A 142,669-nucleotide genomic window follows, 5' to 3' on the forward strand; every position below is an offset into this window, starting at 1 on the left:
ACATGAGCTTTTTCACCTTGGTCACTTTGGTGTCAATGGAGAATTGCAGACCAGTGTTGGTGAGGAAAAGCTTTTCCTCTGCCCTCTTAGGTTTAGTGCCTGGGGGCTTGCAAATTAAACTAAGAAAAGACAGATAAATAGGGGAAAAGGCACGTGATATTTATTAATATTTACATGCACAGGGGTTCACAGAAAAGAAGTGAAACTCAAAGAAGTGGTTAGGCTCAGGGACTCATCTACCTTTTTTGCAAAGGAAAGAGGGTTTAGATTTCAAGGGACAATAAATTGTAGGGAAATGACCAGGAAATATATGGGGGGGAAATGGAAGATAAGAGCTATTTTAGTAAAGTCTGCTTATGCAAACTCATCTTGGAGCTGACTCCCCGTCTTTGATGATAAAAGTTGCTTTTTCTCTCCCTAGTACAAGGGTGGTGGGCAGAGGGTACCTTCCTCAAAGGGAAATTTTTATCTGCTTTTAGGCAGGTAAAGGGAGGAAAAAGAACTCTTCATGCATCTGTCAATTCTCAATTGACTTCAGCTCAAAATAATTTTATGCTAAAGTGGCATATTTCGGGTGGCATATTCTGATCGCTTTCAAGGCCATGCAGCGGAGGAGTGAGAAAATCAGGCTTAACATTGGGGTCGCTTGTCTCCCAGCACAGTCTTCTCTGTCTTCTCTTGTCTTCCCTGCCCTCTTCCCTTGCCATGCTTGGGCTCTCCAGGAGCAGACCCCATATCCCTCATCCTTCATTTCCAGGACCTTCTACAGCATCACCCGGCCCGGCATTTCCCCCGTTGTGGGGCTTCCCAGAGGAGAGGACAAATAGCAATGGCTCACAGGGTGCCTGACTCATTCCCTTCTGGTTCCTTCCCAACCCTTCAGACAACATCAAGGAGAAGGTGGTCTCAGCTTGGAGCCTGGGTGTCCTCAGCCCCTCTCAAGTGCTTGCTCTTTCACCCAACAACGATTGATTGTGCATCTTCTCTGTCTAAATCTGTCACACAGAGTGAAGTAAGTCAGAAAGAGAGAAACCAATATCATATACTAACGCATGTATGTGGAATCTAGAAAAATAGTACAGATGAACCTATTTGCAGGACAGGAATAGAGACGCAAATGTAGAGAATGGACGTGTGGACATGGCGGCAGTGGGGAAAGGGTGGGTGGGATGAACTGGGAGATTAGGTTTGACATAAATACACTACCATGTGTAAAATAGATAGCTAGTGGGAACCTGCTGTATAGCACAGGGAGCTCAGCTTGGTGCTCTGTGATGACCCAAATGGGTGGGATGCGGGGCGGAGGGAGGTCCAAAAGAGGGAGGTGATATATGTATACATGTGGCTGATTCACTTCATTGTACAGCAGAAACTAACACAACATTGTAAAGCAATTATACTCCAATTTAAAAAAAAAAGAGTTTTATTTTCATGGTCACCTTCTGTTTATGACAATTGATGTTAGTTTTCCCTTTGCCAGGGTGCTGTAAGTTCCCTTCTTAAATAAATTTATTTAGATTAAGAAAGCTTTTTTTAAAAAAATAAAGTAGGGAAAATGGTTAGGACTCTGCGCTTTCACTGCCGAGGGCGTGGGTTCAATCCCTGGTTGGGGAACTAAGATCCAACAAGCTGTATGGTGTGGCCAAGAAACCTGAAAAAAATAGAGTAAAAGTGAAATATTAAACCAAACACCAGGAAGGGGATGTGTGAAAGGCTGGGGAATGTGTGAAAGGCCGTGTCCACACGTCCGTTCTCTACCCCCTCCTGTCTGACAGATGATGTAGTGGAGGCCCATAGAACGGGGTTTACACGGAGTCTGAGCTGAAATGTGGGTCTCCAATCTTTCAGTCCAGTGAGCTGTGCAGGCACAGGAGGAACAACCTTGGTATTAATGGGCTGGTCAGCCCTCGGGTTGGCCATGGGGATGGACTCCGCCTGCTCTAGGTGCCAGGCATAGGGAACGTGAGGGTCATGGGGACCCACTGAGAGAGGAGCGGAGAGTGTGATTCTCGTCCAGATGCATCAGAATCTCCAGCAGCACTTGTGAGAAAATGCAGGTCTCTGGGCTCCGCCCCAGACCTACAAAATCAGATCCTCTGAGTGTGAGGCCCAGGAAACTGCATTTTAAGCAAGCCCCCCTTCACCCCCAGGGGATTCTTGTCCGCCATAATGATTTAGAAACACACTACCTTAAGTAGTGCACCATCTGGGCTGGAGAAGGCAGCACCAGGATGGCTTTACTTCCCGCGCCCGGCCTCTGCCACTTCCTGCTGAGTGAATTACCTCGGGCAAGACATTTAACTTGTCAGAGCCTGTTTCCTCATCTGTACAGTGAGGCAGGGCCACGTGTAATGAGGTGTAAATGAGAAAATGTATACAAGGTTCTTAGCACAGGAAAACCCAGAAAATGGCATTTTCCCATCTCCCTTTTGGGAAGCCAGAAGCTACCACAGCCGATTTTTTTCTTCTGCACTGTGGTTCCCAGACCTGGGGTGTCTGGGGCCTGGGAGGGGCAATCTGCCATCAGCAGAGCCAGGAGCAGAGGCAGACTTCATCTCAGGGCTGGATCCTCAACAGGAGGGGAAAGCCTTAGCTTCTGCTGGCCCTGGCCCAGCCCGGCCCCTGGAAGGGGCTCCAGATGAAGCGGCCCACCTGGAGAATGACCTTTGACCTCACTTCTATGGCCTTCTGGGAGTAGGAGAGTGTTCTTGGCAGAGGATGGGTGGCTGATTTCTGATAGTCCGAGGGAAGAAGCAGGGAGGTGATAAAATGTGCTCCCTTTCCAATCTGGGCACCCCACCCCTTTCACTCTGTCTCAACCTTCTCACCAACTGGAAGCGCTCATCAGGAAAGAGATGAAGATTTGGTCAAAAATTCCCTTTCAGGCTTCCCTGGTGGCGCAGTGGTTGAGAATCTGCCTGCCAATGCAGGGGACACGGGTTCGAGCCCTGGTCTGGGAAGATCCCACATGCCACGGAGCAACTAGACCCGTGAGCCACAACTACTGAGCCTGCGCGTCTGGAGCCTGTGCTCCGCAACAGGAGAGGCCGCGATGGTGAAAGGCCCGCGCACCGCAATGAAGAGTGGCCCCCGCTCGCCACAACTAGAGATAGTCCTCGCACAGAAATGAAGACCCAACACAGCCAAAAATAAATAAATAAATAAATAAATAAATAAATAATTCCCTTTCATGGGAATCATAAACAGTCTTAAGAGGTAGGTGTTGTCCCCCTCATTTGATTGATCACAAAGTGAGGATCAGAGGAGTAAAACCACCAGCCCGAGGTCACACAGCTGGGAAGCAGCCAGTTGAGAGAAACAGGGTAAGCTTCCCTATCAATCCTCATTCATTCAACAGATATTTCACGTGCCTCTGGCGTCATTCTGGATCATTCTGGGTGCTGGTGTGGTGGTAGTCCCTCCCTGAGTTTGCCGTGTTTACGTTTTAGTGGAGCTCTGGGGTGATATAGACAAGTGGATGGATGAGTAAGTGACGAGGAAAACCATCAGAAAGTGTGAAGCGGAGAACGAAGATAAGGCAGGAGGCAGGGAGCAAGTGAGGGTGGGGAGGTGGTGGCTTCAGGTTGGGAGGGCAGGGGTGGTTCCTCTGAGAGAGTGACTCTCAGCTGAGCTCGGGATGACAGAAGGGGTCAGTTTTGCAAAGAGCTCGGGGAAGTGCCTTCCAGAAGCCCCAAGGTGGGCACGGCTTGGCCAGGAACCTACAGCGGAGGGAAGAGAGAGGCATCCCTCGCACCGCCTTCTCTGACCTGCTTCGAGTTTTCACAAACTGTCTTAAAATCTCTCCTTTATTTTAAGTGAAAAAAATTAGAGGGAGAGAGACAGCAGGTCCTGACTCTGGGTCATCCAGCTGGCCCGGGGTCAGGTCAGCTCTCGGGCTGACTTTAGCAAGGATGTCAAGGAACCCAGGTGGGAACACCCTCATGCCCCCTCGGGGGGGGGGGGCAGGGACAGAGGCCCCAGCCCCACCTGCACAGCCCAGCAAGAAGGAAGGAGCAGGATCCAGCAGGAAAAACTGGCAGAGACATGGAGAAGCCATCCGCCCATCGCTGCCCTGGGCTGGGCTCCCGCCCTATGGAGGTGGAACCCGGCATCCGGCATCCAGGTGAACTGAGGATCAGCCAATGGTGGGAAGGGGATTAGTGCAGGATAAAGTGCTCCGAATGTGCGGGCTCGACTTGAGAGCAACCATTATTGTCAATACGATTATTACTCACCATACCTTCCTCCAGGATCCCTCCTTGCCATACCCCACCCTCGCTTCCTTGTCCCTGGGGGTAGCTGTTCCCCTCTGAGGGACATGGAGGGCTGAGTCAACAACTGTTCTAATAAAGAGTGTGGGAGGTAGGGTGAGACACGGCCCTGGAGCCAAAGAGACCCGGGTTCGAATACCAGCCCTGCCATTTATCAGCAAGTAACTCATCCTCGAGTTTCAGTTTCTGCAGCTGGAAAATGCAGGTGACAATTCCAGTGTTCCGAGTGAGTTAAGAGGAGTGGGTGAGTGGGCACCACAGGTGTTCAATGTCAGGGGTTCATTGTCCGCCTCTCCCAACCCCTGCCTTTTCCGAGTCAGACCCTGGAGGAAAGAGGAAGCATGGGGTCTGTGTCCTTCCAACTGCTTCCTTCATCCCGGGGTATGTGAGAGATGAGGTGGAGGACAGAAGCTGCCTGTGAGCCCCTCCTTCCTTTGTGCCTCTTATCCAATTCCAGTAGCTGGAACTTGGCCCAGAATGAGAACTCACAGGGCAGGAGGTTCTCCCCTTACTTTGAGGACTCTGTCCTGGCTGCCCTGAGGCCCCACCTGCCCATCCCACCTCTTGGTCCAAAGTCCTATGTCTTTACCAACCTGGGATTCACTCATTCATTTATTCATTCAACAATCTATTGATCACCTACTCTGTGATGGGCCGGCACCGACACTAAGGTGCTTGGCTCACAGAGGGTTCTCCAGGCAGAGTCCTCCTCCTGACCCAGCCCTGGACTTGCCCATCCAACACCAATCCCATCAATAACCCCAACAGCCTTGATACTGGCAGTTCTCCTCCCCTCAGGGACATTGACCTTGTCCCTTCTCAGGGGTAAATAAATCCTGAGGAATCTAAACCAATCATGGTGATTCCATGGTGGTCTGGGGCCACCATGGTTTAACGTGGCCAGTCCTGAGCCGGAGGTCTGCTGGGTGGTGCTGGTAGGGCTTACTAAAAAGAGACACGGAACAGACAACATTTTCTCCTCTGGATGTTATCCTGCCTTGGCTTGAGGTCTGAATGATGGCTGCCATCTTGGAGCGGGAAGGGGAGCCACCCAGAGGACAAAGCCAGCACAGTGAGGGTGGCCAGCCGAGACCAGGAAAGAAACGGGTGCTGATAACATCATCAAGCCACTGAAGAGCCACCTTCCTCCTGGATGTCTTGTCACGTGAGGTGATAAGTGCCCTCGTTGTTGAAACCCATTGAGTCACAGTTTTTGGCTGGAAGCTTCCTGATCGGTACGAATGGGAGGGGGCGCCAGGGAGCAGAGGGAGAAGAGTCTGGGGTGGCATCCTGGCTCTGCCTTTTGTTGGTTGAAGGACCTGTGGAGGTTCCTGTTCCCATTCTGAGCCTCAGGTTGCTCAACTGTAAAATGGGGATAATAATGTCCGTATCTGCCAACATTGATATTGTCACAAAGCCACAGAGCCTAGCACAGGGGACCTCTGATGGGCAAGTAGGGTCGCCAGCTCTTGACTGTGTGTCTTGAATAAATGGACCTCATGTATCACCATCTAACATACACAGCTTTCGTGCAGAAAGGAGAGAGGAATTGGGTGGAAAGAGGGGAACACTGATTAACTATTTTCTCCTCCTGTTTCATCCTGGGGGTGACTTCAGATTTGGCCTCTGCATAACGACAAAAACAGCAACAGTAATAACACAGTTAATTTTAAAAGAGGGATTACTATGGGCCAGGCGCTGTGCTAAGAGCTTAATATGCATTAGTCTTGTTTAATACATTGGCCTCATCTTACTTTCTTTTTAGTATTTCCATCTATACTTCACACACGAGGAAATCTAAATTTTTCATATAAGGTCACCTGGTTGGCCAGTGGTATAATGGAATTTTTTTTTTTTGGCCACACGACGCAGCTTGCGGATCTTAGTTCCCCGACCAGGGATCGAACCCGGGCCCTTGGCAGTGAGAGAGTGGAGTCCTAACCACTGGACCGCCAGGGAATTCCCTGGAATTCGAACCCAGCACCCATAGTTCTTTATTCCTATTATGCTCTCCAGCATGAGCCACTGAGCTTCACATGGAAGGAAAAGCCCTTGGTCAGCTGTTTCACAGATGTGTGTTATGGGCCGGAGGGTGTGGGTGGCTCCAGGTGCCCCAGCCGCATAGCTGGAAATACCGCTAATCACATATGAATGACAGATTGTGACTCCTTATATGAAAATATTATCCATCCATCCATCCATCCATCCATCCATCCATCCATCCATCCAAAGTTAGTTTCCCTAAAAGCCAAGCCTGAGATGGGAATCCTTGTGCAAGTGAATGATTTATTGAGGGAGTCGTCTCAGGAGAAACCTGTAGGAGAACAAGGCAAACAGGATAGACCAGGGGACAAAGCAAGACATCTAGCCTGACCCCACGAGGAGCACTGGGGCACAGAGCGTATGACCCAGATGGTCCTGCACGAGGCGGGGGGCAGTTATGCCCTACATGGTACTATTCTCCCAACTCATTGGTTAGAGGTGGGCGGGGTGGGGTGGGCGATGGGCACGGTAGCTCCCAGCAGCCAAGGGCAATCCTCAAGCGAAGGAGGCCGATGTGAGCACATGGCAGCCAACACCTGGCTTAGCTGGCACGAACACCACCCGCCTCCACCTCCATCTCTCCATTATGGGCTCCTTTGATCCCAAAGCATTGATTGAGCACCTATTATGTGGGGGAGCAGAGGAAGCAAAGATGAAACTGATGTGGCCTCCATCCTCTGGGAGCTCCAGTCTGGTCCGGGGAGGTCAGAGCAGTCTGGACCATCATATGCCACTCAAGCGAGAGCTTGGCAAGTTGTAGACCCATAAAGTGCTGTGGGAGCTCGAAGGCGGGAGTGAGCCCTTAGGACGGGGGAGGAATCAGCCAGGGAAGACTCCTGTAGGAAGTTGCCCTTGGACCCCAAGGAGCCTAGCGTGGGCTTAGCCACCTGGAGGCGGCAGGACAGTGGAGCATTGCTGTAGAAGTCCAGGCTGAGCAAATGCCTGGCAGCGGGAGAGGAATGGGTGCCTGGAGGACACATGGCCTGTGGACCAGGTGCCTGGAGCAAAGGGAGTGGTCTGCTTGGTCCAGCCTGTCAACAGCAAATTGGCACTTGCCACTGGCACTTGCCAGCTACCTCTACAAGGACTCAATCATGAGCTGCTGCAGCCGCTGACCTTCAACACCACTTGAAAGGAGTTCAGGGTGGAGAGCAGAAATGAGGCCCTCTGTGCTCTGGGAAAAACTGGCAGAACAGGTCTTCAGATAGTTAGATATTTTCAGGAGAAGATTTTATGAGCTCAATTTCTTGCATCTTCTCACATCTAGAAAAGCACTAAAATCCTTCACGGTGACGTCTGCTCCTCGTGACTAGCAGTAATCTTCACGACACTAGCAGAAACCTCTGCAAAAAATATGTGCTCGATTGCCTGTGCTCCCCCTTCGCCAAAATCACATATATACTGACCTTCCCCGCTACCTCTTTGGAGCAGTTTCTCAGAGCTATCTGAGGCGCTGTCTCCCAGGCTATAGTCCTCATTTTGCCCCAAATAAAACTCAACTCGCAACTCTCATGTTGTGCTTTCTTTTTTAAGTCGACAAGCCCTTCCCTCAAAAAGTATTTACGGAGTCCCTTCTGGGTTCTGGGCCCTGCTTTGGGCACCAGGGATGCAACTGAGTCCAAGACAGACATAGGCCATGCCCGCAAGGATCCCCAAGCTTCCAAGGGAGAGGGACACAGTGCCAGACGGTGCAGGTCCCAAACTCCGCCCCTATCCTGGGTGGTGGAGGACCTTGGGGTTTTAGGAAGTAGAGTCATGCAGACAGAAAAACCAACATCACCCTTTAGAGAGGCCACTCCAGTGGCAGCTTGGGCGGTGCATTGGGTTGGTGGGGGGAACCTGGGGAGGGGGGTGCCTGGTGAGTGGCAGTAGAGGGAGAACCTGCCGCACCCCACCCCCAGACCCCACGCCCAACGCCCGCTGCTTTGGCCTAAACACCATCCCTGGGGGCTCCCTGGCCTTGACTTTTCCTAAGACCCCATTCCACCCTCAGGGGAGACAGCTGCCGCCTTGGCTGGGAAGATTTAGAAGGTCCAAGAGGCAAGGTGGGGGGGTGGGGGAAGGCCAAGACCCTTCCTCTTCCAGGGAGTGTTTTAAAGAAGCCAGGCTGGTTCAGGGGTTAGATCCTGGGGGGGGGGGGGTGGCAGTGGTCCTGCAGGACTTCTGGAGCTCAAGAAGCCAGGAGCGGGGTAGGGGGCATGGCACGGTGCAGGGGGCTCCTCCTAGCACGTGGGGGTCTGACCCTTGCACCTGGGCCGCCAGTAGTAACGCAGGTGGTTCTTGTAGGTGTCCCGGTTCCTCTGCAGGCAGAGCGCCACCTCCTTGTCGCAGGCGCACAGCTGCTGCTCACACCAGCTCCCCTTGTCAGCTGCAGGGCGGAGGAGGAGGGCACTTAGCATCTATCCCTTCCCCAGACGGAGCAGGGGTGGCTCAGGGCCCCTGGAGGGAGACGCTGAAGGCAGCTCAGCCCTTGCATGGCTTTTGGTACCCTTGCCAGCTACTTTGACTCTAGCTCTGTGACCTTGGGTGCGGACCCTGGCCTCCCTGTGTGCCATTGCTCCTTTGTTTATTCATTCCTTCAAGAAACAGTTGAGCACTTATCCTGTGGCAGGCCCTGGGGGGAAAGGAACAATGCAGGGGCTATGAGATGGGAAATGGGTGGGATCTGACTCAGTGTCAAGAGCCATTTGAGCTGAGATCGGAAGGGTTTGCTCCCACTCCCAAAGTCAGGGTGGAGGAGGGGACTATTCCAGACAGGTGGAACAGCATGTGCAAAGACTCTGAGGAAAGAGGGACCACGGTGCTTCAGTTTCGTGATCTGTAAAATGGGGGTAAGAAGACCTGGACCCACTGTATAGCACTGGCAACTATACTCAATATTTTGAATAACCTATAAGGGAAAAGAATCTGAAAAAGAATATATATATATATAAAAGATTAAAGTAAGAAGGCAAAGCCCTCAGCACATAGTAAGTGGTCAGTAAATGTTGACTATTACTGTTTTTGTTATTAAATTCTCAATTAACAGTGACAGCTAATGAGCGCATTCAACTCCCAGCCCTGGGACCTGCCGCCTTTCTCTCTGCATGGACCCAGGGGCCAGGTGACCTGGGTTACAGCCCAGGTTTCGTCATTTACATCTGTGTGGCCCTGAGCAAACAGTTCACTCTAGTCTCAGTTTCCTTGTTTGTAAAATGGAGATCACCAGGGCGGTGCTGCCTCCTGGCTGGGCTGCTCTGAGGACAATTGATGATGAAAAAGTTAACAGTAACCCCGATAGCCTGTGTCATTTATCGAGCATGCATCTGCAGCAGGCATCTGCAGGGCCCGTCCTGTCTGCCCTTATTTTAGTCCTTGAATTGACTTTATGGAGTAGAACACTGTTACCTTCCTGAGTTTCCAGAGGAGGATACTGAGGCTCAGAGAAGTTCAGCAATGTGTTCAAGGTCACACAGCTGGTCAGTGGTGGGTCAGGGATCTAAGCTGAGGTCTGCCAGCCTTCCGGATCCACAAGGGGTCAAAGCCCCTATTGGACCTCTCCATACTCCTACCCCCATTCCTGCCTCTCCTCCACAGCCCAGCTACTGCCACTGGACACATGAGAAAAACACAGAGATTGAGCAGCTTGTGCATTGTCACACAGCATATTAAGGCAATGCATGCTAGAACTCTCTTCCTCGGCCTCCAACTCCAACCCTGAGGCCTGGGCACTCACAGCACTGGATGTTACCCTGGGAAAACTCGTAGCTGTAGCGATCCAAGTGAACTTTGCATTTGTGGTGCTTCAGGTGATCATAGCAGCAGTCGTGGGTGTGGCAGCACCTGGAGGGAGAGGACATGGGGGTGGTGGTGATGAATCCTTGGCCAACTCAGGTCTCTGGTTGCCCCTGCCCCAGAGCAGAAATTGTGTGCCTACCTTGGAAGAGTCAAGGTATGCAGGGTCTAGTCTTCTTTCTAGCTAACTCTTATTGTTTCCTGTGTACCAGGCACCTGTTCTATCTATGAATTCTCTCTTAAGCCTTTTGACCACCCTATGATGGAGGTGCTTGCGTCATCCCCATTTCACAGATGAAGAAACTGAGACTCTGGGAGGTCAAGCCACTTGCCCAAGATCACACAGCCTGTAAGTGGTGGATGAGGGAACTGACCCCGGGCCTGGCTGGCTCTCACCCCTCCTCTGGCTGATCCCTAGGGTTGCTGTGAAAACCAAATGTGATCACGGCAAAAAGAGGTAGGACTTTTAAAAAAACAACGTTCAACGGCACTGGGGAGTGTGTGGGTATTCTAACTAGTTTGGGGTTGAGAGTACAAGGGGGCGTTTAGAGATTCTGGGGAACCCTCCAGAAGGGCTGGGGCTGGATTGGAGCTCAGCGGAGTTCCTAGCACATAGTACCAAATGAATAAATTGATGGAGAGAAAAGGGGAGGGTCCCTGGGTAGGGGCAGGGCATGATTGGGAGGAGTTACCAGTCTGTGGCATCTTTGGGCTGGCCTTTGCCACCGAATCCGCAGTGACAGCCATAGGACAAATAGGAGAAGATGGCTCTCTTCCCCATCACCCGTCTGATCATCTTGCTCAGGTCCAGTATCCCGCACTGGGCTGGAATCACACCTGCCAAGGAGCCCAGCCACAAGGAGAGGACATGAATCTAAGTGGAGGCCAGTGGGCTGCAGGCCTGGCACCTGGATCAAACCAATGACCTTGGATAATAAAATGACAACAAACACTGAGGCTATTGAAAATATAATGATAATTGGTGAGTGCTTACCATGCATCTTTTCCTCTAGTGACGTATTGACTCCATCCATCCCATGAGATAAACACTTTTTTTTTTTTTAAATAAATAAACTTTTTCTTTTGGTGTATTCTAGATGTATGGAAAAGTTGCCAAGATCATACAGAGAGTTCTTATATACTCCTCATTCAGTTTCCTCTAATGTTATTATCTTCTTAGATAATCGTGGTATATTTATGAAAACTAAAAAACCAACATTGGTACAATAAATACTATTCTTAATCCTCATTTTCGAGTTGAACACACTGAGGCTCAGTAACTTGCTCCAGGTTACAGTAGTTGGTAAATAGGAGAGCCAGGATTGAAACCCAAGGCAGTCTGGTTCTGTTCTCTGTCTCTGGGCACTGAGTTCACATTCTATAATAGGAAGACACCCTTCCTCTTACACTCACCCCACCTCCCCAGACCCCCAGCACAGCCTGTAGAGAAATCCACACATTAAACAGCATGCGTGGCTCTCGTGGGAAGCAGTGTGATTTAGAAATCAATGATTTTCATGGATATTTTTCATTTCAGTCATAATATCTGCTGGTTAGAGTTGATCATAAGGGGAATTTATTTTACTGGGAGAGAGGAATACATTATGTTGCATTAGGAGAAATAAAATATATTAAGTCAATGAATTCAGGGGAGAGTTTGGGAGAAACAGACAAGGTAAAAGGGGACTGGAATGTACCTGTGTGCAACCTGGGGAGATGATCCAAGAACACAGATGGAGCCCAGAGTCTCAGGGAGACTGGGCTGGGGAGGCCCCCTCGGTTGACCCTAGTTTTGGAGCTCCCCCCCCGCCAAGTAAATGATGTTATAATGAAAGCGCTACACTCAAATGAAGTAAGTAGTAAACCAGGGATGAGCCCCAGATTGGGGAAGGTTGGGATGGGAAGAGGTGGGGTTGGGATGAATTCATGCAGCAGACCAAGGGTTCGATCACAAGCAGGGTGCTTGCCTTGGGCTGCAGGTAAAAGTGACTGGTGGTGTCAGGGACTTTCAGGCAGGTCGTGTCCCCAGCATGTGGGAATCCACAATGCCACTCCTGTTTGCCACGATGGCTGTAGGTGTACAGGAGTTAAAGAGAAACCTTGCTAAGTTTTGACCATCCTAAGGAATGACCCCAGGCCCTCTGGAATTCCGGATTCGGTGATAAGGCACCAGAAAGCAGCCCACTGCCACGAAATTTACCATCCACCCTGGAGGCCAGCCAGGGACCTGAATTCAGAATCTCACCTTTTTGCTCTACCTCTGTCCCCCCTAAGTCTAGCCCTTTCCATTTCAGCTTAGAAATAGCCACACAAATAAATTCACACCTGAATGATGCAGCTGTTCCTTGCCAGGCAAACAATAAATTCAACTTTGATTCAGAATGCTTTCGGGTGGTCTTATTTCTTACAATTTTACAGTGAGGTCAATCCAGCCCTGGGAAATTGAGGAGCTCAACTTGTGGTTATGAGGGCTTCGGGGCACTGGCTTAGCTTGACAGAAATACCTGCCTGGGTTGCTTTTTCCATCCTCAGTTGTCACGGAGGGGGATGGAGCCCTTTCTCCCAAGGGTTAGCGGCATTGGCAGGAGGTAACATCACTACTATCTTGTGAATGTGCTGTGTGTTAAACTATTGCTCGCTTACTATTACTTACACTTGCTAAACACTTTGTATATGTTTTCTCATTAGAGTCCTTCTAACAACCCAATGAAAAGGGTGTCATTGTGCCCACTTTACAAATGAGGCTATAGAGGGGTAGGGGGACTTGGCCAAGGTCATACGACTGGGAGGTGATGGGCCAGCGTCTGAATGCAGGTTCATCTGTGTATTTTATCTCTACATTGTATTGCCTCTGCATCTGAGAGATGAATTTCTGCAGCTTGATTGCAATTTTCCTAATGGTTTTTACTGTAACCTTGGAGATGTGTTCCTCTTGAGAATTTGGGAGTCCCCAAAATAACACAAAACCACATTTAAAAATGCAAATCCTTTCTCAAATCACATATTTTGAGATGGATCAAGAAACAAAAACTCCAGTTTGCTAGCAACCAGATTTGTACATTTGATCTGCTAAAGATCGGATGGAAACTGCCCCATCTCCCAACGGTCAACAGAACCCTCTTCCCAGGTTCAAGGGAGATAATGAACATGAAAAAGTTCTAAAAATGTAGAGTGCTGTACATAAGTAAGAGATTGCTATCATCTGGTCAAAGGGACAGAGGGGAGCAGATCCATTTCTGTAATTTGTGTCCGAAGTACCAGAGGCATCAGTTCAGCTGGACCCCAGTTTCTGTAGCTTCCCGCCTTCGTATGCCACACAGCTTGGCCGTCCAGGGCTCTGTGGCCGAAGCCACTGTTCCAGGGGACTGACAGCCACTGATGGCTCCTTGCAGGGGGCCAAAGAGTTGGCGACTGCAAGGCCAGGGCAGTGAGGCTCAGAGCAGCAGCTCAGTTTAGGAAAGAGATGTAGGGTGTCTCCGCTTCCCTCCCTGCCTTCCCAGCTGTGGGTCCTGTCCCCACTTACCAGCAAACACCACCAGCATGCACAGCAAGGCAAGTCGCATGATCCCAGCACAGAGCAGTGGAGGCAGCTGCTGGAAGTCCCCTTCCATGCTGGCAGCCCTTTATATCAGATGCAACCCTCCCGGAGCCTGCACGTACCCCTCCCAGCTCCAGCTCTGGACGAGGTCACCCATACTCTTTGTTTCCTCTTTTCTGGCAATGAGGAATTTTATTACTTTTGTTTCTAGTATCTGTTTTTTCAACTTTTTGATTGCAGGAGAAACAAGCTCAGCATAGAAGATTTGGAAAACATAAGGGATTAGAAGAAATTTAAAATCACTTGTGAATCCATTCATCACCATTAATTTTTTTGTTGTTGTTGAAATTGACATACAACATTGTGTAAATTTAAGGTGTACAACATCTTGATACATTATATATTATAATATGAGTTGTCATTGTAGCAATAATTAGCACTTCTATCATGTCACATAATTACAATTTCTTTTTGTGGTTGGCATAATTAAGATCTAGTCCCTTAGCAAGTTTGTCGATTATAACACGACATTGTTGTCTATATTCACTGTACTGTCTCTAGGACTTATTTACTACTTGTTGCAAGTTTGTACCTTTAAACAACTTTGGTCCTATCCCTCCCCATCCCCTACTTCCCGGTAACCACCATTTTACTCTCTGTTTTTACATGTTTGGCTGTTTTAAATTCCACATATAAGTGATATTATACAGTATTTGTCTTTCTCTGTCTTACATCTCACTTACCACAATGCCCTCAAGGTCTATCCATATTGTTGCAAATGGCAGGATGTCCTTCTTTTTATGGCTGCATAATGTTCCATTGTGTATATATATATATACTCACATACATGACATCTTTATCCCTTCACCCGTTGATGGGAGCTTAAGTTGTTTCCACCATTAACACTTTGGTGTATGTCCTTCTGGTTCTATTGCTATAGATATCTTTCCACACTTTTCCCTGACCGAATTAGGAAAATGTTACAGGTAGTACTTTGTAGTCTGTCTTTTCACTTACTAAAATAACTTGAACATATTTCTATGTTGTTAAATATTCTCCTGCAGAAATGTTTTGAAAGGCAGCCTTGTATTCCATTATATGACTATGCTCTTCATTTAACAAATCCCCTATTCATGGGCATATAGGTCAATTTCGTACTCTTCTAGACCATACAGTGGTACGGTGAAAGAAATCTTTGTTGTTAAATCTCAGTTTCTGCCCGAAATTGTTTCTATAGGATCTACTCCTTAAGTGAACTTGCTGAGTCAAAGCACACACACAATTTGAAGGCAATTGACGTGTGTTGACTACTTACTCTGCAGAAGGTCTGCCCCAGATTACAATGGGAATCCTAATGAGGCAAATGGTGTGGACCCAGCCCAACTAGGGTGGAGATGCTGATGGCAGGACACACATGGCATTACAAAGGGATGGTCTGCCACAAAGGCGCCACTGGTAACCTTCCAAGGTTTGATGGAGAGTCCGTGATACCAGAAATTGGGTTTCTTCCGTGCCCGTCAGACGGCTGTTCAAGAACACAGTGCATAGGCTGACCTCTTTGCTGCTAGCTAATCAGTCCACCCAAAAAAGCGAGACACTGCTGGGTATTCTCCCTCTCCCTCTCCCAGCCCTCTTCACTCTGTCTTTTAAATCTAATTTTCCTTTGTTTCTAGACTCAGTCACCAACTGATCATCTCATATGTGAGAAAGCAATCTGCATGCAAAATAATTAAGCAGCAAGTAAATGAAATGTCTCTGGCATATTCTTTGACACTCCTCCCCTCCGTGTGCTCAGTAGTCATTCCCTTATACTCTTACCAATGTGGGACCTTACTGTACAGTATCTAGATCTGGGCTCTTGATGGGACATAGGGCTACTCTCCAGAGCCCCAGCTTCCCCCAAGCTGGTATCATTTCAGTAGGAGCAAAAGTAACCAGGACCTCTGCTGCTTCCAGAATAGATGCTACAAAAAGTTCTCAAAATCTGCTGTCCTAGATACTCCCAGAGGCCCCAGGGCACAGCTGAAAGGCTGAGTTTGAGATCAGAGGGACTGTGTTAAAGCTCTGGCTTCTTCTCTTACCAGCTGTGGGACCCTGGGCAAATCACCTGACCTCATGAGCCTTGGCTTCCTCATTTGCAGAATGGAAACAATGTGGGGGCAACAGTCCCTCCCTCCTCTGATTGCTGTGGGGTTTAGAGAACACATGCACACAACACACTGCACCAAGTCTCACCTATAGAGATCATGCCATTATGGTGACCACAACACGGGCTATGTAGCATCATGTGGAGAAGAAGAGGCCGAGAGGTGGGATTTGAACTCAGGCTGCCTCCCCAGTGTTCCAGCTGCTTCACTGGGAGAAAGCTGCTCAGCTCCGTCTTCCATTTCCTCATGTGTGAAATGGGGCAGTGACAGTGTTACTGAACCAAACTTGGGTCTGCTTGCCAGCATACAGTAAAGCCAATCTACTGACCTCGGGCCGTGGTGAACCAAAGTGCATCGTTCATTGCAGGGTGCCAAGCAAGGAGTCCAGGCCGCTAATGCTCAAAAGGCTTGAATTCCTCAGGTGGCTTTCAGGGAAAGGTTTTTAAAGACAGGGTGAGGGAGAGGGGGTTGCAGGGTGTGTGATCAGCTCGTGGACATTCTTCTGATTGGTTGGTGGTGAGGTAATTGGGGGTCAATCTCATAAACTTCCTGGTTCCAATCATTTGGGGTCTGCTGTTAATCTGCTGTTAATCCTATCCACTCTATCATCTCAGTGTATTTTTTCTCCCTAGAAATGTGATCTGGGTTTTCAAAAAAATATCTTCTATGTTTCTAATTAACATGCTCAAGCTTTTCTCTATCTTCTTAAACATATAGAATATAGTTATAACAACTGCCGTAATGTCTTTGTCTACTAATTCTATCATTTGCATTGTCTCTAAGTCTGTTTCTATTGATTGATTTTTTTTCTCATTATGACTTTTAGGTCACCATTGCTCATTGTTATAGAAAATACTATGGGGAATTCCTTGGCGGTCCAGTGGTTAAGACTCCACAGGGGGCATTGGTTTGATCCCTGGTTGGGGAACTAAGATCCTGCATGCCTCGAAGCATGGCCAAAAAAAAAAAGGAAAAGAAAAGAAAAGAAAGCACTATGATAATAAATCTTTGTCTACTTTTAAAAGGGGGGTTTCTTTAAAGTAGGTTTCCAGAAGTGAAACTGCTGAATCAGAAGATTGAAGGGTTCTTAAACTTCTTCCTCTTTCTGAAATTGCTAGGAATTTAGAAACTCCCTTGCTTCTGGTTCCATCAGCAGCGTATAATAGTTGGAACCGGTCATTTCCTGAGACTTAAGAGCAAGTCTGTATTTTTACTTTCCTGGAAACAGTGGGGAAAACACTTGGTGATACTATTAGCCCACAATCCATCAATATCTCCAGGTGGTGGACGGAAAGGAGTAGGAGAGGGCTTAGACACTGAAGTGCAAATTCTATTAAGAATAGTTACCATCAGCTGGGGCTCAGAGAGGTTAGAAACCCACCTAGGGTCATACAGCAGGTATATGGCAGAATTTGGGTTAGAATAGAGGTCTGCCAGAGCTGCTCTTACTATGTGCTGGGCACTGTTCTAAGTGGTCCACACATAGTAAATGTAAGCAGGTACTGCCCTAATCCCCATTTTACAGATGAGTCCTTTTACCCAGGGGCTACTTTCTTGCCCTCCAAACAAAGATGGAGGTGGAAATGAGAAGAGCTGGCAGAGCCTGGAGACTGCTGCCCCCAGCCTCAGTGCAGAGAAGAAGGTGGACCCCCATCTCCTAAGAGACACCCCCATGGGGTGAGAACATGTCCTTTCAGCCAGTGACCAGAGTCCTCCGCTTGATGCATCCCTCCCTGCAAAGCCCCATTTACTGAAATGATCCCATTGCCTGGATTCCATTCATGATGAAACCTGCCAGAGGGGGTTAGAGATGCAGCTCAGAATTACTGAAGGTTTGCAGGGGAAGAGGAAATTTAAAGAAGCTGGGCTTAACTAGAGATTATCATACTAAGTGAAGTAAGTCAGACGGAGAAAGACAAATATATGATATCACTTATATGTGGAATCTAAAAAAAAAAAAAAAAAGACACAAATGAACTTCTTTACAAAATATAAACAGACTCACAGACTTTGAAAACAAACTTATGGCTACCAAAGGGGAAATGTAGGGGGAAGACACAAATTAGGAGTTTGGGAGTAACATATACACACTACTATATATAAAATAAATAATCAACAAGCACCTACTGTATAGCACAGGGAACTCTACTCAATATTCTATAATAACATATATGGGAAAAGAATCTGAAAAAGAATGGATTTATGTATAACTGAATCATTTTGCTGTACACCTGAAACTAACACAACATGGTAAATCAACTACACTCCAGTATAAAATAAAAATTAAATTAAAAAAATAAAAAGAGGAAAACAGGTAAAAAAAATAAAGAAGCTGGACTTCCTCAGGGTCTTCTGAACTTCATCTCTGATACCATCTGGCAGGGGGCGAGGAGGGAGGGAGAGATTTGAGATTCCTTTGTGGGGTAGTGACCCACTTTTCTCCAGCTGCACCCAAGCAGAACTAAAGTAAGTGAATTAAACAACCAGAAACCACTCAATGTCTGTCTGCTGCAGAATGGTAGATGGCGTGATTACACCACATCGACAAACCACAGCTACACATAACAACCCGGAAAAATCTCATAAACATAATGCTGAATGAAAAAAGCTGGACACAAAAGAGTACAGGTTGCAGTGTGTGTGTGTGAAAAAAAAAAAAAAAAGAGTACAGGTTGTAGGAGAGATTTACATGACCTTCCCGAACGGTCAAGCTAACTGGTGCTTTTAAAAGTCAGGACAGTGGCTACCCATTGAGGGGCGTGGTGACTGGAGGGGTTTCTAAGAGGGTTTCAGGGGTGCTACTGATACTCTGTCTCTTTGGGTATTGGTTACCTTGGTGAGTTCATATTCTGAAAATTCGTCCAGCTGTTCACTGTTGTTTTTTCTGGCCGCACCACGCGGCAAGTGGGATCATAGTTCCCCGACCAGGGATCAAACCCGTGCCCCCTCCAAGAGAAGCACAGAATCTTAACCACTGGGCCAGGAAAGTCCCCAGCCTGTTCACTTTTGATTTGTATATTTTCATGTATATGTTATACATCCATAAATGTGAGTAATAACAATGATAATGAGGACCATGGCAGTAAAAGCAAGTGTACTCAAATTTCACTAGGAAGTACTGGGTTGGCCAAAAAGTTCATTCGGGTCCATTTTTCCCGAATGAAAAACCCGGATGAATTTTTGGCCAACCCAACACTTCAGATACCCTTCTAGATGATCACATATCCTTCTGGATGATCAGACAATCTTTCTAGATAACCCAATATCCTTCTAGGCGATCCAGTATCCTTCTAGATGATCAGATATCCTTCTAGATGTTCAGATATCCTACCAGATTATGAACAACTGAAGTTGTGTAGTAGAAACAAATTTCTACTTTGATATCAGGCAAATCTGGCTTCGAATTCTAGCTTATTCACGGCATTACTTTGATTACGTTACTTCATCTCTCTGAACCTCAGGTTTCCCATCTGAAACTGGGACCAATCACACTTCCTTTGAGGCTCGTTGTCATGATTACAGGTAGAATGGTTGGCACACAGTAGGTGGTCAGTAAACGCATGGTACCTGGTGACCCCTCCGCCCAGGAGAAAAGAGTTTAAAGTTCTGACCTCCCCTCACACCTCAGGCCCAGAGACTCTTGCTTCTAAAGGATAGAGTTGGTCACAGAGCAGGGAATTTCCACTTTGACCTCTCAGACAAGTGGCCGCAGAATTACTTTCAAAATCACTCAAAATCCCCCTCCAGGAAGCTTCAAGATGGTCATTGCTTGAAGGTTCTTCTTGTTTTCAGACTTGGCCTGGGCCCCTGCTGCCTTCCTCAAGGTCGCATCATCCTGGGAGGCAGCAGAGCCTGGGTGGTCAGAAGGAGGTTAGACAGGCCTGATGTGGACCCTGACTCCCCCTCTGCTTTCTCACCTGTTAAGTGGGGTGGAGGAACATGAGAACGTCCAGCTACCAGAGTTCTTGTGAGGATTCTGAGACATGGGGCACGGACGGTGCTGGTTGCAAAGGGCACGTATGGGTGGGGCCTGGCACCACTTTGCACAAGTTGATTTGCGTGGAGGTGGTTTGATCTGCCTCAGGAGTTGGGGGGTGTGACTGTGGACACCAAGAGATTTGTCTGGTGGCTTCGGCCTGAGCCCTGTGGAGAGAGCTCTGCAGAAACTCCAGGCGTAGGCTCTGGTCACGGGGAGGGGCTCTGCAGGGCACAGGGGACAGAGGGGTGCAAAAGTGGTGCAGGACGGGTGTGGCTCTGAGGCTGGAGGGTAGGGAGACCCCACTGGGCCCCTGAAGGCCCACAGCTTTGGGGTGCTGAGGCCTCCAGGAACAGCTGCGGAGGTGGGTTTGGGGAGCAGAGCAGAAGACTATGAGAGCCTGGGGTTCCCAAGGCTACCTTGGAGACTCCCAGAAATAACAGTAAGATTTTACTTCGTGGGGACTTAGGGAGGGGCTGACTTATGTGGGCCAGACAAGAGGTCAGAGGCATTTCTTACTGTTAATATGATTCCCCCAGGGGCCCACAGCCTCTTGAGAGATGGAATATTTCCTGCCATATCAGTAAACAAAGGATGTCACGGTCATCAGCGATTGCAGACCCCTAACGTGAGCCGGTGAACCCTGAGAAAACTCAGGAAGGGAAGACTACCTGCCATCTAGCTACGTCGAGCCCCGAGGAACCTCAGGATATGCAAACACAGGATACTGGCCTCAGATAGCTGAGGTGCGTATCAAAGGAATGATTTCAGTGAGCCCAGACTCTTGCATCCTCCCATACATAGAAAAAGTGCTAAATTCCTTAACTTGGGATATTTGGTTTTCTTTAATTAACAATAATCTTTTGATCTTCCTGACTACCTGCCCTTTGTTGCAAAACTCCTATATATTCTAGCTCCCCCCTCGCCTCCGGGGAGCAGTTCTCTCAGGGTTACTTGAGATGCTGCTTCCAGGGCTTGAAGTCCTAAAAATTCCCACCAAATAAAACAGGACTCTCAACTTTTAGGTTGTGAATGTTTTTTTTAAGTCGACACTCTTGAGACCTGGTGGAAGGATATACCCAAGAGACACACCATTCACTCCATAGGAAAATAGCAATGTTTTGCCTTTTACATGAGGTCTTTGATCTCAGCATGTGTATGGTGGGTATTATCTGTCCATTTGCAGACGGGGTTAGTGGGGCTCCGAAGGATCAAGTCACTTCTCAGGCAGAGCACTGGCCAGACCCGGTCTCCTCACTCTCAAGTCTGATTCTTTTCCAGCGGGGCATCGCCATGGGCTATATGGACAATGGGTGGTGTTACGGGATGAACCGTGTCCTCCCACCCTGTGAAATGTATATGTTGAAGTCCTAGGCCCCAGGATCCTATTTGGAGATAGGGTTTTTAAAGAGGTAATTAAGTTAAAATGAGGTCATTAGGGTGGGTCCTATTCTAACATGACTTGTGTCCTTATAAGAAGAAGAGATTGGGACATAGACAGGTACAGAGGGACGAACCATGTGAAGACACAGGGAGAAGACGGCCACCTGCAAGCCGAGGAGAAAGGCCTCAGAAGGAACCAACCCTATTGATATCTGATCTCTGACTTCCAGCTTCTAGAACTGTGAGAAAACAAAATTCTCTTAAGCCCCACACTCTGTGGTGCCTCGTTATGGCAGCCTGAGCAAACCAACACAGGTGTTAAGAGAGCCCAGAAATAATAATGGATGCATAGGCAGGCTTCCTGGAGGAGGTGAGCAGCTGCTAGTCATTGCCCTCTTTCTTCTGCTTGGTCCTCTTCCCCTCCCCACAGTGTCCACATGCACCGTGCCTGCCGTAGAGACCTGGTCTGAGGGACTGGCCTGGTCCTCAGGCTGCTGCCTGTAACCAGGCTTTCCCTGACTCACAAGGCTGAGCCCAGCTTGTTGCCTCAGTTTCCGCCTCCATAAAATGGGACTAATGTCCTTTGATGCCTCCCTCCTCCAGGGTCAACTGCTTAATGATTAGGAATTATTTGGCGATATAGTCATGATATATGTGTGTGTATGTATAAAACATTTTTGTTATAAATGTAGAAGCAGTATATGTTTCTTAATTTTTTGTTTCTTTTAAAGTCAACTTTATTGAGGTACAATTTCCACAAAATTTGGTATAGCCAGTCTTTTTAATTTCCGGCCCTCTAATAAGTATGTAGTAGAATCTTGTGTGGTGCTAATTTTCATTTCCCTAATGACTAGTGATGCAGAGCATCTTTTCTCTATGCTAATTTGTCAATCAATATCTTCTTTGGTGAAGAGTCTGTTCAAATCTTTTGCTCATTTTAAAAAATGGAGTGGTTTGTTTTCTTATTATTGAGTTTTGAGAGTTCTTTATATATTCTGGATACAAGTCCTTTACCAGATGTGTGATTTGCAAATATTTTCTTCTGGTCTGTGATGTGTCTTTCTGTTATCTCAGTAGAGTCTTTAGAAAAAGCAGAAGTTTCATTTTCCTGAAGCCCAATTTATTGTTGGCTTCATATCTTCTATATTCTCTTCTATATCATGCTTTTGGTGTTGTACCAAGAAATCTGCCTAATCCAAGGTCACAAAGATTTTCTGCTATGTTTTCTTCTAGAAATTTTATAGGCTTAGGTTTTACACCTAGGTCTATGATCCATTTTTTAAAAATAGATTTTTTTAAAGTTTTGGTAAAATATACACAACGTAACATTTACCATCTTAACTACTTTTCACACTGCTGTGTAACCATCCCCACCATCCAGCTGCAGAATTCCTCTCCTCTTTGCAAAACTAAAACTCTGTATCCACTAAACAAGAACTCCTAATCTCGCCCTCCCCCTCCCCTCCTCCCTGGCAACCACCATTTTTTCTGTCTCTGAATTCGACTCTCTAAGTACCTCATACGAATGGAATCATGCAGTATATGTCCTTTTCTAACTGACTTATTTTACTTAACACAATGTCCTCAAGGTTCATCCAAATGGCATGTGTCGAAATTTCCTTCCTTTTTAAAGCTGAATAATATGATCCATTAAAAGAATAGCTTTACAGAAATATAATTTGCATATCACACCATTCATTCGAGTGTATAATTTGATTTTTTTTGGTATATTCACCGTTATGCAACCATCACCACAATTTAATTTTAGAACATTTTCAACATCCCCCAAAGAAACCCTCCCCATTAACAGTTACCAACCTCCTCTACCCCATACTCCCTCCCCCAAGCCCCAGGCAACCACTAATCTGCTTTCGGTCTCTATAGAGTTGCCTAGTCTGGAATTTCATATAAAGGAAATCATATAATATGTGGCCTTTTGTGACTGGCTTCTTTCATTTAACATAATGTTTTTGAGGTTCATTCATGTTATAGCTCGTATCAATATTTTATTCCTTTTAATTCTTGAATAATGTCGCATTGTATAGATATTCCACCTTTCATGTATCTATTTATCAATTGATGGACACTTGTTTTTCCCTGCTTTTTGGTTATTATGAATAATCTTTCTATGAATATCTGTGTGCAAATTTTTGTGTGGGTGTATGTTGTCATTTCTCTTGGGTACATACCTATATACCATATATATAGCCATCCTAGTGGGTGTGAAGTGGTATCTCATTATGGTTTTGACTTGTGTTTCCCTAATGACTAATGATGTTGAGCAACTTTTCATGTGCTTGCTGGTCATTTGTTTATCTTCGTTGGAGAACTGTCTATTCAAATCCTTCGCCTATTTTTAAATTGGGTTATCTTTATTGTTGAGTTATAAGATTTCTGGACCCAAGTCCCTTATCAGACATATGATTTGCACATATTTTATCCTATTCTGTGAGCTGTCTTTTTATTTTCTAAGTGGTATAGTTTGCAGCACAAAATTTTTAATTTTGATGAAGTTCAATTATTTATTTATTTATTTATCACTTGTGCTTTTTTTGTAGTATCTAAGAAACCATTGCCTAACCCAAGGTCACAGAGATCTACTCCTGTGTTTTCTGCTACGTTTCTTCTGAGTTTTATAGTTTTAAGCCTTACAGTTAAATCTATCATCCATTTTGAGTTAACTTCTGTGTATGGTGTGGGGAAGGAAACCAGTTTCATTCTTTTGCATGTGGATATCTAGTTGTTTCAGCACCATTTTTTGAAGACCTCTTTCCCTATTGAATTGTCTTGGCACCCTTGTTGAACTATGATCCATTCTGATTAATTTTTGAATATGGTGAGATGTATGGATGAAATTATTTTTTTTCCCTCCCTCCCTCCCTCCCTTCCTTCCTTCCTTCCTTTCTTCCTCTCTTTTCTTCATATTGATAGTCAATTGTTCCAGCACCATTGTCGAAAATCCTCCATGGGGGCTTCCCTGGTGGCTCGGTGGTTAAGAATCGCCTGCCAATGCAGGGGACAGGGGTTCGAGCCCTGGTCCGGCAAGATCCCACATGACGCAGAGCAACTAAGCCTGTGTGCCACAACTACTGAGCCTGCACTCTAAAGCCCGCAAGCCACAACTACTGAGCCCGCGTGCCACAACTACTGAAGCTCGCGCACCTAGAGCCCGTGCTCCGCAACAAGAGAAGCCACCGCAATGAGAAGCCCGCGCACCGCAACGAGGAGCAGTCCCCACTCTCTGCAACTAGAGAAAGCCCGCGCAGCAACGAAGACCCAACGCAGCCAAGAATAAATAAAAGAAAAAAAAAAAAGAAAGAAAATCCTCCATGGGATTGCCTTTGCACCTGTGTCAAAAATAAATTTTCCATAAATGTGTAGGTCTAATTCGGATCATCTATTCTGTTCCATTGATCTATTTGTCTATCTTTATACCAATCTACACTGCCTTGATTAAAGTAACTTTATAAGCCTTAAAATCAGGTAGTATAAATCCTGCAACTTTGTTCTTTTCAAAGTTGATTTGATATTCTAGGTCCTTTGCATTTCCATATGAATTTTAGTATCAGCTTGTCAATTTCTACAAGAAAAGTCTATTAGGATTTTGAATGAGAGGGCATTGACTTTATAGAGCATATCGGGAGAATTGGCATCTTAACAATATTCAGTCTTTTGATTCATAAACATGGTCTTTCTTGATTTCTCTGAGCATTGTTTCATAGTTTTCAATGCACAAGTCTTCCATATATTTTGTCAGATTTATCCCTAAATATTTCATATTTTTGGATATTATTGTTAAAGTATTTTTTTCAATTTCATTTTCCAGTTGTTTATTGCTAGTAAATAGAAGTACAATTTTCTTGTATTTTCATCTTATATCCTTCTCCCTTGCTACTAAACTCAGTTATTAGTTCTAGCAGTTTTTTTGTAGATTCTAGATGATATTTTTTTTTACATGGACTATCATGTTTATGCCAATAGAGACAATCTTACTTCTTCTTTTCCAATCTGAATGCCTTTCATTTCTTTTCTTGCCCTAGTGAACTGCCTAAAACCACCAGTAAAACATTGAATAGAAGTAGTGAGAGCGGAGATTTTTGTCTTGTTCCTAATCTTAGATGGAAAAGTAATCAGCCTTTCCCCATTAAGTATGATGTTAGCTGCAGGGTTTTTTTTGTAGACGCCCTTTTTCAAGCTGAGGAAGTTCCCTTCTATCTCAGTTTTCTGACAATATTTTTCAAAAATCAGGGACAGATGTGAGATTTTGTCAAATGGATGGGTTTTTTGCATTTATTAAGGGGTTTTCTTTTTTAGTCTGTTAATAGGGTCTTTTTAGTCTGTTAATCATTGATTGATTTTTTAGTGTAAAACCAAACTTTCATTCCTCACTTGATCATTTTGTATTTTCCTTTTTATATCTTGATGGACTCTGCTAACATTTTATTAAGAATTTTTACATCTATGTTCATGAGAGATATTAGTCTGTAGTTTTCTTTTCTTGTAATGTCTTTATCTAGTTTTGATGTCAGAAGAATAGTGGCTTAACTGTATAAGTTGGGAAGTATTTCCTCCAGTTAAATTTTCTAGAAGAATTTGTGTAGAATTGTGTCCTCCCAAAATTCATATGTTGAAGCTAACCCCCATTATCTCAGAATGTGACTGTATTTGGAGATAGGGTTTTAACGGAGTTTAAATGAGGCCATTAGGGTGGTCCCTAATCCAATCTGAATGGTTTTTATGAGAAGAGGAAATGTGGACACACAAAGAGACAGGAGGGATGTGCATGCACAGAGGAAAGACCATGTGTGGAGCCATCTGTAAGCCAAGAAGAGAGGCCTCAGAATGAAACCAACCCTGCCGACACTTTGATCTCGGACTTCTAGCCTCCGGAAGTGTGAGAAAGTGAATTTCTGCCGTTTAAGCTACCCAGTCTATGGTACTTTGTAATGGCACCCCTAGCAGCCTGATACAATTAGTATTATTTCTTCCTTAAGCATTTGGTTGCATTCACCTGTGAAGTCATCTAAACCTGGAGTTTATTTATGAAAAGGTTTTAAACTGCATGTTCAATTTGTTTAATAGATAATAGGGGCTATTTCCAGTTGAGTGAATTCATGTTTTTCAAGGAAAGTGACTGTTTCATCTTAGTCATTGAATATACTGCCTTACATTCATTTTAACACAAAAAAATGACGGACAATAAAACCACCAGATATTCTACTGTCTAAAAATAACCACTGCTAATGTTTTGCTGTGTATCTTCCAGATAATTTTTATGCATGTGCCCACCCACCCCTCAACAACCACCCTCCCCCCTTTTTTTTTAGTTTCCAACAGTCTTTTTTTTTTAGTTTCCAACAGTCTTTTTTTTTTTAGTTGGGGTATATTTGCTTGACAATGTTGTGCCCACCCCGCTTTTCTTTTGTTTGTTTTACAAAATTGCTATTACCTTTAATATCCAGGTTTTTTGTATCGTTAAATCTTTGAAAACATAGTTATGGATGGATGGTTAATCATTTGCTTAACTAATTCCCTAACTTAAGGTGCTTCTGATTTTGGAGGAGCATCTAAAGAATTCCACAGTCAGTATCCTCTTTCATTTGTCTCTGGGAGCTACTCAGGTTTGTATCTTGGTTTATAGTCCCAGAAGTGGAATTACTGGGTCGACCAGTCTATTGTCGACTTTTGATATTGAGCACTCTGCGATTGGGGGAGGAGGGGGGAGGGAGCGCCCATCCTCCCCTCAAGGGACCAAGCCCAAACCAACGCAGCCAGTGGGAGTGTGTGATGAGAAAATGGTACAGGACCATGCAGAGGCTCTCAGGGGCCTCCCCCACTGCCCCCACCCCCCCCCCCCCACCAACCCCAGCCATGACCTCCTTGGCATAGATCTAAGTACCTCCTGGTTACCTGCATGTTGGCGGCTGTATCGTCAGTATGTGGACTGGACTGGGTCTTACTTCTTGGTTCTTCCTCCTTTGGAGTGAGTTATATCGTTAAAAGGCATCTGCAAAAATCAAAGCGAGTACTGAACTGTGGAGGCAAGTGAAGGCAGGCACCAGCCTTACCCTCCCATCACCACGCTCTGTTCTCAGGGAGCTCACAGTCTGATGGGGCAGATGCAGCCCCTGTCCCGGGAGAACCCCTGGCTTTTTTGGAGGAAATGATAGTCCCCTGTTCTCCAGGATCCCTGGTTTGAGTGCAATGTCAAGACCCACAGACCAAAACACATACAGGTGCCTACAAAAGACTGTATAAGCAAGCGCAGGTCAACACCTTCCACGTAGGGATGTGTGATTGGGTGCAGTGGGGCTTTTCTAGGATAACTTCCTGGGAAAGAGAAGGGCCTGGACCTGCAGAGAGGAGGTTGGGCAAGGGAAGGGTGAGGGCTGGGAGAACGGGGAAATGACATGTGGGATTGGCCAGCCAGTTGGTTTGGTAGAGTCAGAAGTGCAAGCTGGAAAAGCTGGGGGTAGGAAGGGAAGTGCTGGTGGCGGGGAGGGGCGGTTCTCTTCTGTTCTTCGCCAGCAAGTTTGGGACCATTGGGAGGGAAGGGCCAATGGAGACGATTTGGAGTTCTCATTTCCAATGATACTCTTCTTCCCCCCTCCCTTTTTCCCCTCCCACCATCTCAGTTCACCTCAAGGCTGGAGAACAGGCCTCTGCTTGGTAACAAACAGGTCTTTATCTGAGCACCTGCCGCATGCCCCCATAGCACACAACACCTGTAATCTGTTATTATCTGTGAGCAGAATCCGTACTCGGTGATGCCCGGTTATACCCATCTTACAGCTGAGGACACAGAGGCCAGGGAAGGGAGCTATCCTACCAGGATCTCAGAGTCAAGAAGTCAGGGTGCTGGGATCGGAGCCCCTGTCTGTGCAATGGTCCACACTGCCGGGAGCTCCCAGGACTCCAGCCCCCCTCTGTTCCTCCCTGGCCCCATCTTTCCCCCACACATGCCACCCCCGAAAAGAGGCAAATGGCACTGACCCCCAGGCCACCAGGATCTCAACCAGAGGTGACTGGGCCCCCCAGGGCACATTTGGCGATGTCTGGAGATATCTTTGTTGTCACAAGTGGGGGTGGGGTGGGGGAGGGAGGAGGAGAGGCGCAGGGAGGAGCATGGGGAGGGGTTACTACCGGGTCTAGTGGTGGAGGTTAGGGATGCTGCCCAAGCCCCTAGGATGCCGAGGACGGTCCCCACGGGAGAGGTGTCGGGTCACATGACAGTGGTGGTGGCGCAGAGTAGCCCTGTTCCAGATCTGCAGGCTTGCCCTTCCGGATGTGAGCTGGGGGCTTCCTGCTGGATGCGTGTGCCCGTGCCCCTCCAGTCTTAGCCAGAGGTGGGCACCAGCAGCTTGCAGATGTGGGTAGGCAGTTCTGTGCAGATTCTGGACTAAAGCCCTTCCAGATGTGAAGGGATGGCTTACAGATGTGCGCATATCCACACGGAGGGCCTTCCGGGCAGAGCCTCTCCTTGACCCAAACTTGCTTCGTCGCCCTGAACTCTTCTCCTCCTCCTAGGCCTCAACTTCTGGGCTTCCGTGTCCATCTAGGCATTGTCCAGTTTTAGCGTGACACCTGCTAAGTCACTTCAGCCAGGATCCCTCATCCTTGATATCTGATGGGGTTCCTCAGCCACCCCCCCCCCACCATCCCCAGGTGATGTCTGATCACCCTGCCTGCCTTCAGCAAGAATCCTGTTAGGTGGGTTTAGCCAGAATCCCCCCACCCTTGATGTTTCCTCTTAGGAATTTCCCATCCTCTGACCCCCACGCTGTGCCTTGGCTACAAATTCCCACTTTTCTTTGTTCTGTTTGGAGTTGAATCCAATCTCTTTCCCTCACCACAAGGTCCCATCATAGCAGTCCCTACACTATCCAATGGCCCCTTTGAATAATTAGTCTGCCTTGCTGTGCTTTAACAAGTGTCACTGGATAATTTTTTCATCCCTTTCGGATGGGAAGAGAGAGAACTTTGGGCTAATTTCCTTTCAGATGCCTGGGGAAGGGCCACCTCCTCTTCAGGTGCATCAACTCCCACGCCCGCCCCGCAGGCCCGAGCACCCTGGAGTGGGAGTTACCAGGCAGCTGTGGGCAGGGCCATGGGGGGAGGTGGAGCCTCCTTTTTCTAGAGGATGTGTCACCTGACTCCTGCCCTGCGGCATTGCCCCGGCACTACTCTGCCACTGCGACAGTGAGAAGATGGGGCCTGCTCCCCGGAGACTTTGGGGCGGATCGCGGCTCTCCTTGAGCGCCCTATGTTCCTGGCCCCCCAGAACCCAGAACATGGCAGATGGGGCTCAGGCCAACCCCAAAGAGTTCAGGAAGAAGGGGCTGGTTAGACACCCCTCTGGGTGGAGGGGCCCGAGCCTCAGGGCCTCTTCTCCTTTGAGAAACTCCAGGTACATGCCTGCTTCCGTGGGATGGAGCCCTCCTTGGAGAGAAGCAGGGATGAGGGTGGGGAACGGGCTCCTAGAATCCATTTCTTCAGAAAGCAGAGCTCTGAGTCTCTGATGGTGGCTGAGATATGTCATTGCATTTTCAGCACTACAAGGGCCTTTGGGATCATCTAGCTAATCCTTATAGGCACTTGAGGCCTAGAGAGACTAAGGGATCTATGGATGATCACACAGCATTTTGGAAGTAGAGCTGCAGCTAGAACCCAGGGACCCAGGTCTCTTGGCTCCGGGCGCAAGAGCCAGCCAGCAGGTTGGGTCACGTGACTCCCTGGTGTGCATATGGAAGGGGGTTGGTTCTGATCTGTGACAGGGTCCAACTCCATGAGACAGGAGCTCCCTGTCTTGGAAGCTGATTCCTGCTCAGAGTGGGAGGGAAGGAGGCTCCTGGTGCCTCTGGGCTCTGCCATCGTGGGGGCTGTCCCTCCAGGAGGTGCAGGCAAGTGGGAGGTGCTCAGATCTTCCTGGAGGAGCTAATCGCAAGGCAAGGGCAGCAGGAAATGGGGCATCAAGAGACGGCGTCGACCACACCTGTAACAAGGCCCAGGAGGGAGCCGCAGGCCAGGAACCGCAGGCAGGGGGAAGGGACGGACTCAAGAGCAGGGTTTCTTCCTCTCTCAGGTCTTACCTGGGGATGAAGAAGTTCATCACCATCGCCATCCTGGCCAGCAGTGGTGAGTGAAGGCGCTGGGAAACTCCTCCTTCTCCCCCGACACCCCCAGCCTTTCTGCTGTGACTCACCCACGGGCCACAGGACCTCAGGCCTGCCATTGGGTCTCTGCTTCCTGGCTCTGCCCCTGCCTGGCTTAATCCCCTTTTTGCAGGGCCCACAGCTGAGCAAGCATCGTAAAGTGGTGGTGGTGGCTTGGCGTTAGGGCACTTAGGGACACCGGCGTGCTTGTGTACATAGGAAAACATGTTTGTGTACGTGTGTACATGCAGAGCTAGTGAGCTTGCGTGCGGATAGCTGCATGTATCTATGTGTGTGTGGGTGTGTCTGAGCACGTGGTGATGTCTATGTGTGTAACACATATCAGGATGATGTGTAAGTGGGTGTTCACACTGGCGTGTGTGTCTCTAGAGCATGTATATGAAAGTAGGCTGTACACATCTGCACACGGCAGGTGTGTAGCAGGTCTGGGTGTGAGATGTACCGGAAGACATGGAGCAGGTCTGGGGGCCTTCTTCCTTCTTCTTTCTGGGGGGCCCCACCCCCCGGACAGCCGAGGCTCCTGACACACAGGCAGGCGTCCTGGTGGCAGTTGCCCTGTGTAGGCGGAAGATGGGCTGAATGTCCCACTGGCTTTCTGTCCACCTGTTCAGCATTCCCTGAACCCAGCCAGGTTTGAGACAAAGGACGAAAATATCAGAAACGAAATAAGGTTAAATGTGGCCAGACGTGAGAAACAGTTGGTTGAATTCAGGCGAAGTGACTTGTTATTTAGAACATAACCCCTTGAGTTCAGCCCGGCCCAGGGGCCTGGGACAGAGGCTGCAGCCTGAGTGAATGCAGGTTTTGTTCTTTCTGCTTGGAGTGGAATGTGCACGTGGCCACTCTGGGTGCTGTGTGTGTGTGAGAGTGGGAGGTGCGTGTGCATGTGTACAGGCGTGGGAGGTGAGTGTGGGTCTGCTTGTGAGACTGTATGAGTGTGGGAGGTATAGGGGAAGGGCAGGCCTGGCCCAGGGGCCCAACAAATCCTGGGAGGGGGCACCATGGGGGGAGCGAGGGTCTGGTGCGTGCCAGGCCCCGAGCTGGGCATGGGCCTGCCCGATCTCTGGAGGCTGGGATTGTTATTCCTGTTTTGCAGATGGGAAAACAGAGCCCCAGGGAGCTTTAGTTCTGGGCCTGCCTCTGTCTGACTCCAAAGTGAGTGTGTGTATGCGTGTGTGAGGTTGGCGAGTACGAGAGTGTGCGTCTATGTGTGAGGTGTGTGTGAGCACAGGAAGTATGGGTGGGCGTGTGTCTGGGTGCGTGTGTACACTTGTGTGGTGTGTGGAGGAGAGTGTGCGGTGGGTGATTGTAGGTTTACGTCTGTGTGTGTGTTAGAGTGTGAGTGTGTGTCCGTCCTGTGTGCGGATGGGTGAGTTTTAGGCGGGAGCTGATGGCTGGGGGCCCTGGGGATGGAAGCTGCCCCCTACCAGGTGTAACACCTCCAGGATGTGGGCGTGGGAGTGGAGGTGGGGGTGAGGAGGCCAGGACCTCACCGCGGGCGATGCGGCCGGTGCCCTGCAGGGGAATGACCTTCTTGGCTGCTCTCAGATTTGGGAATCGAAGTCAAAGAATTTAGGCAACCTGCCTCCGGCCGCACAGTGCTAATGGAGAGACCTGTTTGCAGATCTGGGTCTGTCTGACCCCCAGGCTGCTTGGCACACATTTGATTCCAGCAGCAAGAGCCCTGCAAGGCAGAAAGGGTGGGGGGAGAGCTAACATTCCCGGGGTCCCCTCTTGGCCCCCCTCTTCCAGTCTCTTCAACAGCCAACGCGGCCAAGTCAGAGACAGGCCTACAGGATGCAGGGGCCCCTCTCTCCCTGCCCCGGACCTAACATAGCCATTTACAGGCTCTAAACCATCCTCTTAAAATTGTCTGTCATTTCTCCCCATTCCTTCTTTGTTTCCTCTCTTGTGTGCTATTTATTCTCTGTAATGACGAAAATCCCGGAGCCAATAGACAGGAAGACACAGGTGGAGCAGGATTCCTAAAATCAGCTCTCTGACCGGGAGGGCAGGCCTGGCCCAGGGTCCCAACAAGCCCTGAGAGGGGGCACCATGGGGGGAACGAGGGTCTGGTGCGTGCCAGGCTCCGAGCTGGGCACGGGCCTGCCCGATCTCTGGAGGCTGGGATTGTTATTCCCATTTTGCAGATGGGAAAACAGAGCTCCAGGGAGCTTTAGTTCTGGGCCTGCCTCTGTCTGACTCCAAAGTCTGTGCTCTTCCCACTGAGGCATGTGGAGGTGGTGAGTCCCTTGTCATCACTAGTGATGTTGGACAACCATGTCTCCAGAAACAAGTAATTTCGGCCTTTGGGTTTCCATCCAGTCTCCGTTTCTGAAATTCTTAGCTTCCTCCCTTTCCCAGTACATTTCCTCTTTCAGGCCGTGGAGCTGGGTGGGGGATGGGGAGAGAGTTAGGGTTAGGGTTAGGGTTAGGCTGAACTGGGTGCCTAGCCCCGGGCACAGATGGAGGAGCCCGGGTGGGGGAGGCACCCCAGCTCTGGGGCACACAAACCTGGGTTCAGGTCTGGGCTCTGCCACTTCCAGGCTGCATGACCTGGGCAAAGTTTCATCCTTCTGAGCCTCAGTTTGCTCATCCATAAAATGGGATGACAGCGGCCCTCCTGCCTGTGTGGGTGGCGGCCTAACCCGGGTAAGGACCCAAATGCCAGGCTCGATGTTGACTCAGCAATGAGCCAGCACATCTGGGAGCCCAGGAGGCAGGAAAGCAGGGGAGGGGAGAATATGTCCCTGGGGTGAGCGGCCTGAGGATGCCGGGAAGCTGATTTTGTGATTTTGCTGGTATAGGAAAGGTTGTTGCACTACCTGTGAGACAAGGACAAAGGGGAAGAAATATATACGTGTGTGTGCGTGTGTGTGTGTGTGTTCATTGAATGATGCACTGGCCCCAGGGCCATGTGGGGACGCTGAGTCCCTTCTGGGAGCAGAGGAGCCAGGCCAAGCCAGAAGGGCCCAGAATCATGTTCAGAAGAGCATGTGGCATTTGTGAAGCCCCTTAGAGTGTATTAAGGCACTGGGCTCTCACTGGCTGGGTCCAAATTCTGCTTCACCTCTTTTCAACAATGTCCTCTTGGGGAAGTTACTATATGCTCTGGGTCTCAGTCTCCTCATCTGTAAAATGGGGATAATATCAGCACTCTGTAGGGTTGCAGGGAGCACTTGATGTGTTAATGCATGGAAGGGGCATAGGACAGTGCCTGGCAAATACTATTATTATATTCTCAGGGCCATAGGGCTCAGTGTAAGGATGTGTGTAACGCACCATACCGGCTGCTTTGTAGATTGCACCCTCCTCCTGCTCTGCCCTCCCTCTCCTGCTCCCTCTCTCCCTTCCCCTTTGCCCAGCCCTGGGGTGTTGGAAGGACAGCCAGTCAAACAGGAGAGGCCACGCACAGGGCAGGGAACTCACAGCACCCCCTCGGTTCTCTCGCAGTCCTGCCCGCGGCCCACAGCAGCCTGCTCAACCTCAAGTCCATGGTGGAAGCCAACACAGGGAGGAACGCCATCTTGTCCTTCGTGGGCTACGGCTGCTACTGCAGGGGTGGGTGGGGGGGCACGGCCTGCCCATGGATGAGGCGGACTGTTAGGTCCCGGAGAGCCTGGGCTACTGGAACCGGGCAGGGACAGTGAAGGTCAGACTGTCTCCATCTCTGAGAGGTGGGAGAGGCCCCTTCCCCCAACGAGGAGGCTTGTTTGATGAGTTAGTGGCCAGAAGCCTGACCTTTGACCCGTGTCCTCCTCAACCATCTTGGATATTTTCTTTTCTCTCTTTTTTTTTAAAGTGTATAACATTGTGGGTTGTTTTTTTTCTTTTTTAATTCTATCATTGGCATGATTATTTTATTTTATTTTTTTTAATTACTTTTGGCCACGAGGCTTGTGGCATCTCAGTTCCCCAACCAGGGATTGAACCTGGGCCCTCGGCAGTGAAAGTGCGGAGTCCTAACCACTGGACCGCCAGGGAAGTCCCATCTTGAACACTTTCTATCGTCCCTTTCCAAGGTCTTGGGCTTGGAGGCATTTGAACTTCCGTTCTCACCGGAAGGAGCCTTTGCCCTGCCTCCAAACACACATGAGAGCAATAGTCACACAGCTTATACTTGACAAAGGCAAGGGCTGTGACCACTGGCCCCTTCGCCTGGAGGCTCTGGTGGACAGGGCTGTGCTTCCTCCATCAGACTGGGAGCTCCCGGAAGCCGTGGCTTATCCTCTGCTCCTGGCTCCCCCCGAAGCAGCCAGCACCAAGTCTGGTATCAGTGGAGGCTTCATAAATGCGTGTTGACTAATTGCCTGCCCTCCACTAGAGGGGCTGGGATAGCCACACCACATCTGCTTCCTGTCCCCTGTCCCCAAGCCCCACTTACCTCTCCAGGCCTTTGTCTCTCCCTGGCCATCGTGCACTGCCAGGTATAGCCCCTGCATCTAGCCGGTCTCTTCCTACTTTGACTTCACCCAGGCCCCTCCCTCCCACCCTGACCCCTCCTGCAGCTGCAGCCAGGGTTCCAGGGGGTGGGGGGGAAAGCTAGGGCTCTGGGCAGAGGACAGAAGGAGGGGATCACGGACAAGAACCCGGGGCACTGGCCTGGTTCTGCCCGGCTGTGTGACCTAAGGCAAGTAACTGCCCTCTCTGGGCCTCAGTCTGAAGGTCTGACTCGTGAGGGACAGGAACAGATGATCATGATGATGCCGGTGGGAGAGGGGCCAAGCCTGGCTACGCCTGTCTGCTCTCCTCTCCCCGCCCCTAGGTGCTGCCATGCCCACGACTGCTGCTACCAGAAGTTCTTTGACCTGGGCTGCCACACCTGTGTGGACCACTATGACTACACCATCGAGAACATCACTAACATTGTCTGCAGTGAGTCCCTCTCCCACCATCGCCCCTTCCCCTCAAGAAAGTGTGTACTGCCAGCCCCCTCAGCCTGTGCTAGGGCCGTGGGCAGGCTTGCCAGATGAAACACAGGATGCCCAGTTAAATTCAAATTTCAGATAAACAATGAAAGATGTTTTCATGTAAGTATATCCTAAATATTGCAGGGGACATACTTATACTAAAAACTAAATGTTAGCATAAAATTAATAAGTATTAGTATAAAATGAAGAATTAGCATAAGTATATCCCATGCAATATTTGGGATATACTTATACTAAAATATTTATTGTCTGAAATTCAGATTTAACCAGGTACCTTGTTTTTCGTTTGCTTGTTTGTTTGCCAAATCTAATAACCCTGGCTGTGGCTCTGGCACATCTCCCTGATGTGCTTGGAGCCCCCAGGCCTGAACTGGCCCCCAGGTTCTCCAGTCCCCAAGATTCTTAAGCTTCGGAGAGCAAAGGGAGTGATCCTGATTCAGTGGGTCGGGTCTGGGTGGGGTCCAGGACTCTGTTTTTAATCAGATCCTCAGGTGATCCTGAGAGTTTGTGTCAGGCTGGCATGGGAGTCAGGGGACCTGGGTTGGAGCCCAGGTTCTCCTAGCATCTCCTTGCTGTATGACCCTGGGCAGGGTCCTTCCCCACCTGGCCTCAGTCTCCCCATGGGTACACTGAGGGGTTTGGATCTGAGCAGACCCATTCCTTTCTAGTTCTGTCATTGGGACCCCAGCAGATGAGGTGGCCCCATCCTAAACACCCAGGGTTTCTAGGGATTCGAGGTGTTGGAGCCAGGCCTGGCAGGTTCCCTCCTTTACCATGGACTCATTCCCCACCTGAGGGGCACGGCATCCAAGCTGATGGCCCAGGTGTCCCTGCCCTGCCCCTGCTAGTGCCCCATCCTGGGGCAGCAGGTGCCCCTTGGCCCAGCCCCGTGGGCAGCCCTGGGCTCCCTTTGTCTCCTTATCTTAACCAGGCTGTGTGTCATCCCTCACTAAGAGCTCACAAGCAATGCCAGCTTTGCAAAGATACTCAGGACTCCTGTTCTCTGGGAAAGAGTCTGGCGGGGAACTGGGCACATCTGGGGACCCTTGGCAGCCCAGGGCTGTCTGGTCCTCATATTCTGCTGTTCAGATGCACGGTGGAGGGTCTGGCTTGAGAGAGGAGTTCATTAAGCTGTTCGAGGAGAGGAATCTCTCTCTTCAACCCCCAAGACAATGGACTAACCCAAGCAATGGTTTTCACACTGGGTTCTGGGGATTTCTGGGGCCATCAGGTCAACTGCTGTGAGAGCTAATGGGGGAGTCGGTTATTCCTGGATTGGTGGTCCAGCTGGCTCTTTAATGTATTTTGTAGCTCAAGTGGCTTCTCTTTCAGCCATTTAAAAAAATTTTTTTTTATTCTTATCTTTTTTATTTTGGCTGCACTGGGTCTTTGCTGCGGCGTGTGGGCCCCTTTAGTTGCAGCTCTCGGGCTCAGTTGCAGTATGTGGGATCTTAGTTCCCCAACCAGGGATCGAACCCGGGCCCCCCCTGCATTGGGAGCGCGGAGTCTTAACCACTGGACCCCCAGGGAAGTCCCCTTTTTCGGCTGTTTGATATATTAGTCTTTGGCCAAGAGTTTCACGTCAGAGAAGGTATTCTGCTGATGGAGAGTTTGCAAGTTTGCAAACAATTGGGCTAGTGGGTGGTTCTCGAAAGGTGTTCCCCGAACCTGCAGCATCAACAGCACTTGTTAGAAGCGCAATTATCAGGCCCCACACAGACCTGCTGAATCTGAAGCTCTACGGGTGGGGTCGGGCAGCCTTGGTTTTCAGGAGCCCTCCAGCAGATTGTAACGCGCACCTAAGGCTGAGAACTATAGGGTAGATGATTTCTGAAGGCCCATAACAGCAACCACAGCATTTGCTCCCTGGGACGCACTGAGCTAAGCTCTTTACAAGTGTTTTTCTCACTCCGTCCTCACCACGAACTCCCTCCAGGGCGGGTGTGCTGTGATTCTGTGCTTGAGAGAGGCCTGCGATGGTACAAAGTAACTGGGCTGGGGGGTGAGTTCCTGACACCTGAGTTTCCGTCCCAGCTCTGCCTTGGGTTTGCTGGGTGACTTAGGCAAATGCACCCTTTCCTGGGCCTCAGTTTCCCCCTCTTGACGTTGTCCTGTTGGGCTTCAGGGGTTCTCTGTTTACCATGCACCAGGGGCACCTGGAGGGCTGTGAATGCAGAGGCTGGGCCCCGAGCGTCGGAGCCTGCAGGCCTGGGGTGGGCCCGCTGACGGTGCTGGTGCTGCTGGCCCGAGACCACCTTCCGGGGTCCACTGTGACCTCAGAGTCCGTGCGCTCCGCTCCCCACAGGCGTGGTCCTGTGCTTCCAGAAGCAGACGTACAGGGAGGAGCACGGCACCTACCTCAACATCTACCGCTGGAGCCCCACGCCCAACTGCAGCATCTACGGGCCCCGCCCCCACCCCTCCCTAGCGCCCTCTGGGGGCTGACAGAGAGGAGGGTTGGAGGTTCCGGCCCTGGGGACCAGCCAGATGGAGCAGGTGGAGGTGGGGGCAGGGCAGGGGCCCCTGGGCTGCCCTCCTCCCTGGAGCCCTCCAGCGAGACCAGCCCCAGAGGACTCAGAAAGGCCGGGGCCCTGGCCCTGGCCACCTGGCTCTTCCAGCCCAGACCTGGGTGTGGCTTCATCCTGGACGTGGCAGGGGGCATATGCCCTGTTGGGGTCTCTCTCGAGTGTGGAAGGCGAGACCTGTGAAAGACTGGGGGCCTCTGAGGGGGGGGGGGCCTCTCACTGGCACTAGCTTGACTTCCTCAGCCAGGCCCTCAAGGCTGGGGCCCAGAGTCTTCGAGACCCAGACCTGGAGCAGCCAACATGGGCCCAGAGCTTGGCATGTCCTAGGACCAGGTTCCCAAGCAGACAGAGTGCTGGTCACAAGGCCTGGCTCTGGGGCCCCTTGGCTGCTCCCACGAGATGACTCAGGGTGATCCCTGCTTTGGGAGCCTTGCAGCCCTCCAGAGCCCCATGAAAGAGCAGGTGGCCCCATCCTGGCCTTTGTCAAAGTAGTACATGAGTCCCAGCCCTGACACCACAGCATGGTCACGGGGCTAACGTCCCAGGCCTGAAGTCTGGCCTCAGTTACCCAAAGAGCCTCAGAGCAGGCTCCTGGGCACCGACAGAGCCCACAGGCCCCGCCCCCAGGGGCACAGGGACCGAGATGGGAGCACACTCAGATGTGTCCCCTCCAATGGGTCCTCTGCCGACCCATTCGTGTCAGAGGCACACCCTGGCCGCCGCCCTGCAGCGCGGAACTGCTCAGAGGAGCGTCCCACCCCTAGGCCACCCGGGTCCCCGACAGACACGGGGCGGGGGGCAAGTCCCAGGCCTCCGGGCGCTCCCCCTGCATCTCTCCCCGCGCAGCGACCAGGCCAGGGGGTGGAAGGGACCAGAACAGTCTCTCCCTGGGCAAGGCTGCAGCCTGGCCACAGAAGCCCTCTCGATGGGGAGGAAGCTGAGAGCTGGGACCCACCTCGGTGAAGAGGAGACAAAGGCAGGAGAGACCAGGTCCAGGCAGGAGGCTGTGGGGAAGATTCCAGAAGGCAGCAGAGCGGGAGCAGGATGTGAAGAGGGAAGGGAGGGGAGAAAGTGGGAGAGGGGCGACACAAGGTGAGGGCCAGACGTCCAGACCAGAGTGGTCTTGGCAGGAGAAGAGGGGGCGGAGGAGCCTTGGGGGTGGGGTCCCCCCTAGGGCCCGGGTTCCCGCTGGGGCTTGTGGGATTATGGGCAGAAGGGGAGATCAGGCCTCAGCGGGCCCGCTTTCCTGACTCCGCCCCAGCACTGTTGTTTCCCCAGCTTCCCGGTCCTTCCTCAACTCGCCTCTTGACCTCAGGGTCAGCGGCCTCCAAGTAGCCAGCGTGCCCTGCCTCGCCCCACCCTCTGCCTTCGTCCAGCGTCAACCCTGAGGGCCACTGACGCGGCGCTGTGACCGCCCTGGACACTGAGAACATCCACCGAGGATCTCGGCCCACCCTGGGGCCGCTGAGGACCACTGGCACGGAGGGAAGGGACCGTCAAGAAGAGCACAGGCGGGGAGGGACGTGGGGGTAGGGAGAACATCTACAGCAAAGACGGCAGGGCTGGACGGAGCCCCGCCAAGCTGCAGCTTCTAGAAACCTGCCTTGGGCTCTGGGGTCAGCTGTCACTGTGTGTGCGAGGCCTTCCTGCTGCTCCCCTCCTGCTGTCCTGCTGGCCGTGGTGTGATGGCTGTGGTCCCCCGCGTGCCCGGACCCGACCTGCCCACTCACCGAGATCCCCTCGGGAGCCCACCTGCTCCTGAGCTGACGCCCCGCCCCCCAAGCAGGAATGGAGCCAGGACGGGGAGTCCCCCAGGGGCGGGGGCAGCAGAGGCCTGGGCGCCTTGCCTGTGGGAGCCTGGGTTTCTGGCTGTGCCCCTCTACCTGTGCAGACGGCCTCCCCTCCTCAAAGTCTAGGTGTTGGGATGGGATTCTGCTGCTAAGGGGTCCTGCCTGCCCCCTGCCTCACCCCAGACTTTCCCAGATACTGCAACCGCCAGAGATTGGCCACAGGACGTGGCACCCCTCCTCAAACTAATAAAGGCCTCCTACCTCAACTCCCCACTGCTGAGTCCTCCTTGGCAAGGCACCCACTGGCCAGGGAAAAGCACAGCGACTCCCTCCTGGGTCTCCAGCTCTGGGCAAAGCGGGTTCCCTGGCACTCAGCATCTGGCATGGCCTATCCCCTTCCTGCTCCTGGCCTGGGCGAAGCAGCCCTCCTCCAGCAGAGACAAAAATGTTGGGAGGGTTGGAAAGTGGGCTGTGGTCCAGCGTTCGGACAATGGTAACAACTACTGGGCTGAGTGCTTGCTGGGCACCCATCTCCACGATGCGCTCCCTCCACCCCGTCCTTTTCTGTTGAAAAAACCGAGGCCCAGAGAGGGTAAGTAACTTGCCCAAAGGCACACAGGTCATTAGTGATGGGGCTGGGATCTGAATCCTCAGCATCTGACTTTTAATGTCATCTCTTCGCACCTTCTTAATGATGACTTGGGCAGCTGGGGCCGGTGGGACAAGTGACTGAGTGTCCAGCAGGGCGCCAGGTCCTGGGTCCTGGCCGTAGCCTCTTCCGTGTGATGGGCATCAGTTTCCCCAAGTGCAGAGAGACCAGAGCCGCTGTTTCAGATGCTCCCCAAAGCCATGGGTTTTCCTGGGACTTCTAGGGGTGATCTCTGGGGAAGGGGAGGCTGAGAAGATGGGGGTCTGAGCCCCCCACCTCATTCTTCCATGAGCAGCCGTGCTTTTCCTGTGTTACATATTGATCCTTCACATGAGCTACTGTAAGAAGAAAAGAGTCTTCAGCTAACATTTTGAAAACCCATGGACATGATCATCCATTGGTTCATTCATTCAACGGACCTATCCCGATGGTCTCCTATGGACCAGGCATGAGGCTGGGATTCGGAGTAGACACCACTTATCAGACACAGCGTCTGCCCCCAGGACCCCACAGCCTGGGAGGGGGAGGCAGACACGTGGACCGATACCCTTGACGTAGGGTGCCAGGTGGTGTCAGGGGAGCACGAAGGATGCAGCCAGTCCTGGAAGTGGCCCCCAAGGGGATGGGGTGGAGATGGGATGGTGTATTTGATGCCCTTGGAGGTGGCGAGGGGGCGTGGGGTCACAGTTTTTGAAGAAGGGCCCTTTGCTTCTACAGTATGAGTGGTCTTTCTCTCCTCAAGTTAGTGAGGTCTTTTATGCAGAGGCTCGAGGAGGGGGCTGGACTTGCTTCCCACTGGTCTGGGGGCTGCCACTAACAAAGACTCTCTCCTTGACCAAAATTTAGTCAGGCTCCTCTGAGATCTTTTCTCAACTAGGTCTCAACATTTGGGTTTCTATTGCCCCGTTTTAGCAAGAATCCTGCTACGTCAGTTTAGTGAGAATCGCTACCCACCCTCAATATCTGATCAAATTCCTCATCCTCCACCATCCCCTGGGCGATACCTGATTACCCCACCTGCCTTCTGCAAGAATCCCGTTAGGTCGGTTTAGCAAGAATTCCCCAGCTCTTAGCAATTTTCCACCTCCCCCCAACCCCTGCTATAACCCCCCACTTAAGAAATGTAAGGATTTGAAATTGTATTTGGAAATGAGCCCAATTCTATACTGGCCCCTATTGCAATAGTTCTTGAATAAAATCTGTTTTGGCCACTTAAGCTACTGTCCAGCTCTGGTTTTCTAGGAGTTGTGACTCAGATGGAATCACATTCATCATTGGACCCCGGGATCTCTGCCAACTAAAAGTTGTCGCTTGCCATTCTTGTTTCTATAAGAATGAAGTCACCAGCCACTGCAGCCTCTGATCTTCAACACCCCCCTGAAAGGAGTTAAGGGTGGAGATCAGGAATGAGGCACTCTGTGCTCTGGGAAAAACTGGCAGAACAGGTCTTCCGATAGTTAGATATTTTCAGGAGAAGATTTTATGAGCTCAATTTCTTGCATCTTCTCATATCTAGAAAAGCACTAAAATCATTAACAGAGACATCTGGCCCCTTGTGACTAGCAGCAACCTTCTTGACTAATAGCAACTTATGTCAAAATGTGTGCCTGACTGCACCAAAATCACAGATATTCTGACCCCTCCCCCCTTTGCCTCTTTGGAGCAGTTCCTCGGTGCTATTTGAGATGCTATAGTTCTCATTTTGCCCCAAATAAAACTTAACTCACAACTCTCAACGTTGTGCATTTTTAAAAATTCAACACCTCTCACTTTCAGTGGGAAACAATAGCACAGCCTTGTGGGTTATTACATTACAGTCCTGTTCATTATCTTTGAGCTATTTTTCACCTCTTGGTTAGATTTCATTTTCCTTTCTGCTTTGTTACCTGCCTGTAAACCAGAATGAATCCTGCCATCCTGCACATTTTGTTAATTCTTCTAATTTTCTCCAAAATCTGGCTACAACTCTTCAAATGAATGTTTCCAATTTTTCTCCCACCCTCTTGACTTGGAGTCACTGAGAACTAAAACCCAACTGCCCAGATCCTTACTGGGACTTTCTAAAGAAGCCCTATGGGCTGAAGCTGGATGCGTCCATGCTCTTCTCCAAGAAACAAACATGACCATGACACCGATGTCGGTGCCATCACCAAAGTTGATGCAAACGGCAGCCAGGAAGACCAATGGATTGCCACTACTCTCCTCACTTCACCATCTACAGATGCTTCAAGCTCAACATCTAGAAATCTCAACTGGCTGTCCTCTGAACCCAGAAACTGGGTTTAGTTGCTCCGATCATTCATCTTTGTTTTTCTTTTTTTCATAGATATCCCCCTCATTTAAATGCTTGATGGTTCACACCATCCAGAAAATACCCTTTACTACCAAGTCTCAACAGATGGTTCCACTGGTCACTAATGAACAAAAAATGACCAATCGAGAAAGGAACTCATATTGTTCAGAAGAAAGACGATCTCCTCTTTCCCTGAACCAGAGGAGGGACTGGCAAAGACTCTCCCCTTGACCAAACTTTAGGCTCCTCTGAGAATTTTCTCAACTTGGCCTCAACCTGCGGGCTTCTGTGTTCATCTTTGCATCATTCTTGTGTTTCAGCAAGAATCCAGCTATATCAGTTTAGGGAGGATCCCCACCCTTCCTCAATATCTGATCAAATTTCTCACCTCTCACTAGTCCCCAGGTGATATCTGATCACCACAGCCTGCATTCGGCAAGAGTCCTGTTAGGTCAGTTTAGCAAGAATCCCCTACTCTCTTAGCAATTTTCCAGCCACTGATTACCCCCACCCTGCTCCTTAGTTAGAAATCCCCACTTTTCTTTGTTCTATTAAGAATTGAGCCCAGTTCTATACTGTCTCTTTTCCCCCACTGCAATAGTTAATAAAATCTACTTTTACCACTTTAACTTCTGTCCAGTTCTGATTTTCTACAACACCATCTCTGCCCAGACCTAGGGCAGTCTTCCATTCTTGGAGAAGCACTGCCCTTTGCCCCCATTCTTCAGACCCCCCCAGGGAGTGGCTGTCAACTCTTTTCTAGAACTTGGGCGACACCTAGTGGTCATGATAGGTCACCACCTATGCTTTGCTCCACACCTCCTGCCCCTCTGGGTCTGAACCCAAAGGGAGAGAACCTGCCCCAGGCTGGCAATGCCCAGGAGAGCACTAGGAAACCATCGCTGTCACCCCCACCTTGTCACTGCCATCGACACCGCCTCTCACAAGGAGCAGACTGGGTGCAACCCTGGCTCTGCCGCTCATGGGCCCACTGGCCTTGGGTTAGTTGCCTCACCCCTCCCAGTCTCCATCTCCCCCTTCTGTAAAATGTGTGTAATAATGAAGAGCACGTCGTTGGGTCTGAGGACTACATGAGGCCGCGGAGGAGAATGCCCCCAGCACAGGGCCTGGTGCAGAGACTGGAAACTCAGTGCTGGAGACTGGGGCCCTTGACTGCCTGTTGGGCCAAAGGTCCTCAGGGCCAGGTTGGCAAAGGGCAGTAGGTGGAAGGAAGGAAGATGCTGATGGAAGTGTATGGCCTGGGACATTCTCCTCCAAATGGAAACCGGGCAGAGCAAAGCTGTGGTTTACCAAGAAAATCCGGCTCTCTGCACGTGGGTGTTGGGGGGAGGGGAGGGGAAGGAGAGAGGCAGAAGGAGAAGGGAAGGGGGTAACTCAGTGCCCCAGCTGCACAGCCAGGCCCCTGGTGCCTGCCCGGCCCTGGTCTCAGCTGGGCCTGGGAGCCACCTCTCCTCATGCTCAGGACCGGCTATGAACGCAGGGAGGCGGCCCTGTCCTCCCCAGCGGTTGTCATGGCAACACTGCGGTCAGCTTCCCCAGCTGGGGCTTCTAACAGGCAGCTGATGTCACCAGCTGTGACAACAAGCAGAGTTGGGCACTAGGAGGCAAGGGTGCGCAGTACAAAGGTCCGGGCACGTGGCCCTGCAACCCTGCCGGACACCCTGCCTCCTGGGCCGGCCATCTGGTACCTCAGGATGTCAGGGCCCTGTGAGTAGAGCAAGATTTATTAAGCACTTACTGTATGCTGAGCATCGGGCTCAGAGCTCTGTGTGTGCCATCTCACTGAACCCTCCTAGCAGCCCTATGAGGTGGGGGCTATTCACAGCTCTGTTTATAAAAGGAGGGAACCGAGGCCCAGAGAAGCCAAGTAAGTTACTCAAGGTCATGCAACAGAAGCAGGGTTTGAACCCTGACTCCAGAGCCTTAGTTTCAGAGAGCATCCCTTCAACCCCTTCATTTTGAGAAAAGGGATGGGAAACAAGAAATTTAGAACTGGGACTTCCCTGGCGGTCCAGTGGCGAAGACTCCGTGCTCCCACTGCAGGGGGCGTGGGTTCGATCCCTGGTCAGGGAACTAAGATCCTGCATGCCGTGCGGCGTGGCCAAAAAAAAAAAAAGAAATTTAGAATCAGAAGACATGGGTTCCCATTCCAGCCCCACCTGCCTGCTCAGACCCTCCATTTTCATCTGTGAAAAGGGAATGAGTCATTTCTGAGGTCCCACTGATGATCAACAAGTTGGGTGAAAAAAAGCTTCAGGAAGGGTCAGATGTACCCAAATAGGAACCTGGGGCCCAGGAAGAGGAAGGGGCTTATGTGAGGTGGTCCTCACCCCAGCTTCCTTCTTTCCAGCCTCCTAGCTCGCTTCGTTCCAGCCGCCTTCAGCTCCACCCCTGCTTCACACTCATCTCAGCTATGGGCTGCCTCTCTCCCTTGCCTGCCTCCCGGCCTTTGCTCAGGCCATTCCCTCTGCCTGGTGCCCTCTCCCTCCTCGCTGCCTTGCCTGGCTGACTTCCACCTAACCTTCAGGTCTGGAAGCCTCTGCTGACCGGCAGGTCTGGATGGGGTGCCCCCCAGCTATGCCTGCATCCGGGCTCCCTGCCCCTCACTGTCTTGTTATCACCTGGTTACCTGTCTGTCTTCAGCTCCATTGTGGGCTTTAGGTGTCAGGGGTGCGCCCTCCTACTCGCACTGAATCCCAGTGCCCACCCCGTCTTGGCACACTGGATATTTGTGCACTGGGTGAATGAATGAATGATGGCCAGAACCAGAACCCAGGCCTCCCTCTAGGGTAAGTGTTTAACCCCCTGGAGCAGCCTCCCCCATTACCCCTCCCCCAAGTCTCGCCAGGACTGGATTCCTTCCGAGATGAGCCCGGGGAGGGGAACCTTAGGGCAAGGAGTGTCAGCCTGGGCTCTAGTCGCTGCTCTGCTATGCGTTAGCGGTGTGGCCTTGAGCCTCAGTCAATTGGGGTCTTAACAGCAACTGCCCGAGGAAGGTCGGGTATACTATGCACAAAGGGGGCGCTGTGCCTGGACGAGGTGAGCTTCAGCACCTGGAGGCTGCGTGTTGCAGCGACCAAGGCTTGGGGGGCACATCTGGATGCCCCCTCTCCCCGCTCAGGGTCCCGGGGCCTGGGCCTCGCCCCCTGCCCCAGCTCTCTGTTCTCCCACCGGACGTGATTTCGCTTCCGGATGAGCTCAGTAATGCCTGGCCCATCCCAGGCTCTCCGGGAGAACCTCTGTACTCGCTGACCCAGTCACCTCTCTCCCCGCCAGGCCGGCTGCCCCGCTCCAGGCCCCCAGCCGTGCCCACGCTGCTGCTTTATGCCAGACTCTCACATCTGCTCATTCCCGTGCCTTTCACAGCTTTGCAGATCCCCGGAAGTGGGGATGGGGGACAATGGCTCTGCCTGCCATGCACACAGTCACCCCAAAACAGTGACAGCCTTTCCCCGTGGGGCACTGAGCCCAAAGCCCGCCCTTGGTGGAGGGCATGCCCACCGCTCCACCTCCCTGACCGCCTGGTAGCTTCACCCAGACGTCAGGAAATGCAGCTGAGGAAAAGGTGCAGACAGAGAGCTGTCCCAAAAATGCATCTACACTTGACGTCTGTCCCCTTTGAGGCGGGGCGTTCGCTCCTACAACAGTGTCGAGGCCGAAGGGAAGGGACACCACTGCGTCCCCGCGATCGCCACAGCCCTCCCCATGTTAGTCATCACGCGCCCTGGTCTCCGCCGTCCACCCGTCTGTCTGTTTTGCCCCTGAGGACACTGAGCTGCCCAAGTTCTCCCAGGTGGAAAGTGGTGATGGCTCAGAGCGCTGGGACCCCCGCTGCACCCAGGATAGAGCCCAGACTTCTTAGGGTGGCCACAGGCTCTCCCTGACCTGGCCTTGCCTTCCTCGTCCCTTCTGTTCGCTTGAAAATCTACTCCCACATTCCATGCTCCCCACTCTGAGCTAATGCAATCCCTTCACATTGACCTCACGTCATTCAACATGTACATCAGGGATTAGAAAAGGACACAGATCCTTGCCCTCAGGAGCTCATCTTCCAGTGGGAAGGCAGACAACCAACAGTGGTATCCATGAGTGTGCGATGCATGGGGAAACAGAGAACAGGATGAAGGGGATGGGAAAGGCCAGGGGAGGGTGGGCAGTATTAAAGGGGGTGGTCACATAAGCTTTATTAGGAAGCTGAGATTCCAGCAAAGACCTGAAGGAGGTAGGGAGTCAGGCACGTGGGATGCCGCTTCTGGGCAGGGGGAGCCACTGTGGGCAGGGTCCTCGGGAGGGAGCGTGCCCGCCGTGTTCAAGGAACAGAACAGCATGGAGGCCATTGGCTGGGGTGGAGGGAGTGAGCGGGAGAGTATAGGAAGCGAGGCTGCGTGGGGATGGTCATGGGGGTTTCGGGGCTGTGGAAGGACATGGGCTCTTACTCAGAGGCAGACGGGGAGGGCGTGAGGAGAGGAGTGACACAGATCAGAAGCCAGGCCCCCTGCTGACCAGCTGCTGGTGGATGAGAGATTGCAGAGGCTGAGGGTGGAAGTGGAGAGAATGATGAGGGGCAAGCAGTAGCCCAGGAACGAGGCGATGGTGGTTCAGACCAAGATGGCAGCCCTGAAGGTGGTCCGGGTGATTCTACATTTTTCCCCTCTCATCTTTTTCTTTTTTTAAGTGTGTACATTTTACTGAAGTATTTTATAAATATAGAATCTAAATGTATTTTGAAGGTGCCAACACATTAGATGTGGGATATGAGAAAAAGAATTTGACATGCATGTTTTTGGCTTGGGGGAGGGGCAAACATGGAGGACGGCCCTTCAGCTGATCTGGGGGGAGACTGGTGGCAGTGGCGCTTTTGAGCAGGTTTGTTGAATCACCTTCCATCCCTCTACCTCACTTGGCTACCCCAACTCCTCCTCATCTTCAGCTCTCAGGTGAGACGTCAGACCCTCAGCATTCCTCAGGGAAGCCTTGCCTGACCCCCTGCCCTGATGGTGGTCATTGCTCCCTGAGCTGACCCCAATTCCAGCATCTCCCAGCCTGCCTTGTAATCACCCGCTGACTTGTCTTCTGCCTGATCTGAGAGCAACTTGGAGTCGGATGCAGCTTTATTTTTCTGCTTTAGCACAGGGCCTGGCTTGCAGCAGGCCCTCGATGTGGATTTGTTGAGGGGATGAATGATCACCCTTCCAGGAGAGCGGGCTTTCCCAATGAAAGCCAACGGCATCCCTCCACAGTCCCACCACCATCCTGTCCTCCCAGAATCAGGACATCGACGTGAGCAGTTCGATACCACCACGGGCCCCATTTTACAGATTAGAATCGGAGGCCCAGGCAGTGGACCATGGCCTGGATCTCACACTGAAATCCCTGCCCCCACGCTGAGCCCAGCCCTGGCCTCCCTCCCTCCACTGTGTCATTTGGCCAGTCCTGAGCTGGTCTCTGTTGTGGTCCGGAGTCCCCAAGGAGGGGAGGTGCCTGGCTTGGGCCCTGCCACCCTGGTTCCATGCCTGCCTTTCCACGGTCACTCCCCTTACCGCCTTATACAACCTTAACCGTGACGCCCATCAACCCCAGGCTTCCTTCTGCAGTAGTAATTACTACAGCACGTGGGCAGGTGGGAAAACAGACCAGTTTCCTCTGTGACCTGCCAGCTGAGCCAGGCAGAGCCTCGGAGCCCTAGTTCCCAGACCCTCTGCTGACCACCCACCTCTGGCTTCCCTTTCTGTCTTCACACCCATGACAGCGTCACTCAATCCAGATTGTAAGTGTCTGAACTTGAACTTCTAAAAGTTGCTCTGGCTCTCAACTTTCTCCCCAGGATATTTACACCTGATTCTCTGTTTGTTTTCTTTAAGCCTCTGAATCCCTACTGCCCAGCTCTGTGCCTGCCGCCTAGCAGAGGCTCAATGAACGTTTGTTGGATGACTGAGTGATTACAGCCTCTGTGTGTTCTCTGGTACTGCATGAGGATGTCCTTTCTCCTCCCAAGCCTGTCAGGTAAGGGACAGGGGCACGTCCACGCTGTTCATGTGGCCTCCAAGCTCGGCACAGTGCTGAGAACCCCAGAGCCTCGGGTAGTGAAGACCAACAACATCAGTGAGTTACACCGCATGGCAAACCACACCAAAACTTAAGGACATTAAACAGGCCCATTATTTAGCTTGCACTTCTGCAAGGTGGTGGTTTAGCTGGGGCTCAGCTGGGCTTTTGTTTTGGTCTCAGCGAGGTTCTCTGGTGTCTGTGATCAGCCGTGAGCTGGCTTTGCTGATCCCTGCCGAGTGCTCTCACAGGTCTGAGGTCCTCAGCCAGACAGCTGGCCTGACGACCCTGATGCAGATGGGCTCCTGCCCTCCTGCAGGTGGGCCCAGGGTGCTTCTCACGGCAGTGGCAGGCGTTTCCGAGAAAGAGGGGACGTGCGTTGGGCCTCCAGAGGCCTTGCTGGCGAACTGGTGGACCATCACTTCCACCGTGTTCTATTGACCACAGTAATTCACAAGGCCAGTTCAGAGTTCAGATTCAGGGCTGGGGAAAACAGTCTACCGCTTGATGGGAAAAGCTGAGCATTACATCGTGAGACGTGAGGATACAGAGAGGTAAGAACAGTTGTGGTCATTTTTGCAATCTACCCCCGGGCATCAGAAAGATCAGCATCCACCCTGACTGGATCACTTTAATATTTATTAGAATTTACGCCTTATAACCAGGGGCTTCTAAATGTGGACCGAAATCTTGGATACCCCCAGTTCCCTCTCCCTTGCCCTCTTTCTTCATTTCTTTGTTATCTTCCTGGCGTGACATCCAGGTGGCAGCCGTGGGAGCTGATGTTCTCATGCTCTGTCTCCTGGGAGGTGAAAATGGCATAGACTTTTTCCTACCTCGGGGTTTTCTGGAGAAGGCAGAACTCCAGCAAATGAGAAACAGAGTCCAAGTGTGCGGCTCGGGTCCTTGGCATGTGGCCAAGACCTTGTTTTCCAGGATCCCTGCTTGGCTCTGGCTGGATCTGGGCTGTGGGTCTGGTTCCCAAGTCCGCCCTGTATCCTGATTTTGAGGTGGGGATGGAGGGAGAGTTTAAGGCGGATCCTGGGCCCCTTCCCCTCCTAGAAATTTCCTGGGATGGGGGTAGGCGACATCTCTCTACCCTGTCACCTTGTTTTATTGCTTCCTAGCGCTTACTGCGATTGGAATGTACTGTTTATTTATGTGTATGTTTACGGTCTGTCTCCCTCCATAGAAAGCCAGGATCCTGTCTTTTCCACTGTTGATCTCCAGCCCTCTGATGCCGAGTGACAAAGGAGTATCCCAGACCAGACCGACCAGGGACCTGCGGCCTCCCTAGCATCGGAGTTTGCGCCTGCCGCAGCGGGGCCAGCTGAGAAGAACTGCTTGAAGTTTGGGCAGGTTCTCTTTGAAGCAGATTGCGTGTCACACTCGCCGGCCCTTAGCCCACAGAGGCAGCCGACACCAGGACCAAGGGCGCATTCAACTGAAGGGAGACAGAGGGTCACAGGGGGCTTCCATCCACCCTCAGGGTTTGATTCTAAAGTCGGGGAGAACTGGGAGCTCGCTGCAAGGGGTCAAGGGTTGAAAATAGAAAAGAAAGGAACTGGGAGTTCTTTTCTTTTGTCCGCAAACCATTCCCCCACCACACCTGGACATGCCCCAAGGAGAAGCCTGGAAGGAAACAAGAGAACAAGCAGGTGTGAGCTGCACAGAGGGGTCCTGGGTTAGTGCACCCAGGCCAAGAACAGGAAACCTATTTTTTCAGAACTCAGCTCCTCCTTCCAACAGCTTACCTGGCATCTCACCGGGATGTCGCAGGCATCTTCAATGTAAGACGCCCCAAAGGAAGCTCTTGATGTAAGTGTCCCCTTCCGCACCCCCCCCCCCGCCCACTGAGCTGGTCCTCCACCCACACTCTCGGCTTGGGAAATGGCACCACCTCCCACTCAAGCCAGAAAACTAGCAGCCAACCTTGATCCCTGCCCCCCTTTCACTTTCACAGCCCATCCACCCAAAGTTCCATTGATGTCTCTATGCTTAGAATATTTCACTCTGCCCTCTTCTCTCCATCTTCTTGGCCACAATCCCAATCCCTGTCATCACCAGCAATTCCGCCCTAATGGAAGGAAATAAACAGGGACTGTCTTTAAGATTTTTTTAAAATTTTTATTTATTTTTGGCTGCGCTGGGTTTTCGTTGCTGCACACGGGCTTTCTCTAGTTGCGGCGAGTGGGGGCTACTCTTCGTTGCGGTGCGCGGGCTTCTCATTGCGGTGGCTTCTCTTGTTGTGGAGCACAGGCTCTAGGCGCGCAGGCTCAGTAGTTATGGCTCGCAGGCTTAGTTGCTCTGCGGCATGTGGGATCTTCCTGGACCAGGGCTCGAATCCCTGTCCCCTGCATTGGCAGGCGGATTCTCAACCACTGCGCCACCAGGGAAGTCCGAGACCATCTTTAAATGTAACTTGAATTAGGTTCACTCTCTTGCTGAAAGCCCTGCTGTGGTTTCCTACTATTTGGGTGAAGACATCCCAAGTCCTTGCCATGGACTCCGAAGCAGGCTTGCCATGATGGGGCCCCTGCCAACCTCTCCATCCTCACAGACCTCCACTCTCTCACCTTCACTCTGCTCCAGGACCAATGGCCTCTTTATGTCACATGTTTTGTTTGGTCTTGTCCCAGGGCCTTTGCACTTGCTATTCTCTTTGTCTGAAACACTTCTCTCCGGGATTTTTAAGTGGCTGGATCCATCACACCATTGGGTCTTGGTCAAATTTCCTCTCTTCAGAGAGGCTCTCCCTGCCCACTCCTTCTAAAGCTTCTCCAGCCACTCTCCCTCACATCCCCATTTGTTTGATTCACCGTACTTTTCACATCTCTTATTTCTCTTATTTGTTTACTTGCTTGTGTCTGTCTCTCATCAACAAAGTGTAAGCTCTGTGAGACTGGGGCTTTTTCTGTCCTGTCCCTCCCAGTATCCCCAGCTGGGATACTATGCTGGCACATAGTAGGTGCTCAACAGTCATTGAATAAGTGAATGAAGCCTCAATGGGCCTTTGGGATTGAGTGTCTGCACCGTGGCTAAGTGACCATTAGATGGGGATCTTTTATTTAAAGAATTTCACTTTTTTATTTATTTATTTATTTATTTTTGGCTGTGTTGGGTCTTCGTTTCTGTGCGAGGGCTTTCTCCAGTTGCGGTGAACGGGGGCCGCTCTTCATCGCAGTGCGCGGGCCTCTCACCATCGTGGCCTCTCCCGTTGCGGAGCACAGGCTCCAGATGCGCAGGCTCAGTAGTTGTGGCTCACGGGCTTAGTTGCTCCACGGCATGTGGGATCCTCCCAGACCAGGGCTCGAACCTGTGTCCCCTGCACTGGCAGGCAGATTCTCAACCACTGCGCCACCTGGGAAGCCCCGGATCTTTTATTTAGTAGTCAGAGTTATAGTGCTCTGTGCGTGGGTGCATATGCATGTGCGTGTGCATGCGTGCGTGCGTGCGTGCGTGTGTGTGTGTAGGGGATGTCTAAGGCAGCCTCCTTCTAGATAGCTCCACCCTATTTCCACTCTCTTTTGAGGGTTGGGGGGGTGAGGAAGTGAGGTGGCCAGACTCCCTGATGTGTTGGCCCTGGGCAAGTTAGTTTCAGTATCATTTATGAAATGGTGATAAAAGCAATAGTATCAAAAATAAATAATGGTGTCTACTTTACAGGATCGTCGTGAGGATTTTCACTGTTGTCGTTACAGATGGAGTGGTCTGGATGTGCTCAGAACACAGAGAGGCCTCTATAAATGCTTGTTATTATGATGATGGTTCACCCTTAGCTTCACACGTTGGAAAAAGAAGGGCCCTTTGAAGCTGGACCAGTGCTGGCTATCATCTGTTTGTTTGCCTTTCCCCCTCTCCGAAGTCTACAATTCCTGCAGGAAGCTGTCCTCCCACATCTCACTGGAGCCTGGATTTCTCAAGACATGTTGACACCCACCCTACGCCTCAGCTGTACCTCTCCACTCACCCTCAGGAAATGTGCCAGGGATGGTTCCTGCCGCTCCCACTGTTCCTGGCACCTGGATCACCTTTGCCTTCGCGCTCTCCCTTCTCCATCTGTGACAATCCTTCAAGACCCATCAGGCCCCAGCTCCCGCAGGGACTCCCTGAGAGCCTCCGTCCCCTCCAAGCCCAGGTCTGTCACCTCTGCCCAGCATGCCCCTTGCTGCCCTCCCCCGGCAGCCGCCATGGTCTGCAGGGGCTCACCGGGTTGTTTGGCTGTTGCCCTTGGTGGGGCCCAGGGCTACTTGGGCACAGGGCCCTGCCCCATCCAACCTCACTTCCCTCCCAGAGGGCCTGGCACCTGTTGCTGTCACTTACCCGGGTGCTGCTTCTCTGGAAACTGGGAGCGAGGCACTTTTCTCACCCTTTCCTCTTTCTCATCCTTCTCCCTTTCTGTTTATCTCTTTGTCTCCTGTTCCTCTACTTTAACATCTCTTCTTTCTTCCATCTCAATTCACCAAACCTCCTTCTTCCTTTCTCACCACCCCCTTTCTTGCTTTGTCTTCAGGTCTTTTCCAAAGTGTGGAGTATAATTCTCTCCTGTTCAGTTCTACGTCTAACAGCTTGCCCAGGGTGCAGCCTGTCAGGACCGACCTGGAGCAGCGGTCTATTGCTGTGGACATCCCACAGCCATTGTAGCATCAGGCCAGTCATGGGCTTGGCAGCCCTGGGCCAAGAAATGCCATGTTTGGAAGTCATCTTTTAAAAACAAGCCTAAGCCCAGATCCTGCATCTTCCAATCTGCTGATGGGGAAACTGAGGAATGAAGAATGGAACTGACGGCTTTAGGATATGCTTTCTCATTCCATGAAATATACCTCCACCAATGAGACAAAGCAAGAAGGTCTACATTCCTGCCTGGGCTAACCCAGACTGCCTGCCAGGCTGCTACCTGTCTGTGCCCGGCCTCTGACCTGGTCTCTAAACCCCCTCCTTGGGAGCTCTTGTTTTAAAGCTCAGGGCTCTAAATACCTCCGAGCACTGCCAACTCTCCAGTTCTCACCGCAGCCTAGACATCTCCTTTGAGCTCTAGATGCCAACAGGCTTGTGTTCACGTGACTCCCTCTTGGGTGTCTGATATGCATCTCAAACCCAACATGGCTCATGCCAGGCTCTTGCTGTGTCTGCAGAGTCTGCTCTCCCCCATCGGCACAAGCTCGTAGATGCACCACCATGCGTGGCTGCTCAGACCATGAACCTCAGCGTCAGCCTCCCTTACCTTCAAACCCCACATCTAATCCATCAGCAGGTCCCGTCAATCTACCTCCCAAACACACGCAGCGTCTGACACTTCTCCCCAGCTATCGATCTGTGAAATGATCGCTTCTCCCCAGTGCTACTGAAACACCCCACTAGTGGCTCCCCATTTCTTCCCCTGCTCCCCAACTTCTCTGTACAGGGGCCAGAGTGATTTTTTTTTTTTTAAGTTTCATTTTTAAAAATTAATTAATTAATTAATTAATTTATTTATTTATTTATTTATTTTTGGCTGTGTTGGGTCTTCGTTTCTGTGCGAGGGCTTTCTCTAGTTGTGGCAAGCGGGGGCCACTCTTCATCGCCGTGCGCGGGCCTCTCACCATCGCGGCCTCTCTTGTTGCGGAGCACAGGCTCCAGACGCGCAGGCTCAGAAGTTGTGGCTCACGGTCCTAGTTGCTCCGCGGCAGGTGGGATCTTCCCAGACCAGGGCTCGAACCCGTGTCCCCTGCATTGGCAGGCAGATTCTCAACCACTGCGCCACCAGGGAAGCCCCAGAGTGATCTTTCTAAAGCAAAATCTGAGCAGATCACTTCCTGCTTTAATGCTTCCCCCTGCGACCGAAGGAGAAGGTGAGCCCCTCACCCCATGGCCAGGCCCCACTGGACTCATTCCTGGTGGGACGCCCACCCCCCAGCCCCTCGTCTCCTTCCCCACTAGCTAAATGCCACCTCCTTAGAGAGGGCTTCTACAGCCACATAAAGTAGCCATCCTCCCCGCGCACCCACAGCCCCCGCCCTTCCGCCCACTGCCATCCTCATCCTTTAGCTTGTGGCCTGATTTTAGATGCTTCATAGCACTTGTCACTACCTAAGTGTATCTTTCGTTCTGAATATTTTACGGGCTGTCTCTCTCCCTGCACACAGGCAAGGAGCCTGTCTTTTCATTGCAGATCTTCAGCCCCGAACACGCTGTAAGCGCTCCATCCCAGTTTGCTGCCCCATACTGGCTGGGCTTACACGGCCTGCGGGTCAGTGAATGAAGCCCCCGTCCCAAGAAACAGGGAGTCGGTTTCTCGGTCCAGATCTGCCGCCTGCATGTTCTAGCATGGCAGGCAAGTTATTCCTCGGCTTTCAAATGAGGGTACGGCTGCTTGCGTTGACTAGTTCATGAATTTTTTTCATTCGCTCACTCTTCAGACAAACAGGTATTGAGTTCCTAACCCGTGCCTGCCCTTTGGCTAGGAGGTGCGGAAGTGCAGGTCTGAGCGAGCGGACCCCACACTGCACAGCTCTGGGCATCCTCTGTGGCCTTATGAGGATAAGCGCCGCCCCCCACAAGTGCTCCCTGCTCTCCTGGAATTCACATTCCAGTTGAGGGGAGAATCAATGCATAAATAAACAAATAAGTAAACAAGAAAATGAGATGATGTCAGGTTGAGACAGATGCTAGGAGAGGAAATGGGTGATGCGTCAGCGAGCGGAGGTGTTGTGAGGAGGAAACTCAGTAGCAAAGGAGAAAGATCTTTGCAAACTACACATTCCAATGGTTACCTGCTTCACCCTCCCCCTTCGGCAGAGGGAGAAGTCACAGGCTCAGAGATGGAGGTGACAGTGGTACCTCTGGCTGGAACCTGGGCTCTGCTGCCCACGGCCCCGGGCTCCCCGCTGCACCACAGATGCATTCATGTGTGGGTGGAGGGGGCGTCACCACTGGCAGATCTTAAAATCCCTTGCGAATGCCAAGTACTTACGTAAGCCCGCTCAACAGAGGGCTAATGACCTCCCCGGTTACCTGAGGGGAGCCTTCGCCACTCGGCAAATTGGCCCCAGGGCCTGGGTTCCAGGCTTTTCTCTGCACTGATCTCCCGGTGACATTTAGAGACATGGGAAGACCAAGTTGTTTTTCTCCTTTCCCTTCCCTGCTCACACCAACTGCATCCCAGAGCAGCCACTGGTTGCTAGGCAACCTGGGACCAGGCTTGGGTGCGGGATTTCAGAACTTGAAGGCTGGGGAGGTGGTTAACCCTTGCAAGGCAGCTCCTTGAATTGCAGTATAACCGGGGGTAGAGGGGGCGAGCTTTTATCCTATAAGGGGTTAATAACATTAGCTCAAGGGGAGGCAAATGCAGAGGAGATGCTTCCAAGAAATCTCTCAACAGTACTAAAGAAAACTCCCAGTGCTTTCCCACAAAGTAAAGGGGAAAAGGAAACTGAGAATAAACGAAAGAAATCTCAACTTCTAAAAGGAGGGGCATTAACCAACTAAGCACCTGCTCTGAGCTGGGTTACTTTAGTCAGTCCTTTAGTGACCTTATGAAGTTCTGATTAGTATCTCCATTTTACAGATGAGGAGGATAAGGCCCAGGGGGGTTGTGCAATTATCCAGCTAGAAAAGGTGAAGCTGGGATGCAGGCCTAGCTCTGCCTTACTCCAAAGCGTGTGCTGTCTCTGGGCCTCTTAGCAGGGTACATAGAGCTAGAACAGAAAGATCTGGGGCCTTGCAGAGGGGCAAGCTCCTTCTGTTCTTCTTTGCCCCTTGGGCCAGGGCTGAACATTCTGACATGCCTGTTGTAGATAATAAGACTTGCATTTGTGTGAGCCCCCAGTCAAGAGGAGCCCCCTCGCCCTCCCAGCGGCCCCATGCCACTGGGGAGGGTGGTGGGAGGCAGGAGCACCAGCGGGGGTCAGATGACCTGGGCCTGAATCCCAACTCTTCTTTCCCTGGCTGTGTGGCCTTGGCCATCTCACTTAACCTCTCTGAGTCTTGGGGTCCTCCTTGATAATGGGGAGAATAATGTCCACCTCAAAGGTTTCTCACGGATTCACAGTGCTGAGTGTAAAGCATCTGTCAGATGCTCATGAACTGTAGCTGTTGTTAGTGCACCTATTTTATGGATGGAGAAACTGAGGCCTAGAAAACTCAGGCCAGCAGTGTGTTCCAGAGCACTGGAAAGTCTCAAGACGTGTGAGTTTTAATCTTGCCTGTTACCTTGGATCAAACCCTTCCCCATCTCTGGGTCTCAGTCTCCCCATTGCTACAATGCGGGTTTGGTTTGGATGGTCTCCAAGGGCACTTTCAGCTCTGGAGAAGGCCAGGACAGCAGGGCCTGGGGCTGGCTGCCTTGTTCTGTGCCCCTGGCCCTGGCACAGCACTGGCCCTGGATGGGCACCCAATGGGTGCTCAGTTGATACTGGGCAAGTGAATGGATGTGTGTGGGGTTCACTTGGGGTCTCAGCACACAGTGGAAGCAGACTCAGGACTAGATGCCAGATGACCCAGCCCCCAGCCCTGTTCCTGGAATAGGGGTTTGGCAAGGTGGGGGCAGGGACAACAGGGGGGTCAGCCTGGTCCTCACTAGCCGGGTCAGCCGAGGAGGGGATGCTGATGGCCTGGTGAGGATGGGGCAGCATCTCTCCATGCTAACTCCCTAAGCAAGGTGTTGGACTCTGGGAGCCCTGGTCAAGCTTCGGGAGCAACTGGCTTCTGTTGCTTGGCAGGCGCCAGCATCTGCAGAAAGCAGGGCCCGGCCCCTGCCTGCACCTCTCACCGCCCCCCAGCCTGATGTGCCAAGCAGAGAACGCTTCCTGTGCCACCTCCTGGGGCTCCAGCCTCTGCCCCCAGGTCACTCTCCTCCATTTCCTGGGGTCCTGGGCTGCAGCTCTAGTCCCCACCTGGGAGGGTGAAGAGGGTTGATAAGGGAGCTGTTCCAGGTGCAGAGAGCCCCGGCTGGCCCCCGTGACACAGGAGCACGGGCATAGGCTTGGCTTGGGCCTGAGACCACAGGGCGGGAAGGTCCTTTGCACTGACTGAAATTCCACTTCCCTCCTCAGAACACCGTTTCCCTCCTTCCTTGGTCCCTGTGCTTTACAGGGGCATCAGAGGAGAGAGCTCTTAGAGCATATTTTCTCTCAAAGTGATGCTTTTCAACCATTCTAAGGTAACACTTAACATGACAGATGTTAAGATCAAGGCGAAAAGAGGTGAGAAGAAACCATGTGAAAGTGAGACCATGAGCTGGGCTGAGAAGAGTCAGGGGCAGCTTTTCTGTGTGCCTTTCCGCCACCAACCGATCGCCAGGCTTGGCCCCTGCCTTCCACCATGTGGAGCCAAGAGGGGTGGGAGGAGAGGTCAGAAACTTGGTCCCTGGCCTCCAGAGGGCATCATGTGCCGAAGCAAACAATCCTTTGGGGACAACCTCCTCCAGTCACCCCCTCCCCCACCCCTCCACTAGACCCTGATCCCTCCCCATCTCCTGGACGTGGCCTTGGGGGCCTCACGGAGGGGACGCCTTGCTTTAGGCCTGAGGATGGTCACAGCCAGAGAGCTCCAACACAGGAAGTCTCCTTGAGCTCACATAAGAAAAAGGGGGTTCCCTCCCCATCGGTGGTGTGCTTGGGGGGGCCGAGAAGCAGACTCCGCTGAAGCTGGTCTCCTGTCTGCAGGGGCCTGAGCCATGTTTCACCACTGGGACCAGGGAGACTGCACCATCCTAACGCTCAGTGTGTCCTAAGCCGGAGCCCTGGCTGGGGGCTCTGGGAGATAAGTGGAAGGGAGGCGGTCCCCCGGCCTCGGAAGAAGACAGACGATCTCCAAGACACACTCACAGCTCTGAATAAACACACAAGGGGAGGACGGCGGTTCACGCAACTCCCCAAGGCCAAGCGGAAGGCGAGCCACACATTCGAAGGGGCATTCAAACCACCGGTTCCGCCGAAATGAATGGCGTTCACGACAAGGCCGTGGCCCAGCACCTGCAAATGGGCTTGTTCTTTAGATCCAACTTACCCTACACACCCAGCAGCCCCAGGACATGCTCTGGGAGATCAGGGGCCCCTCCCCACGCGCTGGACACTCAGTACTTGCCCACTCTGTCCTTGGCCCTCTTCCTTGAATGGCCTCCATGACACGTGGGTTCCCTTCCCCGTCCCCCTCCTATTGACTTTGGTGTCCCCCCTCTCCGCCCCCACACTTATCCCAGTGCTTGGCACGCAATCACCCTTCACAAATATTTGTTCAGCTGAACGACAGCTGAGCTGCTTTGTTAACACATGACAGACATCGGGAAGAAGCTTCTCAACAGCAGCAGCTGCCAGGCGAAGCTGCAGAATTCACTGTACTCCCGAGTCAGCAACTATTTATCGAGCACATGCAAGACCCCCGGGCGGGGGCGGGGGTGCTGTGCCCTGCACCCCGCCTCTGGAGGGAGCTGGGGGCACAGCTGCGAACGGGGACCAGGGAGGGACCGGGCCAGGACTCTCCGGAAGCTCTGATTCTCGGAATTACAGCTCTCCATCCCAAAGCACTTGGAAAAAACTCTCATTTCCCCAAAGTTCTCTGGGTCCACAAGGCTGACCTTAAGGAAAGGCCCAGTTTCAAAGACATTCCCTACAGAGAAGGCAACTCACAGATCACGGTCCCGTTGGCCACGTGGAACTGGTAGCCGTTCAACACGGGCTGGCAGCTGAGCCGCTTCAGTTTCTCGTAGCAGCAGTCGTGGGCCAGGCAGCGCCTGGGGGCTAGATGGAGGGAGATGAGAGCTTTCCTGAGGGTGGCCCTGGGGAACTGGCTGGAAAGGATTCACATGCTTCCTCCCCCCCAGGTGAGAAGGCAGGGAGGTAACTTCCTGATGATATTAAAAATCACAAAACGAGCCTTCCTCTACCTACTGCTGACTCATGAGCTCTGCACAGTAACCCTAGGACGTGCAGTCCTTGACCCCATTTTATAGGAGAGGAAATGAGATCCAGAGGTGAATTTCCCAAAATCATACGGCTGGAAGATGATAGAGTCAGGACTCAAATCTAGGTGCCCATAACTTATTCATTCATTTAATGACTTTTGACTGAGCACTGAATATGTGCCCAGCCCTGGGAGAGGCTCTGAGCAGACAAGGGTCAGCACATCAGGCATAATCCTTCAGTCTTTGCTCTCTTGAGGCTCAGGGTTGGCCAGGGGAGGGGTGGGCGTGCCGGGAGGGGAGAGCACTGGAGGAGAGAAAACAGCTGGGGGACGGCCTCGGCCTACCTCTTCCACCATGTCTGAGTGGCAGGAACACAGAGATCTGGGGCTGGATTCTAAGACATGAAAAGGATCAGCTTCTGGCCGATGTCCTGGGCTGGACGCTCTGTCTTCCTCACTCACCATCCCCATCCACACGTAGGCTCTTTGCCGTTGGTCATCGTTGGCTAATAGTGTTAAAATTCTCATCAGCCTCGGGACTTGGAAGGGGAGGCACAGAGTGTCAAAGGGCCCGGACTTTGAAACAGGCAAATTCTGGTTCAAATCTTGACCCTGCCACTCAAGGGCTGTATGTCTTTGGGTTCTGCTGTTTTGTTTAGTGGGTCCCTCACCGTTGTCACCTGTAGAGTGGGGATGGTGGCACGGCCTCGGCCACGTGCTGGGAGCATTAGACCAGGCCCTGCATGCAAACCACCAATCCCAGGGCTCAGGATGTGATGGGCATTTCATCAGTGTCAGGTCCCCTCAAGGGCTCTGGGGACCTTCCAGCGGGAACATTCCATGGTCTCATGAGCCCAACCCAGAGGAATCAAGCTCCAGGGGTGATATTCAGGCCTTACTATGGGGATATATTTATCCACACTACGGTGAAAGTGACCAGGAACATTTTGCTTCTTATTTCTTCAAATAAAAAGACACACAAACCATCCTGTTTCCTACCTCCCTGTTCCCTCCCCAGATTAACACCAACCTCCACCTTTTCTGGGAATTCACCCTCCCCCATGCCCATCCTTAGAAGTAGGCCTGGCAGCCAAGTTTGTGCCATGTGTCCTCACCCAGATGGACAACTTTTCCAAACTGGGCCACTTGGATTCTCTTTCCTGGAAAATGGAATTAGGAGTGGGAGACAGTTGGTTAGTCTTGCTGCATCTGTAATCCTAAAAACTGGAGGCCTGAGAGAAGACCACGTTTACCATGAGGACTGAGAGCTGAACATTCTAGAGCTCTGGGCAAGGCTGACCACATAATCTGCAAAGCCTGGTGCAACATGAAAACGAGGGGCCCCTTATTCAAACATTGTCAAGCATTTCCAGAAGGTGACAGAGCAGTGAACCTCATGCGGGCCCTGTATAGCTGCATAAGCCACAGGAAGCCAGCCCCAGCCTTGGGTTCCTCAAGACCACCCTCCCACTCCCATTCAGTTGTTTTCTTACCCTCAGGCTCACCTGAATTGGTTTCCTTGCAATGCAAGGGTCCTAACACCCTCTCTCTCTTCAAGCCGGGATTTCAATGCAAATCAACCGACAGGAGGCCTCAGAGCCTCTGCACTCACCTGTCAGTGTCATCCACGGGGGTCCCTATGCCCCCAAGCCCGCAGTAGCAGCCGTATCCATAATTTGAGAAAAAGACGCTCCGCCCTGTGATGTGTTTGACCATACTTCGAAACTGCCAGAAGCTGCCATGGGTGGGGGCCATCACTGCCAAGGAGAAAATAAGGAAGAAGAGAAGATGTGATGAGAAAGATGCTGCTTTCAGGTCCCCTAGCCAGAGCGCTCAGCGTTCAGATATCAGGAGACCCCTAAATGTGGTGCCTGGGCATCAGCCCCTTTAATGGGGACAAGATAGGGTCATGGCTACCGCGTCACACAGCTAGTGTCTCGCTAGCCCAGGATGAGAACCCAGTTTCCATGACATTCAGGACAATACTATCAACTACAGTCTTCTCCCCAAAGTAAAAGACCACCATCCTGGGCAGAAACACTCTCAGATCTGATGTTAAACATTAATGAGAAAGGTTCAAAGCCAGAAATGTCAGTCCTTGCAAATACCATCAGGCATTTACACCCTCACAGGAGAAACAAAATACTTAAGAGGCAGAAAAAGTTGTCGTCAATCCATTTTTTTAATGGCAAACACACATGGACCTAGCAATTTTTACTTCTACAAAATGCTTAGGAAAGTGAGGGGGGAATATTTATATATATATATATATATATATATATATATATATATATATATATATATATATATATATATATATATGTATGTATATACATATATATATACAGGGATGTTTGCTGCAGCATTATTTGTGATATCAAAAAATTGGAGACTACCCACATGCCCAGGGACAGGGAGATAATAACTAAATGATGTCTTGAAAACATACTACTTTTAGCAATATCACTAGGCAATGGGACTGAGGAAGTAGGTGGAGAAAAACAACAGGCAACATTTATCTTAAATACTTTTCTGCTGTCTGATATATATATATATTTTTTATTTTTTTACAAAAAGCATTTATTACTTTTCTATTGAAATGTATGAAATGTATGTATATAAAGGCCTAGAAGGATGTATATCAAACTCTGAAGAGTGCTTACATCTGAGTGTAGGAAAAGGATCAGGGTCTGGGAAGGATGAGAAGGGGCTTTATCTTGTTACTCCATATTCTATACTCTTGTTACTCTGTGTATTTTTCTTTTTAATTATAAGCAGATATTTTACAATAAAAATAAAATAAAAACATGAACTTGAAGAAGAAAACCAAAGACAGGAGGTTTGGGGAAATTTTCCCAGGAGCCTTCCCATCTCATACTGTGATTTTGGATGCCTTGTTGTCACAAAGCATTGCAGAGGGGGCCAAAGCCTGGGGGTGGTCTCTGGGGCCGGAGCAGCCCCTGGAGAGAGGGCAGGACCACACTCAGACACTGCTCTTGGGGTACACGATGGGGGCCGCAGCAGTGGCTCTTCCTGCACATAGGTCCCCTGCCTCTAATATCATGATCTTGAAAACTGTAAATTCCACCACTGACTAAGGGAAAAGGGAACCCCATTTTTGACATTTTGACTTAGGAAGCCCAAAGTGATTGCTTCACAGCTAAAACAGATAGAAAAATGGATTTGAGCAAATCTCTGCTCATCTAATCAAACCAAAGAGTCAAAGAGTTTTCCAACAAACCCAACACGGTTTCCTAGTAAGTTCTCTTTCACTTTGCAGAGGTATGTAATCGGATCTCCTGGTAGCAATGACTTATAATTACTAATTATTCCATAGGTCACCATAAGAATGGCTTTCTGATGAGAATTAATCATTCCTAAATTAGCTAGATATATGTCTGCATTTTTGTTCTGGAATCCACAAGACTTTAAATAAAGGCAACTAGCATCCAAATGAAAAAAAGACTCCTGAATGGTGTGTGTGTGGTGAAACAATAGTCAAATGCCCTCTTTCTCAGCAAATGGTTAGCAACCTTTGATTTTCTAGACATTCTGTGAGATCCCAACACCAAGAACAACCCATTTTGTAGAAGAAACAGAAGCAGGAGGACTTCGGTGGGGGCCATTCCACTCCCGATTCCCCTTTGAGTGACACCTGATTTCCCCTCACGTGATGCTACCTGAGGAGAGGCCACCCCGGACACAGACACACAGACAGGACAGCGCCTTTGAGCTCACTCAGCCGTTCCTACTTACGGCAGGAGACGAAGACCACGAGAACCCCAAAGACCTTCATTCCTGCGGAGACCAGGGGGTCCGAGGCACCAGGATCACACTTTCCTCTGCTTTCGAGGGCTCTGCCAGCTGAACTCCTGTTCGGGGAGGAAATAACCAAAATGAGGGAGGCCACGTGGATGTGAAACCCCAAGCACAGTGCAGGCCTTCAAAAGGCCTCAGTGGAGGGCTCGGAGCAAAGAGACCTTTTTCAAACCTAATTATCTCTGAATATGATAACCCCTCGGTTATGTAGACCTAAATATAAAGATGAGAAGGGTTCAATTGTTTGAAAAGTGCACTTTTTTTTTTTTTTAATTTCTTTCTTTGGCAATACTATGTCTTCATCTTTTTTTTTTTTTTTTCTTTTGAAGATTCAGTATTTCCTCTGTTGCCAAGTTGACAGGCAAATGCTATATGGCTCGTGTTGGAAATCCAGTGTGGGACAGTCTGGCCCCATTTGCATGGTAGTCCCCCTCTGTTTTCCTTCCTTGATGCCCAGGTATCTTATTCATAAACTTAGCCCCTCTGAATCTGGCTTTCCTCTCCTAAAGAAACTAAAATTGCCTATCAGTAATTTCAAACATTTGTTAAGAAATTAGTTGGAATCTAAAAAAAAAAAAAAGATACAAATGAATTTATTTACAAAACGGAAATAGACTCACAGACATAGAAAACAAACTTATGGTTATCAAAGAAGGCAGTCGGGGAGGGAGGGATAAATTAGGAGTTTGGGATTAACAGAGACACACTACTGTATATAAAATAGATAAACCACAGGGAACTCTACTCAATACTCTGTAATAACCTACATGGGAAAAGAATCTGAAAAAGACTAGGTATATGTATATGTATAACTAAATCACTTTACTGTACACCTGAAACAACACAACATTGTGAATTGATTAAACTTCAATTTAAAAAAGAAAAAACACTTAGTAGATCACTGCATCATAACAATTTATTATTTCTTTTTTTTATATAAATTTATTTATTTATTTATTTATTGCGCTGCGTTGGGTCTTCGTTGCTGTGTGCAGGCTTTCTCTAGTTGCGGCAAGCGGGGGCTACTCTTTGTTGCGGTGCACGGGCTTCTCATTGCGGTGGCTGCTCTTTGTTGCGGAGCACAGGCTCTAGGCATGCAGGCTTCCGTAGTTGTGGCATGCAGGCTCAGTAGTTGTGGCACGCAGGCTCTAGAGTGCAGGCTCAGTAGTTGTGGCACATGGGCTTAGTTGCTCCGTGGCAAATGGGATCTTCCTGGACCAGGGCTCAAACCTGTGTCTCCTGCATTGGCAGGCGGATTCTTAACCACTGCACCACCAGGGAAGTCCCATTTTTATTTCTAATAAAGTAAATTCTTTGAAAAAAAAAAAAAATTCGTACATGCCAGGTGCTATTTTCTTTAAGGGCTTCATGGGTGTTACATTATTTAACCCTCACAATAACTTAAGAGGCTCTATTATCAGTTTAGAGATGGAGAAACTGAGGCCCAGAGAGTTTGGACAACTTCCTCGTGCTCAGACAGCCCCCTACTGCACAGACTTGTGGGGACCAACTAAAATAATGCAAGTAAAACTGCTTGGCACTATAAAATGCTGTACCAGGCGACCACACCCTTATTATTATTATTATAGCATCTTACAGAATAACCCGAACGAACTTTTTGGCCAACCCAATATTATTAACAATGGTAACGGTAGCCGTATCCGGCACACTTCCCACAGGACGACAGAGGAGAATGCGGGCTCAGGGTCCCACATCCTCACATGGAGCCCCCACTAGTCAGTCAACAGCTCTCTTTAAATACAAGTGGTTTTTATGCACTCCATCATAAATCAGGCTAAATCTGATACGGTCAGGACTTGGAGTATGAACACTCGCTCCCAGAGCCTAGAGGATTTGGCAGGTGTAGAGCTTCAGCTAGATTTGCACTCCGTGGCAAAGTTTCCCAGGAAAATTTCAAAACGAGAGTCCTGCTGAAGCGTCCTGGGAGAGTTTGCCATTTTTGCCCTCGTTGGCAAGTTTCTGGTGGATGCTTCGAGACTGGGCCCTGACCGGGCCTGGTCCCAGGCAGCCTTCGTTTCAGATGCTGCATAGGATGTTTTTAAATGAGGTTCCATCTTACAGGCTGGGTTCCTTTGTCTCTTTTGAGTGTGAAAAAATAACTTGTGTGATGGTTTAGCCCATGATGAAGGGACTCATAGCTTTCAAAAGATCGGGTGGTGACACTTTGGAGAGACAAAGAAAAAGACCTGGGTGCACTACCGGGCATGAGATGGTACAGACTCTTATTAAGCACCAACTATACGTTCTTTTTTTTTTTTTTTTAATAAATTTATTTATTTATTTATTTATTTATTTATTTTTGGCTGTGCTGGGTCTTCGTTTCTGTGCGAGGGCTTTCTCTAGTTGTGGCAAGTGGGGGCCACTCTTCATTGCGGTGCGCGGGCCTCTCACTATCGCGGCCTCTCTTGTTGCGGAGCACAGGCTCCAGACGCGCAGGCTCAGTAGTTGTGGCTCACAGGCCCAGCTGCTCCGCGGCATGTGGGATCTTCCCAGACCAGGGCTCGAACCCGTGTCCCCTGCATTGGCAGGCAGATTCTCAACCACTGCGCCACCAGGGAAGCCCTGCGTTCTTGTAATGAGACAAGGCTGTGGCCCAAGGTGGGCCTCCAAGCTGACCAGAGACCAAATAGGTAAATATAGACCATATATAGATCGAAAGCCCCATGTGCAGAAATTCTATTCGTTCTCCATTGATCCCGAATGCTTGGCATAGTTTCTGGCAGGTCCTCTCTTTAGGGATGGGATATCAGGTGTTCCTGACGCTCTCACTCACTGGGAATTGCCTCAGTCTGGTAGAAGGTTATGATCCCGCCAGGTGATGGGGGGAGGAGTAGCCCCTGGTCGAGGTGATGATTTAAAGGGCCAAATCCCCCACCCCCAGGATGTAGAGAAAAGGGAACTCTCGTGCACTGTGGGTGGGAATGTAAGTTGGTGCAGCCTCTGTGGAAAACAGTATGGAGGTTCCTCAAAATATTAAAAGTAGAACTACCATATGATCCGGCTATTCCACTTATGGGTAGTTACCCAAAGAAAACAAAAACACTAATCCGAAAACACAGATGACCCATATGTTCATTATTTACGGTAGCCAAGATATGAAAGCAACCTAAGCATATATATATATATATATATATATATATATATAAAATGAAATATTACTCAGCCATAAAAAAATTAAAATTTTTGCCATTTGCAACAACATGGATGGGCCTAGAGGGTATTATGCCAGGTGAAATAAGCCATAAAAAGAAAGACAAATACCATATAATTTCACTTATATGTGGTATCTAAAAAACAAAACAAATGAACAAACAAAACAAAACAGAAACAGAGTCATAGATATGGAGAGCAAACAGGTGGTTACCAGAGGGGAGGGAGGTGGAGGGTTGGATGAAAGAGGTGAAGGGCATTAAGAGATACAAATTTCCAGTTATAAAATGTCACGGGGATGTAATATACAGCACAAGGAATATAGTTAATAATACTGTAATAATTTTGAGTGGTGACAGATGGTTAATAGACTTATCATGGTGATCATTTCATAATGCCTTTCCTCAGTCACTCTGGTAAACTCCTGAAATTAACATGATATTGTATGCCTACTATACTTCAATAAAAAAATAAATTAAAAAAAAAAAGGGCCGCCCCCTTGCATCCTTCGGGACAGCTCTGAAAGGGCATCCCAGGTCTCCCAGAGCTCGCTGGGGGACCAGCTGTGGCCTTAGCAACTGTCTCCACGTGTCGGCTTCTCATGCTCCCCAACTTCGCCTGCTTCACTTCCGCACAGGTGTCTCTCCAGGGAGCCGCCTGGCAATGCACTTCTCCATCTCAGAGTCTGTGTCCGGGGAGGCCCATCTAAGCCTGTGCGGAGTGATGAGCGTTGCTCTAGTGGTTGTATATATAAACGCCTTTGAGCTCAGAGAAAGGGGCAGGGACTCACCTCCAAAAGGACGGAGGCGTTTGAGGGGGCCTTGCATGACCTTAAATTTGTATTCTGCTCCTATTTCCTCCTCACTACAATCCTACCAGGCAGGACCTATCACTTCTTCATTTGACAATTGAGAAACCAACTCAGAGAGGAGAGGTGACCTGAAACAGATCCACACAGCTACCAAGTGGCGGGGCCAAGGACTAAGCTCTGTTCCCTAACTTCAAATCCAACTCGCCGGGCTCCCTACCTAAACCTCTTGTCTGTGTGGCATTTGGAAGGTTACAGAGCCTTTTCATACACACTGACCTCCACAGCTGTGACTTAAGCAAGACAGACATGGTTCTCTCCCTTTGAGTAATCATTTACGGGTGCTTTGAATTGTGCTGAACCAAAGCCAAGAGCACAGGGCTAGGGGCCCAGAGACTTGATGAAGGGGGAGACGGAGGGAGGGAGGGAGGGAGGCATGACTCTTACGCCAGCCTCTAGGGCAGCAGCCAGCAAGTTGGCAGGTCCCCAGGAGCAACTCTCTCAAACCCATCACTTCATCTTACATGGACGGCGATGAAACATTGGTTGGCTTTTCTCCCCATGGAGAAAATAAGGAGGAAAGAGCCTACAAGATCCACAAGTCCAAGGTCATTCTATTTTGTTCACCTAGAGTCTAACTATCACAGTGCCTGGCACAAACCAGTACTAATGATGATGATGGTTAACATGTGTATCACGTTTATTTTACACCTGGCACAATTCTGAGCACTTCACATATATTTACTCTTTAAGTCCTCATATCTAGTCCTCAGCTAGATAACTACTGTTATTATCTTCGTTTTGCAGATAAAGGAAACTAGGCACGGAGAGATGGGCAGTAATAAATACTCGAGGGGTGAATGAATGAATGAATGATCTGAGGCCTATCATGCTTCAAGTCACAGAAATAAAAACGAAACTACAGTCCATTGAGGAGCAGAATGGGGCTAAGCCTGGTACATGGATTATCTCCTCGAATCCTCTTTCAGTCCTCCCGAAGAGGCACAGATGATCAAGCCCAGTTCACAGGTGAGGGGATAGAGACTGGCAGAGGGTAGGTAGGTGGCCCTGCAAGTTGACAGAGCCAGGGCTTAGTCCAGGTGTGTCTGACTCCAAAGACAGCACCCCTAACCCCTTAGCAGTTCTCTTGCTTACCTGTGGGTCACTGAGCCAAACGCTGTAACTATCCAGCACACAGCCGAGAAAACGAAACCGAAGATGCCCCCGAGCATCCAAGCACATGGCACAAGGCTCTTATTTTAGACAAAATTCTAGCAAGAGCATCAGCCTCTTTTTCTCAGACCCAGAAGTTGAACAGAAATTAGAAAAAAGAGTGGCTGCTCTTAGCAGGAAGGCAAGGGAGAGAGAGGAATGATTAAAAGGATAACTGACCAAGCCCGCAAAGCTGGGGCCAGGAGTGCAGGACAGGTGGCTCTAGCCATGTCAACAGTATTGCACCCGGAGCGTAGTTATTGCCTTCCGAGCCCCGAGAAAAGGTTGTAGTGTGCAGAGATGCCACTTCCTGTCACAGCCACTGCAGCTCCCTGAGCCTCAGTGTCTTCATCTGTGAGATGGAGACAATAGTCCTGGCCCCCGACGGATTGCCGGCAAGATTCAACAAGCTCCCGGTGGCAAAAGCACTTGGTCAACAGTAGCCAAGGTGAGTTACCATGCCTGCTATGTTTTGCTGAAGAACACTGGGAAGAGGAGGCAATACATTTTTGGAAGTTTTCCAATAATATGGCGGAAATAATATTTTTTTTAAAAAAACAACTGCAGTATGTCAAGGGGTGAATTTCATTTTCTAGAAAGTTCTCTCTTGCAGTGCGCTCAGGAAGCTGATTCATCGGGAGGCGTGACTAATTGTGGCAGCCTCTTGGCCTCTTTACCAGAAGATCCACCCAGTGGATCCACCCTTCTGCTTGAAGGTTATCCATGATCTCAATCGACATGTCTAATGGGATTGAGGACAGACAGAGTAGGACACTGGGTACAGACTTCAAAATCCACAAGTCGCTAGTTCAAAAAAAAAAAAAAGGCAAAAAAAAGGCCGATTGCTCTTTGGGGACAAGCTGCTAAGAAACTGAAGCTTCTGCCTTCAGCCCAGCCCCGGGGGAGGGCTCATTTAGACTTCAAGCCACATACCCTTGGGGGAATACCAACTGGCAACTTGCTGGATCTCTCATAGAAAAGCCAGCTGTGCAATCAACATCACCATCATCATTAATTGAATTCTCATAGGTACCTACCACAAAGCAGGCACGTGGTGGGCAAAGCAGGAAACTCAGACACAGGCAAGTTCCTGCCCACAAGGAGCTCATAATCTACTGAAAGAGATGTGCACGGTGGGATGAGAACAACAGGGTGATGAACTTAACCCTCACCAAGCACTTACCATGCGCCAGGCACTATGAAGACCTTTACACGTGTTATCTCATTTCACCCTCGCAACAATCCTATTCTCGTCATCTTTGTTCTACAGATGTGAAAACTGAGGTCCAGAGAAGTTAAAGCAGTTACCCAAGGTCTCCAGCTAGCAAGGGGTGGAGCTGGGATTCAAACTCGAGCCTTGAGCCCAGAGGTCACGCCTGTAACCCCATGACCAGCGCAATAGGCGGGTACAGGTAAAGTGCCAAGTGGGAATGCTGGGGTGGGGGATGGGCCTCTGGGGTACAGGGTGGGCTTTGGAATCAGCTGGACTGGGGTTCTAAAACTGCTCTGCCAATCATTAACTTGGGGGGGGGGGCTGATTTTCAATTGTTTTCTACAACTCCATTGGCAGGGAGGAGAGTCCTGAAGATTAGAGGAGTTGACCTAGTGGGGGTCCATGGTGCCATCTTGGGCATCTTCCACTGGACCAAAAGGGATCAGAGAAAGCACAGGAGGGGTGTGTGTGTCGGGGGGTGGGTGTGGTCAGGAAAGGCCTTCAAGAAAATGGTGACTTTTAAGATGGGCCTTGAAGGATCAGTAAATTTGGATTAACTTCAAGGAAGGGAGCAGGGTCGGGCAGGCACACGCAAAGACCCTGGAGGTGAAAACGCTGAGGGCCCATTTGGGGAACAAGCTGGCTGGAGCCCAGGAAGAGAGCTGTGGAGTAGAGAGACCCATGGCTGGGAAGGAGGCGAATCCACATTTAAGCTGGCAGGGCAGTGACCTTTGGCCACGTTTACTGAGAATCCACTTTGTATGTGTGCTGAAGACCTGGCGTTAAAGGGTTCATCCTTTAAAGACATCCTCTTCAAAAGAGGCGGAGAGACAAAGGTAGCGGAGTCAGCCCTCTCTTTAAAGAGCAGGCAGGCACAGCAACTGGCTGGCCAGCTTCCTTCCTTTCCTTCCCTCCAGCCTCCCCCCTAGGGCTGTGCATTCCGTGGCCCCTGGGAGCAAAAGGCACACACTGCTGAAGATTAAACAGAGCCAAGGCATAAGCACCGTTCCACTGTGTGCACACATGGGGACACATCCACACACACAAACACACTCACGCACACAAATGGGGTAAGAAGCCAATCTGATTTTCCAAAAGATTGCATAATTCTTAGGTGATATTAAAATAGCTGATGAAGAATCCGCTTTAAAATTTTTGGGGTGGGCGTTGAAGGGCTGAAGAGCCTTGCTTAGATATTTCTGACAGAATCATTTACAAGAAATAAGCCGCCAGCACAGAGCTTTAAAACCTTCAGCTCCTAAAACCTCGAGCTCCTGCACCTTCTTGGGTCCTTAGATGCCTCCCTAGATGTGCAGGGTGGGTGAGGGGGTGACCCTAGCAGGGGGCCTGCCCAACCCAGGCCCTCGCCGGCAGCTCCCACAGATCAGGTGTTTCTTTTCTGAGATGGGAAGAAGCACCACCACTGAAATGATCCCCTCTTTCCCAGGCCCCCAGAGAACTTCCTGTCCGTGCCAATCACGTGGCACATAATCATGTCCAGCCTGTGTGGCTTTTCCACCCTTGGCTCAGATTGTACTGAAAAGAATCTGATTTGTAACTCCTTATGACTGTGCGACTTGTCTTCTCAGCCTATTTTGAACATCTTGCAGGAAGGTTAGAGCTGTGCTCTATTACAGTCCTGCATCCACGCATCTGGGATAGACAAGGTAGCAAACATTTTGCCATTATGCTAGGTAGTGGATCTGAATTTTTTCCTCTGATGATACGGTGCTTGAATGTCTCCGAACGTTATCTTCTAATAATATAGTCACTAGTTATTCCTCTGCAAATTCCAAGAGTCTAGAACAGAGCCTGGCAGACAAGTGTCCAGTTAGGTCTCCTTCTGAAGCTATCTTAATTCCATCTTGGAAGAAAACCTTCATCTATTAAGTTGGGATCTGAAGGGTAAGTGGCCATTAGGCAAAGAAAGAGGATGAGGAGTTGGGGAGAGTGAAGAAGAATCTTGTAGGCAGAGGGGACGGCAGGAGCAAAGGCCTGGAGTATGATGAGGGTGTGTACAGGTATGACCCTGTGGCCGGGGACAGCCTTCAGGGCAGGTCTGGAGCAGCAGTGAATCTCGGACAGAATCAGAGGATGGGTTCCCTCCCATCGGAACAGGAGGGAGGAAGGAAAGCAGGGAGACAAAAGTAGGCAAGATTGTAGGTCTGAGGGCAGAAAGCTGAGAAAGTTCCCATCTGATGGCTTCTATTTTCTCTCTGAGGAGGGAAGTAAGGATATCTTCTGAGCAGGAGGAGGAACGAGGAGAGGTGAGAGATTTTAGGAGAGAGGACAAGGTTTGAAATAGCCACTGAGAAGAAAGGAGTCAAAACTGGGCTGGGGAAAGTGGGAGGATTTCTGTGTAGGACTGAGCGTCCAAAGGAGGTTGGAGACCCCATGTTTCCATGACATCAATGCCTGTGGCTGGTCAAGATTTCTTCAGGACCTTGGTGTAGGGGGACTGGTTGGGGTTTCCTCAGGTGGGAGTGATGGAAAGACAGCAGGACAAGGGCACGGCTTCTTGCAAGGCAATGGCTGAGGTAATGGAGCTTGAACTCAACAGGGTAGGGAAGAAGCAGGTTGATATGGAGAAAGCAGAAAGGCAATGGACGGGCCTCTGGAAGATGTTGAATGACAAGCGTGGTAGAAGTGGCTGGAGTTGCGGAAGAAGTCATGGTCAGGAGGGTCAAAGCAGGTGCAGATGTAGCTACAGCAAGATTTCGGATGAGGCCCGGGAGTGGTAGGCTGATAGGGAAATGAGGAGGTCAAGGCACGGGTGTCGAAAGGGCGGACTCAATCAGATGCCCCAAAAGCAGCCGCTCAGATTCTAGGATTCACAAGATTCAGTCAGCTCAGCAGCTTCATCTGACAATCAGGGACACTGAGAGCGTCAGGGCCTGAGCCAAGGTCACGAAAGGGGTTTGAGGCAGGCGGGCCTGCCACCCCCAGCCTCCTGGCCAGGGCTCTCCTCCCCATGGACGCCCTGTCCCCCAGGAGACGTGCAGCGAGGCAGGCAGGCTAGGTGAGGAAAAGAGGAGGCAGGAGAGGCCAGGCCTGAGTCCCCACCCCGTCGCCTCCCAGGGCCTCAGCCCCCCCGACACACCCCCTCCCCCCCAGGCCGGGCCGGTTCCGGCCAGACCGGAAGCACGTGGCCGCCCACCGGCGCGGTTGCCCGGGAGACCCAGGCTGTTTACCCGCGGGACGGAGCCCGGCGACGGCGGCGGACGGAGCGGCGCCGCTAGGTGAGCGCGGCCGGCCGCCGGCCCGCGGGTCTGTCCTCGGCCTCCTGGGGGTCTGGGAGGGGCCGGGACAGGCCAGCCCCGAGCCCCCCGGGGCCCGTCGCCCGGGCGGGCCTCCCCAGACTCGGCCCCAGGGGCGAACCCCGGGAGACAGGCCAGGGGCCAGGAGGGAAGCGGCTGCTCCCCAGGGGCAGAGCCAGCCCGGCCCGGAGCTCACCGTTGCCAGAATGGGACAGCTCCCGGGCTCTGCGGAAGCCGAGGGTCCTAGGAAGCCGCTGGGCCATGCCCTCCTGGCTGGGTAGTACAGACCGAACACAGACTCCGAGGGACAAGGGGATGTCCTGTCACACAGAGAGACCGGAACCAGATCTGAGCCTCCCCCCAGACCCCCGCTGTTTCACCCAGGTCAACTCGCACTTTCTAGAGGCTCTTTCTTGCCCCTCCCCCCACATCCCTCCTGCTGCCTCATCTTGCCTCCTTCTAGAGCTGCCGGTACTTGAAAAGAACTGAGCTCTTCTTCTCCACCTACCTCTAATCCTCCCTCCCCACTGCTGCTGGAATCATGCCCAGTTCCTTTTCCAGACCTTTGATCACTTGGTGGCTTGTGGTCCAATTTCTCCACTCCCCCTTTTAAACATGGCACTCTGCGTAGGACAGTGTATTCTAATCTTTAGTCCTGGGTAGAACTGGGAATGGTACCAAAGTTTTCTCATTCTCAGGCCAACTACTATCTCCTGTTGGTTCTTCTGAGCATTTTTCATCCTCAAAGCCTCACAAGGAGGGGTGGGGATTGGCAGGGGATAGTATTAACTGACAAACATTTTTAAAAGACCAATTCAAATGTATGCATCCTTGGTATATACCAGCAGATGATATGTGGGTAGTTATATTTTATTACATTTATTGTAGGCTTAGATTTGGGTTGTGAGTGAAATAGGGCGGTCTGACCCCGTGGTAGGAGGTGGGAAAACAGGAAGATGGCGTTAGCTTCTCCTATCCAATTCTCCTTCTTTCCAGTTGATTTGGTGAGTAATCTTAAGGGATGGGCACCTGCCCTTTTGGCAGTTCCTTGGGAACTGTTATCAATGTTTGTTTCCTGACTCCTAGCAGGCCTCTGGGGTGCAGCTATTATGTTTAAGTAAACAGGCCACTTGCCTATTCAACAGGCAGCTTGATGGAAGCCTACGCCTAGATCTTGTCAAATCACTTTGTGGTTGAGAGTCTGCCAGGCCTAGAGGTGGTGAGATGAGCTGAGCAGGGTTGATGATGGATGCAGCAGAAGCCTCCCTGGACTGAGGCGGGCAGGCAGAGTTTGAGACCCAAGGTGTGAATATAAAGACACCGTTGGCCCAGGTCCCCAAACACCTGTTTCCCCTACCTCCCCTCTCCATGTGGGAGAAGCTGGGGAGAGTTGATGTTCCCTGCATGTAACAGATGGTTCCTGCGCTCGGCAGGAGGCAGCGGGTTATGAAAGCAGGTTTGATGGAACGGTTTTACCTGAAGGAGGTGTTAATCTCTAAATAACCATGAGTGGGCTTATAGGGATTAGTCATAATTGAGGTTTTTCTCCGAGATAGCTCGCAGTCATGTTATCTTATGACCAGGGTGTCTTGGATATGACACCCCCTGAACATGGATAATTATATAGTACCAAAAGGTATAGAAAGTGCACGCACACACTCAAGTTTTACTGTTAAAAATAATCCAGCAGGGAGCCTATGAGAACACATGACTTTCCTCATCAAAGTTGTTAAGGAAGAGGTTTCTAAGTTACCAAACTTACTGACAGTTAAACCTTCCTGAGGCGTGTGTGGGAATTAGATGCCAAGTCTGTGATAATTGGGTAGAAGCTGTGGCAAATTAACAGCCCTTCTTCAACGGGGAAGGGTGGGCAGAGAGGGGGAGCCAGTCTCCCAGTTGAGCTTCTCTTTGGCAGAACAGTTGGGCAGTTATGACCTCCCCATGCCACCCTGAGTTAAGTGCAGAGCTGCTTAATTACAAGCGAAAGACTTTGACTAAAATTAAAGGGAACCCCCCCCCCCCACATTCTTCACAGTTGATCAGAAAATAGACTAAATTAACAAGGAGCTGGGTAGGCTTTTTTGATGCCAAGGAGAAGGCTCCCGGACTCCCAGCAGCCAGATTGAGTGTGAAAGACTAGAAGTGGGAAAATGGGAGTGTGGAAAGACACTGCCTGTGAGCAGAATGGAGCAAACACAGAGAGGCCTTGCAGTTAAGAAAGACAGGGCGGACTTTTTTTTCTTCTTTTTTAACGTCTTTATTGGAGTATAATTGCTTTACAATGGTGTGTTAGTTTCTGCTTTATAACAAAGTGAATCAGCTATACGTATACATATATACCCATATCCCCTCCCTCTTGCGTCTCCCTCCCACCCTCCCTATCCCACCCCTCTAGGTGGTCACAAAGCATGAGCTGATCTCCCTGTGCTATGTGGCTGCTTCCCACTAGCTATCTATTTTACATTTGGTAGTGTATATATGTCCATGCCACTCTCTCACTTTATCCCAGCTTACCCTTCCCCCTCCCCGTGTCCTCAAGTCCATTCTCTATGTCTGCGTCTTTATTCCTGTCCTGCCCCTAAACCTAAAAACGGTTCTTCAGAACCGTTTTTTTTTTTTTTTTTTTTTAGATTCCATATATGTGTTAGCATACTGTATTTGTTTTTCTCTTTCTGACAGGGCAGACTTTGAACTGAGTAGCCCTTCAGGAATACACAGGGATACTGTGTTTTGTTTGGTTGTGGTTTTAGCGGTGAGGAAGGGGATATGCCCTAAAATTAGACAATGATGGTAATATGCACAGAATGGGAATATTAGGGTGCAGAGCTAAGGGGCTTGAATTGCATTGCTCAGCATTGTGTGATGAAGGTAGTTTGGAGTAAGTGAATGGGAGGTAAGTATACGATTAAAGTGTGGGATTAGGGGGAATTCCCTGGCAGTCCAGTGGCTAGGACTCCACGGTTTCACTGCCGAGGGCCCAGGTTCGATCCCTGCTCGGGGAACTAGGATCCCACAAGCCATGTGGCGTGGCCAATACATAACTAACTAACTAAATAAATAAATAAGTAAAAGTATGGGATTAGAAGGGACATATTAGAATGCATTTTTGGAGGCAATTTCATAGGCAGTAGCTCACTGGAGTCGACCTTCCGGCATTTCTGTGCAGCGGGCGGGGCAGGCATGGGTCCCCTGAGTCACCCAGCCGATCAGAGGTGACTGGGAGTAGACCCACCACGGACACCCTGGAGAAAGGCTCTGAAGCAACAGGTAAGACTTTTGGACCTAAAACAGTCGAAAGCACTAAATAAACAGAAAACAAAAACCAAAAGCAGAAAAATGAAGCCTTTACTGTGTGCCAAGCCTGGTTTTTACGGCCTTACCTATGATGTTTCGTATTACTGTCCTCATGTTGCAGATAAAGAGACTGATGTTTAGAGGCAGTTAAATAATGTTTTCAAGGTCATATAGCTAATTCTATAGATGAGGAAAGCAATGTACCAGAAAGGTGGAATGATTGTCCCATGGTCATCCAGCTAGCTCTTGGCAGGGCCTGAAATAGAACCTAGGTCTTATGACACCGGGTCCTGGGCCCTTTGCTTCCAAACGCGCTGCTTCTTGGGGAGGCTCTGGGAAGCTACCAGAAGGTCTTTCGAGGGCTGGGAGAGGGCTGGTCAGGCTGCAGGTGGAGAGAGCCACAGTCACAGTGGTGGTCAGGCTTCAGAGGAGGCAGGGAGCCCAGCACGTTGCAGTGTCCTGGGAAGGACGTAACCAGGGACTGGGAAGAAAAGGTGATCAGAAGCGTGTTAGCGAAGGTGCTGTGAAGACAGCGAGGACAGGGGAGGGGGCCTGACTTGGCAGTTCCAGGCCTGCAAGAGAAACACGCCTCCCACCATGCTTCAGGACGTGCACTCGTGAACACCCCCAAATACAGGGTGTGGGAGGTCCAAACACAGGGGCCCTCAAAGTGTTGACAAGGTGGTTGGGAAGAAGAAATGTCAACAGCTAACGGAGAGACTGAATGTGATCAGTGCTGGGGGAGAGTCCAAGACTGGTCCTTGAGAACAGAACTGGGTGTCACAGACCTGGGTTCTCTTTCAGGCTCTGCCACCAGCTGGCTTGGCGGCCTGGGGCATTTGCTCTGCTTTTCTGGCTCACACATCTGTAGAATTAGTGTGTGGCCGGAGGCCCCTTTGAAGTTGGCCTAGGACGGGGTTTGGTAAACCATGGCCCACAGGCCAGATCACACCACTCATTTTGTGTGGCTCGTGAGCTAACAATAGCTTTTACACTTTTAATGGTTGGAAAAAATAAAAAGAAGAAGATTTTGTGCCACATGGAAATGATATGAAATTCAAATGCCAGTGTCCATAAAGGCAGTTTCCTTGGGACAAAGCCACACCCGTTCATTTACACACTCTCTATGGCGGCGTTCACACCACAAGGGCAGAGGTGAGTAGTTGTGACAGACTGTGGCCCACGAAGCGGAAAATATTTACTCTCTGGCCATTTACGGAAAGGGATCATCAACCCTGGTCTGGAAGCTGAGTGCCCCCCTGTGAGTTCTGGCCAATGGGTGGACCAGCAGTGGGGTCTCCTGCTCCTCTCCCCCAGCCTTATGACAAAGTGAGGGCAGCAGAGGGATGTTGCGTGAAGTGACTTGTCAGTGAATACCCGGCGGGAGCCCCCCTGCCACCTGTGGCAGGAAGCTCTAGCTCTCAGCTCTTTTTTTTTAACATCTTTATTGGAGTATAATTGCTTTACAATGGTGTGTTCCTTTCGGCTGTATCACAAAGTGAATCAGCTATACATATACATATACCCGCATATCCCCTCCCTCTTGCGTCTCCCTCCCACCCTCCCTATCCCACCCCTCTAGGTGGTCACAAAGCACGGAGCTGATCTCCCTGTGCTATGCGGCTGCTTCCCACCAGCTATCTGTTTTACATTTGGTAGTGTATATATGTCCATGCTACTCTCTCACTTTGTCCCAGCTTACCCTTCCCCCTCCCCGTGTCCTCAAGTCCATTCTCTAGTAGGTCTGTTAGGTCTGTGTCTTTATTCCCGTCCTGCCCCTAGGTTCTTCATAACCTTTTTTTTTTAGATTCCATATGTGGCACATATATACAATGGAATATTACTCGGCCATAAAAAGAAATGAAATTGAGTTATTTGTAGTGAGGTGGATGGACCTAGAGTCTGTCATACAGAGTGAAGTAAGTCAGAAAGAGAAAAACAAATACCGTATGCTAACACATATATATAGCTCTCAGCTTTTGAGTGAAGCTGAGCTTGGATTCCCTGCTGGGTAACTGAACAGGGTTACTTTCTCTCTTCTGAGCAAAGGCAGCCACGGGTAACGCTCTCTTCTGGGCCTCCAGGTCTGTGGACGGTGTAGGGCGGAGCGCCCCACCCTGGGAGCCGGCAGATTCCGCCCTCAGGACTGGACCCTGGCTCTTCCCTCACTGGGGACACTTCCCCCTAGAGCAAGGGTGGGCAAACCACAGCCTGTGGGCCAAACTGGGCCCACCCCTGTCTTCGTAAATAAAGTTGCCTGGGAACACAGCCGCAGTCCCCTGCTTACGTATTGTCTATGGCTGTTCTTGTGCTACAGGGGCAGGGGTGAGTGGTTGGATCAGAGACGACGTGGCTCCCAAAGCCAAAACCATTTAGAGAAAAAGTTAGCTGAGCCCTGCTCTCGATCGTAACAGGGCTTATTCCTTCTCATCAATCTGGTCTCTCAGGTTAAAGCCCTCCCGACCCCCCGTAAGAATAAGAATTAGTCACTCGCTGGTGCAATACTTTATTTTCCTCATAGCAGTTATTAGTCGCGGAAAATATCTATTTACTTGTGGACTTCACACCAGCCTCTTCTCACTATAATAATTTAAGTTGCAAGGACTTTGGTTCACTGATATATTCCAATGCCTGGAATGAATGAATGAATGAATTGCAGCTGATGCCCTTGTCCAGATGCCAGAAATCCAGAGAGAAGCTCCTCTGCACACCCCCTCCCGCCCCCATCGTGGCCGGTCCTTATTCTGGATCCTGGGATGTGAATGGCTCAGGTCCAGAAGTCCTAGGACGTTTAACCCACAGCCTCCTCTCTTCTCTTGCTTCCTTAGGGGTCTTGAGGAGCCATGGCCACGGAAGCCCCGGTGAATACAGCGCCCCCTGAACGCAGCACTGCTGTCAGCACAGCAGCTGGCAGCTTCATTTGGCAGCCAGACTCACTAAACACGCACGTCACAAGGCCCAAGTCTGCCAAGGGACGCACTCGGCCAAGTCTGCATAAGCCCGCGGGCACGGAGGGATGCCGCAGCCTCACGCCATCTTCACCTCCAGCCATTCCCCGCGAGTCGCCGAGCAGCCAGAAACCGGCAGCCTGCACACCCAGATCTCCAAGTCAGGGAGCCCCCGATGAGATCCCGGAGCTGCTGCAGCAGGTGCCCACAGGGGCATCATCTTCCCTCAATAAATACCCAGTCCTTCCTTCCATCAACAGGAAGACCCTGGAGGAGGCGGCCCTGGAAACAGTTGCTAAAAAGGCTGGTTCCCTGCAGCTGAGCAGCACCCAGGCTCTTTACCAAGCGGAGACCTGCACCGTGAAGACGAGTGAAGAAGGTTCCCGAGCTCAACCTTGTTCCCCGGAGAGGAAATGCATCGTGCGGACCAAGAGACAAAGCTCCTATAGGGCCAGAGACCTGGAGGAACCGTCAGATCAAGAGCCAACGCTGCTGCTTGCCGTCAGATCACCGTCAGGACGAAGGTTTGTCCACCCTTTCCGGCCAACTGATGACTTACACACCGTTGTCGCCGTGGCCGAACACAAGAACGAGGCCACGTACCGACACTGCAGCATTGAAACGATGGAGGTGCCCAGGAGACATTTCTCTGACCTCACCAAGTCTCTGCAGGAGTGCGGAATCCTCCACAAGTCGGTGCTGGGCATCTCACAGGAAGATGGGGAGGGATGGCCCTGAGTCCGCAGCCACCCAGCTGGGGTCCTGGGTCTCTGAGCAAGGAGCGTGGTTGGGCGCCACGGCCTCCCGGGCAGCTTGGTTCCAAGTGCCATGTGAATCTGGTGCAGCTGTGACTCTTGGGACACTCACCCTCAGCACATCTTCTTTGAAGCAGTGAAATCTACACAGGCACCAAATGCATTAAGAGGATTCTCTTGCAGTTGTTAAACTCTCTCCACCACGGGAGTGAACTGGCAAGTGACCAAGGCTGTTCCTGGAACAGCTGTGACCAGGCCTTCTCCTTTTCTCCTTGGGTCCTTTCTGAAGCACCTGCTTACCTTTACAATGAACTTGCACTCTCTTGAAGCCAATGGTTTGCCTTTCTGTATTTGATGCAGGATTAAACACTTCCCAGAGAGGATTCTGGTCTGGTAAATAACCAGGGTTCAGGAAATACTGCACTGGCATTTGTGTTTGTTTCAAGTATCTTTAAGAAACAGGCGCTTGACCCTATTTTGGGAGCAGCCCCTTTGCCAAGCTCGAGTGGCTCAAGTTTCTCGGGGATTACCATTTGTGTGAGGTGGTTTCAGAGGAAAGAATAGGCCTTCAGCTAATACAAATCCCCCAATACACCAACATTTCGGAAAGAGCCCAAGAGCTGGAAAGTGAATCCCTTCCATAAGCAGGAATTAGCCAGGAGCTACTTTATTTTTAATACAGACTGACCAGGTTTACAATTTTTGGTAGCTACTCTCTGCACAAAATTTTCCCAAAACTGAGAAAAGCCAGTGTAATCTTACATCCTTTGCTTTCCCCAGTGGTGGCATCTTTTGTTTTTAAATGGCACAAACCTACAAGTCTGCACAAACTTGTAGGAAAGGCCCCCTTGGCTTATCTGGGTGTGGATACATTGTTTTATCCCCCAATTTCAGGGTCTCCCCTACTTCAAACACGGAGGCTCCCTTGAGACGACAGGGGTGACCCCGTGTTCTGATTCAGAATCCCCCGGAGGAAGAGGGCACCTCGGTTTGGTGTCGCTTTGCTGTGCCTACGCTGAAACCACGTGCCCAAATAAATGTCTCGTTGATCAGCATGACACCCGTAGCTGTGTGGCAGACCCCGGAGTCTTGCTTTTCCAGCTCTGAAATGGTGACATGGAAATTTTCCCAAGTTCCCTCGTGTTGTAAGCTCAGCAAGGCTCCCACATCTCACCTGGGTCCCCTTTACGGCCAAATCCCCGTTCAGAGTGGAGAACACCTGTCCTCCCAGAGCCCAGCCATCACAAAGCCCTGAGTACTGATATGCACCCCTACTTGCTAGGTACACAGAGAAGGCAGGACTTCTACAAGCATAGCAACGAGTGCATCTCGTGCATAGATAAAGCCTGTGGTTGGAAATGTTACTTCCAGCAAATTGATACTTGGCCCTGGAGATGAACACCAACATCCTTTCCTCTGAAGAAGGCTCGCCTTGTCCTAACTGCATCCCACGCCACCCAGATCATTCTAGAATAGGTTATTTTGGAATGTTTTGCAAAATTTCTTAATGCCATTTGGTCAGCCGCTCCTCTGACTGCAAAGGTCAGCTGGGGCTGGTGGAGCCTTGGGCAGGCCCAGGCCACTGGCCGCATCCCCCGGCTGCTGACCACGCAGAAGGGCCTGGTGACTCGAGCCTGGTACTCAAGTCCAGGGGTTTCGCCTCCCACCCAGGACTCGAGCACAGAACTCTGCCTCTGATCTAGGAGGCTGGGGGAAGAGCCTCCCACATTTTATTCTTACCACCTACTCTGTGGTAAGAATAAAATCCCACCCACCTGGGACTTGGTAATTTCTCCAGGCAAGAAATCTTTAGAAAATTGCAGTGAAATGGAGCATGCTTGAAGGAGTTAGAATGTTCTGCACTTAGGGGTTTGCTACTGCTATTTAGCTTAGAATTTTGGGGTGGTGGGAACAAAATGGAAGGCATAAAGCATAGAAATATTTTAGGATATTTGGGGATATGTGAACAAAGCTAGATTTGAAACACATCTTTTGTTTCAAATAAACTTTTTCTGCGGGGACAAAAGATGACAATACTAATAATAAAAACCGATTTGCGTGAAACTGAGTCAGTGGAGAAGTGCATCTTCTTATTTCAGCGCAAGGCTTCAGCCACCCACGCTAGTGGACAGAGGGCGTTGTGAACCCCGTCTTCAGTTCTCTCCTTGGCAAAGCACTTGGCCCTGCTGTTTGATCCAAGTCCTCTTCCCCAGGCACTCCAGATGCCCACCCTTCCGAAAGCGCCTGCTTTCAGCTCATATCAGAGCACTAAGCTGGTCTGTAGGGGAAGAAACTCCTGAATTTCTTCCCCAAATCATTCCACGTACTCTCCTTTTGAGGTCGGCAAGAACACACTGTATCAGAACTTCAGCGTTCTTGGCTCTGTAGGTGGTACTGCCAATCAGGTGCCCTGGCCTAATGGGCTAAGCTGAGCCCAGGGCCTAACTCTTGGTGGCCCTGGTAGGTCTGAAGTTGGCCCACTTTGCGGTCACAGGCCTGAGTCATTCATTTAACCCACAGTCATTGAGGGTCTGCCCTGTGCCACACCGGCTCACAGGCATTGGCGCCCTTGCAAGAGAGCGTTGGCAAGACAATGTGGAACCACCTTGGACTGTCAACTCCAACCAGCCGAGGGCGGCAGCTGTAGCTTTATCTGGGAGGGCCCTAGAGTGAGGGCCAGACTGGATGGCTGCCGGTCTTCTCCCCACCTTGTGGGAACACAGAGGAAACTCCTCCCCACCTCTTCTAGTGACGGCACTAGGAAGATTGCTCATTAGGGATATGGACTTTGCATAGGACAAAGCTTCATGATGAGTGATTCCCCTCCATCCCCTGATAAAGTCCAGTAGGTAAATTTCGTCCTGACAGCAGAAGGAACAGCAGGAGAAAGAAGTGACTCATCATGTAGAATCCAAAACATTTTCACCAACAGATGGCAGGTGGTTCTAACACAACAACAGCCCTTGCCCTGAAAGTACCCGGGGACCCAGCCCACAGCCGTGAATCCAGGGCAGTCCTGCTGAAGAAGCGAGGTGAACGGGACCATGGGCCAGTGGTCACCCCCGAGCTCCCCACAGAAAATCCTTCACAAACAAACAAAAAAAAACAAGACAAGCCTTGAGGCTTCCATTCCAATGAGAAACTTTCAAGACTAGTGACAGATCAGTCTCACTATCAGGCATGACAAAAGTAAGGCATTTCACGCACTAGACTTTGCTTTTGTTCATGCTCTCATCACCATTTGAAGGGGGTGTCTAATGTCAAATAAAGCCACCCTGCCCCAAGAGGCAAAAAGGTTTCTCTTAACACAATTTTTAATTGTCTTCATAATATGTTGAGATAAAGGGGTATTCAGTTTCCCGTGGTTTGGGGTATATTTTAGACGAGCCTTTTATATGGTCAGTGGATCTACTTTTATACCTTTTAAACAGAATTGCAAAGAAAACTAGATCATTTTACTTCAGCATTAGTGTGGAAATCATTCTGAGAATTAAGCAGGAATACCCGTTTTCTTAGTCCACCGAGGCAACACACCACAATAAAGTTAAAACTTTGAGCATGTTTACCCTCACCCTGAAATCAGAACCGACCAAACCCTACCATAGAAGCAGAGAGGGTCAGGGGCCACTGCGGAGGAGTTGGCCATCCAAGTCTGGAGCAGACTTTTGGTGACTCACCAACAAACAAGACAGCCACTCAATTATAAAAATAAAATTGGGTGTTTTATTTTGCGTCTGCACCGGTGATGTGACATTTTCCTTTCCTGGTGAGGGCAGTTTCTACCAGCCCTTGCTGACGTCCCTCTGTGTGCCTCCACCTTCAAACAGTTGAGGAAACAGCAGAAATCCTGAACAGCTGATGCACAAGCACACATCTCTGGAAGTATTTTTGGACACACTTAAATCCCATCCCAAGACGCTGAACAACTGATGTGACAACTGCCAATGGGTACAATGAAGTGAGCCTCATTCCCACAGTCCTGCTCAGAGGAGCGCTCTGGCTGCTGTGTTGAGAACAGACCGTAGGGGTCAGGGTGGAAGATGGGAGACCAACTACTGGACGTTGACAGTAACCAGAGGAGAGATGGTGGTGGCTTGGGCCAGGGGCGTAGCCATAAGTGTTACGAGAGATGGTCAGATTCTGGATACACAATCCATTTTCTTAAGGAAAAAGAAAAGGAAAGATAGTTTGACAGATTGGAATTTACCGAAGTGGACTTAGCTTGACCACATCACCAATGTGGACTGTTTCTGCAAAAACAAAAACAAACCTGACAGCAACAAGACCAATACATGGTAGGCAGGGGAAAAACCCTGACCAGAAGCAATGTGCAGAGGAAGGAAATGCATGAAAGTTTTTGGACAAAGTGTGTGGAGAATTTCAAAGCTCTTAATTGCTTTAATTAAGAGATGCAACTAAAAAGCTTGCTATTTCACTTAACGTATAGGTTAAATCAATTACCATCTAACTCTAGGGGTATAATTACCGCCAAGGTTACTTTATGAGAAATCCTTGTTCCAGTAAAATACATTGTTTATCTCTTCTTCTCTCCCTCCCTCTCCTGCCTCCATTCCATTCAGCCAAATCCAGGGGCTGATTTGGGGTGCATTTCCTCTCAGGAGGGCAAATAAAACCACTGTCCTTTGGTGTAATTAACAAAGCTCCTAGTTTCATAACTTCCACGCCCACCTGTTCTTCTGTTCTTTACACTGAGGAGAGCTGTGCTGTAGGGCCTTGGACCCGCTGAGAGCTGCACCTCTCTGACGTCTGCCCTCTAGCAGAGAGGTGGGGATCATGGGTCTACTCTGGTTGGTGAGTACCACCAACAGACATCCTGGGTCTGCTTTAGCCCCAGCCCACTGTTAATAAGAATGGCCAGCCACCGGCAGACAGACCGTGGGAGAATGGTGGCAACTTTCATCTTCCCTACTGGGAAGCGCAGTCTGGAAATCACCTGCTGTCTCCACTCCAGCCCTGCGTCCAGCCCCTGGATATACTGCAGGGTCAACCCAGACCATACTTGAATGGGCCATGTCCCAAAGACTCTGGATCCAGACCCAATAGAGCTTTGTTAGTTTCCCCAACCCAGGCCTGGACCTCAGCTCACATTTCTCCTTCTTAATGGAGTTCCTAGCAGGAGCTCACCTTATTCAAATTAGCTGTAACAAATTAATTCAAAATGTGTCTATAGGCACCTATAGGCCAGGCACTTATTAGGTCTATCAGTGAAGAAAGCAGGCACAAATTCCCTGCCCTTATGGAGGTTACATTCAAATGCCTGGAGACAGAAAAAGAACAATATACATAATAAATAATATGGTATGATAGAAAAGGATACAGGTGATGGAAAATGGAAAAGCGGAGGAGGGTGAGGGGGACCTGGAGAGCATGGGGGTTGCAGAGGATGAGATCTTACATGGGGGGTGGGTGGTCAAGGCAGACCTCACAGACAAAGCAACATCCGAGGGAAGAACTTGAAAATGAGACTCAGCCGCGCTCCTGGGGGCGGGGGCGGGGCTCCGGGGGCGGGGAACCTGCTCCTGGCGGAGGGGACGCACAGGTCCTAAGGCGGGAGCCCATCTAGCCTGTTGGAGGGAAGGGCAGTCAGTGTGGCTGGTGGGAGGAAGGGGTTGAGCTGTTGGAGATGGGGGCGGAGAGACAGATCATTTGGGACCTTTTAGGGGCTACAGCTCTGGGTAGAACGGGAGCCACTGCAGGGCGCTGGGCGGAGGAGTCTACGGACATACGTGTTCACATCAGCACTCTGGCTGCTGTGCTGAGCGCAGACAAGCGCAGAAGACGGAAGAACAAGTAGAAGCTATTACTTCTACAATCCAAGTGAGCAATGAAGACCGGAGAGGTAGCCACAGATGTCCTGAGAAGCAGTCAGCTTCTGGGTATCGAATCCATTTACTTTTTCGAGAAATATTAATTTTACTGTAAAAACAGTAGTGAAGTAAACGCTAACCCATTGTATGCGCCGTCATCATAAAGGATTTTTCCAGGCAGAAGAGGTTTACTCTGCAGAATCTATTACCCCCTGCCCCCAAAACAAAACACAGGCTTTTTTTTTCTTTTAATAATGGGAAACGTGAAGAATACAGGGAAGATTGAAGAGGAAACTAAAAATCGTCCATGGTCCTTTCAGTCAGAGACAACCGTTGTTAACATCTTGGTGTATATTGTCTCATTCTTAAAGATTACATTAGTTTGCACATTACCTTCTTGTCAGTAGGCACACATGCATATTTTTAACATTTGTAATCCTAGCAAAAACAGCAGTTTTATATTTTTTCCAAATTTCTATAGTCTTCATAATTATTGTAAGACTGAGTAATTCTTCAACATGTTGATGTACTGTAATTTATTAAGCTATTTCCCTTTTGGGGAACATTTACATATTTCCAGGTTTTGTTTTTGTTTTGCTACAGAAGTCAATGCTAAAATCTTCATTTATGTAGCTTTTTGCATCTTTTGAATTCTTTCTTTAGGACAGACTTGCAGGAATAGGAATAGGTAGGTCCAATTATATATATATATATATATATAAACTTATGGATTCTGCTTTGCTTTTCGAAGGATTATATAACAAGCACCTAATAGTTTCATGCAGCATCTTCAGTTTTGAGGCTACTGCTTGTTATAATTTTCTTTACTTTTGTTGAAAAAAGAAGCTAAATGCTTTTTAAAAATATTTTTCATGTCTTTGATTACTATTAAATATTAACACTTTTTGCATGTCTTTCAAAATATTTTTAATATTAAAATTAAAAACTCAAGGAACACTTTAATTTTTTTTTTAATTTTTATTTTTTGGCTGCGTTGGGTCTTCATTTCTGCGCGGGCTTTCTCTAGTTGTGGCAAGTGGGAGCCACTCTTCATTGCCGTGCACAGGCTTCTCATTGAGGTGGCTTCTCTTGTTGCGGAGCATGGGCTCTAGGCGCGTGGGCTCAGTAGTTGCAGTACATGGGCTCAGTAGTTGTGGCATGCGGGCTCTGTAGTTGTGGCTCATGGGCTGTAAAGCTCAGGCTCAGTAGTTGTGGCGCACGGGCTTAGTTGCTCCATGGCATGTAGGTTCTTTCCCGACCAGGGATCAAACCCATGTCCCCTGCATTGGCAGGTGGATTCTTAACCACTGTGCCACCAGGGAAGTCCCTCAAGGTGCATTTAATTTGTTGTCATAATCTGGGACCCAATGAAAGTGGGACTGATGGGGGGGGCTGAGAGAGAAATCTGTTCTTAATATTCATATTTGTTGCTATATGCATCATAGTTGATATAAACATTACACTTTTCAAAATATATATAGTCATGAACTGAATGGTACACATATCGGATTTTTATGAATCAAATCTTAAATACATATCTTTTCATTGAACCAACAAAATGGACATGTACATGCACCAGACACGGGGCATAAAGATGAATCAGGCAGGTCTTTGATCTCCAGGAATTTCCCATCTAGAGGGAAGAGGCATGTAAATTTTAAAAAATCATATGTGATGAGTATTATACTCGTCTTTTATCTCATTTGACAGTAGTCTGAAACCAACTACACTCCACAGTGGCAGAAAATATTCCTATTGATCTACGACAAATAGTCTTGGAAGGAGGTCTGCATGCTCAACTGCCCAGGAACCTGGTCAAAGCCATGAATGATCAGTCTGGGGACCCAGGCTACCCTGCCACAGTCTTCTAACACCTTTTAATTTGGATTTAAAAAGAGGATGGAGGAGGAACAAGAGGCACATTGCGGCAAGGGCCAGTGTGGGAGCTCAGGAAATCAGTTCACCCTGCAGAGAGCATTTGCCCTCACTGCCATCTGTACTGGAAAGGGCCATCAAGGCGACACTCCCAGGACTGACTGAAGATGCTCTCGGACTTGGTTCTGGCTGTTCAGGCTGTGCTCCACTCCTGCAATCGTTCCCCCAAGGCCAGGCCAGCCAAGGCATCCGGCACCAACCAGTCTAGAGTCCTCAGTCCCGTCTCCGTCTCCGGGAAGTTCAAGTGTGAGCCCGGTGCTCAAGAGAGACCAAATCAACATACACACTCACAGTCAACAGCAGAGGCTGCTCCTTCATTTTCAGCCAGAGGAGTGGGAAGACCAGTGTGTAAAGGCGGGGGGATATGGGGGACGAGGGGGGATGCAGCTGGCAGACAAGGGCGAGGCTGCAAGTACTGGGGAAAATTCAGACCACCCCCAACGAGCCTTTGACGCGGTATAGCCATGATGCCTCCCAAACGGCTTTTGAACTCAAAGACCGTGTCCAATAGGCAAAAAAACAAAAACAAACCTGAGGAATGGACTTTAAAAGGGGCCTCAGCATCCCAAAGGCTCTGGAGAGTTTTAGAAAGATTCGCCCCAGATCTTCTGAATTCAAGTGTCTGGGGTTGGAGCCTGGGAACCACCCTTTTAGAACCGCCTCCAGGGAATGCTAAGGGTCCCCAGGCTTAGAACTGCTGGGCTGTGTCATTTCAAGGTCCCTTCCAACACTTATGGTCTTTGATTCTCTTCAGCCCCCTCTCCACAGGCCAGGCCAGCGACTGGCCTTGGAACCTGCCCTGGGCCGTGGGCTTCCTCCCCACCAACCCCCCCTCTGCTTGTCAAGAGCTGCCTCTCAGCTGCAGCCTCAGGCCCAAACTTCTCTGAAGTTCTCTGCAGGGAGCGACCTCTCTCTTCCCTGGGTTTCCCCAGCTCAATATCCACCGGCCTCCAAGTTCTCATAGAAGAAACACTCCTATGTGGAGTAGCGAGAGCACAGGACTTGGCATCAAGAATCCCATCTGCTACTGGGCAGCTCATATTTCACCCAAGCCTCCATCTTCCCAAGGGGCTGTGGTGAAGAATCAGAAGAAGTAACGTTTTATTGAGAATGTTCTGACACCCATAAAAATAGGGATAAATGCTCATTTTTATTTTAGGAACTACCCCTCTTGTTGCCATTTCTCTCTTCATTTGTTCCACAGACGTTTATGGAGCGGTGGCTTTGCTCCAGGGACTGGGAACACAGGAATGAAGATGTGCTCACGGCCCTCAAGGAGCCCCCGTGCAGTGAGGGAGGCCGATGGGTGCACAGAAAACCGTCATATCACCAGATTAGCACAAGCAGCTAAGCAGTGCCTGGCACACAGCAGGCACTCAGTAAGTGTTTGGGGGATTAATGACTACATTAAAGGATATTATGGAATCACAGATGGAGGATGGGGGAAGCTTCTGAAGGCTCCGAGGGCCAGGTAGGAGAGAACCAGCCAAGGGAGGAGCGATGGCCCAGAACCAGCGCACAGCTGGCCTCTTCGACAAGTTTGCGAGGCCCTTCAACACTGGCCCATGACTCATTTATCCTGTGCTTCTCTGGGTACCTAGCAATGAGGCTGCCCCTGGTAGGTGCCAACGTCCCCCAAATGAAACTGTTAAAGATCCTGCTTTCAAAACAAAACAAATATTCAGCATCAAAGGCATAGAACTGACAGGTCATTTGGGTCACCCAAGCCCTTCATCCAGTTCACGGTGGCACGTCTCCATGATGCCATTCCCAAGGAGCTTGGCATGGTTTTCAAAGTCCTTGCAGTGCTCTGGGTAGAGCTGGCAAACACAGATTAATTCCGTGCGTCTACTTTGGTCCTCATCCACGTATTTCAGAGCACATCTCTCATTACCTTAATCAAGATAATACATTCTTAGCAGTGAGGGACCGTGAAGACAGGGAGGTTCCTGTTCTCTGTAGGCTTCCCAGTTTCACAAGAACAGAAGCCCAGTCTGCAGCGGAGACAGTCACCAGATAAGTAACCCAAGACTTTAATGGTCCCTGCTGGGCCCCTTTCAGAGACCACATTGCTTTTCTTTTTTTTTTAACATCTTTATTGGAGTATAATTGCTTTACAGTGGTGTGTTAGTTTCTGCTTTATAACAAAGTGAATCAGCTATACATATACATATGTTCCCATATCTCTTCCCTCTTGCGTCTCCCTCCCTCCCACCCTCCCTATCTCACCCCTCTAGGTGGTCACAAAGCACCGAGCTGATCTCCCTGTGCTATGCGGCTGCTTCCCACTAGCTAGCTATTTTACGTTTGGTAGTGTATATATGTCCATGCCACTCTCTCACTTTGTCCCAGCTTACCCTTCCCCCTCCCCATATCCTCAAGTCCATTCTCTAGTAGGTCTGTGTCTTTATTCCCATCTTACCACTAGGTTCTTCATGGAGACGACATTTCTTTTTTTTTTTTTTTTTTTATAAATTTATTTATTTTATTATTTTATTTTATTTATTTATTGTTTCTGGTTGCATTGGGTCTTCGTTGCTGCACGGGCTTTCTCTAGTTGTGGCGAGCGGGGGCTACTCTTTGTTGTGGTGCGTGGGCTTCTCATTGCGGTGGCTTCTCTTGTTGTGGAGCACAGGCCCTAGAGCTCACAGGCTTCAGTAGTTGTGGCACACGGGCTCAGTAGTTGTGGCTCGCGGGCTCTAGAGCACAGGCTCAGTAGTTGTGGCGCACGGGCTTAGTTGCTCCTCGGCATGTGGGATCTTCCCAGACCAGGGTTCGAACCCATGTCCCCTGCATTGGCAGGCGGATTCTCAACCACTATGCCACCAGGGAAGCCCGAGACGACATTTCTGAATGAAGACGCCCTGACTGGAGGCAGAGCCCTCACCCTGAGGACATGGGTGGGTGAATGCATCTGGGATCCGTCTGTGATCTCTGTCCTTAGATACATTCAGGAAGCGAGATACTGCCTTGGCACCAGGGTGCTTTATACATTCCCTGTCTGAAGACAGAGGCTGGGCAATCTCTCAGGACCCCTTCAATTCCATGGCTCTGCAGCCCACCAGGGACTGGGTCTTTATTACTCGTAACTGGAGATTTGGCTAAAAGCAAGCACTGCTGCCAAGCTGTAAGCATCAACAGGTTCCTCCTGCAAAACGCTCAAAACCGAGGTTCAAGTTCAACAACTGTCCTCTGACAGGGCCAGCTACCCAGCCCGAATGGGCCTGCGTTTCTGCACCATTTACACCTGGGGCCAGGTGGGCAAGCAAGGCACACAGACAGCCTGCCCGAGCTCCAGAACCTCTGGCACTTAGAGAATGTCTTGCCTCGTTTAGTGCATAGCCTGTGCCTAAGCTGACTCTACTCCAGGAGAGGGTGATTATACGAGTGGGTGTATGCAGAGGTCGCTGTGTAAAAGTCCGATGACATCTTCTCCGCCCGAAGGAGATCACGGAATTAGGAAATGTGCAGTTCAAACTTCGTACAGAGTGATCTTTCTGCACCAACCTGCTCACCCCCTTCCCTCCCCTCTTCCAACTATCGTTCAGTCTCTACCCTGTTAACCTGCCTTTACTTTCTTTTTTATTATTACCTGAAATTTTCTTACTTATGGATTTGCTTGTTAGCTGTTTCCCCAACCCCAATATAAAGTCCACGAGGCCTGAGACCTTGCCCGTCTGTACCCCTGGCACCCCCTGCCTGGCTGGTAAACTTGTATGGAATAAGTGAATGAAAGCCCCACTGCCCAAGAGCACACCGCAAGTACGCTGGGTTTGGGCCTCTTGAAAATGACAATCTAAAGGCTTATTATCCAAGAGGAAGTGGAATCTTCAGCCTCCTGAGGTATCTTCTCTAAGCCAGGGCTGCTGATTTACCCTAGAACCACTGGAGATAACCTGAAAGTTATTTCAGCTGCAGGAGCGAAATCAGCTCTTTGCGTAAGGAGGCCAGACCACCTGGGCTTAACCCCAGGCCTCCCACCTACCGGCCAGGTCACCTGGGCCAAGTTATGTCACCTCTCTGTGCCTCAGCTGCCCAGTGTTTTTCATTAGGGTGGTTTGTGTGCTTAGCTCTCAGGGTTGTGAGAATTAAACGGGTTAAACCACACCTAGAATTGCATGTGGCACATGGTCAACGCTCTTGTCAACAACTCTGCAAGGAGCACGGAGGGAGGTGCTCTGGCTTGTGAGCAAATGAGTCAGCAGGGTGTTCCGTCAGGCTTCCTGAGCGGAGGGCCACCAAGGGCTCTCTGTCCCCCCAGTACAGCCGCCTAGTCCGGATGCTGCTCCCCCTCCCACGTGCTCCTTCTCGGGCCCCTCCCTTTGGACCCTCTGGTCACTCCACAGCACCACCTGGTGTACTTCCTGGAAGAGCACCTCCGCCGTTCCAGGCCCGTCTACTCCCCAGTGATGAAAGCCGGTGGACCCACAGGGCACTGACCGGAGATGGTGGGGCAAAGGCGCCACCTGTGTACCTAGTACTCGGTCACAGACGTGAGTGAGTATCTACGGAACCCCTTGCTATGAAGTGTCTGTGGGCAGAGCTTTTCCCTGGGCAGTAGAAAGAAGAGGAAAAGGGGCTGCATTTGGCCCCAGGCATCCCACCCTCTGGTCTCACCCATCACAGCTGAGGACTCCCACCCATGGCCGCCTGTGGGACCCGGGACAAATTTCTAGCTGAAGTGAGGAAGGGACAGGAGAATGGAACTAACTTCTTTTTAGTGCCTGCTAAGAACCTCATAGGTAGATTCTCATTTAATCTTCAGGGTATTCCTCTGAGGCCGACATCATCCCCTCCCTTTTATAGACAAGGCAGCAGAGATTCAGCAAGGAAGCGTCACTGTGCCCAGCACACAGGTGACTCTGAAGCTCAGTGACTAGGGTGGGTCAGAGCGGGACACAGGCGTGGGTGGCCTCTAGGGGGAGGGGCACCAGCATCTGTGTAAGGAAAGCCCTGTGGGTGACTCCGAAATGCCTCTGTTCCCACCCTCAGCTGAGAATCCCTGCTAGAGTTCAGAGCACATTTCAGTTCTAGGTCCCCATGCTTCTCTGTTTCGTTATCACAGAAGTGAGATGTTTTAACAGTATTTAATATCCCCGAATCTTCAGTTATACAATTTCCAGGTCTAGGACAATTTCTGCGGTAAATGTTTACCCTAAGTCTCCTGAGGAGGCTGAAACGGAGAGCATGTGACATTTCCCAAGGCCAGGCTACACTGGTCAGCGGTCCCCAAGCCCCACGCAGAAGCCGGGGCTGGCGGGGTGGCTGGTAGGCAGGAGCTGGACCTTGTATAACAGGAAACATCCTGACCTTCACCAGGCAGGAGGTTCCTGCTCACCAAGGAGTGTGTGAACCTCTGCTTGAGAAAGTCAGGGGAGGCCACCTAGAGGGGGTGTCACCTTGCAGCTGAGTCTTGATTGATGAAGCAGGAGGTTGCCAGGCAGAGAAGGGGGTAGGGGACAGCCTTCCAGGCAGTGGGATGAGCGTGGTGCCAGGAAAGGCCTGCCCTGCCGTGAATGATGAGTGCAGAGCGCCTGGGGTGTGTCCTTCTGGGGGAGTGTTTGGTGGGGTGATTGTAGAGGACCCTGAAGTCCATGCTGAGGACTGTGCCCTTGACCCTGTAGGCAAAGGGGAGCCTGCAGAGATTTCCAAAGAGGAGTATATCCTGACCCAAAGCAGAAGTTGGTTCTAGAAAGGCCTGTTGGTGACGGTGTGAAAGGTAAAGGAGGGTGAGACCGGGAGATAGGTTTGGAGGCCCTGAGCTAAGGCTCTTGCAGCATAAAGTACGTACAGCTCACTCCAAGCCACTCGACAATTGACAAGGTTCTTTACAGAGGACGGCGTGGAGACTCACTGTTTACAACCACGCTGGCAGGTTAGCATTGCTGTCTGAGCACAACCCAGATTGCCAGGGTGCTCGGAGGAGGGCTGGTCTGCAGGGGGACGGACCCTGGCCAGCGGCCCACCGCCCTGCAGGCTGGCCTTTCTCCAGCACTGTTGCTGCAGTCAGACTGGCCCTGACACAGAAGCCTGAGGCAGCTGAGACGTTCTGCAGGGGCCGTGGGCAGCAGACCTCCCTGACCTCAGCCTCTCCTTCCCCAATTTGCAGAAGGGACACATGTCTCCTCCCCCAAAGAGGATATCATGAATCGCCCAGGCAACAAATACCCTAAACGCTTGCTGTGTGCCAGGCTCTCAAGTTCAAGCTTTCTGTGGACCCTCTCTTTTAACCTCACGACAACAGCAGGGGTGGGCTCCAGAAGAATCAGCAAATGCCAACACGGCAGAAGAGTCCTTGCCGAGAAGGGAGGAACAGTTGAGAATCATGTGAACCCTGAAATCCCAAACTAGAGGCTCTTTGATACATAGAGTACATCATGCTGGAAATCTCTTCCTCCTCACCTCTCTCATCCCCCCACACATCCCACCAGAAATCAGGGCTTTATTTTTAAGGCCTCTGGTAAATGCTCTTTGTCTATCAAAATATCTGCTGAATACTTAATCACACTTTTTTGTAAAGTGCTTCATTAATGGATGGGGTGGCCTTTCTTTGGGGATTTTCATTTCTGCCCAACCTGGGCGATGGCTCTGAGCTTTAATGAGGTGGCCACTGTGCTTTTACAGTGTGCTCATTAGTTACACTTCTCAATTCCTGGTTTTAAAAAGACGTTAGATTCCTTTCTTCGCCCCTAACATTTACCCCTCGGTAGCAAGGCCCTAGTGAGGGCCTGGAAAGCGAACTGTTTCATCCGAGCACTTACTGCATGGAAAGTACTGGGGGAGGCCGGTGTGAGCTGCAGCTGGTCCAGCTGGTTGGAGGTAAGTCCAAGCAGGATTCTACTGCAATTCACTTAGGAAGACAACTCAGCTGGCAAAGTTAAGTAAGATCAGGATTCCAGACAGTTGCATTGGCAGACTTCCTCACGTATCATCTGAAGGAAGGCTGCAGGACTAGCTGTTAGCAGGTGTTTTTCATGGGTGGAGGTTTATGTTGCTAGGTTGAGGATGACGGTTCTTTGTTCTTCTGTGAAAAGGCCAGCAGAAGTTCTGACCATCAGTAGGGCCGTTTGCCCAGAGAGCTGCCCCGAGCAGCGCCTGAGAAGGGGAGAGTCTTGGGGTTTGGTCAACACTTCCACATAAGTCGGAGGCCAAAGTGTGTCAGCGAGGGAAACAGCTTCAGGGCAAAGCTGCTCTCTGGGGACCAGAGAGCAGAGCCTCTTAGCAAACAGCAACTGTCGCTTCCCTGGGAAACCACAGATGTTTAGGGGATGCAGTTTCGCTCTGGTTTTGTTGAAGCAGAGTCAGGAACTACCTGGAAAAATGCCCGTCAGGGTTCTGTGGCTCTGGCCTACCAAGCAACGTGCTGGGAGCAGCCTCCATGAGTTACTAGTAAACCTAAAGAATTTCCTAGAATAAGGTCAAAAGAAATGGCAGACATATGCTTTCGTGAGTACAACTGCTTATCTGACCGGCCTCAGCAGGAGACCACGCCCCCGCCCCCCGTGCCCCCACCCCCCACCAGGCTTGACTGTCACATATGAGCTCAGCAAACATGCCTGGAGCTTTTTATTTATTTTTTTAAATTTTATTGGCGTATAGTTGATTCACAATGTTGTGTTAGTTTCAGGTGTACAGCAAAGTGAATCAGTCATACATATACATATATCCACTCTTTTTTTATTTTTAATTCTTTTCGCATATAAGCCATTAGAAAGTATTGAGTAGAGTTCCCTGTGCTATACAGCAGGTTCTTATTAGTTATTTATTTTATATATAATAGTGTGTATATGTCAATCCCAATCTCCCAATTTATCCCTCCCCCCCTTATCCCCTGGTAACCATAAGTTTGTTTTCTACTTCTGTTTTGTAAGTAAGTTCATTTGTACCTTTTTTTTAGATTCCACATATAAGCGATATCATAGGACATTTGTCTTTCTGTGTCTGACTTACTTCACTCAGTATGACAATCTCTAGGTCCATCTATGTTGCTGCAAATGGCCATCATGAAAAAAATCTACAAACAATAAATGCTGGAGAGGATGTGAGAAAAGGGAACCCTCTTGCACTGTTGGTGGGAATGTAAATTGGTATAGCCACCATGGAGAACAGTATGGAAGTTCCTTAAAAAACTAAAAATGGAAATACCATATAACCCAGCAATCCCACTCCTGGGCATATACCCGAAGAAAAACCATAATTTGAAAAGATAAGTGCACCCCAATATTCACTGCAGTACTATTTACAATAGCCAGGACATGGAAGCAACCTAAATGTCCATCAACAGAGGAATGGATAAAGAAGACGTGGTACATATATACAATGGAATATTTTTCAGTCATAAAAAAGAACAACATAATGCCATTTGCCTGCAGCATTTTTGAGCCTGTTTCCTTCTCTACAAAGCGGAGATGTTAACACCTGCCCTGCCCACTTTCCAAAACTGTTCTGAGGAACCAAAGAGAGAGAATAAGTATGGAAGCAAGTTGTAGCCTGTAAAAGCCTGTGCCCATGCCATGTGAGGAGGTTAAAGGTCACAGAGGTTAAAGGTCACCTGAACCTCTGGGTATGAGCCCCGAAGGGCTCGTGGGACTTGATTTCACCCCCAAGTGGATCTGAACCCCAGAGTCTCCTGTCCTGCTTGACCAAATCCCTGCCAGGACAGTTCTTAGTGCTTGGATGTTGATCTCAATTTCTGAGTTCCCCAGATATTCATCTGAAACTGGCAAATCTTTACAAGGGTGAACTTGAGCGCTCAAAAACAAATGAGAAAGCATCTCCTACACCTGTGCCAGAAAACATCCGGTGTCCTCAGAAGGTGAGAGTACAATACAGGCGCCCTGTCCGGACCTGGTTCATAAAGCAGGATGTAGCACTCGCTCTTGTGATCGTCAACCAGAAGGTCAAGGTTAGAAGGGACCTGAGCCACTTTCTTTTGGCAGGGAGGTAGAAGCCAAGGCCAGATGTCTCTGAAACCAAGGGGAGTTGCAGGGCAACCAGGTGGTCATCTGCCCAAAGATAGAAAGCAAACCTTTACCTAGATTCTGCTTCCAGAAGGGATTGGCACTTTGCTCTTGTAAAACTATTTCCTGGCTGGGAGCTGACCTACATAGCTGTCCCTGCCCACACTGGTAATTGTTTACCACGGGGTGCCTGTTCTTTGGCCACCGTCTTTTCTCTGGTTTTCAGCCTGTTAATTGGTTTCCAGTGGTTCTGTTGCACCAACTGTGCAGAATCCTGCCCTGGAATCTGTCCGCTGGCCTCCCCGAGGTGCCCAGGGGAGCAGACGGCCCCGAAGGCATCACCGTGACCCCAAAGAGGCGGCCTCCTGCAACAATCATCTTTGAAGAAGGGGTCATTTGACCGCTCTCGAAAAATATTTGTGACCACAGGAAAACGGAGAAGGGAGGCTACCGGGGGGATAAGGCGGGAAGGCAGGCAGGGTAACCCGATACAGAGGTGCTCTCTTTTCTCTTTTTCTTAAGACCAAAGAAGAGTCAAAGCAGAAAAGAATTGCGAGGGCAGAGTGGGGAGCTGGCGTGAGTGATGCCCCACTTAAGGGGAGGCAGGGGAGCTCTGCTCTCTCGGTTGGGAAGCCAAAGACTCCGCAGTAGAAGGAAGCTCACAAATCAAAGTGCCCTTAGATGGTCACAGGGAAGGACTCCGGTGAGGAGTCTGGATCAGAGACGGAGAAGTGCCTTAGCCGGTTAGCGGAAGCATCTGGACCGGCTCCGCAGACTTCCTGATTCCCAAGCCAATGGTCTTTCCAGTCATTAGATAAATGCCATTATGCCTTCCCCTCTCAAGCCATTTGCGGGTTTTTATCTGTTTTATTCCCAGCTCTATCCGAGTGCCTTGGAAAGTGTCTGGCACATAGAAAGAAGTCAATAAATATCTTTGGAATAAATGAATGCCCTATTTAGGTACCTTTTTCTCATAAAGCCTAATGGATTGGGGGTATATCCTGGCGTTTTAGACCTGTAAGTGCATTACGTAGGGGGTTTCTGTACATGCTAATCGCGGTTCAGGTTCAATAACTTGGGGAGGGAGGCTGTTAGGACGATCTGGGGGGCTGCTCGTCACAGCGTGGATTATATCACAGGGGTTACGGGGCTGCAGGGAAGGAGGGCATAGGAGATTGTGAACTGCTCAAAGGTCTTTTAGTTAAAGGCATTTGGTGAGGAAAGGAGAAGAGCCGGCCAGTGTGGAACAACTAGGGGATCAAGATCGAAGCCAGGAGAGGGGGTGGGGGATGAGGCCCTGGCCTGTGCGGCTGGGGAGGGACCACTCAGCTCAGGAACACTGAGTAATGAGCTGAGAGCCCTGCCAGAATCCAGAGCAAAGGGCTTGTCAGAGACTTTCTTCTGAGAGATGATTACAGAGGCCTGGGGACATATTGGCTTTTATGACCTGCTGCTGGCTATCATGGGGATTCGTGTGGTGCCAGGTCTCTGGTTAGAAAGGTGCCCTGATTATAACGGTGTCCCTGTGGGGAATATCTACATCACAAAAATACTCTTTTTAGCCCCTTTCCCCGGGATGCGTTGGGCTGAAAGGCAGGACTGTCTAGGCTTCTACATCTCAGCAGACTCCTGGACACGGCCACAAAGCCCAGGTTTAACCACGCGCTTTGGAGGAGGATGACTTTTGGGGAGCAGGGCGGTGAGGCCGGGGAGGGGATAGAAGCAGATGCAGGACCTTGCTTGGGGCTGGGCTTTCTGCTCGGGGGCTGCAGTACAGGCTTTCTGCAGGCTGCAGTACAGCCTCGGCCAGCAGTCTGTCATCTAGTGAATTTAGGATGTTTTTACCCGGAGTAAACCAGGCCGTGTGATGCTGCACCGTGACTCAGCCAGGGCCCTGGGCACTGAAGGTTTTATCAATCTTGGCCAGTTCAGGACATTCCAGTCCACAAAAGTCCCTAAGTCAGATTCCCTGGGTTAGAAAAACTAATGAAAAGTTCCCCTTCCTCTAATCAGCTTTAAAGACATTAAATGAAAGGAAGGAGCACCAAGGTGAATAGCACGCCCTTCATACTCACACTGACAGCTTAAGACGCTGCCAGTGACCTTGGATTTAAAGCAAGATCCTTCCTGCTGAAATGATGGTCTGGGAGTCAAGGGAAGGCCCAGACCCTGAAGAAAGAGAATGCAACCAAGAGATTCTTTGGCTATTTTAGGGTATCCACGAGAAACTAGACTTAAGATTTCTCCCAAAGCACAGCCATATGTTTCAAGTCAACATTTAGGATTTTATTTCGAGGGAATAAAGTTAGGCAACGGCTTTCACCTTTCCCTCCACCCCTCACACTGACACTGAATAATGCAGCGTGCATTTCCCTCTCCACGATCTACCCAGTCTGGTTGCCTTTTGGCTGTAGACTGGCTGAGGAGCCCACATGCTGCGCGATTCCTGACAGCAGTCTCCAGAATGCAAGAAACAGGGGTGCCACACCCCCTCCCACTCGCATCCCTCCTCCGGGATCTGGGGACCTGGAAGGACCAGGAAGCACCTGGGGACCACCACAAAGGTGCAAAAAATGCTCCAAAAAAAAGGAAAAAGGAAAAAGGGCTGGGGAAGCCTGGGGCTGGCAACCCACACACTCTTTCTCTTCTCTCCCCTCCGGGCACAGGTGACCTGTGGCATCTTCTGCTCAGTAACCCAGTGCAATGGATGCAGTCTGACGATGTGCTGAGTTTCACGGCAGCTCTGTGGGGGAGGGGAGCAAGGCAGACAACTGGATTTGCTCTGGCCTTGCACCCATCACGGGCAGTCCAGCTGAGGCATGCTACAGGACAGTACATCAGTGAGCCTTCTCTTCTGACACTGGCCCCCGCATGTGTTCACCTCCACCTCGGAAGAGGTCTGAAATGCTCAACAGAAACGAGAAGCTCTCTTATCTTCTGGTTTCTTTACTGCAGGTAGTGCAAAGAACGCTGAACCAAGGCTCCAACGATGAGGTTCTGTCGTGTTGATGCAGCCACTAGCCGGCTGTGTGACATTCGGGAAATCCATTTCCTTCTCTGGTTCTCAAGCACCTTTGGTATCGAACGAGGGCCGCTGATTCTTTGGTCTGCTTCAAGGATGCTCTGCTAATTAAAAAAAAGCAATGGGGGATTTTGTTTCTCCACTAGATGGCGCCGTGCCTCCAACTGCCGCTGGCCGGGATCTGCGGCAATCCGGTGGGTGTTTGTTCGGCGGTTCCAGTTGGCCCAGCGCGGCAAAGGCGAGGGTGGGGGCCGCTCTTCCAGGACCAGACGGAGATGGAGAGATCTGGCTCTGCAGGTTGAATCAGAGCAGAACAGGGAATGGTCAGGAGCTTACATTTCAAAAAGCGACGTGGTGTAAAAGGTGAAGCTCAGGCTAAGGCTGGACAGGCCAGGCAGGCTCCTGCGCTGTGAACCTCACAGCGTTGCCTGTGTTGCCGCACGTACCCTGTTTTCACCAGGACAAGACACCAGAGGGTTCTGGCTCGGGCTCTGTGCTGGATCTCCATTTGCGGCTGAGCTTTGTAGAATGTCAGCCTCACAGATCAAAGGCTCAGAAGCGTTAAGAAGAACCTTAGGCCAAGCACCCTCTGCTGCAGAAGCCCTGCCATGGAGTCCCCGAGTGGTGGCGGTCCAGGTCACCTGTGACCGGCGCGTTTCCTCATGTCCGTTCAAGTCAAAGATGACAAGACTGACATTTCTTTTTTCAGCTACAACCTCGACATTATTTTTTTTAAGACAAGGTCAAATCGTGCGTCAACAAGTGTACCAGAGTAACCAGGTTTTAAAATGTAGTCAGTAAATCCTTCTCTGAATACTTGAAACAATATTGTACAGTATAAGTAAAAATGCTTATAGTCTTCTGTGGGAAGAAAACTGTATAAATGTATCTAAAGCTGTGTTAAATGTTGTGTATATATGTGAGCAAATATTACAGTATAAGGAACAAATCAAAAGATGGTTTGGTTTGTGGCATTTGTGTGTTATGGGGGAATTTTTCTTTCTTACATTTAGAATGTTCTTAGTTTTGCTCTGATGTTTGAAAAATATCAATAGCAGATCCCTAATTAGACCAGGATCTACTGACTTCTAAAAAGATTCCTGTATTTCCCAAAAAATGTGTTTCTGTTTTAAAACCCCTTTCAAGTTCTCTGCCCAAAGGTCAGAATTTCCATTAAGTGTGACTGTTCCTGGGACTTCCCTGGTGGTCTAGTGGTTAAGACTCCATGCTCCCAATGCAGGGGGCCCGGGTCACTCCCTGGTCAGGGAACTGGATCCTGCATGCTGCAACTAAAAGAGCCCGCTTGCCACGACTAAAGGATCCCGCGTGCCACAACTAAAAGATCCTGCATGCTGCAACTAAAGGTCCCACATGCCTCAACTAAAGAATCCCACACATGGCAGCGAAGATCCTGCATGCTGCAACTAAGACCCAGCGCAGCCAAATGAAAAAAAAACCAACTCTCTTCACCATGCATATTACCTTCTGGATGCTGGACAGATATATAGGTATTTTTGTATAGTCGTAACCACAGAATACATGCTATTTTGCAGAATACCCCTTTTTAAAGACTTGCCAAAATGTATGCAATATCTGGCTGACATTATTTTCAAAATGCAAAAAGTCTCAATACCTAACCCAAAGATCCTTCAGAATGATAATCACTTAAAGCTAAAATAATACTGGGGAATTACATTACCTATCATGACCTATTTACTCCTTAGAAACAGTAATACCTGTGGGTTCTGATTAGTAGAAAAGGACTCTCAGGTATCCACATATGTGATTTAGTGATTCCGGAGACGGATCCTTGGAGTTAATTACCCTTTCCTCTGCGCTCCCCTGGGTATCTCTATTTAGCACTTTTGAAGTTCTAATTCGCTTAGTTTATTGTTTATCTATCTGTGTGTGATAGAGCTGGGGCGGTGTGTCTCTTTCTCTTTCTATCCTGGCCCATTGCTGAGCAGAGCACCTCGCCTCCACAGTTGAATGCGTGAGAGATTCCTAGGAGTGCATCTTCTTTTGTCAGAGACAATGGTCAGTGGCCTATGGCAGAAATTGGGCTTCTGAGAGAGGTAAGGAATAAAAAGGAGCCATCCCTCAACTCCCAGTGGGAGGGGAGAATTATAAATAGTTCTCAAGTACCAAGATTCTGCCTTCCATCTCCCACTGGGGAGGAATGTCACCAACCAGCAGAGTCACACACGTTTATTTGCACCATTGATTGCCCCGGTCCTTCTACAGACTCAGTGATATCCTTCGCTGGTCTATGCAAATCTAGAGAATCCAAAACAGTTCCTTTCCTCGGGGTCATGCTGCCGACTCACTGGCCCATACCTCAGGCGTCTGAGGCTCCCTGAGAAAGGGCAGGAGTGCTATCAATCAACTCCTGGCAGGAAAGAGGCAGGGGAGTCACTTCAACACCAAATATACTGCTGGCTTCACAAAGAGGTTCAGAAATCACTTTACAGCACAGTGTTTTTGCTCTAACTACCCGGAGAACAAGTCAGGATCAGTGCTAATGTTTAATTAAAACAAATACAAAATAAACTACTGTTGTGTCCTTACATTTTGCTCAGAGCAGCCTTGCAGATTCCAGTAATGAGACATGGCAGGCCAGTAATTAAAATATAGACTTTGCTTTCGTGCCATTACAGAGTAAGAATGGGCACGACTTGCTAAAATACTTCCATATGATGGTAATTACTTGATACTTCTCTGCAAGGTTATATTAAAGCATTCCTTGCAGCCCCACATACCACAACAAAAGAGATACCCTTTAATAAAGCTCTATCACATAGTCATCTATTTATACTCTGCCTTGACTCAGAAAGTATTTGAGGTAGCCAATAACAACAATGATAATAGAAAAAAAAGAGCTGTCTCATGTGAGGAACTATCACATGTCAGACATTGCATGCCAGGTGTTTTATTTACATTGCCTATAATTTTACAGAAACCCCTCCAGGAGAGATATTCTTAGGGAGGCAATAGGCATAGAGGTGAAGAACTCAGGCCCTGGAGTCAGACTATCTGGTGTTAAATCCTGGCTCCATCACTTACTAGCTGTGACACTTTGGCAAGTAGCCTAACCTCTCTGTGGCTCAGTGTACATCTGTACAATGGAGATATTAGTAACTACTTCATAAGGCTTAAGGCTAAATGGGATCAGAGTGTAAAGCATTTATAAAAGTGCCTGACACATAGGAAGGGCTCAATTAATGTCAGTAAGGTGGCAGAGACATTTACTGCACACTCAGTGGCCCATGTTTTCTCCTAAATATCCAATCCCCTTGCAGGTAGACAAAGCCATATGGCTAGTTTGAGTCAATGAAATATGAGAGGAAGTGACATGCCATTTCCAGAACAACATTTAAGAGACAGTGCATGACCTTTTAGCTCTCGCTTCCCCAACTCGTGACCCTAGAGGCCACCTGTTAGATGGTGGCAACACTGGATGGACAGCACCTGCATTCCAGAGTCACCAGATTGAGGTGGGACCTGGTCACACACATCAGATTTTACATGAGCAAAAACTCAATTTTTGCTGTACTAAACTACTGATATTTCCAGATTTACTTGTTACTGCAGCATAGCATACCCTATCCTGACTAACCTAGCACTATTATGTTATTCTGATTACCTTCTTTTTACACTTTGAAGAAACTGAGGGTCAACTAGCCAAAGAGAGAACCCCCATTCAAACCCAGGTACCTATTAAACTCCAAAAGTTGCATCTTCACATGAACATTTGCCTTTTCTGGAGTTTCCGCAAACTCCTAGATGCATGAAAAAAGTTCATCTTCAGCTAAGCACTGATAAAAAACACCAGAGATGGTAACTGCTGGGGAATATGTGTATTTGCCTCCTCTGAATCTGGACTGTGACCACCTTTTAAAACTACATCAGAAAACTGGGATGGAGAGAAGCTTAGAATTCTATTATCACTCTAAGGGCAGCATAACCTTAATCCCAAATATAAGAGTTACCATAGATGGGCCGGTGTTCTGGAGACACCAGTGGCAGGAGACTGGAGGGCCACCGGGAGGAGCGGTGATAGTCTGACTGTAACAAGGGGATGAGAAGAGCCCCAGAGACACTGACCCAGTGGGCAATCCAGGAGTCAGGCCTACTTTCTCCAGCTGCCAGTAGCCTTCCTACTTGCCCCATCTCCAGTCTACTTCTGTAATCATTCAGCGTCCCTCCTTTTTCTTTTGAAGGTTCTCAGCAAGAATAACGTTATATATTAAAGCAAAAATCTCCTTTGTAAGATCCTCCATACTGAACAAGTAGGCACGGGAATGATCTTTCCAAATACTAGGCTAACTCAGTGTTTCCCCTCAGTTTCCTCTTTACGAGGTAGTGGAGAACACGCTATTTCTACGGTTCCTGCCAATCCTAAATGTCTGTGTGTGTATGAATGAGGAACGGTGGCAATATGTCCATATGTGGGCCCAAATTTCACAGCTTAAAAACATCAGTAGAAGCAAAATACAGTGTTCATCCTGTGCCTGTTTTTTTTTTTTTTTTTTCCATTCACAAAATTATTACAATTCCTATCGCCTACCACACAGGGATGGCATGAAAATGAGCTCAGGTGCTACAATACACCTTAAAAACCTCCTGTGAAATGTTATCTCAGTGCTAAACATTAATACCCAGCAGATTCCTCTTCTTCCCAATTTCTAATTTAAAGTTTCTACCAGGATCACCTCCCTGGACCTATGAGGTTTTGCCTTTACTTTTGCTAAGTAACATTTCTACCTAAATTGAAGTTATTAGTATATACTGTGAAAAATTGGAAAATATGGGAAAATATAAAGAATAAAATAAAAATCACTATAGTCCCACTCCCAAGGAACAACTTTGGTACAATTATCCACTTGGACCATTTCCTTTCAGTCTTCATCTATATATCTTCTCAAATTTAAGTCAAGATCAGGCTCAACTTACAATTTTTATGTCCTGCATTAACTATATCGTAAACATTTTCCCATGTCTTCCATTAAAAACTTTCCATAGGGACTTCCCTGGTGGCGCAGTGGTTAAGAATCCACCTGCCAATGCAGGGGATGCGGGTTTGAGCCCTGGTCCGGGAAGATCCCACATGACGTGGAGCAGCTAAGCCTGTGTGCCACAACTACTGAGGCTGCGCTCTAGAGCCCGCGAGCCACAACTACTGAGTCCACGTGCCACAACTACGGAAGCCTGCATGCCTAGAGCCCATGCTCCGTAACAAGAGAAGCCACTGCAATGAGAAGCCCATGCACTGCAACAAAGAGTAGCCCCCGCTCACCGCAACTAGAGAAAGCCCGCGTGCAGCAACCAAGACCCAACGCAGCCAAAAGTAAATAAATAAATAAATAAATTTAGAAAAAAAAAGAAAAGAATTTCCTCATTATGTAAAAAAAACAAAAAAACAAACAACTTTCCCTAAAGGCCACTCGGAATGGCTCTATAAAACTCCCTCTTATTGTGTGTTCTAACCTCCTCAACCATGTCCTCATTGCTGGACATCTCAGGTGTTTCCAATGTTTTCCTACTATGAGTGATGCTGAGATGAATTTCTTCAGCTTCTTTTGGGTGTTCCTAATGATTTCCTTGGGGTATACTCTTAGGTACAACTAGTTTGTACTAAAACAGCTTCCAGGAAATACCCAATACTGCAAGAAGAGTCAAGAGAATCCAGTCGTTGGATTCGATGTTACAAATGGTCCACTCAAGGCCTTCAGGGAGAGCCTGTGAATAGAGAAGTGATGGATTCCGGTATAAAGATACAAAGAAAGAGTAACCCTTCAGGTCTCTCTTAAACTAGAGTTAAGATACTGTTATATGGTACCTCTTAACCAGAGAGCTATTAAATTAAAATCAGACATTAGTGTAAAGACTATACTATTTCTATTCAAGGGAAAGAATCTGGTCACCCACATCTTGCTTGTAATTCAACAGGCTCTCTAAAAATCACATATTGCCTACAGACACTAGCTGACAGACACAAAGAGCTTTGAAAGTATAACCTTTGTGTGTCCTCCATCTGAGAGCCGAGCTCTGGGAAGCTCAGCTCTCGCCTAACCAGTTGCCAAGGATACCCTGAGTAGCTGCAGAAGCGGGACTCAAGTAGTCCAAGTGTCCCCACTGGTTAAACACTTTGTTTTATTTTGACAGATTAATTCATATTTTTCAAACACAAAACAGGCAAAACACAAAAAGCAATCTGGGCTTCATTCTTTGCATGCATCCAGTTACATATAACTATTTATCATGCAAGAATCTGTCTTTAAAAGAGATGTTCCATCAATAAGCACCGCTATGGTGAAGTAAACGACAACAGTAATTAGAGCAGCAAACCTTTTATTGCACCACGCCCTCACTTCCGTGAAAATGGTGCGTAGATGGATCAATCATAACCGATCATAACTGTTTCAGATGGGCAACCAGGATTAAGGCAGGTAAAACTAATGATTTTACCTGAAAAAAAAAATGTGCTTTATTAACAACAACTGTTCCCTAGGTGACTCCATGGGCCAAGCACTCGGCTGGGGGCTTTATAGACATTTTCCCAGTCCTCACCACTACCCTCCTGGGGAGGCGCCATTGAAGCCGAATCCAGCCTCTGTACCCTGACACCAAATTAAATCTCGGAGACAGAGTTTTGGGTGAAGTAGGAAAGAATAGCTTTATCGCTTTGCCAGGCAAGGGGGGCCATAGTGGGCTAATGCCCTCAAAACCGTGCATCCCAACTTGGAGAGGGTAGTGGGAAATTTTATACTAATGGTTCAAAGAGGGCCTGATCAGCTTGTGGACATTCTTCTGATTGGTTGGTGGTGACGTAAGTGGGAGTCAGCATCATCAACCTTCTGGTTCCAACCGGTCTGGGGTCCATGTGCTGTGGTCAGCAGGCCATGGTTAACCGTTAACTTCTCCCATCTGGTGGGGGTTTCAGTATCTGCAAGACAGCTCAAAGATATTGTTGTGTGTATACATTGATGGGGAACCAGGACCCTGCCCCAAGGCTGCACTTCTGTTTCTCTAGACTGTTTGTTTCTCCCTTGTCTCACATCCCCTCCCTTCCCTAATTAACAACTGCTTGAATCTGCCCTTTGGAACTCAGGGAAGGTCATGGAGGCTGAATGAAGCCTATTTCATGTAATCAAAGAAAGGGGGGACACAGAAAGGCTTTTGTGCCCAGGAGCGCCACAGGGCCTTGCTCGGTATCATTATCAGTCCCATTCTACAGATGAGGAAACTGAGGCCCACAGAGGTGAAGGGACAGGTTGCACACAGGTAAGCAGTAAAGCTGGGGTTTGAACATGGGATTAAGTCCTGAGCTTTTGTTCTTTCTTTCCACTGCCTTTACTTCCCAACAAAATTGGTAGGTTGACAATAATTCTTAGCCCAAAGCTGGGAGGTGGCAGAGTGTGAGAAGGGCGCTCTAAGGGGAAAAAACTGACCCAGGTAAATGATAAATGGGAGAGAGAGGTGAACAGCCAGGTTCTCAGACCCTTCAGCCTAGTCCTCCTAAACTGGGAGTGGGGCTAGGTCACAGCACTGCCACCACTAACAGTGAGAGGCAAGTGTTTGCAGCTTTTATACTCAAGGATGCCTCTAGAGAACCGCTCTTCAACTGGTCTTCCAAAAAAGAACCGTTACTCTGTCTCCAAGGAAGAGAGTCCAATTTTACATTTTCCCCAAGGAATTTCCTAACCCTTGTCCACACACAGAAAGCACCAGAGCCTTTATATTGGAACTATATTTGGGCCAAATCCTGTAGGAGGAGATTAAAAACAAACAAACAAAGCGTTTCCACTAGAAAATGTGAGAAGTGGCCCTTTTTTTGAAGGTAAGCATTCAAAGTGACAGGAAATCTGTGAAGGAGCCAGAACCATGACAGGTGGTGAGGACAAGTAGGAGAGACAGTCACACTTCCACTTACGAAAAATGACTCCCAAAAAAGTCACTTTACGCCTGGGCCTAGTGGCTGATACTGCGATAGCACCATTTAAACCAGCTAGAGTCGCCTACAGCCGGCAAACCAGGGAGGTTTGCCTCCAAAATGTACATATTTATTCAGCGCTGTTAACTCTTGAGCACCCAAGAAAGGATCCTAAGAACACCGGACTGGAAATCAGGATTCTGGATTCGAGAACCAGCTCTGCCGGTGACAAGCTGGAGCTTATCCTCACCTTTATATACAGGAAGGAAGGACTGGAGACTGTCTGAGGGCCCTTTCAAGTTTAATTCAATGTAATTGAATCCAACTGGGCAAACATTTATTCCACACCCACACTGTGCCAGGCATTATCCTGGCTTGGAGATGTAAAGTCTTGGTCTCTGCCCTAGAGAAACTCAAAGTCTGCCAGGAGGGGAGTCTGTATAAACAAATAATCCAAGTAGTCTGTGAAACGGGTGCAGCAGAAAGCAGCACAGGAGAGGCAGGATCAGCTCTTTTATTTTTCTTATCTGCATATCGCTGCTTTACAAGGTTGCGTTAGTTTCCGCTGTACAGTGAAGTGGATCAGCTATACGTATACATCTACTCCCTCCCCCTTGGACCTCCCTGCCATCCCACTCTGCCCACCGCCCCCCCCCCCCGGCCTGTGCTGTACAGCAGGTTCCCCCTATCTATTTTACACAGGGGAGCGCATATATGTCAGTCCTAATCTCCCAATTCGTCCCACCCTCCCCTCCCCCCCGCATCCACATGTCCATTCTCTGCATCTGCGTCTCTATTCCTGCCCTGCACATAGGTTCATCTGTACCATTTTTCTAGATTCCACATATATGCGTTAATTGGGGGCCTAGGAAGGTTCATGAAGTTAATGACGTCTAAGCTGGGTTTCAAAGGATTAAGAGGCACTTATTGAATGGGGGGAGAAGGCGAGGTGTCTGGTAATCGGCTCCCAGACACCTTCTAACCTGGAGTAAAGCGGAGGTCAGATTTCTGTAATCTTCGGGGAGCAATTGGTTGGTTCGTCGGGTGATGCGGTGCTCAGCCTCAGGAGAGGCCAAGATGATGCCGCTGGGAGTCGCCCTAAGCTCACTGGGCCAAGTGGGTATCTTCTAGGGCAGGGCTGTTCCAACAGTCTTCCTCAGAGCCTTGGGGTTCAGAGGTGGGGGGGGGGGCGTGACAAGAGGAAGGCTGAGTGAGCAGGGCCGCAAGCCCAGCCTCCACCTTTCCAGGGGTCACCTATGTAAGATTTCACTTGCGGGGGTTCTGCTGCTTAAATGTTTTTGGAAACCAGTGCTCTCAGGCCTGAGTGGCTATCCGTCCACAGTGATTTCCTTGTAGAAAGCCTTGAACACAAAAAGCGTCACAACAAGGTCCACTCTGGGTCTCTCCCCCTGTCTCTGGCAGCTTCTTCTTAGTTGTCTTGGCGGATTCCCGACTACTCCTTTTCTAACAGACCATTAAATGGTGGAATTCCTCTGGGCTCAGCTTCGGTTTGAGCTTCCTCTGGGAGGAGGGACTTGCCACCCCACAAGGGAATTTCATGGAACTCCACAAATTTGTCTACTGTGGGCCGAGGATGCCCACTTCTCCAGCTCACCCAGGCTCCAAACCCACCAATCCCAATGCCCTTCTCAACATCACCATTCGATGCCTCAGACTAAATATGGCTAAGACTTGCGTTATAATTGCCCCATCCACAGCCCCGGTTCTACTCTCTCTCTCCCACTCCTAATCTCAGTAAATAGCCCCACTATAAATCCACTGCTCAAGCATACCTTTAGGAATCATTCTGGACTACCCCTTCTTCTTCACACCCAACGTCCAATTAACCAGCCATTCTTGTTCATTCCATCCTCTAAAGGTCTCTCAAGTGTACTCACCTCTCGACATCCCCACTGTCAGCAACCTAATTCAGGCCTCCACTGACTTTCATTTGGACCACCGTAGAAACCCCGATGATACCCCTGCTTCCCATCTGGACTCCTTATGTTCAGTTCCCCACACAGCTGCTGGGATATTTCAAGAATACAATCTGATCATAAGAATCCCCTGCTTAAAACCTTTTAATGTCTCCCTTCCAGTCCCTTCCAGCCCCAAATCCTTCGTGTGACTTAAAAGGCTGTGAACGATTGGGCACTGCTCCAGCCTCAACTCATGAAATCCTTCCTTTCCTCTCTCTGCTCCAACATGCGGGACTTTTCTTGGGTCCTAGGACGAAACCTGCTCTCTCGCCCTCTCTCCCTCCCACTTCCCGTGTGCTATTCCTGCAATGGACACTCTGTTCTGGCCCCTCTGCCCAGCCCTCTCCTACCTGACCTTCGCATCTCAGCTTAAACTTCCTTCCTCAGCGAAGTCTGCAGTGTCCATATAGGGCTTGCCTAGAGTGCTCAGAATCTATCTTTTGCAGCACTTTACACACTATATATACAATCATTTGTTTATCGTCTGTCTTCCAAAGAGTCATGTTTCCTTCAGTGCTCTATAACCTGTGCTCAGCATGGTGCCTGGCACACGGTAGGTGCTCAATATATATTTTTAAAAAATATTTTGTTAAACCACTTGTATTGATTGATATCCTCCTTCTTCAGTGTAAGCACACCCTGCCCTCAGAACCCCACTCCCCATCCTCTAGCTGTCCCCTCTCCCTTAGCTCATGGTCTGCTTCCCATCATCAGGCCCTTCTGTCCTATTTGCAAACCTGGCTTCACAGGATCCCTCACGCATTGTGTGAGATGACTGCAACCTGGAAACCAACTTTATTGTCTACTGAGTCATGCCTAATGTCAGAGTTCACCCACTATTGTTATTTCTACCAAAAATCATCATCAGAACTCTAGAGTACTGTGTCTGGAGTCCAGCATCCAGGTTAGTAGAAAAAAAAAGAAATATTTGTTTAAAACCGTCCTCTGCTTTCAATTCTCACTGTTACTTTTTCAGGTATATATATATATATACTATGGGGGATGTGCTGGTTACGTGGTGATTCAGCTTAGCTGGGATTTATAGTGCTTATCTCAGAAGGTCGGTGGTCAGGGGTGGGGATAGTTAGGCAGAGCAATCCCCTTAGAAGCGTAAGGTTTATAAAGTTTCAAGCACAGAGAAAGGGGAAACCTTCCTTTCCAAAGTCCAAAGCTTCCCTCCCGCTGCAGTGCAGCCTCTTACTGGCACAGGCAACGTGACCAGGAGCCAAGCGGTGATGACAGAGGCTGATTGGTTCAGCAAAGCCTGTTTCAAAGCAATTAAAAAGAGAATGTCATCTCCTGGAGAGGCTACAAACCAAAGGCCAGGGCTGCTTTCTCCTCTTTTAATTGATCTGGGCTGTCAACTACTTCATTAGCAACCCGATCAGGTTCTAATTAGCACCCTCATTAAGTGCTTTTAAATCGGGACCTGGGAGGGTGTGAGCTGGGAAGGGAAGGGAAGGGCCAGTTGGATAGGACCACTTGCAAGAAATGGGCATGGGTTTCTGGACCTGAGGCAGTGACACAAACTTTATTCTTGCAGGTGGGTTTCCATATGGGGGAGTCCTGTGAACATTTTATTTCTGAAGCGAGTGGGTCAACCCCTTATTTAGAAAGTCTAGGCAGTAAAGCAGGAAGACCTACTTGCTTAAGAGCAACATGAAAAAATAATTGGGAAATGTCTCACGGGCAGGAATAAAGGGAGAAAGCAAAATTGATGCTTTGGGCTCATGGTCTGTGCTCATATGTTCTCTCTTTTTTTTTTTTAATTAATTAATTTATTTATTATTTATTTTTGGCTGTGTTGGGTCTGTGTTTCTGTGCAAGGGCTTTCTCTAGTTGCGGCGAGTGGGGGCCACTCTTCATCGCGGTGTGCGGGCCTCTCACTATCGCGGCCTCTCTTGTTGCGGAGCACAGGCTCCAGACACACAGGCTCAGTGGTTGTGGCTCACGGGCCCGGTTGCTCCGCGGCATGTGGGATCGTCCCAGACCAGGGCTCGAACCCGTGTCCCCTGCATTGGCAGGCAGATTCTCAACCACTGCGCCACCAGGGAAGCCCCTGGTATGTTCTCTAAGATGGCTTTCTTTGACCTTAGGAATCCCTTGGACTCTAGGCAACCAAGAAGAATCTTGGAAAGACCTCTCAAACCTAAGATTCATGGAAACCCAGCATCACTCCTTGCAACATTGCAATGAGGCAGGCATAGATCCTAACACACACTTCACTTTAAAAGTACTTAACTTTTGAGATGTTTGTTGTGAGACGGTGGCGGTTGTTTATCAGCTAATATGTTCCTTTCAATTGCCAATATCAAGAGTTCTTCTAACCATGCTCCGCCTAACAGACTGTGGGACGGCAGCCAGGTCAGGGGCCCACAAAAGACCAACATAAAGGCTTGGGAATTTTATTCTTCAAAACCACAAATAGCAAATTTCAACTGCTAAAAAAAATTTCTTTAAATCAAGCACAGACAAAAGGAAACATCTTTCTTTCTTTCCTAAACTCTCTTCTTCAAAATAATTTCTCCTTTTTTTCCTGTCTTTGCAGCAATCGTAACAGGGCATCAAATAAGAAATCGTCTGGTGTGGCTCCTCATCTAAGCAAGAACTTTTCACGCACATGTGATGAAAGGATTTCACTGGTTGGCCAGTGCAAGGCCTTATCTTAGGACCCAGATGTTATAAAGCAACCACCTCCGGAATTTCCTAAGTTCAGAAAGTAGATCGAAAGCAGGTTTGGCTACAGTGGATTGAACCATAGATAGTATGAGAACGAACAGAACTGAAGCTCTCCCAAAGGCTCTTCTGAACTAAGAGGGGCGTGTTCATGGTGTGTGTGTGTGTGTGTGTGTGTGTGTGTGTGTATGAGGGGAATGGGTGTTGGACTAGAGGGAGAAGGGGTAAGAATTCATCATAAGACTCTCATTGGTTTGGTTTGTGCTATAAACAAAGCAAGGTCACTACTAAAGAATATCTTGTTTAGTCATAACCGCATAGCACTGTCCCTACATTTCACATGGTGATGACAGAAGCTGAAGTTGACTAAAGACCTTAAAATCATGACATCAGGCTGCCCTACTCCTAAACTAGTTAGCCTTTGGTGGTGGTGGAGGGGGTCTGTTAGGGTCAGACCATCCTGAGGGTGTCCTGAGGAAGGGGTTTTGTCTGAGCCCCTGTTTCCTTCTCTGTAAAATGGGGTAAGACTCTCTCCTTACAGAATTTTTCTGGATACTGAATGAAAAAACACTTCTGGTGCTGAGTACAGGGTAATGACTAAGAAATGTTTGTTTCCACCTCCCCTCTCTCCTCGCCTTTTCCAGTGGCATATCTCCTCTCCCAGTGCCCCCTTCCTCTTTCATCTTCTCCTCATAGAACCACACTTTTTAACTCTAACCTTTGAAGTCAAAATATGTTTTCATTGATTTAGCTGTAGATGAAGTGAATCCAAAACACAGGCCATCAGTAGGATTCCTTGCATATAATTTTCATGGGTTTTATGCTTTCCTAGAAGTCTTATAATTCATATGTAAACAACTGAGGTTTAAAGCACTCATCAAAACAGTCTAAAAATGAAGCCCTGAGAACAATGGCTCATTGTCCTTATTATTTCAGGACTTCCGCAGAATCCCTTTACCCTTCTCTTGTCATACAACTTCAAATGGCAGTTACCCTTCTCTCCACCTCCACTTGCCTGCTCTGCATTATCAGCCTTGACAAATAGCACCTATAAAAGACAGGCGGGTGCCCTTACTCAAGGGCATAAATTGAAAACAAAATCACTAACGTAATTCACAAGCTTTGACAGACTGAATTTTGGAGCAGCCCAAATGGGAAATGCTCTGGTTATTCATGCAAATGACAGGTCTGCCCATCCTCCTTAAAAACTGCATCACTTAAAAACTACATGCAGCCCACTTCAAGGGCTATTCACTGCACTGGAGGGCTTGCAGGCCACTTTCGGGCAGAGTAGAGGAGACTGGAGGGAGAGGACATGGAAAAAAAGGGAAGAGGAAGTGGAGAAGGGACGGACCCTAAACAGCCAAATGAAGAGGCAGGAGGAGAAAGAGAAGCCAGAAAAGCAAACAGAGGACAAATGTTGAGAAAAGTAGGTGAGCAAGGACAGTGTGATTTCAAGGAAACCAAGGGAGTGGGGGAAATGAAGGAGTTTTCAGCAGTGTCTACTACTGAAACCGAGCAGGACCCTGTGGGGCCCTCCCAGATACAAATGTTACCGAACCAAACTTGGGTCCACTTGCCCACGTGGTAAAGCCAATCTACTGACACTGGGTTGAGGTAAAGGAAAGTGCAGCATTTATTACAAGGCACTGATACAAGAAGAACATGTGGCTTGTGCTCAAAAATCCCCAACTCCCTGAAAGGTTTCAGCAAAGCATTTTTAAAGGCCAGGTGAGGGAGGGAGGTTGCAGTGTATGTGACCAGCTTGTGCTCAATTCTCTGACTGGTTGATAGTGAGGTAACAGGGCGGTATCAAAGGGATTAACATTATCAATTCTTAGGCTCCAGTAGGCCTGGAGGCTACATGCTCATGGTCATCAAGTAGTTAACACCTTTCATTTGGTGGGGGGTTTTCACTTCTGTAAACCAACTCAGGAAATGTGCATCAGATACTATTATCTAGGTACTTCAGGGAGGAGCTAAAGCAGGGATACAGGGGAGGGGTCTGTCCTAGGAAGGCCCCATAGGGTCCTACTCAGTTACATAAATCCTTTCCATGTCCCCTGTTTCTTGTTTGTAGGAAAAGGCTTCAGCCTCCTAGACCTTCCCTGAGTACCAAAGGGCAGATTCAAATAGTTGCTAATCAGGGAAGGGAGGGAATGCAGAAACAAAGGAGGAGCAGTCAAGAAACAATAGTGCAGAGATTAAATCAGGGGCCTGGTTCCTCCTTGAGGGATATACATAACAATATCTTTGAGGTCTTCTGTGGGAACTAAGGATCCCATCCAGGTGGAGGATGGTAACTTCAGGCTGAGCACCAGATTCCTGGAATACCACCCTGTTACCTCACCACCAACCAATCAGGAGAAAGTCACACACCCTGCAGCCCTCACCCCAAATTTTGCCTGTAAAAACTTCTCCCTTGGGCTTCCCTGGTGGCGCAGTGGTTGAGAATCTGCCTGCCAATGCAGGGGACATGGGTTCGAGCCCTGGTCTGGGAAGATCCCACATGCCACGGAGCAACTAGGCCCATGAGCCACAACTACTGAGCCTGCGCGTATGGAGCCCATGCTCTGCAACAAGAGAGGCCACGAGAGTGAGAGGCCTGTGCACCGTGATGAAGAGTGGTCCCCACTTGCCGCAACTAGAGAGAGCCCTCACACAGAAACGAAGACCCAACACAGTCAAAAACAAATAAATAAATAAATAAAATTAAAGTATCCTGACGGCTTCCCTGGTGGCGCAGTGGTTGAGAATCTGCCTGCCAATGCAGGGGACACGGGTTCGAGCCCTGGTCTGGGAAGATCCCACATGCCGTGGAGCGGCTGGGCCCGTGAGCCACGATTACTGAGCCTGCGCGTCTGGAGCCTGTGCTCCGCAACAGGAGAGGCCGCGATAATGAGAGGCCCGCGCACTGCGATGAAGAGTGGCCCCCGCTTGCCGCAACTGGAGAAAGCCCTCGCACAGAAACGAAGACCCAACACAGCCATAAATAAATTAATTAATTAAAAAAAAAAAAAAGTATCCTGAAAAACCATCCTTCTGTTGATTAAAAAAAAAAACAAAACTTCTCCCTGAAAACCATCGGGGAATTCAGTGTTTTTGAGCATGAGCCACCCATTCTCCTTGCTTGGACCTGCAATAAACCTTTCTCTGCTCCAAACGCTTATGTTTTGGTTTGTTTGGCCTCACTGTGTGTCAGGCATACAAATCTGCGTCCAGTGACACTACTACTGATGCCCAATATTTACTGCCATTTCACCACGTGCCAGCCTCTATTCTAAATACAAGGCCTGTTATCTCAATTGCCACAGTGGATGACATAGATATCATTATTATGCTTGGATTACAAATAACGAAACTGAGGTTCCGAGAAAGTTAATCAATCTACAAGATCACACCGCTGTAAATGAGACAGGAGGGAAGGGGGCAGGGCACAACCTTTAAAAGAATGACATCAAGGATAAGACAAATACTGGTTAGAACATACCAGGCACAAGGTGGCAGAAGATTTGGCTTCCAGTACACCTTGAGCCTCATTATACTCCTACTGTCATACATGAGCATATGCTAAATGTCACACCCACTAGAGCCATGACAGTTTCTTCCCAGGCCAACCATGAAAGGCTAAAAAGTGAGTGGTGGCCCAATTCCTGGAAATCCCCACCCCTTCCCCAAAGTAGCTGGAATAATCCTCCCACTTATTAGCCTATAAAATTACCCAGCCCATAAAAACTAACCACTCCCACACCAGCTCTCACCTTTTGAGATGGACTGCATTCTGACTATGGAATGTGTATCTCTCTAAATAAACCTGCTTTCACTTTACTACAGCTCACTCTTAAATTCTTTCCTGCGAAAAGCCAAGGACACTCACTTGGAGGCCCGTCCCAGGGACTCACCTGAGACCTGGGACATGACCGTCCTCTCACACCCCATTTTCCTGCAACCTAAGTGCTGGAGTGTAAGAGTCTAACCCAGGCCACATGGCTCACAAGCCATTCTCGTCTCCTGTTAGCAGGATGCAGGCTTACACGTTCAAGGCTGGGGCTCTAGAATCTGGACATTTCCACTGAATGTACTCCCACTGAAGGCTAGATTCCCTGATAAATAGACCCTGAGACAGAGATTTATACAAGAAAGTTTCCTGGAGAGTGTGCTCCAGATCACACCTTCAGAAGAGTGAAGGCCACAAGAGTGGGCGGAAGGAGAAACAGAACCACAGTGCAGTTGCCACTAAAGCTCCAGCTGATCCCACCGGGAACCTGGAGCTGGGGTGGCCCTGCAGAGCTGTGCTGCCCTGAGGCAAGTGGGCGGCGGAGGGGGTCAGCCAGCAACTCTGCCAGCAGCTGGAGGAATGAGTGCTTCAGTCCTGGAAGGGACTGGGGGGCCGGGGCCATTCTCCACAGGAACCAAAAGGAAGGGGTGGATCCCTAACAGGGCAGTTGCTAGGGGCTTGGTCACATGCTGGGGTTTGCCTCCCAGCTCAGTCCTTTGTTGGATGTATAATCTTGGTAATTTGCTGAACTTCTCTGCATCTCCATGTCTTTGGCTGTAAACTAAAGATAAGCAAGCCTATTTTAGAGGTTTGTTGAAGAAGTACAGGAGATAGTCGCTGTGGCTAAATACATGTATCCTCCCCAGTTTTGTAGGGGAGAAGGAACACAGGGAAGGATAGCAGAGCTCGAAAAGGGCTGCTGTAAATTCACATTGGACAGACTCATGATAGGCCACTGAGGGAGACACCAGGTTTTGGCCGTACAACCGCATCCTTTTGAGGATCGTGTCATAAAAAATAACTGCTTCCTCTCTGTCGGAATCCCTTCCTGCACCGGCAGGCAGAACACAGAAGGGTGGGGGGTGACTCTGGCAGTTCCTAGAATCAACCTACTCTGACATTCCAAAGCCCGGGAAAGCTGGCCTGACAAACACAGCCAGAAAGAGACAGAATGCCATACAGGACAGAACTGTGGCTTCAGCAAATATCTGATGCCCTGATGTTTTCTCTTGTTGGAATGGCAATGGGCAGAAAGCCCCCCCCCCTTTTTTTTGGCCATGCCGTGCGGCTTGCGGGATCTTAGTTCCCCGACCAGGGATTGAACCCAGGCCCTCGGCAGTGAAAGCACCAAGTCCTAACCTCTGGACAGCCAGGGAATTCCCCCCAAAGGTTTCTTAAAGAAAAAAACAGAATAACCCTCACCAGGCTATGATCCACAATTGTTGGAGAATCTGAGCACCTACAAATGGTCAAGGCACTCCTAACATGTGAAAGATACGATATTTCCATCACCAAACCCAAACGTATACTGGTCTCAATCTATGTCCTCAAAGTTGTATCAGTTTAGGGAGGGTGGGGCTGGGAGGGGAAGGAGGATTTACGGTAGCATATATGCGCCACATTGGGGAGGAAGAGGGAAAGGAAAAAACCATCATTTAGTGAGCAGCCAGGAGCTGCTAGATATTCAAACTTCAGCTCATTCCATCTTAGCAACAACCCTACAAGGGTGTATTGGCCTCATCCTTATCTCTCAGGTTAGAAAACCGAGGTGCAAAAAGGTTAGGTATTTCCCCAAGCTTACCGTGCTAAGTAATTTAATAGGGTAATTGGGATTTGCACTCAAGCTCCTCCTCTTCCTCCACTCCCGTGTGTGGAGATGCTCTATGGGAGGGCAGAATGCCACTCCGGTCAATGGCCGCGGCTGCCTAGGACAGCCGCAGGTCCTGACACCTTCTTACCGCCCCCATGTCCCCCAACAGGCCAGCCAGGAAGTGCTTCCTGCAGGAAGGCAGCTGCACACACTGCCACAGCTCAACATCACACACGGGGGACTGCAGCAGGGGGACTGCAGCAGGAACATGACCGCCAACTTCAAGGATGCCCTCTGGCCCAGTTCCGGGCAGCTGGACCACCCTCCTCCCCAAGGGGGTCGGGGTTTCTCAGGCTGCTGAGGAGCTCAGCAACTCCATGAGACGGACGGCCACGAACTTGAAACCGAAAACTCAAGCAAGCACTCTGCTGCTCCTGGGCGTGCTGGCTCATCAAGCCTATTGAAGTGTGACACATTTCTCTCATGTTTTCTCAAGAAAGACCTGGGTTCTAACCCTACATTTTACCACTTGTTAGCTGTCTGACCTTCGGTAAATGATGGGAGCTCTCTGAGCCTCAGTCGTCATCTGTAAAATGGCGTGATGACAATTCCCTGCGAGCTTGTCACATGGCAGTGCTTCCCTCAGCAGGAAGTGGGGACACTGAGATTATTAGGTGGTTATGTTGATGGGGCATTAAAGAACAGGGAATCACAAGTGAGAATGTTATTCTGTTCCCAGTTCTTTTTGAGTTGTTCCAGTTAGGGCCAGAAGAAATACCTGTTCAGATCTAGTATGTCTTAAAGGCCTCTTAACACTTGCTAATCTCCCCTTTTAACAGAGAACAGGCCTCAGGTCCAGAGGATTATCCAGCTGGAACTGGACAACAGGGCTTTGTTTTAATTGTATCTATCTTCTTGATCATCCTTTATTCATGGTAAATGATACTGGCTATTTACAGTAGTGACAAATTTTCTTTTGAAATACACTTATTTAAGAAATAATGTGAGTCAATTTTAAAGAAAATTAAGTAATATAATGGTATAGGTGGTATACAGAAATGGCAAAAATTGTGAAGATAGGACACAAATGACTAAATTTTGGAGAACACTGTTAAAAAGACTACAGAATGCATGCCAATTGCCTCGCATGCTCCTACCACACACTGGGTACTCAATAGATATTAGCTGTCGTATTATAATTTTTTATTATTAGCCTTGGAGTTTAATTGCATAGTACACTGCCAAAGTACCCAGGAGCTCCTTTTTTTTTTTTTTCACAGTGCTCTGGCACAAACATAGCATCCTTTCTAATAAAGGAGGCGAGGAAGAAAGGGAAATAGATTCAAATGATTTGAATTCATGGCTCAGTTCCACCATGAACCAGGTGTATAATCTTGGATAAGTCAAGTAACCTGTCCAAGTTCAACCTCTCCATGATAATCGCTAGCCTTTTTTCAGCACTATTACAAGCCAAGCCATTGCGTTAAGGGCTTTACATCAACAATCCTGCTTAAGTCTCACAATAACCCTATGGAGGGGGATTATTGTCTTCATTCTACAAATGGGGAAATAAAACTCAGAGACGTCATTTGAGTTACTTCAGGTCACACAGTTGGTGACTGGCAGCAGCAGCATTCAAACCCGGGTCTTTCTGACTCCATTCCTGCCTCCCAGAATTGATATGAGGATTAAAAGACATAGTAAAGAGCCATAGTAATGCCTTCTGCATAACAGTCATTTGATAAATGGCTGTGCCTCAATAGATTTAGAACATTCCTGGCCAAGGCACCAAAGGAATGTTCTTTTCTCAGACTGGGTTCAAGAGATGCACAGGAGGAAAGAAGGAACCAGCTGCTGCTTAGGAAGAGTTAAGTCAGTGAACATCCGGCTTTTTAGCATTTGCAAGAGGACTAGCACTTGCCCTCCCCTGGTGCTCCGCCTTGAAGAAAGACAGCTAATGAGGATGAGCAGGGGTGGGTGTACAGCAGTACATCTGCTCCTGCCAACAACGTTTTCACTTCAGATGCTCAGGGCTGACAAAGAGCGCACTGTGGGAAAGAATTACCCACCTCCAACCCAGAACAAGGACGAACTTGCTGAGGGCTGTGTGCAGTGCTGGGAGGCTGGAAGAGGCTGGGAGGCACAGCAGAGGCCAGGAGAGAGCTTCGGTCAGAGCCCCACTTCCCCGAAGAGCAAAGACAAACGGAAACGCAGTGCGATTAGGAGGGAGGGTGAGAGTGGTGCAATTCATGGTGGTCTACACCCACCAAGGCATCCACAGAAGTAGAGAACTTCCCTGATTTAAAGGAAAAGTAAGGTTTTGTGTACTTGTACTGAATAATTGATTACATCATTATTTATGAGGTTAAATATGTACTTGTTTTAAATCATCGTAAAAAAGAGTGCCTTAAAACTTCCATATGATGGTGACGATTTTTCAGTTTTCCTGAAAACTAAGCTCTGCAAGGGAGGAAGGACATAGTTCATTGGAGGGAGCGCCCAACTGAAGTGAACGGGCTGTTGAAATGGGTGAGGGAGGGCAAGGATGGGGGCAGCAGGCCCAGTGTTTCTGTCTGCCTAGCTAGTAGGGAGGATGAGAGCAGCTTGGTGGGGACAGGGGAGGGGAGAGAACTGGCTGCCTGCAGGGTGTGTCAGAGAGACAGGAAAACGCCACCTCCACAGAAGCACTTAGCAAGTGGCCCCGTTCATTTTTGACAGGCATGAGCTGATAAATGTTGATTGTACTGGCTTGTGTGTGTATTATGCAAATGAACCCAAAGGGGACAGATAATGCTTCAGGGTCACTACTTGTCGTATTCTAGTACCTGACATTTTGAAAAGGGTTAAGAATGGCTGACTTAGTCTTTAAAATACCTGAGCGGGAGTCAGAGGTTTTGGACGCCATTGCTTCAGATCTGACTCACTGTGGGTAACATTGCATTAATTTCCTATTTACAGAAACCACTTTCCAACACATGATAGATCCTATTCATTCAATTTACCACCTACATATCTGTCAGATGGTACTGCTGTCCAGAGGCTTAGCAAATACTAGTCTTCCACACACATTTGGAAAAGCTATGCCCTTTCAGTTATGGTCTGAAAACGGTAGCACTGAATGGTCTCAATCACATTAAATTAATAGATGGGTCATGAATTGTTAAAAAAACAAAAACAAAAACTTAAAAATGCTGGAGGAAAAATATCCTGTATCAAGGTAGGTCAATCCATCAGATGACAATCTGACCATGAGGTAGTCCCACACCAGCTCTTTTGGTGTTCTGAGATCAATGCCAATGTGGGGAGGGGGGGTTTCCCCATACCAATGAGCAATTTGTAGATAGCAGCAGGGTGTTGGAGAATTCAACTCAATTCTGACACTACCCAGAAAAAGCATCAGATCCCACAGGTTGAGGGCTCAGTCCTATAAGACTGTCACCCCACCCCCAACTTCAGATGCCAGTTGCAAGCCCAGAGTATTACCCGTGCTTCTGACCAACTGGCTACAGATTGGAGGTTCCAACCACCTCTTGCTTGGACTTCAGTTAGTTTGCTAGAGTGGCTCGAAAAACAGAGAAACATCTTACTTATTAGATCACTGGTTTATTATCAAAGAATATAACTCAGGAACAGCTAGATGGAAGAGATGCATAGGGCAAAGTATGGAGAAAGGGCACAGAGTTTCCATGCCCTCTCCAGGCGAGCCACTCTCCCCAGATCTCAAGTGTTCAGCTCTCCAGTGTCCTCCAAAGAACACTGTCCTTCGGGGTTTTTATGGAGCTTTCATTGAGTCATGATTGATTAAATCAATGGCCATTGGTAATTGATTCATCTTTCAGACCCTCTCCCCTCCTGGAGGGCAGTGGATGGGATTGAAAATTCCAACCCTCTAATCATATATTTGGGTCTTCTGGGAATCAGCCTCCCAACCTTAAATGGGGTCTAAAGGTCACTTCATTAACATAACAAAAGACACCTCTAAGCTCTCATCACTTAGGAAATTCCAAAAGTTTTAGGAGCTCTATGCCAGAAAGACCAAATATATATTCTCATTATAAACCACAATATCACATCAGCCCTCTCAGCCAAGGTCACAACAAAAAGATTCAACACCCTTGTTCTCAAATACATATTTAATGCTCTCTTGGTTCTATGGGGTTTTCAGAAAGTTGAAAACTCAATGACCCAGCCAGCTCTCAAGGGATTACACCAGAAGACTGAAGATGGTTTATTTATTTATTTATTTATTTTTAAATTTTTTTTATTTATTTATTTATTTATTTATTTATTTATTTATGGCTGTGTTGGGTCTTCGTTTCTGTGCAAGGGCTTTCTCTAGTTGCAGCAAGTGGCGGCCACTCTTCATCGCGGCGCGCAGGCCTCTCACTATTGCGGCCTGTCTTGTTGCGGAGCACAGGCTCCAGACGCACAGGCTCAGTAGCTGTGGCTCACGGGCCTAGTTGCTCCGCGGCATGTGGGATCTTCCCAGACCAGGGCTCGAACCCGTGTCCCCTGCATTGGCAGGCAGACTCTCAACCACTGCGCCACCAGGGAAGCCCAGAAGATGGTTTAGAAGCTGCATTTCCTTCACATACGAGACTACACAGTAGAAGAAATGACTACAGGCAAAAGGTAAATAAACATACAGATTCCTTCTCTAGCTCCACTTTCCTCAAGCTCTGCCATCTTAAATTGAAAGAATACAGACTATAGTTTTTCTTATCTAGCCAATACTTATTTAAAAAATTCAACAGAGCTTTGCTGTACTTTGTACTAATATGCCTCTAGTCCTATAACAGAATGAGGCTTTTTTTTTTTTTATTTTTGGCTGCACGTGGGCTTTCTCTATTTGCGGCGAGCAGGAGCTACTCTTCGTTGCGGTGCTCAGGCTTCCCATTGCAGTGTCTTCTCTTGTTGCGGAGCACGGGCTCTAGGCCCACGGGCTTCAGTAGTTGTGGCTCGCAGGCTCTAGAGTGCAGGCTCAGTAGTTGTGGCTCGCAGGCCCTAGAACACAGGCTCAGTAGTTGCAGCGCACGGGCTTAGTTGCTCTGCGGCATGTAGGATCTTCCTGGACCAGGCATCGAACCCGTGTCCCCTGCATTGGCAGGTAGATTCTTAACCACTGCGTCACCAGGGAAGACCTTTCTTTTTTCTTTTTTTTTTTTTTTTGACAAGCCAACGTTTAGAGCATACAAGATAAACTGAAGACAATATTTACACATCTGCCAAGGGTTGTCTGTCTCTTTAAAAAGATATTTACAGTAGTACTATTTTCCTCCTTTTTTCCTTCATTTATTGTTGTTGTGATATTACTTATGCAATAAATAAAAATCAGGAGAAAACAAAAAAAAGAATTCAATCTTTTTTTAACCCATTTTTTTATAACAATAAATTCAGGAAGAACTAAATCATCATTAACCTAGCTAGATTAGCGATCCTGCCAAGTTAGAAGCCTTCCCTCCCAAACACACCGATGCAACAGCTAACAAAGTGAAAAAAGAAGGGTCTTCTTAAATGGTAGAATGTGACCGATTTAGGGACAATGAGATAAGTGTATGACCTCCTAGACGCCTTTTATCCATCATAAATCCTTCTTCCCCTTCTGATTTACTCCTACAGAGACAATTCAGTTGCTCTGTGGGGACCTTTGGCAAGCAGAGCATTGCAAGAGGTGCAGTGATGGTTGCAAAGAACTGAATGGCCAAGTTCAGTGCTCTCAGGCCACTGCAGGAAACAGAAGGATGAACAACCCCCCAGCAGTGGTCTCTCCCTGCTCCACTCTATTCTGTGCATTGCCAGGCTGACCTTCCCTCCTGTTATGGACATTTATTGACGTGGGGCGCAGCCTTCAAGTATCCCACTTCCAGCAACAGTCCTGTTTTCGTTTGGAAATCTGCTACTCCCCTGCTCTCACTCAATGTGGTACTGGGGAGGGAATTTCCCTCTACCCTTCTAGGTTCTTCTGGCTGGTCTGAGAATTAAACTGACACGAGACAGACTAATGGGAGAAAATCAAACAAAAGTTTAATAATGTGTATACATGGGAGAGACCCAGGAGAACTGAGTAACTCACCAAAATGGCTGAAACCCTCACCTCAAATACCATCTTCAGCTAAAGACAAAAGAGGATGTTGGAGGTGGTGGTTTGGGACCTCAAAGGGGAAGGAAATGGACATGGAGTGGAAGAGCACGTGTTTGGTAAATAAATGTTTGCTGGGCCATGCAGAGACAACGGGACACAGAGAGAGAATTATAACAGGCTTTGCTAGGTTCTTCCCTGTCTCCACACCTCGTTCATACTTCAGTGATCTATGCTGATGCTCCCTTCCTGGAACAGGTCCTCTATCTACATTCTTTAGGCAGTTAGGGAAAGGTCAAAGCTTCTTCTTGGGTCTTTTGGACGTTGATTGCTTTCAGCTCAAAATAATCTGCATGCCAAAGAGACATTTTGGGGTGGCAAATTTTGCTGATTTCACCCTGAGCTAGAAAAGGGGGCTGTGAATTTGAATTAGGCCTAAGCCACTTGGCACACTGCATTCCTCTAGTAACAAATATTGGTCCTGAGAGGTGCACAGGAAATAAACCAGTCTATCCCAACTATGTAGCTGCAATCCCAGGACTGTTATTAGAGCCACAGGAAATCTAGGAAAGCTGATAATCTCTTTTTCCTAGATTTCAGCCTTGAAAGACGTGATCCTGGAGCTGCTGCATCCATCCTATCACCATGAGGGAAAGCCTGGCAGAGAAAGGAGCCTACCCAAAGGTTGCAGAGCAGAGAGATTCAGGAAGAAACCAGTTACATCATTTGGGCTGTTGGATCAAGCTCTGCCTATTTGGGATGGGTTTCTCTTGCTGGCAACTAAGAGTGCCCAAAGATACATTTTTCATGCGACAGATTTGAAAATGTTACCACTCATGCTCAAAAACTATCAATGGCTTCCTATTGTCTATAGAATAAAGTTTAAATTCCTTAGCCTGGCACCCAGAGCCGTCTACAAGATGGCCTCAATTTACTTCTCCACCTTTATTTCAAATTGCTACCTTATATGAAATTCTTCTTCTGTCAAACTGGTACACAATTTGTCCCCTGAATATTCAGAACTCGTAGAAAAGAGTCTTCTGTTTTTCTTTAAGATATAACTCATCTCACCCACCCCAGGTTCCAGTGATTTTTTTTTTTCTGACTTTTCATCACACTCATTGTCTTAAGCTTTTCTTTGGTACTTGACATAAGCTATCTTACTGCTTGCATTTTCTCAGCCATTATTCAATAGGCATCTGTGTACGCTAGGCACAGTGTCAGGTGCTGAGGCAATGTGGTGTCTGTCCTCAAGGAGCTTGCCGACTAATGGGCAAATCAATAACCAAATACTCATGCAAATTAGTACTATATAATTACAATTAAGGTAAGTAGAACCAAAAAAAAAAAAAGTCAGGGTTTTATAAGGAGGCATAATAAGAGAACCTTATCTAAACAGTGGGGGGCAGGGAAGGCTTCCCTAAAAAAGTGACCATCAATGCACAAAGAGAAGGTTGGTATGGCTGGAAGGAGGTAACTGGGTGGAGAGCAGTAGGAGTTGGGGTTACAGAATCAGCAGGTGCAAAGTCTGTGGACCGTCAGAGGGCTTGGGAATGACTTGAAACCTCAACCTGTCAGCAAACGTATTGGGGGATTTTAGGCAGAGAAATGGCCCAACCAGCTCTGTACAGCAAGATCACTCTTGCTGTCACATGGAAAATGGATTAGAGGAAGGAGTTGAGAGACAGCTGTTACAACTCCTTCCTCCTAATCCATTTTCCACATGACAACAAGAGTGGGCAGATGACAGTGGCTTGAACTTTGGTGTTAGTCAGCAGAGATAGAATTGGGGGGATTCCGATTATATTTTGAAGGTAGAATGTGTACGATTTAGTGATTTATTGGATGTGGACAGGGATATATGAGAGACAGGAGATCACAAGGATGATTCCTGGGTCCCTGGCTTTGGCCACTCAGTGAAGATGGGGAACACTGGAAGGAGAGCAGGTCTGGAGGAGAAGGAGGCCTGTTACAGATAAGTTTCACTTGAAGTAGTTGTGGAATAAGTACATTAGTTAGGTAGACAGTTGGATATATGGGTTTGAAGTTTAAAAGAAAAGTCTAGACTCTAGGTATAAATTTAGAAGTCTCTGGCACATAGCAGTTATTTAAAGCCATGGAGGTGAATGAGTTCACCCAAGGAGAATATAAAGTGAAAAGATGACCTGGACCATACCCTAGAGAACTCCAATTTTCAGAAGCTGAGTTGTTGGGATAGAGGTGAGACAGATAAGAAATAAATATCCCTAGTTTCCAGATAGACTGAAACTCCTTGAGAACAGGAACCCTGCCTCGTCTCCTATTTCTTTGAAGAGACAGTGCTTTGAACTTAATAGGTGTTAAAGAAATACTCATTGTGGATTACACCAAATAGTGGGCAGAACATTGGGCTGAGAATCTCAAGACGTGTATCCTAAAATTTTATGATTCTAGGTGAAAGAAAAAAACTTTAGTCCACACTCATAATTTAACTGTATGTGACAGACCCTCATTCATTTAACTAGTATTAAGTAGAACCTATAGATACAAACATTGTACAGGGCTTAAGGAGAGAAGGGTACTCCCCACCTTAATAATTATCTTATTTAATTCTCACTACATGCCTATGAGTAACAATCCTGCAGAAGATAGCTTGTATGTGTGATAGTGGAAGAAATCGAGGTTCCCAAATTTTCAGTCACATAGCCAATAAGCAGCGGGACCAGAATTCAAACTCAAATCTGTTCATCTCCAAATCTATGCTTTTTCATCTACTGTACATTGTCCCGGAATCCCTGCTCAATAACGCACAATTTACAATGAAAGTTAATAACAATGCAAAGTGTTAGTAAATGTCAAGATCAGAGCAGAGGACTATGAATGCTACAGTTTGAAGAAAGGGAACATCAATATGATACAGATGGTTAGGTACAGGTGTGATAGCTGTACCTTGAAATAAAAATAAGAGAGCTTAAGAGTCAGGAATGCACATTCATGGGACAGGGCAGCAAATCCCAAAGCCACAGCACTAACACAAGAAGCAAAATTAAGCTTCAGAAATTCTCCTTTTATGTGCCTCACACAGATCCTTTGAGAATATGTTCCCAGGGTCAGGGGCGTGTCTGTGATGATGGATATTGGACCAGGAGCAGATAAAGCACTTAAATTCTGTTTCACGATAACTAAGGGCCTGGGAAAGCATGTAACTTTGGCTCTAAACAGCGTTCATGGAAAGATATGCCAACCACAAGTGAAACAGACACAACACTGTGGCTTTAATAAAATAATGGAGGTTGTCTGTGAAACCCCCATTTAGTCGTAATTTAACTCTACTTGTATGGGATCCCCCACTACATTCTTCCCCCTCAATACTGCAAGTTCCTTGAGAGCAGGGCACATTTCAAAACCATTTTCTCATGTCTTGAGGGCTTGGCACAATGCCTTGTCCAAGCTACTTGTTGTATAAATACATTTTAAACTAGTAGAAAATAAATATTATACTATATACAAATGGCACACTGAGCCTTGTGAATGAAAAAAGGAAGCAAAGAGAATGCCAAGGGTGTCTTTCCTATTAGTAGGTTTTTATCAACCAAGAGGGGAAAGGGAATCGGCAACCAAAAGTTCCATTTCAACATCAACAATTTTCAACCTCCCCAATCAATTAGGAGATTGAAATATATTCTGAGCATGCCAGAGAATTATACTCAGAGCAGTTACAAATTACCAACTCACTTTAATCCCTTTGAAGTAGTAAAGATACGTTGCATAAGAAGGGCAAAACCACAGTCATCCATTTGCGGGGAGCCAACCCTCTTCTCAACTCTTCCAGTGACTAACTGGATCCATTTGCATGAAATCTGGCCAGGGAAAGTGGGGTGACCTGACGCCAGGAAGCAGCAAAGCTTGACTTCTTAATAAAAACGAACAACAAACATAAATGCGAGTTCCTAAGAGCTCACATTTATAACATGCTTAAAAGCATGCCAACTGCTTTCACTTTCATCATCTCATTTGATTTCCCCACAATAATCTTGTGATTAAGTAGCACTTAGCACAGTGCCTTGTAAAAGCGTAATCAGTATTCACTGAAGGATGGCCGGGTGGGAACTGTTCATCCCATTTCAGCGATGAGGAACCCAGGCTCAGAGAAGTAAAAGTAAGCTAAGCTCTCCCCAGGGCTCTCAGAAGGGATAGGGCTCAGCTTGCCCATCTGTTACAGGTGCGCATGCGCTGGGATGATTTCCTCTCTAAGGGCCGGTCCATCGCACGTCTGAGAAGTTCTACTCGGCCACCTGCGGGCCGCAGGGCGTCGGCCCTTCCGGCACCAGGGCCCTCGCGGGTTTCGCGCTTTCCAGGCCAGCTCTGGGTCCCTCCGCTCCCCCCTCCTCCCCACTCACGCCCTGCGGAACCTCGCGGCCGCCAACTCCCCTTGCCCAGCTGAACGGCCTTGTCCGCGGCTGGGGTGGGGGGGGGGGTGGAATGACGACCTCTCCCTCAGACGTCGGGACTCACCCCGGCTGCCCTAAGCTGCTGCGGACCCCGGCTGAGTGCGGACTACACCGCCGCGCCTGCGCAAGAGGAGCCTCTATTCCAGCCCGGATGGGAACCCAAGCCCTGGACTTTTGTTCCGGAGCCAAACTCTCCCGGCCGCCCTCTATACTGAGGAAGAGCAACCTCCATATCAGAGAGACCTTTAGATTACTATTCCAAACCGCTAGTTAGAAAAAGGAAGCTAAACACTCAGCAAAATGGTAGCTCCTGGGAAGGCAGGTTAAGAGACAGACTGCCTGTTCAAATCGCGACTCTACCATTTACTACCTAGGTGACCTTGGGACTCAGTTTCCTCATCAGTAAATGTGGGTTTTCAATGGGTTGATCAATGTAAATCATCTACACTAGAACAGTGTCTGGCACATAGCAAGCCTATATAAATGTAAAGTTTTGTTAGCCCAAATATTTTGCTGGACAAACAAGTTATCAATACTACCCTTGACGTAGCCTTTTTGATATTGTTAGCATACGATTAGGAGATTTGCCCTCCCTTCTCTTGATTGCCAAGAAGTCTTCTCTCCTTTACCTGAATATTTCAACATCCCTCCTAATCTGCTAATCCAAGGCATTTTTCCAAGGGAGGAGTGTCTTAAGTTGTACTTGTATATAAAAGAAAGCCTGTAATGTATTAAGACACTTAAGTGGAGTTGTCACTTAACATTTGGCTAATTATGGCTCTCCCAATATTTCCTTCCTTTGCACAGATTGTTCAATAAACAGAAAAGCCTTACTTTGACTTCTGAGTTCGTGGTCTTCCTTTCCCTACCTGTAGTAGGTTGCAAAAATCCTCCCATCCCTGTATGCATTCTCCTTTGCAATATGTGTTTGCTGCATTTCCCATCAAGATATGGGGTCCACTTCTCTACCCCCTTGAATCTGGGCTGACTTAGGGACATGCTTTGGCTAATAGAATGCAACAGAAGTCTCACTGTGGAAGTTCTGAGCCTAGCTGTCACTTCGACTCCTTTCTTGCTGTTAGGGTGACCAACCATCCTGATTTTCCCAGGCCTCAGGAGTTTCTTGGGATATGGGATTTTCATTGCTAAAAACATGATAGTCCCAGGCGAAGCAGAATGGCTGGCCACCCTACTTGCTTCCCTGAGACTGTCATCATCCTTGAGCATGAAAAATCCCGAGGAGAGAGTGGCCCAGTCAACATCCAGCACCACCAGGATTTGGCTCTTCCAGCCCTAGTCCAGCTGCCAGGTAGTAGCAGCTCCATGAGTTAAATCAGATGATACCAGCAGGGCCACCCAGCTGAACATATCCCAAGTTGCTGTCCTACAGCACTGTGAGCAAATGCAATGGTTGTTGTTTTAAGCCATCTACATTTGAAGTGGCTTGTTATGCAGCAGCAGATAGATGATCAATACCATAACCCCTTAACTGTAGGGCATTATGCTAAAAACCTAAGGAATAGACTCCAACTCTAAGGAGTGGCCCTCTCCCACCACATGTCCATTCCTTTATCCATTCAAAGACTATTTACTGAATGCTTCCTATGCACCAGGAACTGTATCATGTGCTTAGTGTCAGGTAATGAACAAAACAGATAGGTACCCTGCCCTCAATAATCTCGACCAGTTTGGGATACAGATATTAAATGAATAATTATAAATTACAGGGTGCTTTGAAAAGGACCTAAATTGCAGCGGAGGAGTATAAAAAAGCAAGTCCCCTTTAAAAAGAAGGGGCATTTATACTCAGTTCCGAAGAGTTATCCAGGTCAAATTGTGTTGAAATGTGTTCAGGGCAGAGGGGGCAGCAAGTGAAAAGGCTCTGGATCAGGAAGGCACTTGATGAGGTAGGGAAAGTAGCTGGGGTTCGGGAGCCAGGGAGGAAGAGGCAGGAAATGAAACTGGAGATGCAGGCAGAAGCCCAGTCCTGCAGAGCTTTATAGGCACAGTGAAATTAAAGCACACCTACCTGCGTCCAGATCTTCAAAACATGTCCAGCCCCACCTGCCTTCCCTTGAAGACATCTTATAAGGCAACCATGCTATATGGAAAGATTGATAAACTAGAAGACAGAATGGTAAATCCATTTCAGCAAATAATTAAATCTCACCAACCCATCTGTAAAAGGAAATAATAATTCATATCCACTACTATGTCTATTTTAGAGATGGGATGAGAATTAACTGGGTTAGTAAGGGAAGGGGCTTTATAAAATGAAAAGTGTTTTATAAGTATAAGGGCTATGATATTGAGGTGCTGGTACAACTAAGTCTCATGTTTTTGGTCACCTAATTGTGTTTGTCCCCTCCCCCATTCCAGTAAAAATCATAGATGACTTAACCACCCTTTTTTCTCTGCCCATGGATTCTCCCCATCCCATGAAAGAAAGCTTTGTCCCACTTCCTCACTGAACCAACAGATACATAACATGCTAACTTCTGGGTTGTACTTTTTTGAGGGTTCTTTAGCATTAACTCTTTCAGCACCTGATCATACATTTGTTCAACAAATATTTTGTGTGCCTCTACACTTGTGTCAGGCAGAGTCCTAGGCACTGAGGATACAGTCATGCCCAAGACAAAATCCCTGCCCTCTATTGGAAGAGACACATACCAAAACAAAATAGTTCTGTAACTATAAAGTCAGCTAGTGATAAATGCCACGAGGGAACAAAAAGCTCAATGTGAAAATACAGAGTGATGGGTGAAGGAAGGGGCCTCCCACTTCAAACAGCACTATTGTAAATGAGCTAATTGCCAAGGAAGAAAAAGTGTAGTCGTTGTCCAAAGTTCAGGAGATGCCAGGGAGCTGTTCTTTCAGCACCTCTCTCATTAGCTGAACATCATTCCCCTCCGATACTGGACATTGACTGTGGGGTATTGCTCTGGAAGAGTGAGAGGAGACAAAGATAAATAAATCATGGACCCTTTCCCCAGGGAGATTTTATCTGGGAACATCATAAAAACTCACAATACTACAGCACATTAATTTTACTTAGTGCCATGTGAGAGCAAGAAGGTGTATAGCATATGTTTCCTCACTAGTGCTCTTCTACTGCACCTGGTCACCTTTATCTCTCTATAAGGTTACCTTAGGCCTCTGCACCCCAGAAACTCTATTTCTTTCAGTGTCTCAAGTATTCATGTCCTTCCTGCCTCAGGACCTTTGCTCATACCTCAGCCTGGAATGAGCTTCCTCCTTCACCCACTAAACTTAGCTTTCACTGAGATGCCATTTCTCATCCTGCCATAGCCTGCTCAGAATAAGTCAGTGTATCAGTTAGCTATAAACAACAATGCTGCTTCACAAATACCCACAAAAATCTTACAGTGATAAATATTTCTTGAACTCACAAGTGTGTAGGTTAGCTAGAGGTCAGCCGACCTTCGTTGGGATTGGCTGGGTAACTCTGCTGATCTCAGCTGAGCTCTCTCACTCATCTTCAGGGCTCAGGGGTCAGTAATCTAGGCTCCACTTAACTAGGGCAGCTCAGCTGGGGTGCTCTGCTCCATGTGTCTCTCAGCCTCCTCATGGGACCAGCAGGCTAGCTGAGGCCTCTTCTCAAACTGATGACAGGGGCACAAGAGGGCAAGTGGGAACACACCAAGACCTGTCAAGATCTACACTTGCAATTAGCTCACTGTCACCTCCACTGTATCTTACTGGCCAAAGCAAGTCACATGGCCAAGCCAAAAGTCAATGGGGCATGGAAATATACTCTGCTGTTATGGAAGAAACGACAAGTTTGAAAACAAATGGAGAGGTAAAACACTTGAGCCCATGATGCAATTTGCCATGGTCAGGTTCCCCTTCACATCCTCTCTAGGTACCCTCAACTTCTTCATGGGGCTTGCCACACAAATAAAGGCATATATTGTAACATGTAAAATCATGTTACAGTATATGCATTTATGTGTTTGATGCTTTATTCTCCTTCTAGACAATAAAGTCCACAAGGGCAAAGAACAAGTCAGGACTGTTCATTTCTCTATCTAACACCATGCCTAACATAGTAGGTGCTCAATGAGTATTTGCTGACTGAATGCATGAGAGTGGCAGAAACATTAGTGGGAGGTGTTCACAAGGAGGAGAAACCATTTCTAAGTGTGTTGAGTATGGGGAAAAGACAGTTTCTTCAGCAAGTGATGCTGGGAAAGTTGGACAGCTGCATGTAAATCAATGAAGTTAGACACACCCTCATACCATACACAAAAATAAACGCAAAATGGCTTAAAAACTTAAACATAAGACATGAAATCATAAAAGTCCTAAAGAGCTCATAGGCAAAACATTCTCTGACATAAATCATACCAATGTTTCTTGGGTCAGTCTCCCAAGGCAATAGAAATAAAAACAAAAATAAACAAATGGGATCTAATCAAACTTACAAGCTTTTGCACAGCAAAGGAAATCATAAACAAAACAAAAAGACAACCTACAGAATGGGAAAAAATATTTGCAAATAATGTGACCAACAAGGGCTTAATTTCCAAAATATACAAACAACTCATACAACTCAACAACAACAACAAAAAAAAACCCGCTTCCCTGGTGGCGCAGTGGTTAAGAATCCACCTGCCAATGCAGGGGCACGAGTTCGAGCCCTGGTCCGGGAAGATTCCATATTCCACGGAGCAACTTAGCCCGTGCGCCACAACTACTAAGCCCACATGCCACAACTACTGAAGTCCGCGAGCCTAGAGCCTGTGCTTCACAACAAGAGATGCCACCACAATGAGAAACCCTAGCACCGCAATGAAGAGTAGCCCCCGGTTACCTCAACTAGAGAAAGCCCGCATGCAGCAATGAAGACAAATGCAGGCAAAAACAAACAAACAAACAAAAAAACAATCGAAAAATGGGCAGAAGACCTAAATAGACATTCCTCCAAAGAAGACATACAGATGGCCAATAGGCACATGAAAAGATGCTCAACATCGCTAATTATTAGAGAAATGCAAATCAAAACTACAATGAGGCACCACTTCACACTGGTCAGAATGGCCATCATTAAAAAGTCTACAAATAACAAATACTGGAGAGGGTGTAGAGAAAAGGGAGCCCTCCATCACTGTTAGTAGGAATACAAGTTGGTGCAGCCAATATGGAGAACAGTATGGAGGTTCCTCAAAAAACTAAAAATAGAATTACTATATGATCCAGCAATCCCACTCCTGGGCGTATATCCAGACAAAACTATAATTTGAAAAGATACATGCACCCCTGTGTTCATAGAAGCACTATTCACAATATCCAAAATGTGGAAACAACTTAAATGTCCATCAACAGATGAGTGGATAAAGAAGATGTGGTACATGTATACAAGTGAATACTACTCAGCCATAAAAAAGAATGAAATAGTGCCATTTGCAGCAACATGGATGCAACTAAAGATTATCATACTAAGTGAAGTAAGTCAGAAAGAGAAAGACAAATATCGATACCATATGATATCACTTCTATGTGGAATCTAAAAAAATGACACAAATCAACCTATCTACGAAACAGAAACAACTCATAGATGTAGAGATTAGACTTGTGTTTGCCAAGGGGGAAGCAGGTGGGGGAGGGATGTACTAGAAGTTTGGTGTCAGCAGATGCAAACTATTACATATAGAATGGATAAACAACAAGGTCCTACTGTATAGGACAGGAAACTATATTCAATATCCTGAGATATACCATAATGGAAAAGAATATAAAAGAGAATATACACATATGTATAACTGAATCACTTTGTTGTACAGCAGAAATTAATACAACATTGTAAGTCAACTATACGTCAATAAAACAAACAAACAAACAAACAAAAATTAAGTGTATTGAGCAAGGCAAGTTTCTTGGAGGAAGTCTTAACTATGAGTTAAGAAATAAATGCATTACTCTCTGGCCCACTTCTACTCCCTCTGAGTGGTTTTGAAAAAAAGACTGGACTTTAAATTTATTCATTCCAGACAGCAGAAGGCTTGTTACTTCCCCACTGCACTCCCTCTCTGGGTGGTGGCGAGGCCTTTGGGAGGTTTCAGATGCAGAGCTGAGAATGCCTGGACGGAAGCCGTGAAACCTCTGGGTTCCAGCACTAGGCTTCCCATTCACACACTCTCCGTTTGCCTCTTTGCTATTAGCACCCCAATCCTGCAATCCTTCCATGTGGTGAGCAAATTGATTTTGTCACACACACACACACACAAAAGTCCATTGGAGGACTTTCAGTACCAAAATTCCTCCAACAGCTTCCCATTTTCCTTAGGACAATGTCTGAAGCCCAGGCATGGCCAACAGCATCCTCCGATGACAACTTTGCCTCCCTCTTCAGCCCCATCTCTTGGTCTGTGCCCTGTCTTTCACTACTTAAGCTCCAGCAGTATTGTTACCCTCAATTTCTAGAAAACACCAATCCATTTTCTGCCTAGGACTTTGTGCGCATAGCCTCCTCTGCCTAGGACACCCTGCTCCATACTCCCCGACACACCTGCACAGCAATCGCCCCGCAACTGGGCACACCCCTTTTTGTCTGCCATTTATTACATCTTCTGGAGGGTCTTGCCTGACACGTCTATAAAACTGATCTCTCCCTCTTTCATTTCTGCCTCTCAGACTTCTTTTGTAGCACATGAAATACTGTTTGAGAGTATTTGTTTATGCCATGGTGGTTAAGATTGTGCATTTCAAATCCCAGCTGTGCTGCTTGCTTGTATTAAGTGACAGCCCCTCCATCACAAGGTGTGAATTAAATAGGTTAAAAGCACTTGGCAACATTGCTGGCACAGAATCGAGTGATCCTTCGGTGTTGACCATTGTTTTCTTTTCTCTTCTTCCTCCCTTCTCAAAATGCTTTCTTTCTTGCCTTGGATGCTAGGAAGCTCTGAGAAAACAATAGTGATAGTTCAAATATCTATAATTTCTTCCTTTAGAGGGCCTTTTGTCCAGTTAGGAGGGCAGACATTAAATCAATAATTTCACAGCTAAGCAGAGAACTACAACGTTGATGGGCACTGTGAATAAGGAGTGTAGGTGCTATGAAGGCATATATCTTGGAGAAATTAAACTACATGAGGACTGGTATGGGGTGTGGTAGGCAGAACAATGGGGTTTCAAAGATGTCCATGTCCTAATCTCCGGAACCTGTGAATACGTTACCATACATGGCAAAAGGGGCTTTACAGATGTGATAAAGTTAGGAATCTTGAGATGGGGAGATTGCTCTGGATTATCCAGATGGACCCCGTGGAATCACAAGGGTTCTTATAGGTGAAGAAAGGAGGTAGGGGTCAGAGTCAGAGTGATACAGCATGAGAAAGACTAGATTGTCCGTTGCTGGCTCTGAAGATGGAAGAAGGAGCCAAGAGCTAAGGAATGCTGGTGGCCTCTAGAAGCTGGAAAAGGCAAAGAAGTGGATTCCCTCCTAGAGCCTCCAGAAGGAATGCAGTTCAGCCAACACCTTGATTTTAGCCAGTGAGACCTATTGTGGACTTCTGACCTCCAGAACTGTAAGGTAATAAATTTATATTGGGTTTTTTTTTTAAAAAGGGAATGCTATTTATTTATTTATTTATGGCTGTGTTGGGTCTTCGTTTCTGTGCGAGGGCTTTCTCTAGTTGCGGCAAGCGGGGGCCACTCTTCATTGCGGTGCGCGGGCCTCTCACTATCGCGGCCTCTCTTATTGCGGAGCACAGGCTCCAGACGCGCAGGCTCAGTAATTGTGGCTCATGGGCCCAGTTGCTACATGGCATGTGGGATCTTCCCAGACCAGGGCTCGAACCCGTGTCCCTTGCATTGGCAGGCAGACTCTCAACCACTGCACCACCAGGGAAGCCCAATTTATATTGTTTTAAGCCACTGAGTTTGTAGTCATTTGTTATAGCAGCCATAGGAAACTAATACAGGTGGTCAGCTTAACACATTTTTGGAAGAAAGGGAAGAAGGGAGAGAGGGAGGAGAGAAGGGAAAAGGTTAAACTGAGGGAGATCGAACCAGTTAAAGGAGATGGTATCTAGGGTCTATTACAGCTTAACAGCCTCCAATGCTGTTGGTGGGAAGAAAAGCATTAGAAGTCGATATTTACTAAAGGGGCATCTCAGCCACTTTGCTATTACTCACACTGCTTTATTACAAATCATCTTTAGCCTTCATTTTAAAACACTCAAAATCAAACACACTGCTGGCCCCGGAGCTCTTGCGAACACATGCAGTGGAGATCCCCATGGACACAATGGAAACATTTTAAATGTAGATTAATATTTTAATATGAGCCTGACTCCAGCAGATTAATCCTCCGTGCTGTGGAGCAGACGGTGGGGGAAACTGGGATTGCTTTGGTGGGACAGCGCAGTTATCTCTGCACGCAGAGGCGGTACAGGGTCCTGCCTGCCTGATGGTGGTTAAAACAGGATGGAGCCAGGAGGAACTTTGTTCCTGGGCAGGTCGGTGAAGGAGGGGATAATGCCCAAGTACAGAGATGGCTGCAGTGTGACAGAATGTCCTGGAAAATGGCCCACCCCAATGAGGCTTGTTTCATCCAATTTTAAAAATTTCTCTCCAGTAATCTGTATGAATCAAAAAACCCACATGGCTTCTAGTTTTATCTCCTCAGCCAGTTATTAATGAATCTTTTTAAAAGTTCAACACTAAATGGATACCAAAAAACCTAGTTTCATTCATTTTGCTCTGAATGACATGTAATAACTTTAAAGTTTTCTAACATGACTCATTTTTCTTACACTTTTGTTTAAATGTTATTTGATTTTAGGTTATCTTATTAAATACGCTTAGTACACCCCTTAAAAATAAAATGAAATTTCACTTCAATGCAAACATGTCCCTCCAGTTCTCTCTCTCTCTGCATTAGCAAAAGTTGTTCTCTGGTTGAAAACACCCCATTGCTTATGGTTTGTCCACATTTGCTCTGCCAGGAATGTTCCACCCCACGCAGGGGAATCAGGTGGCGACTACTCTGCCTCCTTTCAGGTATCAGCTTTCAAGTCTCCTCCTCTGAGAAGCCGTCCTGGACCCGTCTGACCTGGCCCAGTCACTCTGTCATGGACTGTGTCTGTCTTTCCAGCATTTGTCGCTGTTGGAATAATTCTGTTTACTGATTTATACGTGGTCTATCTCTCTTTTGCTTCCTCTCCCCCTCCCCCACCAGAATGTCAGCCCCTTGAAAGCAGGGACCGCATCCCTTTTGAATGCTGCTACGTCCTCACTGCCTTCAACAAGTCTCATTCCTGCCCGATAATTACATTCTCATGTCTCAACCCCCAAGTTATGGGATGAACTGTGTCCCCCCAAAAAACTCATATGTTGAAGCCCTAACCCCCCATACTTCAGAATGTAACAGTATTTGGAGATAGGGTCTTAAAGGGGTGATTAAATTAAAATGAGGTCATTAGGATGGGCCCTAATCAGTATGACTGATGTCCTTATAAGAAGAGGAGATTTGGACACAGGTACACACAGAGAGAAGACCACGCAGGACACAGGGAGAAGACGGCCATCCACAAGCCAGGGAGAGAGGCCTGCAGATCCTTCCCTCTTGGCCGTCGGAAGGGCCCTGCCAGTACCTTGATCTCACCCTGATCTCACCCTGATCTTACCCTGATCTCACCATGATCTTCTAGTCTCCAGAATGGTGAGAAAATAAGTTCCAATCGTTCAGTCACCCAGTCTGTGCTACTTTGTTACAGTGGCCGTAGGACACTAATCCATAGCACACAAAAAGAGAACCAGGAACTTGCAAGAAAACACTGGATGGAGTGTCTGTGACAAGTTCCCCTTTATCAGTTAAGGTGTCATCAGGAAATACACAGCACATTCCCACCGAGTTATTTGAGGTGAATTTAAGAAAAGGACTCTTTGTAGAGATGTGGGCGGGGTGGAGGGAACAGCATAAGGGAGAGTGTCGTATGCTGGGGCCAGAACCTGTAGGCTGCCAGGGAGAAGGCAGGGAGCAGTTAGCTGGAACCCAAAGAGAGAGAACGTTCTATGGAGAGAGTTGCCTGAATCAAAGCTGTGGCCTTTGGAGACCAGCCAGCTGGCTGTGAAACTGCCTGGAGAGGACAAGAAAAAATATCCCCACTTTACCCTCTTCCCTCCCTAACCAGCCCAGGCTCAAAAATGGCAGAACTCACAGATGCGGTCCATGTGGTCCAGGCTTCTGGGGCAGAAAGCAAGGTGGAGAGTGGGTCTGGAGGGCCAAAAGGAAGATTCCAGCACCCTCTTTCCCCTCTTGTTGCTGCAACATTCCTCTTCTACATGTTAACTCCTGCAGAGAAATGAAGCAAAGCCACTTTTATCTTCACCTCCTGCAGGCTAGGAATGTCATTTCTTTCTTTCTTTTTTTTTTAAAATTAATTAATTAATTCATTTATTTTTGGCTGTGTTGGGTCTTCGTTTCTGTGCGAGGGCTTTCTCTAGTTGTGGCAAGCGGGGGCCACTCTTCATCGCGGTGCGCGGGCCTCTCATTATCGCGGCCTCTCTTGTTGCGGAGCACAGGCTCCAGATGCGCAGGCTCAGTAGTTGTGGCTCACGGGCCTAGTTGCTCCGCGGCATGTGGGATCTTCCCAGACCAGGGCTCGAACCCGAGTGCCCTGCATTGGCTGGCAGATTCTCAACCACTGCGCCACCAGGGAAGCCCTCTTTCTTTCTTTTAATTTTATTTTACTGAAGTATAGTTAATTTACAATGTTGTGTTAATATCTGCTGTACAGCAAAGTGATTCAGTTATACAAGGAATGTCATTTCTAAACAAGGTTTTCAATATTGGATTCCATGGCAGACCCCCAAATGAGTCCATATATTGAGTTTTACCCGTGCTTTCTTGAGAACTTGTTCTGAGACGGGCAGCACAGTCTCAGCCCCTGCATCACACAGAGTTGAGCCCCTAAATATTTATGCTACAGACTTCTTGGTTCCTCCCACTATGAAGATTGTCCTCCCCAGTCTTTCTCAGGCAAGATTCCTCTTCTGCAAGTTTGGCGTAAGATGCTTCAAAAATACTCATTTATCAGTGCCCAGGAAGACTCAGAAATAAAATGCTAGCAAAATGGCTAGCATTTGCTGAACACCTATTATGTGTCAGTTAACTAGCTTAATCCTTGCAAGAATTATGAAGTGGTATTATCGTCCCTGCTTTACAGATGAAGAAACAGACTCAGAGGAGTAACTCATGCAAGGTCATCCAGCCAGCAAGTCAGCAGAGCTGGGATCAGAACGCTGGGATGTGTCACCCTAGGTTCTGTGTCCTTCCTACTATACCAGATGCTTTCCAATCAAATGAAATGGCTCCAAAGAGGAGCTAAGAGGTGAGATAAGAGGCTCAGAATAACAATAATGCCAGACACATATTGAGTATTTCCCATCTGCCCCCAGTGCTCCGATTCATGTGAATTATCCCATTAAATCCTCAAAACCACCCTAACAAGGTTTGTGCTGTTGTCTCCATGTTGAAGATGGACCTTTGAGGAGCTGAATGACTTGTCCCAGGTGAGTCATGGTTCACCATCCAAACCCCAGGAGGCCCAATTCTGGAGGCCAAGCCCTTCATGAGAATTATGACTACAAAGAATGGAATTAGATGCACAAGAATTTAGGAGATGGTTGGAGAAAGGAGGACCCCCCTGTGCATGGAAAATGCAACCTGCACAGGGAATCTTGCTGCTTTGCACAGAGCCAAGTGTGGGAGGGGAAAGTGCAGCAACAACTGCTCAGGGAACCTCCCAGAAAGAATCTGTTTTCTCAGTTTTCAGGAAGACTAAAGGAGATTAACTCAGATTACTCATCCTCAGTACTACTGACATTTGGGGCAGGAAAATTTTTTGTTGTCAGGGTATGTCTTGTGCCCTGTAGGATGTTGAGCAGCAATCCTGGTCTCTCCCCTCTAGATGCCAGGAGAAACCAACCTGCCCAGTTTTCACAACCAAAAATGTCTCCAGGCTTTTCAGATTCCGTCTGGGGAGTAAAATCACACACAGCCCAGTTGAGGACCATTATTATAGCTCAGAATGAGGGTGAAGAGTTGGAGGGAAACTCAAGGTAGAAACTCTGTCTGCAACACCCAGAAGTAAAACCTGTAAGTGGAAGGGCTGACCACCAGAAACAAGGCAGAACCCGGGACAAGGAAAGCCACCAAGAAGAGTTATAGTTGGATGGAAGGGGTAGGGGCTTTGGCATTGGATGGGCAGGATTCAAATCCCGGTGTGTCATTTATTACTCATTACAATAAAAAACAAATTACTTCACCTCTCAGAGTTCCAGTCTCCCAGGCTGTCACAGGTACATAAAAATATCTACCACACGGGGTCGTTTCAGGGATCAGATGATGTGTTCCCTTATGTGATTGGGGTTCATGAAGTGTTAGTTTCCCCTTTTCCCTCATTCCTAAAACCAGCAAAGCCAAGTTCGGCATGTGGGTGGTGTGACTGCTATCCTTCCTGAATACATCTCACTCCCATGAAGTCCTTTCTTGCCCTCTAAACAGCTGGCCAAGCGTGTGTCACCAGCACAGGAGAGCCTATCTCAGAGGCTAAAGGTGGAGGGGCTTTCCAGGAAGAAAAAATAACCCGTGCACAGAGGGAAGGGCAAAGAGAAGTAACGGACTATGGAATAAGTGAGAATGGCAAGTTGTCTGGTGGGGGAGGGGTGCGCTCTAAAGCCTGCAGAGTATAGTAATCCCAAGAGCTGAGGCTGAAAGACAGATTGGAATCCAATTTTGAATGGCCAGGCTCTCACTGTTTAACTGTTAAACTCCTACTCATCCTTCAAGACCCATCCCAAAGAATGAAAAATAGAGCTAGTTATATGTGGGTCTGAAGCATTCAGAATGGAGTCATCCCAAGAGCTGGGGCTAACAGGGAGTTTGAGGCCAGCTTTTGAAAGTCAGGTGCTCACGTTATTTACGTGACAAACTATCATCCCACTGTCATCTCTCCCAAATGGCAAAATGTCATCTTCTTTGTGATACTTACTGCAGCTTTCCCAGGTAATCTACTTATTCTCTCTTGTCTATGCTCCCATCACTCTTCAAAAATCTATACATTGTACTGTAAAGGGTTGTATTTGTGCCTGGCTCCTCTACCAGGAGATATGGCCCATGGTGGGAGGGGGGCCGTGTTGTTCATCTTGATATTCTGCGTGCCTAACACAGAGCCTATGCGACAGATATTGCCAGGGACCTACTCAATATCCATTCTTCCCATCTTTCTTTCTAACAGAATCCCAATTGGGCAACATGCTTATTTAAAAACATTCACCTCCCCAGGCTTTTTTGAAGCTCAGGTGCCACGTGACCTGGTTTGGACAAATGAGATCCAAGTTGAATTCTATAGGGTGGGTTTCTAGAAAAGCCATTGCTTTCCTGATAATGGGTCCCAGCTGGCTCTTGGCCTTTGGTCCTTCATTTTCCACCACCCTCACCCCATCTTACCACCTGGAAACTTGGACTCCACACCTCGAGGTGGAGCAACCATCTTGTGACCAGGAGGATGAAAAAAAATCACACTGGGGATAGCTTAGCAAGAGTCTGGAAGAATCTTGAGTCATCAAGGACTTCCTTGAACAGCTGTGAGAGCCTGGGACTTCCCTCTTCTGGACTGATTGTTGGATATAAAAACCAAAGCCCAGTTTGGTTAATCTACTGGATAGGATTCTGCTACATGCAGCTAAATGCAATCCTAAAGGCTACATCCTGGCACAGGCTTAGTGAATTCTGATGATTCAATTGAATGGCCAGCTCTGTCCCTATTCAGCCCAGGGCCCTTGGCCTCCACTGGACCAATAATGATGCATGAGGGATGCACAACTGTGATGCAATCCTTTTTTTTCTTGGGTTCAAAATCCTCAAAGATTCCCAATATCTTAACATGGCAAGGATCCCAGGCCTTTCTCCTCTGGAGCACCCTCCTTTCTTAGAAGAGGCTAATTTTGGAGACCATCCCCAACTAGTGGATGTAAACTTGGGGGAAATCTGTCAGACTGTGGTGTGGGTATAAACATTGACTTTGGGATCAGTTGGACCATTTTTTTTTCTTTCTTTCAACACTTATTGAGCAACTGGTCTGCCACTGTGGGAGGTCCTATGCTGAGAACTGGGGATCTGGGGGAGATTGAGCAAAACAACCCCCCTCAAGGAGCTTACAGTCTAGTGGGAGAGACAGAGCCTCATCAAATAACAGCACTGATGAATACTTAATTATTAAGGGAGATAAGTAGCATTAGAGAATGCTGGTGCATAGTAAAAAGATCTGTTCTATCCTGTCTTGGTGTTCA

General features: G+C 48.6%; 4 protein-coding genes across 5 annotated transcripts; 2 read left to right on the forward strand and 2 right to left on the reverse strand.

Annotated features, from left to right (window-relative positions):
* Positions 1 to 8,536: 8,536 nt before the first annotated feature.
* On the reverse strand, positions 8,537 to 13,699 carry LOC132348134 (group IID secretory phospholipase A2-like). The gene is made up of 4 exons (XM_059895333.1): positions 13,612 to 13,699; positions 10,781 to 10,925; positions 10,030 to 10,136; positions 8,537 to 8,682 (listed from the first exon to the last, which is right to left on the reverse strand). Exons 1-4 carry the CDS (start codon positions 13,697 to 13,699, stop codon positions 8,537 to 8,539), a joined length of 486 nt encoding a protein of 161 aa, XP_059751316.1.
* Positions 13,700 to 29,423: 15,724 nt separating this feature from the next.
* Positions 29,424 to 37,681, forward strand: PLA2G2F (phospholipase A2 group IIF). Its single transcript, XM_059914326.1, is given in 6 exon segments — positions 29,424 to 29,539; positions 30,215 to 30,267; positions 33,759 to 33,862; positions 33,865 to 33,907; positions 35,070 to 35,180; positions 37,542 to 37,681. Coding segments are annotated over 6 exon segments (567 nt in total).
* Positions 37,682 to 48,804: 11,123 nt separating this feature from the next.
* PLA2G2C (phospholipase A2 group IIC) lies at positions 48,805 to 61,195 on the reverse strand. Its single transcript, XM_059924574.1, has 4 exons — positions 61,053 to 61,195; positions 59,167 to 59,270; positions 49,831 to 50,003; positions 48,805 to 48,993 (listed from the first exon to the last, which is right to left on the reverse strand). Exons 1-4 carry the CDS (start codon positions 61,193 to 61,195, stop codon positions 48,805 to 48,807), a joined length of 609 nt encoding a protein of 202 aa, XP_059780557.1.
* Positions 61,196 to 72,848: 11,653 nt separating this feature from the next.
* UBXN10 (UBX domain protein 10) lies at positions 72,849 to 80,320 on the forward strand. 2 transcript variants are annotated; one of them, XM_059895348.1, is made up of 2 exons: positions 72,849 to 72,902; positions 79,043 to 80,320. In XM_059895348.1, exon 2 carries the CDS (start codon positions 79,058 to 79,060, stop codon positions 79,898 to 79,900), a length of 843 nt encoding a protein of 280 aa, XP_059751331.1. In that variant the 5' UTR covers positions 72,849 to 72,902; positions 79,043 to 79,057; the 3' UTR covers positions 79,901 to 80,320. The 2 variants fall into 2 exon arrangements, with proteins under 2 accessions (XP_059751331.1, XP_059751342.1); XM_059895359.1 differs by lacking the exon at positions 72,849 to 72,902 and adding an exon at positions 76,108 to 76,187.
* The last annotated feature ends 62,349 nt before the right edge of the window (positions 80,321 to 142,669 follow it).

This window comes from Balaenoptera ricei, chromosome 1 (genome assembly GCF_028023285.1).
Source record: "Balaenoptera ricei isolate mBalRic1 chromosome 1, mBalRic1.hap2, whole genome shotgun sequence".
Classification (NCBI taxonomy): Eukaryota; Metazoa; Chordata; class Mammalia; order Artiodactyla; family Balaenopteridae; genus Balaenoptera; species Balaenoptera ricei.

What these genes read in the sequence shown, in the direction of transcription:
- LOC132348134 (XM_059895333.1), bottom strand. Translation starts at nt 13,699, where the DNA reads ATGGAAGGGGACTTCCAGCAGCTGCCTCCACTGCTCTGTGCTGGGATC. An exon ending in CCCAAAGATGCCACAGACTG is followed by an intron (nt 10,137 to 10,780) that starts GTAACTCCTCCC and finishes CTCTCCCTCCAG; the next exon opens with GTGCTGCCACACCCACGACT. An exon ending in CCAGGGTAACATCCAGTGCT is followed by an intron (nt 8,683 to 10,029) that starts GTGAGTGCCCAG and finishes TCCGCCCTGCAG; the next exon opens with CTGACAAGGGGAGCTGGTGT.
- PLA2G2C (XM_059924574.1), bottom strand. Translation starts at nt 61,195, where the DNA reads ATGGCCCCCACCCATGGCAGCTTCTGGCAGTTTCGAAGTATGGTCAAA. An exon ending in CCCGTGGATGACACTGACAG is followed by an intron (nt 59,271 to 61,052) that starts GTGAGTGCAGAG and finishes TCTAGCCCCCAG; the next exon opens with GCGCTGCCTGGCCCACGACT. An exon ending in AGGCCGCAGGTCCCTGGTCG is followed by an intron (nt 48,994 to 49,830) that starts GTCTGGTCTGGG and finishes TGTGGTCAATAG; the next exon opens with AACACGGTGGAAGTGATGGT.
- UBXN10 (XM_059895348.1), top strand. Translation starts at nt 79,058, where the DNA reads ATGGCCACGGAAGCCCCGGTGAATACAGCGCCCCCTGAACGCAGCACT.